The 144,179-nt window shown below is 41.9% G+C and overlaps 2 protein-coding genes across 10 annotated transcripts in view; both read left to right on the top strand.

The window, feature by feature from the left end:
* CCDC180 (coiled-coil domain containing 180) overlaps positions 1 to 56,005 on the top strand; it is a 63,768-nt gene extending 7,763 nt beyond the window's left edge. Inside the window, 32 exon segments of the mRNA XM_055302237.1 lie at positions 1 to 25; positions 2,573 to 2,736; positions 3,787 to 3,906; positions 7,932 to 8,011; positions 10,301 to 10,389; positions 11,967 to 12,089; positions 13,194 to 13,367; positions 14,203 to 14,318; positions 15,651 to 15,777; positions 17,457 to 17,496; positions 17,625 to 17,932; positions 18,020 to 18,157; positions 19,351 to 19,580; positions 22,927 to 23,102; positions 24,694 to 24,874; positions 25,824 to 25,970; positions 26,633 to 26,777; positions 26,949 to 27,065; positions 31,569 to 31,667; positions 33,813 to 33,932; positions 35,575 to 35,747; positions 36,030 to 36,281; positions 38,128 to 38,152; positions 38,155 to 38,210; positions 45,357 to 45,423; positions 46,240 to 46,381; positions 49,586 to 49,746; positions 50,293 to 50,430; positions 50,935 to 51,046; positions 53,684 to 53,789; positions 54,569 to 54,704; positions 55,874 to 56,005. The exon segment at positions 1 to 25 is cut by the window's left edge and continues 71 nt beyond it. Coding sequence (XP_055158212.1) covers positions 1 to 25; positions 2,573 to 2,736; positions 3,787 to 3,906; positions 7,932 to 8,011; positions 10,301 to 10,389; positions 11,967 to 12,089; positions 13,194 to 13,367; positions 14,203 to 14,318; positions 15,651 to 15,777; positions 17,457 to 17,496; positions 17,625 to 17,932; positions 18,020 to 18,157; positions 19,351 to 19,580; positions 22,927 to 23,102; positions 24,694 to 24,874; positions 25,824 to 25,970; positions 26,633 to 26,777; positions 26,949 to 27,065; positions 31,569 to 31,667; positions 33,813 to 33,932; positions 35,575 to 35,747; positions 36,030 to 36,281; positions 38,128 to 38,152; positions 38,155 to 38,210; positions 45,357 to 45,423; positions 46,240 to 46,381; positions 49,586 to 49,746; positions 50,293 to 50,430; positions 50,935 to 51,046; positions 53,684 to 53,789; positions 54,569 to 54,704; positions 55,874 to 56,005 — 4,219 coding nt within the window.
* Positions 56,006 to 71,760: 15,755 nt separating this feature from the next.
* TDRD7 (tudor domain containing 7) lies at positions 71,761 to 143,894 on the top strand. 9 transcript variants are annotated; one of them, XM_055302701.1, is made up of 21 exons: positions 71,761 to 71,891; positions 73,589 to 73,662; positions 73,912 to 74,052; positions 74,612 to 74,733; positions 79,834 to 79,970; positions 85,663 to 85,875; positions 88,380 to 88,521; positions 89,518 to 89,731; positions 99,076 to 99,149; positions 101,758 to 101,975; positions 111,554 to 112,140; positions 115,626 to 115,812; positions 120,252 to 120,363; positions 122,035 to 122,237; positions 123,366 to 123,500; positions 125,491 to 125,577; positions 131,842 to 131,976; positions 134,536 to 134,646; positions 136,481 to 136,983; positions 140,918 to 141,078; positions 143,436 to 143,894. In XM_055302701.1, exons 5-21 carry the CDS (start codon positions 79,953 to 79,955, stop codon positions 143,654 to 143,656), a joined length of 3,321 nt encoding a protein of 1,106 aa, XP_055158676.1. In that variant the 5' UTR covers positions 71,761 to 71,891; positions 73,589 to 73,662; positions 73,912 to 74,052; positions 74,612 to 74,733; positions 79,834 to 79,952; the 3' UTR covers positions 143,657 to 143,894. The 9 variants fall into 9 exon arrangements, with proteins under 9 accessions (XP_055158676.1, XP_055158677.1, XP_055158678.1 ...); XM_055302702.1 differs by having other exon boundaries at positions 73,884 to 74,052; XM_055302703.1 differs by lacking the exon at positions 73,589 to 73,662.
* The last annotated feature ends 285 nt before the right edge of the window (positions 143,895 to 144,179 follow it).

Below are 144,179 nucleotides of genomic sequence, written 5' to 3'. Positions count from 1 at the left end.
CGGGCTGATAAATAAGGAAGCGATGGTGAGTGGTTTGCATGTACTACGGGATCAGCCCATAGGTGGAGCAGGACCTGAGGATGCCCCAGAGCCCTATGTCTCGGGAATGATGGTTTTCTCATGGGTCACATTTCCAAGTAACTCAAGCTGGTCACTTGGGTTCAGAACCAGAGTTAAGTACTTCCAATAGAAATCTTTCTAAAGTACATGGCAAACATCCCTGCTGTCTTAATCCCAGTTACCTAGCCCAGTGTCACTGGTTTGAGCACTGATGATTTTACAAGCACTACTGGGCCCCGTCTCAGCTTACCTGGGTGCAGTGCAGTAGGTGCTGGATGATGGAACTGTCCTGCCCTCAGGGTGGTTTTGTGCCCTCATTGGCGACCCCAGCCTGCTCTGTTTATTTTTCTAGTGGTTCTCATGTGCCTTCCTGTGGGCTGTCAGTGTCTACTGTTAAACCATGTCTACCTCCTGGCTCTGTCCCTGCTGCTTCCCTGTTCACACCCCACCCTTCCCCAGCTGCTTTCTTTGGGTGTAGAAAACAAGAAATTTGAGGTTGTCCAAAATGCCTCCAAAGTCAGAGTTAAGTCTGATTCCCCCGCCATGTGAAAGGACACCTATGTACATATGTACGTGTTTTCCTCAAGTGTAATTAGCACACAGTGTGATGTCAGTCCCAGGCGTTCAGTACGGTGATCCCGCGATCCCGTACATCACTCAGAGCTCATCGTGACTGACGTGCTGTTAATCCCCTTGGGCTGTTTCACCCACCCCCTGCCCACCTCCCCTCTGGTGACCACCAGTTCTCTATATTAAGAATCTGGGAGGTTTTTAGGCCTCTTTTTTTCTTTATTCATTTGTTTTGTTTCTTAAATTTTTTTTAAATTTTTATTTATTTATGATAGTCACACAGAGAGAGAGAGAGAGAGAGAGAGGCAGAGACATAGGCAGAGGGAGAAGCAGGCTTCATGCACCGGGAGCCCGACATGGGATTCAATCCCGGGTCTCCAGGATCGTGCCCTGGGCCAAAGGCAGGTGCCAAACCGCTGCGCCACCCAGGGATCCCTGTTTCTTAAATTTGACATGAGTCAAATCATGATATTTGCCTTTCTCTGTCTGACTTACTTAGCATTTCACCCTCTATGCCCATCCATGTTGTTGCTTCCTCTGGCTACTCAGGAGCACATTTTGCTTGCATGGGCTTCCAGGTCCCCTGCAGTAAGCAGGGCTTGCCAGATCATGGGCCTCCTGGCAGTCACAGGGTGAAAGGAGCACAGTGCTCAGAATCCCAGAGGGGCTCCGGGTCAGGTCTGCACCTCGGAGTCCTGGACAAAGCACAGACAGGGAGCTGACACAGACCCCCTGCTCCACTACCCAGATACACAAGCTCCTGAAATAAGTCCGTTCGTGTACCTTGAACTCCCTGTCCATAAAATGGGAGGAATGATGCTTAAAGACCAATACCTGTTGGGGGAAGGGGGTGGTAAAAGAGAGCTTAGCAGTGGCCTTGGTCATGTGAGACAAGCAAGAGTGCCTAACTTTCATCCAATGGATCTATTAGGGGAGTCAGAGTTAGCAGCATCCCAGGGATGTTTCATTGCTTGACTTCCACATGCTTATTTTACTCATTATAACAACTAGCACTGGCTACTTACTCTACGTGCATCTATCTCATTTAATTTCACAAAATCCCTGTGATGCCAATAGCAATAGCCTCACATGATGGCAGCAGAATTGGAGGCTTAGGAAAAACCTGCCAGTGCCCCCCAGCTAGGAAGTATAGCTGGCAACAAATCTCAGATTCCAGTGAAAATTGTTACTGGGATTTCTACCTGTTGAGCTTGGCAGGTTCTCACCCTTGCTCCAAGGTGGTCCCTTGAGGGCTTGGGGCAGTTATGGGGACATTTGGCTGTTGCACTCCTGGGGGCCATGGGAGAGACTGCTCTCAGAAAGGGGGAAGGCTACTCAGTGGCAGAACAGTGCCACAAAAATGAAGAATTGTCCCCACTGCCTTGCCAAGGATGCCCAGGGGAGGATCACTGGGAGGACTGTGGAAGAACGTTCTAGCTCTGGCCTCATTTGGCAATTGGGTCTTCATTCTCCTCACAACCATATGTGACTGGTCCCTGATGGCATGAGCATTCTGCTTTTGGAACAAATTCATAAAAAAAAAACCCCAAAAAACACAACCCAAACATTTAAACACTAAGAGCCCATGAGAGTGCTTATCTCCAGTGAACTAAAACCAGCTTCTTTAACAATCTGATATGGTCTTGGGACTGGGTTGAAGAAGGTACATAGGTAAGTCAGGATTCATAGGTAAGCCTTCAGGAAAGACCCCTGTCACTGACCAGGGCTGCTCAGCCCCTGGCAACTTCATCGAGTGTCCAGTGACCCCTCAGTGTCCCTTAGATGCCGCCACAGCCCTACTCAGCCCCACTAGGCCCCAGGCCCTCAGCCTGCACCTCACCTGGCCCCCCGCCGCAGCCCCCCTCCATCCCTCTCCAACCCAGCCCAGTTCTCACCTTGGAAAGCGTCTGCCTCGTGTAGAGCCTGCCCGCCTGTACCACAGGTTATAAACCAAGCCCTACTGGCCAACCGGAGGGCCATCGCCCAGCTGTTCATCAACCTGATGGAGGCCACGCTGCAGCAGGAGCTCAAGAGCCACCATCGCTGGCAGAGCCTGGTGGACACCTGGAAGGCTCTCAAGAAGCAGGTGCTGGTGCAGAGTTTCAGGTCTGTGACTGCCCGCACTGCCCGCAGCTCTTCCCTGGCCCACCTGGAAGGCTGGCACAGCAAGCAGGTGGCCCTGCCCTCCTATTTTCCATACTCCAAAATGCTGCTGTTCTTTTGGAGGGTAAAACCATGTGCTCTTTTTTTTTTTTTAAGGTACAGTAGATAACAATGTAAAGAAGAAATTAAAAATCACTATTAATCTCTCACCACAGGGAGAAGCACAGCTGATATTTTGGTATATTTCCTCCCAACCTTCTTTAGAGCCACACTGCATATGTCACTCTATATCTTATTTTCTTCATAAACATTATCACATAAGCATTTTCTGAGCATAGTACCAATTGTTTGAAAACATCTGCCTGTTATCTGCCCAATTTCCACTCTACTGTTACATGTAACCCTGTAGTACTGAGCTGAGAATGGTGCTCCCTTGGGCTTTAGTACTTCCTGGCCTCTGGTAGTTTCACCTCTGGGAGGGAGGGAGAAGGCCTATCTCCATGCTTCCTCCACCAGGTGGCATTTTTGTTAATCTGGCCAACAAGCAAGGCTTTCTTTTGCTCGTTGGGCCATGGTATCCATGGAGGACGGATGCCAAAGAATGTCTGTCCATCTGCACTGTGGGTCTGGGGAGGGGAGGCCCATCTGCACACCTGAATTTCCAGATGGAGAACCTCAGAGTCTGACACTGAGGATGAAAGAAAAGGCCTGGATGAAAGAAAAGGTACATCCTCATGGATGTACCGAGGCCTGGCTTCACCTGTATTTTCCCTGTGAACTTGATCAAGTACTTGAACGTTTTAGAGCCTTTTATTCCTTATGCAAGGCAGACATGATGATGGGCCAGTGTGAGGGTTTCTGTGGTTCTTTTCTCCCACTTCCCTCACTCCCTCCTTTCATCATTGTCCCAGAGGCCCCCAACGGGGAGGAAGCAGCAGGAGTGGTATAAGGGTGCTTAGGTTCAGAATGTCCTCACCATGCATCTCATCCCCATTCTCCCACCTCTCCTGCCCCTCTCCTCTCCATGGTGCCAACGCGTGTCTGGATGCCCAGTGAGTTCATGGCCAGTGAGAGGATCCAGGCTCCTCCGGCTGTGAAGAAGGAGATGGAGAGCATGCTGAAGAACCAGAAAGTCCTGCAGGAAAAGCGGCTGGAGCATCTCTGCACCATCTGGTACACTGGGAAGAGGCTGTAGCGAGGGATGCTATGGAGGAGGCAGGCACGGTCCTCAGCATTGACCATTCTCCTGAGGCATCCTCCAGGCCAGGCCATCTCCTTGTTCCCTAGTCCTGTGCTGGCTGCCTGGGCCCACTTTCTGGGGTGTTTCAGCCCTAATGGCAACAAAGAACACGACACATTTGCCGGGGAAGTCTAGTGTGACTGAGCCAAAAAATGTGGGAGGAGGCAGTGGCAAAGGGGGCGGGGAGAGTGGGGGTTGACAGGGAGAGGTTAAGGGGTTAGACTTTTTCCTAAGGGTTGGTAGGGAGCAGAGTGGCTCCATCAGCCTTGCAGTTTGGAGGGTAAGTTGGAGCGTCTGAGTCTGGAGCCTGGAAGTCAACGAGGAGGCTGCTGCCATTAGACAGGAACCCTGGATGCGCCCCTCAGACCTGGGCTCACCTAGCTCTGATTCCTTAATAAGCTGTTTGGTGAGGGGCACAGTGAATGTCCTAGACCCAGGAAGCCTTGGGAATCCTGTAGCATCCACTCTCAACAGCAGGATGGAACCTGCACAGACCTGCAAGTAGAGATGCTTCACGTGCTGGGAGATGCTCCTCCCCTTCCTGGGAAACTTGGTCCCGCCCACTCATAACCCTGGTAACCCTGGGTTACCCTCTGGTCCCCCCACCATAGCGCCTAAGTTCTCCTAGGATATCAGTGACAATTAGAACCCCACACAGTCTCCTCCAGGGCAGGCACATTTTTATGCAGGTGTAAAACTCACAAGGTGGATAAAAACCTCAGCATAAGGTAAAGTGTTTTTCTTGTTTTCTGTCACTTTTTCTGACTGAGTCCCTGTTTATTTATTTGTTTTTTAAAAATTTTATTTATTTACTAATGAGAGACACAGAGAGAGGCAGAGACATAAGCAGGAGGAAAAACAGGCTCCATGAAGGAAGCCCGATATGGGACTCGATCCTGGAACCCTGGGATCACGACCTGAGCTGAAGGCAGATGCTCAACTGCTGAGCCACCCCAGTGTCCCAGAGTCCCTGTTTATTAAACTGGGCCAAACTCAGTCTTTCTTGGGGTTGTATCCATTGAGGTGAAGCCACAAATCCCCACCCATTACAGACCTGGGGAAGGGGTCTGTTCCTCTGTATTTGATCCACCCACATGCCCTGGGGCAACCATCACAGCGTCTACACAGCTGGATGCAGGAATCTTGAGGAGGCTACTCTGCACCCTTGTGTCCCCACACCCAGGCAGCTGTTGCCCCCAGATACCTGGGTCTTAGAGCTGGCCCCCATGGCCTTCCACCAGGAAGGAGGACCCAGGCTGCCACTGCCAGGCAACTTCTGTCCTCTGAGTCTGCCCCTGCTCCCAGCCCCCTTCCTTTGGGTGAGGAGAGAGTCCTGGTCCTTAGTTCTTAGCTGCTCCCCTAGCCTCCCCCCCAGGACTCCTGGCCTACTTCCACCAAGGCTTCCCCTCCCCAGTGCTCTAGACTCTCCTGAAAAATTAGATTTTGAGAACCAAATCCAGAAAGATATCTAGGCTGCTGTCTTTTCTACCCTGCCACATCCCTTACACAGGCTGTGAACAGAGGGCTGGCTGGCTGGCTACCTGCCTGAGAGAAGGGAGGGACAGGGCCAAAGACATGCAGGAAAATGCATTTCCTGGTGTTCCTGGCCACTGCTGGGAAACGCCATGTAATCGCAGTGTCTGCATGCAGAGCATGGAGCTGGTGGGTGACTTGATCTGACCTGAGGAAGTTGAGGGCAACTCTATGAAGTCAGAGGCAAGAGTATGCATGTACAGGACCCAGCAGCTCCTCAGTGGGACTATAGAAAGGAGTAAAGCCAGGACACAATCTGTGTCTGGAAGTGTGTACTGCAAACACAAGCTCAAATGTAGAACTTAAAAGTAAAGTTGCAAGGGATCCCTGGGTGGCGCAGCGGTTTGGCGCCTGCCTTTGGCCCAGGGCGCGATTCTGGAGACCCCGGATCGAGTCCCACGTCGGGCTCCCGGTGCATGGAGCCTGCTTCTCCCTCTGCCTATGTCTCTGCCTCTTTCTCTCTCCCTCTGTGTGTGACTATCATAAAAAAAAAAAAAAAAAAAAAAAAAAAGTAAAGTTGCAAAGCCTTGAGCATAGAATTCCAGTCAACATCAAGAGCGAAGGTTTGGGTTTGTGGTTTGTTTGTACAAGAAGGTCTTGACAGCACCCTCAAAGCACACTGTTCAGACAGCCACCTATGTCTTCTTACCCTGTCAAGGAGCTAGGGAGCCTTTTAATCAAGCCCAAGGAGCCGTCCCAGGAACTGCCTCCTATGGGATTCCATACCCCATCCTGAAACCCCATAGTCCCAGACTTGCTTCTCTGCTCATGCAGGTGCTCTGCAGCCTGTGGGCAGTGATGTCACAGGACTGGAGTGTCTTGATAAGATTCCCATGGTTCCCAAGAGAGAGTTTTCCAAAGTCCTGGGAGAGTGCCCATGGATTTCCTAGGACCCAATGATCATGTGCATATCATTTAAAAATAATTTTTTACATTCAACTTTTATTTTGGAATAATGTTAGATTTACAGAAAACTTACAAAGATAGCACACAGGATTCCTGTATGCCCCTTAATTAGTTTCCCCTAATATTGTTCTCTTACATACAAAACAGAAATGAACTCGCATGCATTCCCATCACCTAGACACCAGGCATTTTCAGATTTTACCAGTTTTTCTACCACCGTCCTTTTTCTGTTCCAAGACTCATTCCAAGACACAATACTGCCCTTACTATAGTGTTTAGATGTGAGGATATGCCGTGCACACTATTTCAGTTGTCTTTTGTTCTTTACGGTTCCACCATAAGTAGGGTCCTTCATTGTCAAAAATGTCCCAGTTTGGACAGTAAGTTATGTGGTCCTCCTAGTTATATGCATCTTTCCATACTATTAAACACTACTCAAAATTTAGTGACTTAAAACAACAAGCATTTCTTGTTTTTCACTGTTCTGTGGGCTGTTTCCCACAGGTGTTTCCTCCAGTCTGGGCTGATAGGCTGGGACTGGGTGGTCTAGGATGGCCTCACTCCCAAGTCTGGAGCCTGGGCTCGGACAGCTGGAGCTTCTCTGGTGGTGGTGGCAAAACTCCCTGCAACAAGAGAGGGCAAGAGGGGTACCCAAGCCTTTCCAATTCACTGTCATGCTTGCTAATGTCTCATTGGCTTAAGCAAATCACGTGGCCCAACTCAGTCCCGCCCCAGAAATAGACTGAGGCAGCAGCTAATGATTTTGGCAGGTTTTTCAATCTGCCACACTATTCTTAATGACTTCAGAGAATTCACTGTACTGTATTTAGACAGAACACTCTTGTTGGATATGAAGTTTGTGATTTCTTGAGTGCTTATAAACAGTACTGTTAGGCGTCTGCCTTAATGCATAAACTTTGTATGCATTGTTATCTCAGATTCGGTTCCTAGAAGAAGAAGAAGGCAAGTAGGTTTCCTTTGTCAAGTGATGTGAACCATTTGCTTTTTCCCATTGGGAAAATTCCATTTTTTTTTCTTTTTCTTTTTCTTTTTCTCTTTCTTTCTTTCTTTCTTTCTTTCTTTCTTTCTTTCTTTCTTCTTTCTTTCTTCTTTCTTTTTGAGAGAGAGAGAGTGTACCCATGTGAGGTAGGGGAGGGGAAGGGAAGAGGGAGAGGGGGAGAAAGAGAATATTAAACAGTCTCCATGCCCAGGGAGGAGCCCCTACACCAACTCCATCTCATGACCCTGAAATTATGACCTGAGGAGAAATCAAGAGTCTGGGATTTAACAGACTGAGCCACCCAGGTGTCCCTGGTTTTATTTTCTAAGTAACAGACTTGTTAAGATTGATAGACCTTTTATGGGTTATATTTTTGGCACCAGGAAATCCCTAGCAAGTCAATTGTTTGATGTTTACATAGTTACTACTCTGGGACTACATGCCTGAAAGATGCTGTCAACTCCGGTAAGTGAACGTTTTATTCAAGCATGGCTTACTTGTCATATCTTCCTTCCCCAGTGACCTTCTGCCCCCCAATTACAGCAGAACTCAGCTGACTGAATGGCATTCTGCTCTCAGCTTCTTAAATAAGAACCTCGGTGAGTGAGGTTTGTGGGATACCACGTGGGTCTCTTCAGAATCCTGGTCAAGTAGTAGCCAATCATTTACGTTAGAGTCCATCGTTAACTCAGGAGTGGGGGCAGGCCCCCTGGAGGAGGAAGGGAATGTAGATGGAAGAGTGAACTCTGAGGGTTCATATAGGATCTCCAAAACCTTGCTGGTAGAACCCTCTCCCTCCCATAGCTTCCTGGTCACTGCCCAGCTGGCATGGCTGCCAGCCACACACTCTGACCCTGAACCTTGACCACAGCAAGGAGCCAGAAGGATGGCTTTGATGACCTCCTGTGAGGACAGCTTGCGGGCCAGATCCTGGGCATATGAGATGCCAAGCATGTAGTCTTGTAGTCAGAGAGACGTGGGTTTGACCCCCAGCTCTGTACCATCCCAGCTGTGTGACTTTGGGGAAGTTATGGCCACTCTTGGCCTCAAACTGCTCCTCTATAAAATGGGGATCTCCAGAGGAATAATAAAGGTATCTACCTTGTGGGGTTGTTGTGAGGATTGCATCCTGCGGTCTAGTTGAGTGCTCAATAATAAATCGTAATGTTTAAAAATGCTCTATATCAAGGGTCCTCAAACTCCCACCCGTGGGCCTCTGCTTGTTTGCAAGTTTCATTGGAACATAGCTGTGCTCATTTGTTCACATATAGTCTCTGGTTGCTTCTGCTCTACAGCCTCAGAAATGAGTAGTTGCAACAGAGACTTCATGGCTGGCAAAGCTGGGAATATCTACTATCTCACCCTTAATAGAAAATGTTTGCCAAGCCTTGTTCTGGAAGATTTAGGATATTTCCATGTCTTTTGAGGCTTACAGCAACCTGGTGAGGTCAGTAGTGTCATTGTCCCCCTGTGATGGAGAAGGACTCAGAGGCATAGAGAGGTGAGGTATCCTGCCCATGGTCACACAGCTAATGAAGTCACACCTGCCCGTGACCTGGGTACTTTGGTTAAAAGTATCATTGCTCCCAGGGCTCTTAGGTTTAGAATTTCAAAGGTATTATAATTATAATACCAAGGGTAAGAGCCTCAGGACCCCAAATAATAGCAACAATTGCCATTCACCAGGCACCTCCTAGGGACAGGTGTGGGGCTGGGCCCTGGTAACCAGCAGAATGGATTGTGCCTTGGGTGTTTCCAGTCCAGGGCAGAAGTCAGATCATGCAGGATGTTATAGCAGAGAGCAGACAGGTGACCAGCATGTTTTTGGGGGCACAGCTTGGTTAAGGGTCACATGAGACCTTGCCAGGGAACTGTTCATCCAGTCAAGAACTACAAGGCAAGAGCTGGCCAAGCCAGCTGAGGGGAGCTTTTCAAGCAAAAGGAATAGCATATGAGGTAGCTCAGAGGCAAGACAGAGCTGGGACCTTTGGAGAAAGGAGAACATGGCAGCGGAGGCTGGAAGATGCCAAGGGGCTAGACTGTGCTGGCCATGGGGCCCTGTGCACGAGGCTGGGATTTATCTTGTGGGAGTGGGAACCCAGGGCAAAGTTCTGAGCCAGGAGTGATGACGTCAGAGTGGGAAGAGGTCAGAGGGTACAGGAGTGGAAGCAGAGATCACAGGGACTTCACAGGACAGGTAAGGATGTGCTGGCCTAGGAAGTCCCCTGCAGATGGTGACACAAGCTTTAGAGCTTCTCCTGGTCAGTTCCACTGCATATCTGCCCTTCCTGGTGTCCTACATTACCCTGCTTCCATCTGCCCTGTCATCCTCCTCGCCCTTCTCAAAAAACGACCACCACAGAATTTTTGTGCTCTCTTTCAGTTTCTAGAACTGCCAGGAACGTTAAACTTCAGCTGCTTATCTTAGACACCAAGAGTCACACTGAGTTTATTAGAAAGTGGGAATCAGTAGGCAGGAGGGGTGAAAATTGATCGGCCAGCTTCTGAGTGTTCTGCTAGCCCGTCCACTTCTTATGGAACTAGCCACAGATGTGATCTGTGAACGCTCATTAATTTACACCCTTGATATTGTATTATGATTTGGTACAACCTGAAAAGAATCTTATTGGCCTTGAAGCAGAGTCAAGAATCAGGGTTAGAATAGATTCAGAACAGATAAAGACAACTCCTTCAAGGCCCTTCTCTTGGGGGTGTCGGGGACTTTGTGGGGAAGGCGATTCCAGCCCCTGATCTGAACTGGAACCACTGATCTCACCTCAGTTACCTCTGCTAAAGGGAGAAGCTGCCTCCCTTGTGAAGGGGGAAACTCTGGTCTCCCCTCTTCCTCCTGGAAGAGCAGCTAACATGTTTTCTTTCTGCCCACGGAGATAACTACCACATGGACTGCATGATGCGGATCCGCCTGCAGTATGAGAAGACCTGGCAGGAGTGTCTGGCGCATGTGCAGACATGCAAGGTGGGCGCCCCTCCCGGCCCCGCCCCTGCCTCTCTCCAGCCTGGATCCCCTGCTTTCCTCCCTCATAGGCCCCAGGCCTTCACTGGCCTCGGGCATCCCTGTGCCTAGACCCCTCCTCCTCAGCTCTGCCCACCCATCGTCACTCAAGGGGTAGCCCAGCATGACCTCCTCCAGGAAGACCTCCCTGATGAAGGTATACACTCTCTGAGCATGTCAGACTTCAACCTTGACCATCTGCGCCACTTAGAGCACCTGACATTATTGCTTCCAGGGAGGTTGCATCCCAGGGGTTATTTCCAGGGCTTCACTTTTGCAAGTAGTGGTGCCACTGCTGTCACATCCAAGACTTCTGTCCACCCCGTCCGCCTTTGTCACAGGGTGAGACAGTGAGTTTACTGGCAGACCACTTCAATGACAAAGCCTGGTTTTCTGGGGGTCCACAGAAATATTTTGTCAACATGACCCCTCCCTGCCTCCTGGCTCCAGCAAGTTCCTGCTACTCCACCCCTCCTGAGTCTGTAGACCTGTGGTTCTGCCACCGAGACTCCCAGGTGAGCAGAATTCACAGGGAGCAGAGCCTTTATGGTCCATGCAGCCTCCCCAGGGGCTGTGCCACCCACTTGCACACGCTCACATTGAATCCTGCGAGGTCCTACAGGGCAGGTATCACCAGCTCCATCTGGAGATGAGAAAACCAAGTTCTCCAGAAGCCCAGGGGCTGCCCATTTGCACTGTGGCCTCAGGGGCAGCCACATGCCTCTCAGTCTGCTTTTTCAGGGTGTCAAGCCTCAGAAGCAAAGCCTGGACGGAGAGGAGGGAGGGAAACCTTTGCCCTAGGAGAGCCTTCCCAGCACTGTGCCCCTGGCAGTTTCTTCCCCTTCCCCTGCCTCCTGGGACCTCGCTGGGGAGCTCAGTGGCCCTTGGTCCCGGGTGCCAATCCTTGTGCCCATTCTCATTTCCCCTTGTAAGACATGGCAGGGGATAAGTTGCAGCCAGCATATACCCCAAGATTGTATTAGCCCTGACAGAGGAAGGGTGCTTGGTATCCCTATTCAGCAGCATTGGAAGTATATGACTATAGACCATTTTTATTTGGGGTAGGTTGGTTTACATTAGATTTTGTGCATAAACCAAGGCTTTATTACTATGAAGAGCCAGCTTTCCAGTTGGCATAATAGGGATTCAGTCATAGGAAATAGGAGCCCTCTTTGACTCGCAGCAATGCTGAGGCTGCAGGATGGCTGATTATACCTTTAGGGTCTGTTGGTTCTGAGTTCAGATCCCAGCCCCACTACTTGCCAGATGGGCGGCCTCCAGCAAGTGTCTTCACTTCTCTGAGCCTTGGTTTCCTCATCTGTGGAATGAGACTGATGAGGACACCTTCAGGGGGTTCAGTGAGACCATGGGTAGTACGCAGCACCTAGACAAGCTGGGTGGACCAAAAACATAGATCATCTCTTACCACTAGGAGGGTTTCCCCTGAGGCTGGGTGACAAGCAGAGCTCAGGGGACAGCGACAGGCCCCGAGGTGAAGCCCTCACCAGACCTAAGCCAGGCTCTGTCTTATTTGCCTCCAGAAGCAGCTGCTGGACTGGAAAGCCTTCACTGAGGAGGAGGCAGAGAGCCTGGTGAGCCCACACTTCTTCCAGGTGGTGGGAACGCTGCAGAGCAAGGTGGAGGAGGAGCTGGAGCTCTTAGATGTATGTAGCTGGGGACCCACAGCTGGGGAGCAGGGTGGGCGGGGAGGGGTATCGCCCGAGTGCCAGGCTATGAGAAGACCAGAGTCCAGGGGCTCCGACTTCCTTGTCACTAGCGAGTCCATTTTCCTTTGTCCTGGCCGGGCTCTGGAGTGGTTCCTCTGCGCCGGGTGCTCCAGGCTCACCCCCGGCCCCCAGCTGCCCGCTGGCACCCATGCTGCATGTGGCTCGGGTAGTGGGTACTCCTTGGAATCATTGCTGAGTCTGGGTGCTGAAGGGCCACAAGGGGTAATGTTGCCCCAGGACGCTTAGCACCTGGAGCTGGCTGGGAAGCACTGTCTGCTGAGGGCCAGATAGTAAATATTTCAGTTCTCTGTGGGCCATCAGGTCTCAGTAACAGATTCTCACTCTGCTGTTGTCACACAAAAGCTGCTGTGGGCAATGCAAGAATGAATGAGTGTGACTGGGCTTCAATAAAATTTCATTTGTGAACACTGAAATTTGAATTTCATATAATTTCCACATCATTAAATAACTTTGATTTTTTTTCTCCCAACAGTTAGAAAATGTAAAATCTATGCTTAGCTCTCAGGGCCAAACAAATAAAAAAGGCAGAGGGCCAACTTTAGTTTCCTAGGCCAAGTTTGCTGAGCCCTCACCCCAATGGAAGCATACAATACACCTATAAAATGGGGAGAGGTGAGGATTTAACAGCAGAGTGTGGTGTTTGGCTCAGCTATGAAGAATCAGGGGATTCTGAAGAAGGAAAACTGCCAGGCTGAGATGGCTGTGGCCTTCCTGGTACCAAGGCTAGTGACTGGGCTTGATCCTTCTTCTAGGCCCCAAACTTTCCCTTCTTCCCATGAGTGACCTCAATGAATATGGGACAGGTCTAGAGATGGGGATTCGGGGTCAGCAGAGGAGGGAGGGCCAGGAGCCATTGTGTGACCCAGGAAGATGCCCTTGAGGGATGGTGCCTGGGCAGTGATGACCAGTCCTTGGAGATGTGGGGCCTCCACTGGCTGGCAAGGGAGCCCTGGGTTGGGGGGCTTCTCATCCGGGGCCAGTTGGCTTTCAAGGCCCCTTCTCTGGGTCCTGCCACTGCAGAAATCCTTCGAGGGCCTGGCAAAGCAGACAGAATGGCAGAGCTCAGATCTCTTCAACTACTTCCAAGAGGCTGTGCAGCTGTGGGAGGCACATCAGAACATGCTGTCGGTGCAGGACCTGGAGCTCGAGAAGAGGATGGAGCTGCAGCGGCAGAAGCACAGCCTAGAGGAACAGGTGTGGCTCCTAGGGCCCAGGGGAGCCTCTGCAGGGCGTGAGGCAAGGGCCACACCCAGACTGTCAGCTGCCCGATGGCTCTGCTTGGTGGCAGGTAACCTCAGCCAGCATTCAGATGAAAAAAGAAAAAAAGTTTCCACCATATTTACTTCACAGCATAGCTAAAAATTAACCCCAGACTTATCTTAGACTCAAATGTGAAACCTTAGCTATAAAACACAGATAGAGAAATTGAGGCTCACCTTCCCCATAGGCCTTGATGGGAGTAGAAGAAATCTGTCAGTCAGGTGTGAGCTAGTGATGGGTCCCTGGACCCAAATGTGTCTGTTAGAGAGTGCGCATGAGAGACAGACTGGGTGGGGGGAAGTGCGAGCATCTACCTCTGGCAGTCACCCTGTGCCCACAGGAGATGTGCTGGGCCCCAACCCTACCTGCCTTCACACAGTCTAGGGAATGGAGGGCCACATCCAGCATCTGATCTCAAATACAATTGATGTCAAGGAGAGCAAGGGGCAGGTGCCATGGGAAGGTGTAGCATGGGCCTGCCCAGGTGGGACAGGTGTAAGGGACATGTCCCTGAGGAGTCCCATCTGAGCTGGGTCTCCAGGGATGTAAAGTAGACAGAGCAGAACATTATCGACAGAGAAGAGCCTGGAGCATTGAGGGTAAGCGTAGTGACACATTTGGTGCCCCTTTGTGGAGGAGAAAGTCCTGAGGTACCCGCACCTCAGCTCGGGTGTCAGGGTCTCTGCATGTCACTCACATGCACTCTGTGAGTTTTGAGTTTTGGTAATTCATGTCTGCTTCTTCCTCCTATTTTGGATGCTGCTGCCAGGCCCAGGAGGCCCGCCTTGATAAGCTCTTGGACCAACTGAGGCAGCAAAGCCATGAGGAAACATTGAAGATTCACCTGGAAAAAGCCAAAGATTTTCTGAAGAATATGAAATTCAGGTAGGCAGACCAGATCCTGAAAGAAGGGAATGGCCTGACATACATACTCAAGAGCTGAGGCCATCTGCTTAGGAGCCCAGGGTGTGCTCAGCAAGCTCATGATGAAAATGTTGCATCTAGCTTTGGAGAATATCCTCGTGGTCCTTTGCAGCTCTGCTCTCAGCCAACACAGAAGCTTCCAGGAGGAATTCTGATCAGAAAAATTTATGGAGGGAGATTCCAAGGCCATGTAGTTTAAAGGTCAAGAGCATGGGCCTTCTCACTCCCTTTTCAAATTTAAAACATTTGTGCTCTTTGTTAAAGAAAAAAAAGTTAACTGACACAAACATGTAGAACTTTCCCCCTCATTCCTGCCCACCTCTTCCTTTCCTTGGGCATGTACATTTATGTGGATATAAATAGATATACAGTATTTTAATTAATTAATTAATTAATTAATTTTAAAGATTTTATTTATCCATTCTTGTGAGAGAGATAGAGAGAGAGAGAGAGGCAGAGACACAGGCAGAGAGAGAAGCAGGCTCCATGCAGGGAGCCTGACGTGGGACTCAATCCCAGGTCTCCAGGGTTACGCCCTGGGCTGAAGGTGGCGCCAAACCGCTGAGCCACCTGGGCTGCTTGATATACAGTGTTTTTAAAATAAAAATTGGATCATGCCATGCAAGTAGATCTCTAACTGCAGGTAGATGTCCATTTTCTAATGACCATGTAGAATTAATCAGTACAGGTGCTTCATACTGGTCTAATCATCCCCCGATGGATTGGCTTTTTAAGATTGGTTCCAGTTTCTCAATATTAAAAACACTTCTCTGTGAACTGTCGTGTATCTCTGTGCCTTTGTACAATGAATTCTATAGGGACCATTCATAGAAATGAAACCACACTGCCAAATGATTGCAGCACTTAGTTTCAGAAGTGTATCTTGAGACAAATAAGTCACCTCCCTACCCCCAGCCTTGTCTCCTTACCTGGGAAACAAATAAAGTCTGATCCCTGGGGCACAGGAGGGTTTGAATGGATGATGTAGGTAAAGTTCAAAGACTGTGTTGGGACAGTGGACAGGAAACGGGAACCCATGTTACAATAGAAAACTCTCCTGTGTGCGTTTTACGAATGTTCTACAAAAGAGTATGTATTCCTTGTGTGGTCGGAAAAATAGCAAAACCAAGGATTACCAGAGTGAAAGGAAGCATGTGCAGTGGCTCTGTGCAGAATGACCTAGGTGGGCTTCCAACCCATCTTGGTGTGTCCTGGGGTGCGACTCTTGGTTGGGGTCTCCCACACTCGGTAGAGCCGCCCCTTAGGCAGTGGTCTTGTCTCCCTCCCTCCCAGGTATGAGTGTTTCCACAAGCTCCTGATAAAGGAAGTGATGGAGTACCCAGTGACCATACTGAAAGAACTGAACTCTTACAGCTCCACCCTTAGCCAACACTTCTACGTCCGTGAGATCTTTGAACAGGTATGGACAGGGATGCAAATACCCAGCCACTCACTGAGAAGCAAAGGGGAAAGGATATCTTCTAGTTTTGATCTGCCTTAACTTTTCACACCTTCATTAACCCCTACCGAGTTTGAATCTGTCAGGCATTAAGGAGTAAGAAGCAGAAGGTATCTCTAAAAGAGACCATTTCTTTCTTAGATTAAAAGAGGATGAAAGGCTCAGAACTCAGGTTTGTCTGGAATTATGATGGAAAGACTATTTTCTAAAACTCTGAGTTCCATTCATCCTCCTCACCACTAACTACCCCATCACCCTCCTACCAGCACTCTGCCCTGCCCTCTCTCTGGCTCAAAAGTCCCTCACCAACTCTGCAGCCCCTGCCAAGTCCAACTCCCAGTCCTAGATGAGCACAGAGGCCCCCACGTCTGGTTCCCCCCACCCGGACCCTTCCTGCTTCAGCCAACTCTCCACTCTTCCTGCATATGCCCCCTTGCCCTGCCCCCCTGGCCTCCCTCACCCTGCTCCTCTGCTGGCATCCACACATCCCAGACCCAGCCAGCCTTCCACTACCAGTGGCAAGTGTCCCGGCCACTCACTTCCCTCACCCCCTGACCCCTCTCTTGTCTCTGGATGTGCTTGTATGGTGGTTGCTGACAAATACCAGAGTTCAGAACATCCAGAGTAGGTGTTTCCTGAAGGGCAGGTATATGGTCACTAATTCTGATTCAGCTTCAGTTGCCCTTCGCACAGCATCTTGCACATGGTTCAGATACAGTGACTATTCCCTGGGTAAATGCATGCATAGCTGGAATGTCCTGATCTGACACTCCTAGAGTTTGTCCCTTTCCCACACAGCCAGCCAGAGTCCTATATGGCCAGACCCAACAATACTTGTGGTTATCACTGAACCTAGCTGAGACTTTCTCATATATACAGGGTTGCCAGCTCCTCAGAGAACCCCTCCAGAGAGGAGGAACCTTTATTTCAATTGTTAATAAATGCTTTCTCTGGTATGTAGGTTGAGGTGGAGCTCAAGGTATAGGAGAGTGAGATCACCAGTTGCACCTTGAGATCGGTCTGGTTGCCTGGGTTCAAATTCAGGTGTTATTATGATCTGCGTGTCGTAAGTGAGGAGACTGAGTCCTATAGAGCTTAAGGAGCTTGGCCAAGGTCATGGAGCTGGGATTCAAATCCAGACCTAGAGCCCACACTGTTATCCATGACACAGTATATTCATGAATTCATCTAGAGTCTGTGAAACAGGGAATTTGTAGGGTTAATGAAGGGGCTCTCAGGTCACATAAATCATGTTCATTCTGTATGTTCACATCCAGCACCGAGAGCAGCAGATTCCTGCCCCTTTTTCTACATCCACCAATTTATACTTTCTTGCTCTTTGTCTCACATCACTACAAAATGAGAGTTTATTTACTAATGCCTATTGTGTGATAAAAAGTCTTGCTAGCCTGCCTGGGATTAAGGAAAACTGATTCCCTGGTTTGGGAACACTCTGATGACCACAATGAAATAAGGAGTAAGAAGCAGGTTGAGACGAGAAACAATAAAAAGTCAAGGCTTGCATCAGATGTTAAAGGGGATGTGTCGGCCATTTTACTTAAATGAAAAACGATGTCCGAAGTAGCACTCTGGAAAAAGGCAGTGCTGCTCACTCAGTGTCCTGTGTTTTTTCCTTGTAGACCTTGCAGGGGGAAGTCATTTTCAAATGCAGGGAACCAGGTAACACCATTATAATTCAAGTCTGATCCTCTCTGACTTCACTCTTGTACATTTATGGGCTGGGTGGGCCCAATCCAGGCCACCTTAGTAACCTGTTTTTCCTTGTGCTTTGGGATTGGTCATCACAGAAGTGCACGAAAAGCACTCCCAGGACAGTATGAGAAAACTGAGGTGCAAACAGAGGGCTAAAGTGGAAATGAGCAAAAGTGAAGAAAGTGAAAGAGAGACAAGTTCCTCCAGGTCAGCAGAAGAGATGGACGAAGATCAAGAAATGGAGTCTTCCTTCACTGAAGAGATGGTAGTAAGCCAGCAGGAACAATCTGTACTGAGTGACAAGATGGATGAGTTCAGTGAGGAATCTGTCCAGGAATCAGAAAAAATGCAAGTTGAACGAGACAGCTCCTTAAAACCATCCCCAAACCGGGAAAATGTGATGGTTCAAGAAGAGGAGATAGAGGAGGAGGAGGAGAAAAAGGAGGAGGACAAGGAGGAAGAGAAAGAAAAGGTGAAGGAGAGTGAGAAGAAGAAAAAGGAGAAGGAGGAGGAGAAGGAAGAGGAGGAGAAGAAAGAGGAGGAAGAGGAAGAGGAGAAACATGAAGAGGAAGAGAAGCAAAGGGAGGAGGAGGAGGAAGAAGAACATGAGAGTTTATCTATGGATGAGGTAGGCCAGCAATGTATTCATTCTTGGTATGGGGAAAGTGTGCTAGGCTCTGCATATTCCAGGCTGGGGTCCCCGACAGTGCAGTCTTCATGGGGATTTACAAATGTATGCACGTCTTTTATTTTGTCAACAGGAATCCAATTCTTATCTCACAACAAAGCTTTTTAAAATTTACTTTCTTCTCCTAACATCTTATCCTGCAATCTACTCTGAAGTCACCCCTTAACTGTATTGCTTTCCTTGTCCTTCCCTAGTCATCTCTTTCCGAGCTCCTCTTTCCTGTATAGACCAACTTAACCTCTCTCTATTCTTTCTCTCTTCCCATTCTCCTGTGTAGCACAAAAGATCCATATCCAAGTTGGCAGACAGAGGTCTCCTTGGAGTGCAGGGAAGTTACTCTCATTATTAAATCTTGTCCTCCAAACACATTCCAACTCACAGAACAGTAACTTGGATTCCATAATCATGAAGTTGCAAGACTCTCTTCCTATCTTGCTGTAAAAGAAGTGGCATAGGGGACTTGTTTTTGAGCAGGGATCCCTATTTCAAATGCCCACAGGCATGTAATAGAAAAAAGGTCTGGAGACCAAGTATAAAATAAGACTATTGTCTTAGTCTGTTGGAGCTGCTATAGCAGAATATCACAGATTGGGCAGTTTATGAACAACAAATTTCTCACAGTTCTGAAGGCCGGGAAGTCTAAGATCAAGGTGCCAGCAGATTTGGTGAGTGGTGAGGGCCCACTTCCTGGTTTATATACAGCCATCTTCTCACTGTGTCTTCATATGGTGGAAAGAACCAACTCTTTTATAAGGGCATTAATCCCATTCATGAGAACTCTGTCTTCTTGACCTAATCACCTCCTAAAAATCCACCTCCAAATACCAACACATTGAATTTCAGAGAACACCCAACATTCAGTCTAAGGCAACTGTGCAGTCATTACTCAGCTCCAACCAATAATGCCATGTGGGAATGGAGACTCAGAATTGACAAAATTTCTGATTTCTAAAAGAAATCAGAAATCCAAATTATTTGTAGAATTTCCCAATTTTGAAAGCATTATATTGGGCAAAAAATAATTACAGGCAAGATTCAGCCCACAGGTTTACAACCTTGATATTCAAGATCCTATGGTTGGATCCCCAGGTCTATTTGATGACATAAAGTCTAAAATCTTCTCTTCTGCATAGGCTGAAGCCCAGGAAGAGAGTCTGGGGGAGATCTCCCATGAGGACATGGAGTCCTTCACTACCTCCAGCGGACACACTTATTTTGTCTTCCTAACCCTGGAACAAGAAGAAGAGAGTTGCAAGTGGTCCCATTCCAACCTTTCTACCATTCTCATCAATGACATGTCCAATGCCAACTTCCTAGAACAAGTGATCATTCCACCCAGACTAGTTTTACAAATTAAGAAACAGTGAGTAAAAACCCCTTTTATTCTCATTCTCCTAAGTTTTGTTAACCAGGTGAGGTATTACAACAAAAGATTGGCCTAGTTTCAGCTGGAAAAAGAAAATTTGTAGGTAACTGAGGGTTGAGAAGAGAAACAATAAAAAGTAAATTTCCAGGAATTATTTGTAGACACAGATATCTTCTGTGAGAGTGACCCCCTTCGTCTGTCCCAGGATGCCTTGCTGGCCTGGGCCTTGTATGTAAGAAATAGTGTTTTCCTGCAAGATATTAGAACCCCTGGCACATGTGTAATCTTGCCACTTCCTTCCTTTTTCTTTCTTTCTTTCTTTCTTTCTTTCTTTCTTTCTTTCTTTCTTTCTTTCTTTCTTTCTTTCTTTTTCTTTCTTTCTTTTTTCTTTTCTTTCTTCTTTCTTTCTTTCTTTCTTTCTTTCTTTCTTTCTTTCTTTCTTCTTTCTTTCTTTCCCTCCCTCCTGAGTATATATGAGTATATATCAATATGGTATTTAGCTCCGATTATATGACACTATAATTGCAGAAAATTAGAAAATTGAAAAAAGTATAATGAAAAATATAAAAATGACCCATAATTCTGCCACTGAGAATTTACCTCCCCTAACCCCCAATTTTCTGGGCCTCTGTGTTAGAATTTGGACCCAATGTGGAAATTTGCAATTGGCTTCAGATAGCATTTCCATTGCACTCTGACTCTACAGTGTCATAGCTAGGACTCACCAGCTAGAGATCACCTGATTAGTCTACCTCCTATGTATAGACATTGGCAGGGAATAGAAGGGGTTAAGTCAGGCTTTTGGAACTCTTCTCTTTCACCTCAGCATTATCTCACCTTGAAAATGTCTCTTGACTTGAAACTCATCCTTTCTCCTTCATCTGTCACAGGCCATTGCCTGTCTTCTCCTTAAAGAATAAAAGCAAGGACCACCACAAGAGCTAATATTTATTGAGAGGATTTGATACTCTTAATAACTATGAAATAACTATGAATTAACTATGAAAGGGGTACTATAATTAGCTTATAATTATGTATGGACAAAGAAACTGAAGCTCAGGGAGTTAGCTATTTTGATAAGATCTCTGAGATAGGAAGTGGTTGGATCTAGGATGTAAATCTAGACCATGTGATTCCAGAGTCTTGAGCCAAACATTTATGCCATCTGGCCTTGGGATTAACCAGAAAAATAGTTCTGTGTTAAACTGATTTGATTTGCATGTTGAAGGATACAATACTGAAAAGTATGGAAATCATGAATGTATAGCTCAATGAATTACCCAAAGGGAACACACCTGGTAACCAGTACTTCCCCCAAAATAGAACATTACCAACTCTCCCTCATGTATTCATTTCAAGTCATTGCCCTCTCCTTCTCAAAGATAGCAATATTCTAACTTCTGAATTAGTTTTGCTTGTTTTTGAACTTTATTTAGATGGAATCATAGAAAACATACTCTTTTATGTTGGAATCCTTTCATTATGTTTGCAAGATTCGTATGTATTTTTGAATGTGGTCTTAGCTCATTTTTATTTCTGTGTTGTATTCCATTATAAAAATACATAATCCATTTTCTTTATCCATTCTACTGCTGATGCATAGTTGAGTTGTTTTTCTTTGGGGAATGGAACAGTGCTGCTCTGAGCATTCTTGTGCAAGTCTTTAGGTGAACATATGTCTCCATTTCTGTTAGATACATAACTGAGAGTGGAATTGTTGGGACATAGGATTCTATGTGTGTCCCTCTTGAGAAGATACAACCAAAGATAGTACCAAAGAGTTTTCAGGTTAATACGTGGCAAATGGTTATCCCTCTCTGTGCTTGCCTTTTTTCTTTCCTCTCCTAAAGGCATCTTTTGATGAAGAGAAATTTTTATTTGCAATAAGATCCTATTCATCAATTTTTTTCATTAAGGTTAATGTACTTTCTGTCTTATCTGAGAAATCTGTGCTTGCCGCAAGGCCCTGAAAATATCCTCCTATGGGATTTACTACAAATGTTATCATTTTAAATTTCCACATGGAGATGTATAATCTACCTGTAATTAATTTTGTTTATGTGAGAGATAGGAGTCAGATTCATGTCTTTCCATGTGGATAACTACTTTACTCCAGAAGGCTGGAGTCTCCCCACTGCTCTGCCAGACTTCCTCTCTATCTCTCTGTGTCTCTGACACATCGCTGCCTCACCCTGCCTGGTTCCTGTAGTTGTATACTAAGTCAATATCTAGTAGTGTAAGTTCTCCAGCTTTGGTCTTCTCCTCCTTGGCCATTTGCATTTCTGCATAAACTTGAGATCAGCTTATCAGTTTCTAGAGGAAGACATCTGCTATACTTTTTATTTTTATTTCTTATTTTTTAAAGATTTACTCGTTTATTTTAGAGAGGAGAGTGTGTGCACTCAAGGGTGGGGGTAGGGACAGAGGAAGAGAATTTTCAAGCAGACTCCTCGCCGAGCATGGAGCCTGACATGACGCTTGATCTCACAACCCTGAGATCATAACATGAGCTGAAACCAAGAGTCAGATGCTTAACCGACTGAGCCCCTCCCAGGCACCCTGATTGAATTGAATGTATAGATAAATTTTATTGCATTGAATCTATAGAAAATTTGGGGACAACCAACACCTTAACAAGACATGGGCATTTTAATAATAACATAAATTTTGAAAAGGAAGAAGTGGTAAGTTGGGAAAAATATTTGCAACTCACAGCATAGTCAAATGATCTCATGTTCCCAATATATAAGGAGTGCCCATATAAAGAGATTGATAAGAAATACAACATCTACACAATAGAGAAAAAATGGGCAAAAGATATTCATGAATAGTATGTAGAAAAAGAAATTAAATAGTCTTAAACAGATGCCAGTATGTTCAGTTTCAATCATAACATGATGAAATTGTCAAATTCAAAAGTATGGCAATCCACTCCAAGGCTGTGGAGAAAGGGAAATGATTATTCATTGTGGATGGCAGTTCTGGGTGCCTTGCCATGAAAGCAGTTAAGCCATATCTTTAAGAACCACAGATGTATTTTAGCCTTTGATTCAGCAATTCCAGTTCAGGGAATATATCCTGTAGAAATGCTTCTACACTTGACTTATGCACAAGGTTATTCATTGTAGCCTTTTTTGAAGAACAAATGGTTGGAAACCATCTAATGTCCTTTGGCCGAGTCTGGTTAAATTAATGGTGGTCCATCCAGACAAAGGAATATAATATAGTGGGGGGAAAAAAAAGGAAGAAGTGATAGGGGGAAGCACTTTATGTATCGATATGGAAAGCTCTCTCCCTGGTCACTGCCACTGGCAGAGCTGACTGTCACTGGTATCTTCCTCAGGCTTCGAACTGGCTTTTTTGAGCACCTAGAGAAGTGGTTTGACCAATGTGTCCTCAAAACCCGGGCCACTGCGGCCACCAAGATTGATGAACTTGATTCAGAATTGGAGCTGCGTCTGCACCTACATGAGCTAAGAGCTGAGCGCATTGAAAAGGACATCCATAATGTCAGGGCAGGTACGGACCCTGCTTGGGAAGACCACCCTGTCCCAGACAGCTGGTATCAGTTCTGCATTCAGTAGGTGCCCCTCTGTGAGGGTTTCACCTCCAGACTGGCAGAGAAGACAGTTCTTAGAACCTGCATTTGAGATTTTAAAAAAATTTTTTTAAACAAGGATTTAGATGCCAAAATGAAGAGTATTGTCCTATTTTAGCAGTGTGAATAGATGATCTGTTCACACACCTATCAGATATACACCTGCATTCAGATGCTCTAGGGGCAAACCTGAGCTCATGTATCAGAGCCACCAGGCTCAGCCTCTCTAGCTGTGTGACTCTGGACAAGTTACCTGACCTCTCTGATCTCTCCTTCCCTTGCAGAAGAGGATACTTCTGGTGGTAATTAACTGTCCCTGAAAGGGTACAGTGAGGAATCCTAAGCAACTGGTACCCATTAATTTAAGCTTATAATTTATAACTTAAAAAGAGATGCCATCTTGCTCTTAGGCACAGGGCTCCATTAGTGGGTAACATATTTTTAGTTGGATCCTCAATGACTGTTCTGGGTTTTCACTTGTGTCACACTTCAAGTTTCTTCATGACCCTTTGAGCTTCCAGAGTGACCTCACATGGTCCCAACCAAACTCCTCCTGTCTGGAGCAGTGACAGTTGAGTTATGGAATCAGCCAGCCCAGCCCGGAGTCCCCCTGCTTGGGGCCTTGGGAACCCTGCTTGACTTTGTTTTGTTTTTAAAGATTTTATTTATTTATTCATGAGAGACAGAGAGAGAGAGAGAGAGGCACAGACACAGGCAGAGGGAGAAGCAGGCTCCCTGCAGGGAGCCCAACGTGGGACTCGATCCTGGGTCTCCAGGATCACGCCCTGGGCTGAAAGCAGCACTAAACCGCTGAGCCACCTGGGCTGCCCTGCTTTTGGAACCTCATTGTGTTCATCTGGAAAATGTGTTCATTAAATATAAGTATAAATTGAGACACTTCGTGAAGACTGTCTTCCTGCCCCTTCCGTGGCTCCCTGCCCCGGTGCACAATGCAGAGATCAAGGTCAGAGAAACAAGGTCCCAGAGTCCCTGCACTCCTTTTTGGCAGAGCGGGATGGCAGCACTTTCCCTTCCAGGCAGCAGGAAGATGGGGTGGGCTGACCTGAGGCTGTCTGCAGCTCGAAAGGCCTATGATGGAGCCCTTGAAGCTAAATCCTGGTTCTGTTTAGCCCACCCTAGAAGTCCTATGGAATTCAAGCTTCCCGGAAAGAGTAGCCACTTTCTACTGTAAGGAGTAGAAAGGAACAAACTCCGACTGCCCAGCGTTGTGCTGGTTGTTTTCTCCAGACTCTCTCACCAGACTCCCCACCCTTCCCAACACCCTCCACCCATCCACCTGCTCCTGGGTGTCTTTGCAAGCAGCGACCTCCCACTCACAGCCTGGACAGCCTCCTTTCCAGTTAGAGACGCTGGGGCAGTCTCAGATGGCCTTTCTCAGATCTGCACCCATTCCCAAGCCACACCGAGGGCGACGGTCACCATCCAGGAGAGGAACGTCCTGAGGTGACTTGAGATCCTGGAGGGCCTCAGCTCCCCCTCATCCTTTTTCAGCTGAGCTCTTGCTCCATCAAGAGCGGCTGGACAGCCACTGTGCTGGGGTGACCGAGACGCTAAGGAAGGAGAGGCTGATGTTCTTCCAGTTCCAAGAGGAGCAGAACATAAAGAGCAAAAACTTCCGCCGCAAGATTTACGACATGGAGCACATCTTCTTGAACGCCACGAAGAGCCAGAGGTGAGGGCCCTGGAAGTCTTGCGGGCCTAGAATCGCAGACATGAGATGCCAGCCTTTAGCTGCTCTCAAAGGAGTGGTCCCGCCCTGGTGGATAAAAGTCAGTTGTCTAGGCCCTATAGCAACCTCCTCCTTTCAGCTCACCTCTTCACAGAAGTAAGAGTCCAACTGTGTGAACGTTGGGCTGGGAGCTGGGGGCTGGGGGCTGGGTGAGCAGGCAGGGACAGAAAAGGGTGCATGTGGTCAGGGTGCAGGGATGTTACTAACCAGCCCCGAAATGTCCATGCTGGGAGAAACCACTTCCTTCAAGGGAAATCAGGAAGAGCTTCCTGCAGGAGGGCCAGGCCCCCTGGCCTGGAATGGAGGACGGTAAAGAGGAGACAGAGTTTTCCCCTCAGGAAGAAGCACTGACCCAGCTTGGGGTGGGGGTGTGCTCACAGCAGAGCAAGGGCTTCCAAGGAGACCATTCGGGGAATTGAGATGGAGGCTCTGGTGAACTCAGGGAGACCTCAGTCAGGTAACATGAGGGGCCCTCACAGGATCAGTCAGACACAATAGGCAGCTGGTTAGGGTGGACTTAAAGGTGAAGAGGAAACCTGCAGGGTGCTCCTCTGGGAGAGTACCAGCCACAGGAGCCACACTGCTGTGAGCTAGAGAGAGCGAGCACTGCAGGGAGGGCAAAGATCCAGTAGGAACTGGGGATTCCTTTAGTAATTTGGCGGCAAGGGCCAGAGAGAGGAGACAGATGTCCTCTGATACAGCACACTGAGAGTCCCGTGCTGTGTCCTGCACACACTGGCATTTTGAACTTCCTTTTAGCCTCTTTTTCTACTGAGAGTAACATGGCTGTGGTTGTGGTGGCCCCACAGCTGGGCGCAGCAATGGAGCTCAAGTGGCCCCCAGGGTGCCCTTCCATCCCTGGGTCACCACCCTGGCCTCCTGTGTCCCCTAGGCTGGTTACTCTGAGCAGCACACTGCACCAGGAGCTGCTCAGCTATGTGGATGTCATCCAAGTGTCCCTGCGCAGCTTCCGCCAGTACTTGGAGGAGAGCCTGGGCAAGCTTTGCTTAACCAACATTGAGTTCATCAAGCACTGCAGGTGGGAGCCAGCATCGGGGGCCTCTGTGGGCACTGGACTTTCTCTGTTGAGAAGTGGTCTTGTTTCCCCCTTTAATTTTTTTATTATGACAAAATATAGGACATAAAATTATCCATTCATCTGTTTTTCAGGTGTGCAGTTAGTTCAGTGGCACTAAGTTCATTCACACTGTTGTGCAACCATCAACACCATCCATCTACAACATTTTTCATCTTCATAAACTCAAACTCTGAATGCATTAAACACTAACTCCCATTCTCTTCTGCCAGCCCTTGGCAGCAGAATTTCTTTTTTTTTTTGTCTCTATGAATTTGACTACTGTAGGTGCCTCATATAAATGAAATCATACAGTATTTGTCCTTTTGTGTGTCTGGCTTATTTCACTTAATGTCATCAACACTCATCATGTGGCATGTGTCAGAATTTCATTCCTTCTTAAAGCTGAATACTACTCCATTGTGTGTATATACCACATGTTGTTTTCCTGTTCATCCCTTAAAGGATATTTGGGTTATTTCATTGCTTCTATCTTTGAACCACCTCTATTCATTTTTCTATGATCTTATACTTTTAATCTAAAGCTTTATCAACCACAGTGTTTGGGATGGGTGGGAAGTTTCAGGGCTGATCAATGGCTTTTATTTCTCTTGAACTATTTTCAGATTGTTTTCTGAGGGAGGCAACTTTTCTTCTGAAGAAATTGACTCACTGTGTCATCGACTGGAGAAGGAAGCTTCCCGAATAGAGTTTGTTGAAAGTTTAATCATGATCAACATGGAGAAGATGGAAAGTGAATACCTGGACCAGGTGGGAGAGCCCTGCCCTTGACCTCCAGCCAGGTCCTAGACACCCTTGCTCATTGCCTGACAGGCCTGCCAAGCTCCCATTCCAAAAAATTGAGCATGTCTCCCTCTGCTTCCAAAGTCTGTAAGTTCCAAATTAAACCCCCCTCCTTTACTTTTTTATATTTCTTCACAGGCCAATGATGTCATCAACAAGTTTGAAAGCAAATTCCATAACCTATCTGTGGATCTTGTTTTCATAGAGAAAATCCAGCGGTTGCTGACAAATCTGCAAGTGAACATCAAGTGTGAGGTAGGGCAGATTCATTCTTCACCTGCATACCAGGCACTGTCCCAAGTCCTGGGAATACAACTGTGGGCTCTGCCCCATGGGATTTGAACTCCAGCCAGGAGACAGATGTTAAATCATTATAGCCTCTAGGATTCATTGACTTATTATGTACCATACATCCTGCTAACTGACTTGTTTTGATCAGCTATGTTAGTCCTCACAAGAACTATATGAAGCAAGTACTGTTTCCCCCCCTATTTTAGAGGCAAAGAAACTGAGGCAGAGAGTAATTAAGTGACTTAGAACAAGAACACAGAACTCTCGAATGTGAAGTCAAAATGTGAACTGAGGTCAATGATCTTAAATAAATGACCTAACTGTACACCTTAAGGAATTTGAAAAAAAAATTAAACCCAGAGTTAGCAAAATGAAGTAAATCACAAAGATCAGATCAGAAATAAATGAAATAAAGACCAGAAAAGCAATAGAAAGGATCAATGAAGCTAGAGATGGTTTTTCAGTGATAAACAAAATCAACAAACCTTTAGCTAGACACAGAAAAAGGAGAAAGGACTTGAATAAAACCATAAATGAAAGAGAAGACAGTGCAAATGATACTGCAGAACTACAAGAATTTTAAGCCTACTATGACTAATTACATACCAATAAATTGGATAAGAAATGGAAAAAGTTCTAGAAACAGAATCATGAACAAATATGACAGAATCATGAACAAATATGACAAATCATGAACAGACCAATAATAAGTAAGGAGATTGAATCAGTAATCAAAAACTTTCCAACAAAGAAAACTTAGGACCCAATGGTTTCATGGGTGAATTCTACCAAACACTTAAAAGAAAACACCAATTCTTCTCAAACTCTTCCAAAAAAATAGAACAGGAGGCAATACTCCCAAATTCATTTTACAAAGTCAGAATTACCCTGATAGCAAAGACAGATAAGAACATTACAAGGAAACTACAGACCAATGTCCCTGATGGATAGAGATGCAAACATCCTTAAGAAAAATTAGCACACCAAATTCAACAGCACATGAAAAGGATCATACATCATGATCCAGTGTCATTTATCTCTAGGATGCAAGGATGGTTCTAAATATACAAATCAATCAATGTGACACCATGTTAATAGAATGAAAGATAAAAATCATTTAATCATCACAATAGATGCAAAAAAACCCACTTGACAATGTACATCTTCTCTTGATAAATATGTTAAACAAATTAGGTAAAGGAGGAACACACTAAGTATAATAAAGGCCATATGTGACAAGCTAATATCATACTCAACAATGAATAGTTCAAAGTGTTTCCTCTAAGATCAGGAACAAGACAAGGGTACTCTGTCTCACCACACCTATTCAACATAGTACTGGAACATAGTACCCAAATGATCAGGCAAGAAAAAGAAATAAAAGGCATCCAAAAAGAAAAGGAAGAAGTAAGAATGTCTTTGTTTGCAGAACAAATGATCTTATATATAGAAAATCCAGCAAAAAACTGTTAGAGCTGATCAACAAATTCAGTAAAGTTGTAGGATACAAAATCAACATCAAGAGATCAGTCGTATTTGTATATACTAATAGTAAAAATATCTAAAAAAGAAATAAAGAAAACAATCTCATTCACGATAGAACCAAAAACAATAAAACACTTGGGAATAAATGTAACAAAGGAAATGAAAGATCTATACACTGAAAACTACAAGAATTTGATGAAAGAAATTGAAGAAGACACAAACAAATGGAAAGATATCCCATGTTCATAGATCAGAAGAATTAACATTATTAAAATATCCATACTACCCAAACCTATCTATAGATTCAGTGCATTCTCTATCAAAATCCCAGTGGATAAGGGAAAGGAAAGAAAATGAATGGGAAATATCAGAGAGGGAGACAAAGCATGAGAGACCCCTAACTCTGGAAAACGAACAAGGGGTAGTGGAAGGGGAAGTGGTTGGGGGAATGGAGTGACTGGGTGACGGGCACTGAGGGGGGCACTTGACGGGATGAGCACTGGGTGTTATACTATATGTTGGCAAATCAAACTCCAATAAAAAAAACATACCAAAAAAAAGTATAAGCCAAGTAAAAACGAAATCCCAGTGGAATTTTTCACAGGAATAGGAAAATCCATCCTAAAACTTGTATGTAACAGTGATAGAGTATGAATAGCTAAAGCATTCCTGAGAAAGTAGAGCAAAGCGTCACAATTCCTTATTTCAGTGTACTATACTCTTCAATAAATGGTGTGGGGAAACTGCATAAACACTACAGAAGAATGAAATTGAACCCCTATCTTATACCATGCACAAAAATTAACCCAAAATGGATTAAAGTCCTAAGCGTAAGACTTTAAATCATAAAACTCTGGGAAAAAATATGGGGAAAAACTCCTTGACATTCGTCTTGGCAATGATTTTGTGGATGTGACACCAAAGGCACAAGCAACAGAAGCAAAAATTAGCAGGTAGGACTGCATCACATTGAATAGCTTCTGCATAGCAAAAGAAACAATAAAATGAAAAGGTAACCTATGGAATAGGAGAAAATATTTGCAAATAATGTATCCTGTAAGTGGTTAATATCCAAAATATATAAAGAACTCATATAACTCTGGTTCGCCTGGGTGGCTCAGTGTTTGAGCGTCTGCCTTGGGCTCAGGGTGTGATCCTGGAGTCCTGGGATCGAGTTCTACATCTGGCTCCCCACAGGGAGCCTGCTTCTCCCTCTGCCTGTGTCTCTGCCTCTCTCTGTCTCTCATGAATAAATAAATAAATAATCTTAAAAAAAAGTCATATAACTCAAGAGCAAAAGAAGCAAACAATGTGGTTTGAAAATGGGCAGAGAAACTTATTAGACATTTTTCCAAAAAGGACATATGAATAGCCAATAGGCATATGAAAAGGTGTTCAACATCACTCATCATCAGGGAAAGACCAATGACAATGAGGTATCACCTCATACTTATTACAATGGCTGCCACCAAAATGACAAGAGATAATAACTGATTACAAAGGTGTGGAGAAAAAGAAACCTTGTGCACTTTTGGTGGGAGTGCAGACTGGTGCAGCCACTGTGGACAACAGTATGGAGTTTCTTCAACAAACTAAAAATAGAATCACCGTATGCTCTAGCAATCTCATTTTTGGTTATATATTCAAAGGAAATGAAAATATGGTCTTGAATAATGCTTCACTGCAGCATTATTCACAATAGCCAAGGTGTGGAAACAGATGTGGAAAAAGGCAGAGTGTCAACAGACAAACGGATAAAGAAGATATGTATTTGACCACGAAAAGGAAGGAAATCCTACCATTTGTGACAACATGTATGGACCTTGAGGGCATTATGCATAGTGAAATAAGTCAGAGAAAGAAAGACAAAAACTGTATGATCTCACTTATATGTAGAATCTAAAAAAGCCAAACTCATAGAAACAGAGAGTAGAATGGTGGTTACTAGGGACTGAGTGGTATGGGAAATGTGGAGATAAGGGGCAGTGGGTAAAAACTTCCAGTTATAAGACAAATAGGTTCTAGGGATCTAAGATGCAGCATGGTATTATAGTTAATAATATTATATGGTATACGTGAAAGTTGGTAAGAGAGTAGATCTTGCATGTTTTCATCACAAAAAAGAAATGGTAATTATTTGATGTGGTTGGAGGTATCAGTTAATGCTAGAGTGATAATTATTTTGCAATATCTAAGTGTATCAAATCAACACATCGTGTATGCCTTAAGCTTACATAATGTTATGTCAATTGTCTCTCAATAAAGCCAGGAATGACTGACTTATTTTTAAGCTTTTTTTCTATATAGGGAAAGATTTTGTATATATTATATAATATATAAAGTGTATAATACACATAAATAATACACATTATATATAATACATGTACATGTATATGTATATATGCACAAAGAACAAAACTGACCTCTTGCTATTTATACAGTTTCTTAGGCTATAGAATCTTTAAAGATTCTTTCAAAACCCCTGCTGTGATAACTTCCCTCTCCTGAGTGTGTTGCCGTTTTCACTCATCCATTCTTTTTTCGGAAGAACATTTGGTGGATTTCATTTATGATTATACCAATGGCATTGTAAACACCCTTGCATAGGAAACTCTGATTATATGTCCATAGGGTATCTCCCAGAGCTGGAATTACTGGGGCAGCTCATGAATGTTTTAAGGCTCTTCGTGTTTTCCAGGTGGCTCAGACAACCGTCACCAGTGGGACAATGCCCTCAACTGCTACTGTGGGTTGTTGATTTTATTTTTAAACCTTATTTGTTTGAGAGTAAAAAAGAAAACAAAACCAAGCCCTTTTACATTTGCATTGATCTAGTTTCTGATAACATGGTGCATTTCCCACCCCACCTCCCCCATTTCATTTTTCCAATACTGAATTCATCTCAGTATGTTTTGCTGAACATTTTCCTGATCAGAATAAGTATTATAGAAAAAAAAATCATGGAGCCTCTGGTTTTTCTAGGTTGCAAAGTCTAATTTACAAACAGATGGATTAAATTCTTCTCTGGAACAGCTCCAAAGGAAAATAGAAATGTGTCGAAGCTCAAAGGGAGATAAAAAAGTAAGTATTCGGTATTTGCTGAGCTATGAATAGTAAAGATGCATTACCCAAGAATTTTTTTTAAGATTTTATTTATTTATTCCTGAGTGACAGTGAGAGAGAGGGAGGCAGAGACACAGGCAGAGGGAGAAGCAGGCTCCATGCAGGGAGCCCGATGTGGGACTCGATCCCAGGACTCCAGGACCACGCCCCACACCAAAGGCAGGTGCTAAACCACTGAGCCACCCAGGGATCCCCTGCATTACCCAAGAATTATAAACTGGAAGTAAACTTATATCTGTCATCAAGATTTCTCCAGCTCCAGAGGGCCTCTGAGCCATCCTACTTAACCCCTGTTCCATTCAATGGAATCAAGGAAGAAAAGAAAACACAGCCCTCCTCCAGCCCCCAGCCCCTCCCTGGCAGGCAGAGTCCAGTGAGTGTGGGGCTGCGGTCTGACCTCACTCCGCCTCTGAGGGCACGAGGCATCCCTCCTGTAATTGGAACTCAGCCATAGAGGAAACACAGAAGCAGAATTATGCCTTCTGTACAACCACTTTTTGTTTGATTTTTCATTTGCTGGTGTTTTTGACCATTGCACATAAACTGGTTACTTCTGTTTTCTCTACATATGAACTGTGAAAAGGCCAAATGAGAGCAAAATGGATCAGCACAGCAGGTGTCTGGATGTTTACGTTGTTTACTTGCTTTTTTCCACCTTGTGCACACGTCTCTGTCCCCCGGTCCACATTCATCCTTGCCTCCCTGGGCAATGTTTTCTCAACAGCTCAACCAGGCACTTGAGGACCAGATGTCTCAGCTGGAGCTGTCTTAGTGGGATGGTCTTTCCTCACGAAACTCTGTCTTTTCCATTTCGGTTGAGTTGAGGTTTTATTTTTTTGTTAACACTGAGAGGACATTTGGTTTCTATCTTTATTGCTCTTTCTTGCATAGTAACACATGCTTCATGAAGAAAGTTTGAACATCCACAAAACATAGAGTGAGTACATGTCCCTCATGTTATTACTTTTTTGCAGTCTGCAGCGACCTCTGTATTTTTGTGCAGTTATTCATGCACATCCCCCGGGCAGCATGAAGAAACCAGATTAATCTGAAGTAACCCCTTCAACAGACCCTCTAGGGACCGCTCTGCCTCTCCAGAGCAGAAACATTCGCTCTTCCACATTTCCTCACTTCTCCATCCGCCTCATTGTCCTCTCTGGTGGTGTGAGGGTGTTGGACAGGGTGCCTGTGGCTTGCACAGCCACCTGGCCAGGTCAGGGGAGCATGAGCTTGGGTGGGCAGGCACTTGTGTGTTGATGGAAGCAACTGGTTGAATATTTCTGAAAAGCATTGATTGGGAGATGAAAATGATGCATCAGATGCCAGGGACAGGTGTGGTCATGATTATGTGCTCCGTGGCCTGTGAAGAGGGCCTCCTGGCTGCTGTGTGCAGAAAGGCAGGAAGGAACAGAGGAGAGAGGCAGGGAGACTGAGGCAGAGAGAATGGTGGCCTGGCTAAGGTACCAGGAGAGACACCTTCTGGTTCCAGCGTTGAGTAGCAAATAAATGGTTAGGACTCAGAGTGCACTGGAAATGAAGGAAGCAGAAGAGGCCAAGGAACGCCCTGGCCTGGGTCATCTATGTAGGTCAGTTAAAGATTCAGGGGACCATGAATGAGGACTTCTGAGTGATGTGTGAGATGCACAGTGAAGGTGAACATCCTTACAGGTGCTTCCTGGCATACCTCGGGGCACGGTCTGTGGGATTGCTGCTACAGGGGGATGTGTATGTGACCTTGTTAGGTCACCTTCCAGAAAGGCTGTGGTCATTTCACTTCTACACAGCCTGGCCATCTTGGGCCAAACATTTCCTTCTAAGAGTTTCAGAGCTAGAAGAGACCCCAGAGAGTATTCTGGGCCCCCACTCTATGGATGAGGAAACTGAGTTGAGCAATCTAAGTGATTTGCCCAGAATGAACCCATAAAACCAGGACTAGAACTCTTGATGCCCCATCAGTAAAAGATTCCCTGCCCCAGTGCAGCTGCCCAAGAGAGCCAGCCAGCATTCCCTGCTCTCCCAGATCCAAAGAACCAAGAGGCTGACAGTTCAGATGGAGACAATTGGCCCTCCTGCAACCTGCTTTCTGTGGCTTTCTTCCCCTAGATGGTGACCACAGAAGACATCCTTGGCTTCGTCCAGACTTGGAAGGAAAGACTTGGCCAGAGGATTCAGTACCTCAATTGCAGGCTAGACACAGTGTCCGTGACTCAAGTGGTCTTTACCGTAAGGCACAGACAGTAAAGAAAGGGGTTGGGCAGTGGGGAAGGGTGGGTGAGCTGTCTGGTCCAGGCTCCTAGGAGACCAGCAGGGCTCAGCAGAGCCTAAGGGAAGAGGAGGCTCCCAGGCTTCTGCTGGACACCAGGCCAGAGATGCCTTGGGAAGACTATAGGCTCTCCCTTCAGATCAGGGTTCAAATCCCAGATAGTTCACTTCCCTGCCTTGGTCTCCTCAGAGACCCCTCACCTCTTGACACCATCTCCTCATGTCCACCAGGACCTTCAGCTTACCCCACCCACTGGTTCTCAGGCAACCTTACCTTTCAGCCTCTTCCTTCCTACCCACATCTAAGAGCAACCACTGGCTTCTCCCCACCTGACCCCCACTGCCCCTTCTTGCCCACTTGGTGCCCTTTTTCTCTCACTTCCCCTCATGATCCATTCCCTGAGCTGAAACCAGACCTGACACTGAAGAAAGTTGGTCTGACTGTGTCACTCTTCTGTCCTCAGGGTAAAATCCAGACCCTTGGACTGGGCCTTCATAGCAGGCTCCTCAGTCTGCCCTCCATGGCCTCTTCATTTCTCGCCCTCACTCCCACCCCAAAGACATTATTTTCCCCTGGGCTTTCTCTCAGACCAGACAGTTAGACCAGACCAGACAGTGAGATCTCCATTTTAAGGGCTGTCTCTCTAGACTGTGTGGCCTAAACGGGCAGAGCTTGTGTCAACCTCACCTCACATTCAGCCTCTCACTCCAGGCTTTGAATGCCAGAGGCACTCGATTAAATTCCAGGGGGGAGTGTGGGCATAAGTGGATACCCACATATACAAATGTGGGCATAAGTGGACACCCCTCCAGTTCTGCTCTGGCTACCCTCTCACTGCCATGTTTTGAACCAGCTCTCCCTTCTACGGAGAAGCTCTTCATACCGTATCACCAATACTAAGCCTCCATCATGCCACTAGCAGTGCACCCTTCAAGACAGAACTCAGGAGTCCATCTGGGGTCCTTCCCTGTTACAGTCCATTACTGAGCCTGGGCTCAAATAAAATAAGGAATAGCCTAACTAAGCACTCATTGTGGGCCACCACCCCTACCCTTTCTCGAAGGTCCAACTTGTAGGGGGTGTTACCACTTACTTGTGCACACTTTCATTCACTCATCCCTTTCAAGAACAGTGCCTAGGCATATCTACAGGCTGGCCTCGTAGGTCTATGGCCCTCAGTTTCATGGAAGACTCTGGAACTTCTTCACAAAATGTTTTGACCAAACATTTATTTGTAGAGTTCATATTAAATGCTTGCTCTCTGACCAGACTTTAAGCCCCGTAAAGGCAAGGGTCACATGTTAACTCCCTACACTGTGTCCCAGGACCCAGGCAGAGCCTTGCAGAAAGCAGGTACTTGGGAAACATTTCGAAAGCCAACATGCACGCATAGATGAATGCATGCATGCATGAATGAATGACCATCTAAAGTTATGACCATTGCCATTTTTTTAGAAGAAAAATAGAAGCTCAAAGAATCAGGCAGCTGGCTTCCAGCTGCAGGACCTGGGTGAAGTAGTACTCGGACATGAACCCAACGTGCCTGTATCCATAGCACCTAGGCGGGGCTCATACACTCAGACCCTTCTCTTGGACCTGCAGGACAATATCATGACTGACCTGGAGGTGGAGAGTGACATCCTGGTATCTTCAGAAGCCCTTGAAGAGGAGGCCAAGTTAGACTTGGTCACCCCCGAGTCCTTTGCCCAGCCGAGCCACATGGGGAAGCCCATGATTGAAGACCCAGCTGTGGAAGTGGTCAAGAAGATCCTGCAGTGAGTGGCCATGGGGTGTACAACAGGGCCCTGCCACCAAACCTCATGGCCCAGAGTCTCCAGGGACCATCTGTGGGCTCCCACATATGAGGTTCCCACCCCTGACAGCCTGTGACTTCATATAAGGGCCTCTCCTCTTGAGCCTCAGTTTCTCCCTCGGAAATAGGGGTCATAATAAGACAGGTACACATGATATTGTGGGCTGAGATGTTACCCAGTGCCTGACTTGAGCTGTCCTCATGGTCACTGGGGAAAAGCTCATGTTCTTTCCTTTGGTTTCAGGTTTCCTGACACAAAATGCTCAAACCAGCAGTGTGACAAAGACCGGTCCCAGACAGGTAGAGGCTAATAGGCCTGTGGGTGTCAGGGCACCGATGGTGGGGAAGCCAGTATTGCCACCTGGTCCATCTTCACCAGGTCCTCTCTTCTTTTCCTTGGGTCCTCATCAATCAAAGGCTTGAAGCGACACCAGAATCGAGGAGAACATGCAGTGAGAAAAGCCCTGTCCAGTGCCAGTGCCACTTCAGCAGGAAGGTAGGGATGCTGGACTGCCCAGGATCTCCCCTTCCAGGTGCATTCCCCAACCCCCTAGGCATAGGCCAGAGGCCACCCTGTTGCTTCACCAGACTCTCCTCAGAATGCAATGCCTGTGCTCACAGCTCTGAGACCCTAAGGGACCCAGTGAGCGGTTGGCTCTGAAGTTCTGTGTTCATTCCTGCTGAGTGCCACAGCTTACATAGGCTCCCACCTTGAGAACCCATCTGAGTGTTCAGTGGTTTTCCATGAGTACAGTGGGCAGATCCCAGCCCTCTGCCCATACCCATCATCCTGGTAAAAAATAAAAATAAAAAAAAATAAAGAGGGATATTGGAGATGGCTTGTTGGAGGAATCCGAGACTTCTGCATCCTGGCCATGTACTCTGCCCACTATGCCCCCATCAGGGTCGTCAGACTCATGGTCCAGTGCAGGTGGGGCCCCACTGTCCCCCAATGCTGATGTTATAGAAGGCGAGTAACAGAGCCAGTGGCTGAACTGACTTCTGGGTTCTCTGTGGGAACCATTAATGTGGTTTAATTCCTGGTTTTGAGGAAGTAGCAGTGAGGAATCTCCTGCTTTGCATACCTCCCAGAGGTCCTCTTGAGGACGAATGCCATCTGCAATGTGGAAATAAACCTAAGACCAACCGGATGAGAAAAGCAAAGGCTATTTATTCGGAGCTTGGTACATACAGCAAGGGGGTCAACCATCATCATTTAGGTTTTAGTAGAGACTCAAAAGCAGGCAAGGGAGACTGGTGGAGAAAGGGAGGGCTTTAGGTGTGCTTTTATTGGAGGCTGTTGATGTAGGGAAGCTAGAAGCAGGCTAGCTAGCAGCAGGCATTCAGTGTGATTATTTACAGCTGCAAATCTGGCTTTCTCTGGTTGGTCCTAGGTTAGAAGCAGGGACAAAATTTAGGGAAGCTGTCAGTTAGTAATCAAGTCTCAACCATTTGGAGCTGATTGTCACAGGAGTTATTGCTTAGCACTTTGGATTGCCACGAGAGAGAACAACATGGCTTCCGGCAAGCCTGACCTACATCAGGCTGACTTCCTGAAGTGTTCACTGTAGACAAGGAGCTGGTTTCCCAGGCAGGTTGCTGCAGGTTCTGGGTCAGAGTTCTGTACTTAGGTACAGTCCAGCTATTATCCGTTCATATATTCAGTCTCTCAGTGGTTACAAAATGAAGTCCATGTTGCTGGGGCTGTCTGGTGTTATATGGGACATGCTGACACCAAAAATTACTCGCTGCTTCCATGAAATTCAAGGTTAACTGGATATATTGTATTTTTTTTTAAGATTTTATTTATTTATTCATGAGAGACACACACACACAGAGGCAGAGACACAGACAGAGGGAAAAGCAGGCTCCCTGCAGGGAACCCAATGTGGGACTTGGTCCTGGGACTCCAGGATCACACCCTGGGCCAAAGGCAGGTGCTTAACCGCTGAGCCAGCTGGGTGTCCCTGGACGTATTGTATTTTTATTTAAAAAGCACTTCCACCTGTTTTTCTTTGGGTCCTCACCACAGGGAAGCAAGGACACATATCTTTGGGCCTTCGTTACCCCCCCTCAGGGGCCTTAGGTCGGTTTTAGCCATAAGAACTTCACCCCCCACACACCACCCCCCACCCCCCCCTCCCACCCCCCCCCCCCCCCCCCCCTAAGGTTGTCTCCACAGCTGTGAGGGAGTAGAGAAGTATTTTGAAGGAGTCAGCCTCAGACTCAGGAGTCACAGTGTCACACAAGCAGACCCAGAGCCCCAGCCACGTAGGTGGGGCTCCCGCAGACCGGCCTGCCTACGCCAGCCTCCAGAGCGCTGACTCCCCTGTGTCTCACAGCTTCACGCGGTACTCCAAGCCGCCCAACCGCGCACGGACAGAAAGTACCAGGTGCTGGGGGAGAAGCCACCACCTCCCGCTGAGTAAGTGCCAACTCCATTTTAACCCATTGTCTCAGTCAGGGGGTGGCTCACCTTGACACAACTGAGGGAAACCAAGAAAGGGGGGGGCTGGGCAGAGCACAAGAGGTAGGTGAGGGGACAGGAAGGGGTCAAGGTCAGTGTGTCTCATCCCAAGAGACATTTTCACCAAAATTTTACATCCTCCAAGCTAAGGTTTTTGGGGTAGCAGAGTAACATACCCCTTTCAAGTCTGAGGTTAGTTTGTGGGGTTTAAAAATTTTTTTTTCTAATGCCTCACCTTCCCCATTCCTCTTTTCCTTTATTTTAATTTCACTGATTTTTTTTTAAGATTTTATTTATGTATTCATGAGAGACACACACAGAGAGAAAGGCAGAGACACAGGCAGAGGGAGAAGCAGGCTCCACTCAGGGAGCCTGACTTGGGACTCAATCCCCGGTCTGCAGGATCAGGCCCTGGGCTGAAGGCGGTGCTAAACCGCTGGGCCACCCAGGCTGCCCAATTTCACTGATTAAAACAAACACTGTTCCATGTCATATGGCTACCCTTCAAGCAAACAAGCAGGATTTCAACTTTAGAAAATTAGGAGCACTCAGAGAAAGTCAAGATCTACAGTGGACATGGACACACACGTACCCCTTGAACAGGGAACTCACCATCTTAACACCCCTACTTATTAGTCTTTTTGCCCCACTGGTCTTATCTTTGGGGTTTTGTGAACTTTGCAAAAAAAAAAAAAAGGGTGGCTTTCACTTCATGTGGCCCAGAAGTTGGGTCCTAGGTCATCAGCTAGATGCTCCCTTATCCCCCCCACCAAAAAAAAGACATTCTATATCATTAAAAACCTTGACTCTCTCTCAGTTGTGTATGGTTCTGTCATCTTATCACTTGTGTATATTCACGTAACCATCAGCACTATCCAGAAACAGAACTGTACCATCACCACAACTGTTCTGTCCCTCTCACTATCCCTTTATAGCCATACCCACCCTCTCCCTCACCATCCCTAACCGTGAGCAACCACTAATCTGTGTTCCATCCTTATTATTTTGTCACTTCAAGAGCGTCATATGAAGGGTCTTACATACTGTATGACCTTCTCAGAGTGGCTTTTTGCACTCAACATAAAGGCCCTTTGAGATCCACCCAAGTGGTCACATGTATCAATAGTTCATCCCTTTATATTGCTAAATAGTTAGCCACCATATGGATACACCACAGTATTTTAGTGGTAAAAAAAAAAAAATCACAGGCTAACCAGAAAATGTAATAAATAAATCGAGCACTTATGAAATCTTTCTCTCTCTTTTTAAAGATTTTATTTATTTATTCATGAGAGACTCAGAGAGAGACAGAGACATAGGCAGAGGGAGAAGCAGGCCTGTGGGGAGCCTGATGTGGGACTCGATCCCAGGACCCCAGGATCATGACCTGAGCCGAAGGCAGATTCTCAACCATTGAGTCATCCAGGCATCCCACATTTATGAAATCTCTGAAAGGGAAGAGACTTTCCTGGCCCTAGCACAGTGGTGAATTGGTCAGAAAATGGAATCAGACTGATGATGTTTTTACCCCCATACTGGGACTCTGGTTAAGTCCCAAGCCTTCATCTTCCTTGTGTACTGCGGATAGAAGAGAATCCTCCCCTTGAAGCTGTGAAGAGGAGCCAGTGTGTCACCCATAGGCCTCCTTTGAGTATACAGGATCATCACCCCAAGAAGCGCTAGATGAAACCGCAAAGAAAAAGATGGAAAATTTTGTCAAATAAATTTTTAAACCCTTTTGAGGTAAAATGCAATTAAAAATTAGACAGCAACCAGCCAAGACACAGTAGTGGGAAATAAGGCCAACAAAGGACAAATTGGCTCTTCTCCCTGCTCCTTTGACCCAGCAAATTGCTAAGGAAATTTCCAGCACTCAGTAGGGTAAGGGGAGAATTGGAAGAGATCACATGCAAGGAGAAAATAAAATTAGGAATAAACATGTGGAGAAGACACTAATTCTCTCTAGAATGCAAACAAATGTAAAGGGAACAAATCCATTTTATATTTTGCCTGAGATTTAGCAATATGTAAATAGACTTTAGAAGAAGTTCTCAGTTTATTAAGGGAGGGTATGGATGGTCCCTCCCAGGCACACCTGTGCAAGGTGTTAAGGGAAAAATTGTTCTGATACTTGTTAAAATAGTAAGGCTTTGTGCAGGAGTGTTGCAATAGATGTCAAGACTATTCCAATAGGGGAGAGATAGGGCTCAACTCAGAACACAGTAAGGGCAAGAGAAGATTTCTAACCAATGTGCAGAGCAAGGGGTCAGTGGATGGGAGTCTTGCTAAGCCTGCTTGGTAGGATTCTTGGTACAGGCAGGCCATGGTGATCAGATATCAAAGGTGATCAGATATCAGGGTAGGGGGTTGTTCATAAACTGGCTTACTTGCTGGGACACCTCCATGGCTCAGTGGTTGAACATCTGCCTTTGACTCAGGTTGTGATCCCGGGGTCCTGGGATCAAGTCCCACATCAGGCTCCCCGCGGGGAGTCTGCTTCTCTCTCTACCTATGTCTCTGCCTCCCTCTCTGTGTCTCTCATGAATAAATAAATGAAATCTTTAAAAAATAAACTAAACTAACTTACTTGCTAACATAGGACCCAGCAGGGATGCCCAAGGATGAGGCCTAGTCGAGAAGGAGGCTCAGGAGAGCTTGTCTAAAGTTTGGTCAAGCAGAGAGTCATGGTCAGTCCCTCCTCTTATTCAAGGAAAGAAGATTCATTCTTCTTGTCTTTGGACAGTATCAGTTCATTTCTCATTCATTCAGCTTTCGTTTGCTAAAGACCAGGTGAACCATGTGTTGAGACTTGGTGGTAGGGTAGCCAGCCAAGATTTCTAGATGTTGGGCCTGAGGCATCCTGAGTGGCCCACACAGGAGCAGCTTCAGGCATTACAGTTGTCCATCATCCAGCATCAGCTTGTTGGACTTTGTTATATTTTGGAGGGAAAGCCAGCCTTTACATGACAGAAAGTCCCAATAAGGATCCAGGCATCAAGTTCTCAGAGGCATCAAGTCAGGAGGGTGGGAGAGAATTTGGAAACATTAATGTGAGGAGTTGTAGCCACGAATTGAAGAAAACTAGAAGAATTGAGAGGTTGGTGAGAACTGAAAAAATGTGCCAGACGGCAAGATCCCAGTCCAGTTTACAGGCAGGTAACAAAATCTCAAAGACAGTGAACAGTACAAGAATTTTCTACCCCACAAGACTGTGCTATAGTTTTCCACTGAGGCATAAAACTTCTTTCACTCCTTTTTCTGATGCTTGCCTACAAAAGAAACCTGATCTCTTCAGATTCGATCTGATTATTAATGTAGGTGTAGGGAGAAGGGTAATTGACCACATAGATTTTTTTAAGTTTGTGTTGCTGGAACTCTTCATTAAAGAATTTCAGATGAGACTTCAAAAAAAAATTAAGCTCATACAAATCAAAACCACAATGAGATACCACCTCACACCAGTGAGAATGGTGAAAATTAACAAGACAGGAAACAACAAATGTTGGAGAGGATGTGGAGAAAGGGGAACCCTCTTGCACTGTTGGTGGGAATGTGAACTGGTGCAGCCACTCTGGAAAACTGTGTGGAGGTTCCTCAAAGAGTTAAAATAGACCTGCCCTATGACCCAGCAATTGCACTACTGGGGATTTACCCCAAAGATGCAGATGCAGTGAAACGCCAGGACACCTGCACCCCGATGTTTCTAGCAGCAATGTCCACAATAGCCCAATTGTGGAAGGAGCCTCGGTGTCCATCGAAAGATGAATGGATAAAGAAGATGTGGTCTATGTATACAATGGAATATTCCTCAGCCATTAGACACGACGAATACCCACCATGTGCTTCAACGTGGATGGAACTGGAGGGTATTATGCTGAGTGAAATAAGTCAATCAGAGAAGGACAAACATTATACGGTCTCATTCATTTGAGGAATATAAAAAATAATGAAAGGGAATAAAGAGGAAAGGAGAGAAAATGAGTGGGAAATATCAGAGAGAATGACAGGACATGAGAGACTCCTAAATCCAGGAAATGAACAAAGGGTGGTGGAATGGGAGGTGGGCGGAGGTTTTGAGTGACTGGGTGACAGGCACTGAGGGAGGCACTTGATGGGATGAGCACTGGGTGATATGCTGTATGTTGGCAAATCAAACTCCAATAAAAAAATATACAAAAATGGGCAACCCTGGTGGCCCAGTGGTTTAGCACCGCCTTCAGTCCTGGGGACTCAGGATCAAGTACCCCGTTGGGCTCCCTGCATGGAGCCTGCTTCTCCCTCTGCCTGTGTCTCTGCCTCTGTGTGTGTGTGTGTCTCTCTCTCATGAAAATAAATAAATAAAATCTTTAAAAAATATATACAAAGAAAAGTAAAAACAAATAATAAAATAAATAAAATTTAAGTTCAATTTAATTAACATATAGTATATTATTAGTTTCAGGGGTAGAGTTCAGTGATTCATCAGTTGCATATAACACGCAGTGCTCATCACATCATGTACCCTCCTAATGCCCATCACTTAGTTACCCCTTCCTCTTACCCATGTCCCCTCATGCAACTCAGTTTGTTTCTTATTAGTTGAGTGTCTTATGTGTTTGTCTCCCTCCCTGTTTTTGTTTTATTTTATTTTTCCTTCTCTTCCTCTATGTTCATCCATTTTGTTTCCTAAATGCTACATATGAGTGAAATCATATGAATTTTATATTCCTCTGACATTTCGCTTAGCATAATACCCTCTAGTTCCATCCACACCATCTCAAATAGCAAGATTTCATTCTTTTTGATAGCTGAGTAATATTCCATTGCATGCATATGTGTGTGTGTGTGTGTGTGTATATCACATCTTCTTTACCCATTCATAAAGTTAGACTTTTAAAATCCTCTTGAGGCTAGGAAATGAGGCCAGATTTCACCCGTAAACCCTCTAGATTTAGGTGAAACCTCTCTTTTTGAGGCCCCCACAATATCCTAAGGTTCCTGGGCTTGCCAGGAAGGGGCCTTCCTTACTCACCTATAAGGCTAGGAACCCTGTAAACCAGGTACAGGCTGGTTTTCCCAAGAGGGCTTTGTAAGCGTTGGGTCCATAAAGACCTTAGCTCCTTAAAATTGTCTGGTCATATCTGATTCTATGTGTCCTTCTCCATATGACATTCCAGTCAAAGCCTTGGTTATATATCAGCATTACCAGTTATGTCCCATTATAAGAAGGATGATTGTTACTGAACTCATGTGAATAGATTTATTGCCATGAAAAGAGGTATACTCGACAAGTTTTCAAATCCTGGGGTGCATACAAGTAGCTAAAACACTCAACCTGTTTCCAATTAGTCCTTTTTCCTTTTCAATCTCAGGTATTTGTTTTTAGGGTCCTCTGAGAACCCCAGGGGGGACGGGAATCCCAAAGTCCAAGGTATTGTGGGAGCTGAGGGCAGGAAGTGGGAATGGAGGGGTCTTGCAAGGTGGACAGAGGTGGCACTTGCAGGGGCATATTGAACCAGGTACCAGGAAACCGAAGGGGAGATGGAGGTGGTAAGAGGAGGAGTTCAAGGAGCAGAGGTGAGGTGAAGGCAGAGGGCTTAGATGGGCCAGTCTGGGGAGATGTGAAGTTTCCCAGAGAAGCCAGTGAGATTCCACATTATTCTTAGTAAATTCATGCCAGTGGCATGAATCACACAATGAAATACTGTTTGGGAAAGGATGGTGAAAACATATGAAGGAGCCTGCCTAACACTTGGCCAAGAACAGTTTTTGTCATGGCCAACAGCAAATGATCTTTCCAGAAAGCAGTTTGGGAAGATAGTAAAGGTTATGCCTTTATGTGCAACTCCTTAGGTGTCTCTCCCAAGGAAACCATCCTATCAAGAAGAGAAAACTTGCACAGAAAGATACACCGTGGAATACTCTTTATCCCAGTTAAAAATGGGAAACCCTAAGAGTTCAAAAATAGGATATTGTAAACCATGCTGCTTCCATACTTGATGGTGTTACACAGGCATTTAAAAAGATATCTTAATGTGGGGGAACACTTAACAAGTGAACAGAATGTGAAATACACGTGAACCTAATTCCAAATTGATTTTAAAAGCAGCAGAAGTAAATATGATAAAATGTTGGCCTTTTTATCCTTTGTTCTTCAGTATATTACTAATTTTCTTTAATTATAATGAATGAATTCTCAAATGAAACATCAAGTGACCTATACACATTTATTTTAGAAATTGGCCAACGATGTACGTGAACAACAGTTGCTGAATCACTTAACAGAAACTGAAAAATCAAGTGTCCTACAGCTACATGTGGTTCTCAGACACCTCTCCCTTGTTTCACTCCAACTATAGAGAAGGTTGACCTAACTGGACAAGAATATCCAATGGGTCTATGCAAATTTGTTTAACAAAGCCGCAGTGTGTGCACAGTCAGCCTCAAGGCCAGAAGTGGCAGAAGGAGGATGTTTGGTCCTATAGGAAGTCTTGCTCGTTTAATTAATAATTATAAGAAATTGTTCTTTCAACCAATACTGACGTACTGACAAGTGCAGACATTGTAGTGGGGTGGGGGCGGGGGTTTCTTGGTGAGCAAAAATAGACACAACAGTCTGTGTCCAGGTGGACTTTACCATTTTTCTGGGAGAGAGAGAGGTTAATCAGCCAGTCACACAAATCAATCCCAAATCCCCCTGTGGGGAGTGTTATAGGGCTAAGGACCACTCTGAGAGCATGGGAATAGGATGGTCAGGAATTGCCACCAAACTGGGATCTGAGGAAGAGCAGTAGCAAATATGACCAATAGGAAAGTTAACAGTGTTCTCTGGGGAGGCATTGGTGTATGCAAAGGTCCTTGGGCAGGAGCACATAGCTAGCTATAAGAAGTGATGAGGCCAAAAGAGAATAGACTCTTGGAAGAGGCCAAACCCAGCTTGTCACAACAAGAGGCATTAAACTAGGCAAATAGGAATAGCAGGTGAGAGAACCTGGGCATCGTATGAACCGTCCAATTCTAGGTAGGCTGCTGAGCACTCAGAATGTTCTATCCATTTGGTTTAGTCCACACCATTTGGTAAGATTAGACAAGGCTTCTCAGGGATCTGTCTTTTGTGTGTTGCAGGGATTTTAAAGGGATCATCCTGACCCTCCTCTGGGAGAGCAATGAGCATCTGCTAAACGTTGTGGAGGTGAGGGCTGCTACCCACAGGCCTCTGTCTGTCTCTTGGCCGGCTGCTGGCCACACATCCCCAGCTGCCTCTGCTTCTTGTGTTCTGCTGATAATGGCCTTGTGGGTGAAACTGAGGAAAGGGGATTTCAGCTCCCACAACCACAGCTACCCAGCTTCTGTCACCTAATGTGTTTTCCTTGAAATTAAACCTCATTCATTCATTTACCATGTATTGAGCCACCAGACATTTCCTGGATACTGTGTGTCAGATATTGGGTGGGCCAAGCGGAACAAGCCCAGTTTCTGTCCCTGGGAGGCCAGCACCCTGCAGATGGGCAACAGACATGGTGGTACCACAGGGAGATGGGTGGGGCTGCTGGAGCAGGCATCCGGGGGGGCCTTCAGTGGGAGCTACCCAGGACCCAGTTCCAGCACAACCCACATAGGGGTGTCTGTGCATGTTCCTGTCAGCCTCTCACTGGGCTGCAAATTCTGTAGGACAGGGGCTCTGGATCTTCCATATTTGTGGCTTGGTCTAGTACCCAGCATGGTACTTCATAGAAAGCTTCATGGAAACCTCTCAACCTGGTCATTGAAATAAGATTCCGTTTGGGTCTTGAAGGACAAATAAAGTTTTGCCATTTGGTCTCTTATGCCTTGCATACTGGGATAATGACAGCAGAGTAAAGGGCGGCTGGGTAGGAAGTGTCACAGGTGGAGGTGACATGAGGAGAAAGGGTTAGGTGGTATAGAGAACAGGGTGGAGGTTGGAGAAGCATGGGCCAGAGCCTCCTGGTGAAGGTCCTCGCCCATACATCGTCAACCTCTCTTGCAGGACTTTTACCGCAGAGAGAAGCGCTCAGTCACCAGGCCTGACTGCATGTATGAAAACTTTGACCAGTGCGCAGAGAACATTTGCAAGAAGATCCTGGAGTACCACGCCCAGACAGAGGAGTACCATAACTCCTGCCTCATAGGTGAGTGCAGGAGGCAGGTGGGCAGGCAGGTCAAGGGTGTGACCTGTGCCACCCACTGAGCAGAGCCTGAGCCTCACAGCCTGGAGGACGCCTCCCTGACCTGGAGGTCACCGGCGGGGGGACGCCCAGGAGCTCCCCTGTGAAAAGCTAGCATCTTAGAATGAGGTAAAAACATTGATCGGATTTAACTGGAAAAAACAACATTGAAAAAAAATCACCGTTCTTGAGAAATCTGGTGGTTCATATCACTAAGAATGTTTTGTTCATTGCACAGATGATTTTGACAGTTCTATTGAGATACATACCATTACAATTTGCCCACGTAAAGTGTACAATTCAATGGATTTTAGTATATTCACAGAGTTGGGCAACCATCACTGCTCTCAGTTTTAAAACCCTGTCCCATGGGATCCCTGGGTGGCTCAGCGGTTTAGCGCCTGCCTTCAGCCCAGGGTGTGATCTTGGAGTCCCGGGATCGAGTCCCACATGGGGCTCCCCGCAGGGAGCCTGCTTCTCCCTCTGCCTGTGTCTCTGCTTCTCTCTCTGTGTCTCTCATGAATAAATAAATAAAATCTTAAAAACAACAACAACAAAAAAAACCCTGTCCCTTCATCACTGCCTCAGCCCTAAGCATCACTCAGCTACTCCCTCTTTAGATTTTCCTATTGTGGGCTTGCAAATGAATGGAACATACCATGTGGTCTTCTTTCATTTTGCATAATGTTTTCAAAGTTCATCCATTTCATTGCAGGTGTCAGAATGTCATTCCTTTTTTATGGCTGATTCTTTTTCTATTGTGTGCATGTACTGCAATTTTTTTTATCCATTCATTGGTAGACATCTGGCTGCTTTGCCCTTTGGCTACTGTGAATAACGTTGCCACAAACATTCACACACACGTTTTGTGTGGACATACGTCTCGGCTGTCTGACTAGGAGTGGGATTACTGGGGCATGTGGTAACTCTGTATTTGACCGTTTGAAGAAAACTTTCCACAGGTATTTGTTAAGAGCCTACTGTATGGCAAGCCTGTACTGGGCTCTAATGACCCTGATAAACACAGCCTCTTGGAGAAGAGGGACATGAACACAGGCAGATAGACTACATTGTGCCATTCACATTTATTCTAACAACATTAAAGAAGCTGTGAAAATACCCGGTGCCTACCTTTGCTCATTTCTCCATGTTCCTCTGCATCTTTGTCTATAGCCGTGTATGTTGTATACAATTGTAAGTCCTAATTGTTCCTGCCTCTAAGGCCTGCTGTCTTGGTTGAGGAGCAGCATGGGTAGAAGAGGAAGAGGATTAGGGGACAGCCAGACCTAGGGTCAAGACCCAGCACTGCTGTCTCCCTGCCTTATGACCTCGACCCAGTCCCTCACCTCAGTTTCCTTGTCTGTACACTGGAGATTAAGACAGCACTCACATGCAGGGCTTTTCTGAGGATTAAGCTGGCTGCAGAGACCTGTCACATCCAGGGAAGATCATCCATGGTGGCTGTCACTGTAGAGCGACTGGAATTCAAAGTACTGCAGCATTTTGTTTCTCTAGCTCAGAATTTCCCCACGTGAACTCTGGGATCCCATCCTCTATGACCTTCCTCAAAAGAAAGCATCTGTAGGAAGCCAGTGGGAGTCCAGTATCCTGACCAACTCTCCCAATGAAAACATTTAAAAGTATTGAATATAACATTTTTGTGATAAAGTCTTTTAAATGTATTGATGAACTACCCATAAAGCAAGAAATATAACAAGGCCCTCAGACTGAGTGAAAATAGAAACTCCAGGAGAGAAATTGTACAGTAACACATTGCCTGAAGGCCTTTGCTGACTCCCAGGTGAATTTGAGCTTTGTTTCTATGGCCTCCAGGGCCTTGGGAACAGGAGACAAAGCCCCAGACCACCCAAGTTGGAAAGTCTGGAAGGACAAAGCCACAGAAAACTGCCCCACCCCCCTCACAGGGCAACTGCTGCAGAGTAGGGTGAATGAGACAGAAACCAAGTCCCCATTTCCACTCCCACACCACTGCCACCACCAGTGACCAGAAGGAATTTTTTTTTCAAGATTTTATTTGTTTATTCATAAGAGACACACAGAGAGAGGGAGAGACACAGGCAGAGGGAGAAGCAGGATCCCTGAGGGGATCCTGATGTGGGACTCCATCCCAGGACCCTGGGATCATGCCCGGAGCCAAAGGCAGATGCTCAACCACTGAGCCACCCAAGTGCCCCAAAAGAAATGGTCTTATTAAAAACTCTGCTATCAGGTAAAGCAGAAGGAAAACTCCAACAAGAATCCATAACTGTAAAGCAGCCTCTGTGCCTGAGTTCGACTTTGTTTTTGTGGATCATCCAAAAGACTTCTAGCTGATAATTTAGCTTAAAATGATTTTTTAGTTAGTTGTCCCCAGATGCTTATCTGGTAGAGACACTACAAACACTCTCTAGGAAAAAAAAAAAAAAAAACTCGCCTTCAATTCAGACCTCTAAGGATTCTCACAAATCAAATGCCCAGAATAAGAGCTCCCAGTAAAACACACACGCGCGCGCGCGCGCACACACACACACACACGTAAAGGGCCCCTTGAGCATGAGGCAGAAGAATGAGATCAGTAGAGACTTCGGATTGAACATATCAGACACAGAATATAAAATCATGTCTTTATTCGAATTAATTAGAAAAGGATACTGGAAGCACAAGTAAGAAGGGACTAAGTAGATAGGAAAGAAAACCACATAGAACTTCTGTATTGGAAGAATAAATAGTTGAGATTTTTAAATTATGAATGGCTTTACTATCAAAGAAAATATCCAAAATTCAACAGAGAAAAATAAAGAGATGACAATCTGGGTGAGGCGTAAAGGGATATTGATGAAAAGGTAGGTCTAACATAGAGCTGCCTAGGGTTCTGGAGGGACAGAAGGGGCCTAGAGTTGAGGCAGTCTTTGAAGGACAACTCCTCAAGACTTGCTGCGCTTTTCTTCAACTGTAGAGTGTTGAAGAAAAGTCCTTTGAATTTGTTTAATCCAGTGTTTTCTATACTGCTCTGACCACATGACCCCTTCTGATGAGATAGTTATTGCCATGTTGTAAATCAAGTCTTTCTCTTAGGGTCACTGCTTTGGGATTTTGTGGGAGTGATTCCTTCAGAACCTTGGTTTTGCTCTGTCCCTTCCCCTGGTCCCCCACCTCCAATTACTATAGAATTGCGGGCCCAGATGAGGAGATTTGAGGAGCTACTGCCCCAAGTGTGCTGGCTGGTAATGGAGAACTTCAAGGAACACCACTGGAAAAGATTCTGCGCCTCTGCCAATGAGATCCGAAGACAGTTCTGGGATTATCAGGAGAAGCTGGAAAAAAGGAAGGTGGGAGCCCCAGGACCGATCCTTCCTCTCTGGGACCAAGAGCCCTGGGAGCTCAGAAATGGAGGTGGGGCATAGGCAGAACTGGCTTGGCTGGGGTTGTTGGATGGGGGGCTGATGGGCACGGAACATTGGAGAAATGCCTTCTTCATAGAAGGTGTTCAATAAACTTCTTTTTAGATTTACTGGGTGGGTCTGATGTTTCTTTGGGAGTGTGATCCTTGACATGAACAACAATGGTCTTACTGGTCCTTGGTGGCATGGGACATGGATGCCATTGATTTTATTGGACTAAGGACCTAGTTTTACTAAAGCAACTAACTGCTCAGTTCTCCCAGTCCCTAGCCCTCAGTGTCAGCTCCAGCCATGGCCCTATCTTACCTTCTCTGCCTCTTCTCTGCTCATCCATGGCCGTTCATACACCCAGGTCAGGGCACACATCATTCTGGCCATGGCCATGATTATTAGCAGAGGACATGGGCCAATGACATTTTGGTCCTGACCTAAAGACCAAGTCAAAGTCCCCACTAATTTATGGATTGTTTGAAGGATGAAAATGCCCACAAGCTCCATCAAAATCTCGGACATCCTGCACATTTCCAAGAAATGGAGTCTCTGTGTCAAGTGGAAGAGAAAAGGCAGGACGATTTAGACACTGTGATTATGACAACCAGGGAGAAGCTTGAGGTCAGTGGTGCCATCAATTCCCAGGTCTGGGTGCTGAGGGCTGTACTACCCCCAGGGAGATTCCCTTGGCTGACAGTCCAGCAATAGCACTGAGCATGGCCCCTAGCTGGCACCCTGGTGGAAGGGGGGGCATGAAAGCCCACAGGTCTTAGAGGGTTGGCTGCTTACTACTGGCTGGCTTAGTGAGAATCTTTGATTTCTAAATTAATTAACTACAAAATTACTAATGGGAATCTTTTTTTTTTTTTTTTGAGATCCATGTCTATTTATTACTCTTCAGTGAATTGTTTGTTTGTGGCCATTGTTGAATCATTTCCTATCTTCAAGCCCAGTCAGCTCTTGGGAGAGGCCTCTTGGCTGAGGACCAGATGCCACATACCTTGGACATAACTGACACATGGCTTTAGTCTTGTCTCACCTGCTGGCTCCCCAAGTCCTCCCTCAGCCTGCCGTGAGAGGCAAGCTCCTCTCCCTGCAACACCAGATTCCCCATGTTTCACTCAGGAATTCACCAGGAAATATGGCCGGTTTTTCATAGCCAGCTTGGCCACCTTTGCCGAGAAGTTCTTGCTGCAGTTGGATGAAGTGGTCACCATCGATGATGTCCGGGTTGCAAGTAAGTGGTACTACTGGCCTTGTGCCTGAGGCCCAGGGGGTTGGTGAATGGAGGGTGATGGGCTGGGGGCATTTGCTTTTCCCCAGTTCCACCAGAATGAAAACAGATTCTCCACTGAGAGGACTGATGAATTTTTGTTTCATTAAAAGTAAGTTTTTTTTTTAAATTAAAAAAGCAAACACCTCTCCCTCCAAAAGAAGAGGAAGTAGAAGAAGAAGACGAAGAAGAAGAAGAAGAAGAAGAAGAAGAAGAAGAAGAAGAAGAAGAAGAAGAAGAAGAAGAAAACACTCAACGGGTCAAAGATTATATGTAAAAAATGTAAAAAAATAAAACCCTAATAGTAAATATTTTCATAATCTTGGGGTAGGGATAGCTTTCCTAAGTACGAGATGAGAGCCAGAAGTCATTAAAGAAATGGCAGGCACTCCTCTCTGGCCAAAATAAAAACAAAGAAAAATGTTGAAAAATTGAAAGACACACCACAAGCTGAACAGATATTCTTAATAAGCCATAGGTCAGAAAAAGACCTAACATCCCTGTGGCATAGGTTAAATTTGTAAAAAGAGCCAAAGGACAAACATGTGCAGTTCAGGAGAGAAGCAATTCGTACAGCCAGTAAGTATAAAGGATGCTTGACCTTGACGGTGAGGATGAATCATGAGAACAAAGACATCTATTAAGATATCATTTTCACCCACAGCCTGGCAAGGTTTTCAAATTTAGTGACAACCAGCCCTGGTGAGGATGTCAGAAAGCCCAAGCACCACAGAGACTGTTGGAGAAGCACATGTCAGTATCGCTGTGTCAGAGAAGCCTCTGTCAGTACCTGTCACAACTGGGAGCGTGTATACCTTTGACCTGGCAGTTCTAACCCCAGGAATTTATGCGACAGAAATAGTTACATAATTTTTCAAGCATACCTTTTCAAGTATATTCACCACAGCACTGTTTGAGATTGCAGAGAATTGGAAATGACACTAACATCCACGTATAGAGGATTGGGTCAGTAAATTATGGTCCAATGTATGAGTACGTATGATGCAGCTGTCAAAGTGGGTGCAGTGGGTCTCCACATGCCAATGTGGAAAGTTGGGGGGGATACTGTTATGGGAAAAACAAGTTGATAATTGGTATTTACCTATGATAGCATTTTTTTAAAAAATTGCATATGTGATATAAACATGTGCACTCACATATATATAAAGGAATCTGTGTGAGACACAGAGACAGAGAGACATAGAGAGTGAGAGAGACAGAGCCTGAGGGACGGGTACAGGACTGCTGACAGTGATCAGCTCTGGTGGGTGGAACCGTGAGAGACTCCTAAAATTGTTTATTCCCCGCCCCCCCCATTAGGTGATGTTTAAATTTTTCATCATGTCTGTATTACTTTTACAACTATATAAAGATTTGAATCATATATTAAATGTTATCCATTTATCACTTAGTAATTAAAATATTTTTTATTTTTAAAAGTTTTTTATTACAAGGACAATAAGAATTTTTTTATAATAAAACTAAAAATATCAGTTTCAAAGGAGGTGAAGAGCACAGTCCTTCTACCCACGACTAAGTGCCCTTAACATTTGTTGTCCATCCTTCCAGTCCTTTCCTTTGGGGCACAGGCCGGAGTGTGTCTGCCTGTGTGTGTGTGTGTTGGGGGGTGTTACTGGGTGTGTGCTCTCTTATAACTTAATTCACCCTCAGGTGACGTTGGCCAAGCCAGTCAGTCACCTCCTTGAGCGATTTCTCTTGCTGTGTGTTGTAATTTATTAGTTACTCCCCTGCTGTCGAACGTTGGGCCATTTCCTGTTTTTCACTCCATCCTTGTGCTGAAGGGAACATCTGCATCCTTAGATCTCTATCTGGGGCAATAGGTTCCTAGAAGTGGACTTTTTTGGGTCAAAATGCATACGCATTTTGAGGTATCAAGCATTTTCTGGAGGTCTTTTGTTGAGGAAGCAGCACCTGCTAAGGCACTAGCGATGAGGCCCAAGAGGGAAGGCACTCTTGATACCTTGGAAGGAACCACAGAGCTGGGGGGCCCCCCTGGAGCAGCCCCAGAGAAACCTCTCTTGCTGTAAGTCAGGCTTCCCAGCCGAACAGCATGGCCCTGCCCTCCACGGCAGGCAGATCAGGGCTGCTGCTGTCTGCTGGCTTGCACACCCACCACTGGCGCAGCCCCCTTGGGAAAACACAACAAAGGACAGTCAGCGGGCCAGACATCAGAAGGACAACAAGTATATGTTTGCCCCAGGGGTAGTTCTTAGTTCAGAACCCATTTGAGATAGTATAAACCAAAGAATCTTATCTGGAGGCTCATGGAAGCTGCACGAAGGTCAGAGCATCGTGCTCTGTGCTTTGGAGCGCAGAAGAGCACTGAAACCGTACCCCCCATCCATCAGCCAGACCCTCTGCCCGCTGCCACTGGCCGCCCCCCTGCCTCCACCCCAGGCTCACAGATTTGGTGCTTTCAGCTTTTCTGTGGGGCCAGGCTCTGCGTCCCACTGGAGACTCCAAGTGGGGAAGAGAGGAACAAACAAGCCCTCATCCCTCCAGACGTAAGGTCAGGGGGAAATCCCCTTGATCTCAGCCTGTGCGTGAGGCCATGGTCATAACCTGTCTTTTGCCTGCTAGAGATGGAGTCCCCCAAACAGAAGACATCAATCCTCATACGGAGGAAACTCGCTAGGCTTTCCCTGAAGGAAGAAAGTGAGAAGCCCCTGATTGAACGGGGGAGCAGGTAAGAGCCAAGAGCATTGAGGAATACCACCCACGGCTGTGTTTGCTGGAGCACAGTGCAGTGGACTGGTTAGGGGCACCTGGAAGCCTTAGAAAGGCACTATGTTCTAAGCCTCAGTTTCCTTACCTGTGAAATGGGCACGTCAGCCTACCTTCCATTGTATTATTATAAAGAGAAAGTTTAAGGAGATTGCCTTTAGAGTGCCCCTGGCACATAGTAAGAGCTCAGCAGCTATTAGTTCCCTTTATAAGAACCCACAAAGGGGCCTGCAAAGAAAGGGAGGCCCCTCCCAATGTGGGGCACACTCTCGAGTCGCTCATAGCACTGTGAGTCACCGTGCGTGAGCTGCCACAGTGCTGCACAGTTTGTTGCCTGTGCCCCAAGAATGTGGCTCTAGGAGAAGTCAGGCAGTGATTTGCCCAGCACAGTAGGAAAAATAGGCCAGGAAAAATGGGTCTGCCACCCGGCTGGCCCCCTCCTGAGGAGACAGGCCTGGAAAAGGGAGACAGCCAGAGCTGTGGCAGGCCTCCCCTCCCCCTCCATGCAGAACCCAGACCCTCTACATGCACTGGACTTAAACAGTGTGAAAGTACGAGAAAGAACTTAAAGAAGCTTAACGTTAAGTACTCAATAGGGTTTTCCTTTTAATGAAGATGTTTCAAACATGATCTTTAAAAAAAAAAAAGATATGCTAAACATTCCCACCAGGATTGGAGGGTACACTGTGAACCATGAGGATGACAAGCCCATCAGGCTTTTACATACATGTTTATTTGTAGGAAGTGGCCAGGAATCAAACCCACCGATGTCACCATCCAATATAAGATTCTTCTCCGGAAAACATCATCCATCACCACCACCAAAACAACCCTGGGCCACCTGGCAGCTGTGGAAGCCCGAGATGCCGTCTACCTGGTGAGCTGACAGACAGAGCAGGGCGTGCATGTCCCGGGGAGCACAGGGTGGCTCAGCGTGGCTTCCTTGGGAAGAAAGGAGTGTCCCATCACAGGGTGCCCTGATGTCTGGCCCATGGAGCAGATGACCCTTGGCAGGGTGCCCCAGGGCACAGTGCCAATGCTCAAGACAGTTAATGTTCTCAGACCCAAGGATGGGGTCTGTGGGTAATGTCCAGTCTCAGTGAGAGTGTGGGTCTGATGGCTTGGGCCCCAGTGCTGAGGGAACCCTACCAAGGGACACCATACCCAGATTGGGGGGTAAAGGAGGACCTTCTGGAGGAGTAGTTGAGTCAGAGTGAGGGGGCACAGTAGGAAGAGGCACAGTGGCCATGGGAGCAATGGGTGGCAGTGGGTGGAAGAGGCGGCAGTTACTAAGCACCTGCTGTAGCTTCTTTCCTCAACACGAGGTATCTTGTTGACTCCTCACAAGTATCCCACGAGGAAGGTAGATGTGTCCTCATTATTGGTGAGGACACTGAGGCTTACAGGAGTGTGTCCCCCTCATGCCACTCTGAAGTAGCAAAGGCAAGATTTGAATCCAGTGCCTATTAGACACCCATGGGGCCTGCCTGAAGAAGAGGCTCTGCCCAGATGCCACCTGTGGGACCTTTGGTTCTGGTGCCCAGAGAGGAACATTGTCCTGCCTGCAGACAAGATAGGCTGGTCCCTGTACTTGGAGAGCCCAGGCCCTGCCCTGGCCACCACGCCAAGCCCAGGGGAGAGTGGACAACTCTGGTGAGTTCAGTGAAGGTTCAAGATGTAGAGGGATCAGCCTTACAAGGGAAGCTGAGACCCTTGAGCTCCAAGGAGGCTGCAGTGCAGGATGGCAGTTAGGAACAAGTGCAATCCAAAGTCAGGGAAGTGGATCCTAGTTCCCGCTTAGACTCTTTCTAGCTGGGTGGCCCCAGGCAAGGTTTTGAGCCTCAGTTTCCCCATCTCTAAAATGAAGAAAACAACTGGACCTGCCTGATGGGTGGTTGGCACATTACCTGTGAGATGATTTGAGGAACTCTTGCCAGTGCCTGGAGTAGATTAAAAGCTACTTGCCAGCGGCTTACAGCATTCCTTTAGGGTAGAGAGTCCAGAATTCCCTTCTCATCTGGCCTCCTCCTGCTGCCTTGCTCCCAGAAATATTTAGCACTATTTGAAGAGGAGCTGAAGAAGATCCAGGATGACAACATGTCACAGGTGAAGGTGGCTCAGTGCTGGAAGGACAGCTGGAAGCGTTCCGTGCATACCATCCAGAGCCTGTACTTGTGACACCCTCAACCCTCCCCATGTAAAGGCTTATTTTTTATAGATTCCTTCTCTCTCCATCTGTCCATCTGTTCATCCATCCATCCATCCATCCATCCATCCATCCATCCCTGCTCTATACCCAGCACTGTGCTTCATCAGTGACCAGGACATGGTGTGGTCCATGCCCATGTGGAGATCATTTCCACTGAGGAGGACAGAGGTGAAAGGGGAGTTCCACATGATTAGCAGGGATGGTGGGTCACAGGAGTGGGCCACTTAAAATAGAGACCAGTACGTCAGAGGACATAATTCCAATAGGCATGCTTGGCACTTCCATCTTGGAAAACAAAATAATTAAAATATATGGGCACGAATATATTTTGTGTTTAATAGTATAAAATGATTACAGCCATGCAACCAACAAAGAATTAATCCAGTCTTGATTGGGTATCTGTCTGGCAATTTGCCTGACCAAATTATAACATTTTGAGGAAAATCTTCTAGGCGTGGGCCCCTTAAATCTTGTGAGACTCATATCTTTCTCTCTGAAAGTCTCCATTGTGCTATCTTCCTTGTTGATTCTATCTTCCTGGATTAGGTGGCCTAACCATGCCAAGTCTCATTGGTCAGGAGCTTTCCGTGGCACTTGGATGGGCTGTGTACATTCCTTTCTTGACTTCAACTCCTGTTTCTTTTACCTGGTTTGTGTTTTGACTTTGTATTAGTTTGGATTTTCCCATGCCTTACCTCTGTTAATGACTTGATGAGGTAGGCTTTTGCCCCCATTTTGCAGGTGTAGAGACTCAAGTCCAGAAGGCTGAGTCAACCTGCTCAAAGGCACACAGCCAGTATAGAACCCCAGCATAATTTTTGTTTCCCCCAAAGTGGACAAGGACTTGAGGACAACTCATTTGTTTTGGAAATTATCCCAAGAAGCATGAGTGAGACCATGGTGAAGGGGAACCTGGAAGGAGCCCTGGCCTTGCTTCTGGCCCCTGCCATTCCCCACCCCCACCAGGCATGTCCCGTCCTCATCACTTGTCCCTCACTCTGCATCACCTGTCCTCTGACTTGTCACTGACCTGGCTCTCCTGACGCCACTGTCCACACTAGGGGCTGTGGGTTCATTGTAGTTCCAGAGGTGGACTGCAAGACCCCAGTTCTGTCTTCTCAAAGCTACCCTTGGGACCTTAGGGATTCACCTATTGAGCAGGTATCCGGAAAACGGATGCCACTGCCCCATGACAGAGCTGCCTCCAACCTATTTCTACTCTCCTGCTCATAAGTTCTCCTGTGTCTGTTGTTTCTTGATCACGCCTCCATGTCCCCAACCTGAGAAGTCAGTATGAGTGAGGGTGCCTGTGCATGTATGAGGGAGTGGAGAGGAACATGATCCTATATGGAGAGAGTATAGACAGGGGTCCCCCTAGGATCTTAGAGGCTCTCACCATCAAGTAAATCCCTTAGGGAGGTATTGAGCCCTGGGCTAAAACTCTTCCTTTTCCTTTAGACTCTGCTTACCTCTTGGGCCCCAGACCAGTCCCTGACTCACTCTGGGCCTCAGTTTCCCAATTGTGCAAGAAGAGACTGGATATAGAACCACAAAAGTGAATGTTCAGTGAGGTCAGGCTCCATCAAAACAGGCTGGGATGTCAGGGTAGAATGGCGTGGGTGCAGAAAGGAACATAGTGCATGGCAGCCAGGCACACACAAACGGGCTCTAGGGAAGAGCCAAGAAGATGCATACACGTGAGTTGACGTGTACACATGTGCATTGCACTAGGGGCTCCACACATGAGGTTGGTCTCCTTCAGCCAGCTCTGTGCACCCCACAGCTGCTGAGGCCTGGGTCACATGTTCACCACCGGACCCAGGGAGGGGTGTCAGTCTCATGTAACTAGGACAGAGGGTGCGGAAGAGCAGCTCCCCAAAGAAATACTGATGAATTGTTCCCAGAAGAAGAGGACATGATTATCAGCCAGGCAAAAGCACCCAGTCTCAGAACTATGCAAGCTGCCTCCATATCTGTCTCTGCCATTATGCACAAGGGGCTGTCCCCAGAGAAGGGACCCATTTTGTCCAAGATAACACAGCGATTCCATGGCAAAGCTCATAGTTTGGTTAGGCTTAGATTTGCCTATATGTAGTTAAAAAAAAAAAACAATGTGGCATAAACAAGAGAGAGATTTATCTCCTTCTCATATAAAAGAACAATCTGTTGTGGGACAATGCCAGGGACCCCCACCCCAGGCAATTGGACAATAGCACCAGTTTATTTGTGACTTAAAATAACCAGAGAAAAGCACTTATGTCCAGGAAGATGGGCTGTCCCCTGTAACCCGCCCTTTTCTGTATTCATAAAACTTTTTCACATCGCCTGCAGAGCAGGACATTTGCTCATAAAACAAAACCAAAACCAAACCAAAGCCCCCAAGCCTCCAAAAAACTCTAGAAGCAGGCAGTCCTTACTGATCCTGGACTGCTCATCAGGAAGACCCCAGGTCATCGGTCTTTCTCCAGCATCTGAGCATGTGGTTTCCACCATCAAGTCTGCCCCGGTCCAGGGGGGCTGCTGGAACTCCAGCCTGGACCAGCCACCAGGTCTGCACTTAAGACAGCAGGCAGGAGGGAAGGAGGAGGGCAAAAGAGGCCCTCCCAGCTGTGTCTGTGCCACCTGGCCGGCCTCCCTGAAGTCCCACACCACACCCTGATCACATGTCATTGGCCTGCACTTTGTCTTGAGCTGCCCCAGAGATTAGGAACTTTAGTCTTTCTGTTTGTTGAATTGCCACCCAAATTAAAACTGTTGGTTTTTAAGCAAAGGGGGAATGAAAATTGTGGAACTCCATGATAAAGAGAAGAGAGGGTTCTTTTCAGGTGCATGGGGCATCCACAGCATCTCATTCACAGAGCAGAGTCTCAGTTCTAAACTGCAGTGCGTGAGTGGGACCTGTACTTTGGGCTTCCAGCAGAATGATGGGAACCACAGTGCTGGCTTCCCTCTGCTTGTCCCTTATCAGAAGATCTGAGAAAAACCTTTTCTCTTTCATAAATGGGGTGGGTAGAGGTGGGGTTGCAAAGTCTTTTAAGCAAGCAACATGTTCCTAAAAAGCTGAGTCAAAATTATATCTCTGTAAATCAAAGAATAGAATCTGTTGACCCCATGGTGTATGACCCTCTTGGTGCCTATATTCATATACTAGTTAAAATAATAACACACAAAATAAAACTAACAGTTTTATTAAACAGCTTATGGTGAAGTTTATCATTTATTGTAGACTAAAAATTAGAAGAAAAAATATATTTGAAAAACATTTTGATACACATAATTTGACCTCAGAAAAATGACTTGGTAAAAATAATAATCCCTAAAATTTACAATAGCAGAATCCATAGTCAGTAAATTAGAATCTGGGCCAAAAACCAATTAACATAAAAAAATAATGGATCCTGATATAAGTAGTTGCAGTGAATTAATAATTAAAGTAGATAAGCTACAATTGACTTTCTGTACTATCTGTTTTTTCTTAAAATGTCTCACTTTTTAACACTTAAAAGTTAGACTTTATATTTTAGAGCAGTTTTAGATTTATAGACAAATTGAGCAAGCAGCACCAAATTCCTATATATCCCACCCCACCTACCCTGACAGTTTACTCTATTTTTAACATCTTGTAATAGTGTGGTTCATTTGCTAAAATTTATGGACCAATACCGGTCCACATTATTAACAACTGAAATCCGTAGTTTACATTAGGTTTTACTTTTTCTGTCATACAATTTATGAATTTTGGCAAATGCATAGTGACCTGTATCCACCATTATATCATGCAGAATAGTTGTACAATGCTCGGATCCCATGTTTCAGCTATTCTTCTCTCTCTTTCTCCCCCAAACACTGATAACTACTGATCTTTTTACCCTCTCTATAGTTTTGTCCTTTCCAGAATGTCAAAGAGTTAGAAATACATTGTATGTAGCCTTCTCAGACTGGCCTCTTTCGTCTAGCAATATGTATTTAAAGTTTCTCTATGTCTTTTTGTGGCTAGATAGCTCATTTTTTTTATATTGATGAATAATACCCATAATCTGGAAGTATCATGGTTTGTTTTTCCATTCACCTATTAAAGGACCTCTCAGTTGCTTCCAGTTGGGGGCAGTTATTAGTTCCCGTTAAATATCTGTGTGCAGGTTTTTATGTAGACATATTTTCAGCTCTTCTTGGGTAAATATCTAGTAGCACGATTGCTGGATCATATGGTAGGACTATGTTTAGCTTTTTAAGAAATTGGCAAATTGACTTCTGGAGTGGTTGTACTATTTTGCATTCCTGCCAGGAATGTTGTTCCACACCATTGTCAGCATTTGATATATCAGGAGTTTTTTGCATTAATCCTTCTAATGGGTGTTTGGTGGTATTTCATTGTGGCTTTAATTTGCAGTTCCCTAATGATATATGATGTTGAACGTCTTTCCATGTGCTTAATGCCATCTGCTTATCTTCTTTGATATCTGTTCAGATCTATTGCCCATACTTTTTTATTGCCCATTTTTTTAGATGGTTTGTTTGAGGTATTTTTTCTTAAGTTAATGAGTTTGTTTTGTTTCTGAGATTTTGTTTACAAGTTGAGATATTGTTGAGTTTTAGGAGTTCCTTGTGTATTTTGGACATGCTTATTTGCCATCATTACATCATCTTTGCTCAGATGTCTCTTCAGCTCTTCTGCCCATTTTTAAATTTGATAATTATTTGTTTTCTTCCCGTTGAGTTTGAAAAGTTCTTTGTGTATTTTGCATCTCAGTCCTTTATCAGATAATGTGTTTTGTAAATAGTTTCTCCCGGTCTGTGGCTTGTCTTTTCACTCTCTTAATAGTGTCTTTTGCAGAATACAAGTTTTAATTTCAATGAAGTTCAACTAACAATTTTTCTTTCATGGATCAAACTTTTGGTATTTTTATCTAAAAAGTTACAAACCAAAGGTTACCTAGATCTTCTCCTATGTTATATTCTCCTGTGTTATCTTCTAGGGGTTTTATAGTTTTACAATCTACCTCAGAAAATTCTGAGTTAATTTTTTTGAAAGTTCTGTATCAAGATTCATTTTTTAAAAAAGATCTTATTTATTGGAAAGAGAGACAGAGATAGTGACAGAGAGCACCAAGTGGGGAGGAGAAGGAGAAGCAAGCTCCTGCTGAGCAGGGAGCCCAACATGATGCTCCCAGTATCACAGTCTGAGCCAAAGGCAGACACTTAACCAACTGAGCCACCCATGTTCCCCAAGGTTCTTTTTTTTTTTTTTTGCATATGGGTGTCCAGTTTTTCCAAAACCATTTGTTGAAAAGACTATCATTTCTCCATTGAATTGCCTTTGGTCCTCTGTTAAAGATCAGTTGACTATATTTGGGTAGGTCTATTTCTGGATTCTTTATTTTGTTCCACTGATCTATTTGTCTATTCTTTCATACATACCACACTGTTTTTTTTTAAAGATTTATTTATTTAATATAGACAGACTGTGGGGGGCAGGGGGAGGGGAAGAGGGAGAAAGGAAGAAAGGAAGCAGACTCCCCACTGAGTGGGGAGCCAGATGTGGGTACTTGATCTCAAGACCCTGAGATCCTGACCTGAGCTGAAACCGAGTCAGAGGCTTAACCAACTGAACAATCCAAGTGCCCCTTTACCACATTATTTTGATTATTGTAGTTTTATTTTATAATAAGTCTTGAAGTCTGGTAATGCCAAGTTCTCCAATTTTGTTCTCTTTCAATACTGTTAGCTGTTCTGTTTTGTTTGGTTTTGTTTTAGCCTTTTTATATAAACTATAGAATCAGTTTGTCAATGTCCATAAAATGACTTGTTGGGATTTTTTATTGGGATTACATTGTCTCTATAGATCAAGTTGGGAAAACTGATCTAAACAATATATTGGGTTTTCCTATCCATGAACATGGAATTTTCTCTACTTATCATTCTTTGGTCCCTTTCATCAGTTATAGTTTTCCTTATAAAGATCTTATACATATCTGTTAGCACAGCCTGCTTTGTTGTCATCAAGAAGTCATCAAGAAGATGCGAAATGTGTTTGTGTTTATTTAATCGTCTAAATGAAAATGCAAATATTTTACATTCTTATTGAGAATTCTCAGACTCCCAAGAATAAATGCAAGGACATCAGTTTACACAACATAGTGACTCCACTTCTATCTTGTCAGCACCACAGCCCTAAATAGGTTGCTGATGATGTAAACATTGCACACAGTTTAAAATCAACCACAATGAGATACCACCTCACACCAGTGAGAATGGGGAAAATTAACAAGGCAGGAAACTACAAATGTTGGAAAGGATGCGGAGAAAAGGGAACCCTCTTGCACTGTTGGTGGGAATGTGAACTGGTGCAGCCACTCTGGAAAACTGTGTGGAGGTTCCTCAAATTGTTAAAAATAGACCTGCCCCATGACCCAGCAATTGCACTGCTGGGGATTTACCCCAAAGATGCAGATGCAATGAAACGCCGGGACACCTGTACCCCGATGTTTCTAGCAGCAATGTCCACAATAGCCAAACTGTGGAAGGAGCCTCGGTGTCCATCGAAAGATGAATGGATAAAGAAGATGTGGTTTATGTATACAATGGAATATTACTCAGCCATTAGAAACGACAAATACCCACCGTTTGCTTCAACGTGGATGGAACTGGAGGGTATTATGCTGAGTGAAATAAGTCAATCGGAGAAGGACAAACATTATATGGTCTCATTCATTTGGGGAATATAAATAATAGTGAAAGGGAATAGAAGGGAAGGGAGAAGAAATAGGTAGAAAATATCAGAAAGGGAGACAGAACATGAAGACTCCTAACTCTGGGAAACGAACTAGGGGTGGTGGAAGGGGAGGAGGGCGGGGGGTGGGGGTGAATGGGTGACGGGCACTGAGGGGGGCACTGACGGGATCAGCACTGGGTGTTATTCTGTATGTTGGTAAATTGAACACCAATAAAAAATAAATTTATTATTAAAAAATTAGATGCCTTAACCACCTCAAGATGTGTATTAATAAAAATAGAGCATTTATATTGAAAAAAAAATCAGCTTTCCAGCAATAGGGTTTAAGCAACATGTCATAATCCCTAGCCACAAGTCTTGGAGTTTCAAATAAGATCACTTGGCTTTCCCAGACACATTACAAGATCAGGATTGAGATTTGGAATCACCTAGAGCAATGCTTTTCTCAACTTTATCAGTATAGGCTTCAAATACCCCAAGGAAAGATTCTGACCAAACAGTTACTAGTTCTGCTATTGAGAACATCTGGCCATAATACCTTCTAAATGTTCTTGTTTATTTGCAAGGAGATGACCAATTAGAATTTAGAACTTTGTTCTGGGTACCACTTTCAAGAAATTTGATTAATTAAAGCTTGTTTAGAGGAGGTAAGTATGACATTTAACCAAGAGAAGACATTCAAAGGTGTGACAGCATTCTCCAAAGATCAAACAAGCCCCCCTCTGTAGGGAGGATTCCATTCTTTCTCTTTAGCCAGTAGGTAACACTAAAGCTCATGGGTGGACACTCTAGAGAGGGAGTTTTTAGATCAAAATGGCATTTTGACATTCAGAGCTACCTGTACAATAAAGACAGGGCTTATACACAAGGGGAAGTTCCCCACTGATACAGAGGTGGCCCGTGTAGAGGAATACTGTTTTAAAATAGCCCAGTCTAGTTGACAGGCCTGTTGATGTCAACAAGCAACTGGAGAAGTATCAGGTCATGCTCTTCCAGCCTGTTCTCCACCTTACCACCCAGGATCCAGCAGGCTCAGAGGTGAACAGAGTACCTTCCCAGGAATAAAAGGGTATAGAGAAGGAAATTGGAAGAATTCATTGGAAACATTTGGAGATGTGAAAAAAAATCTATGGATTTAAAATGACAAAGTAAAGATCAAGTCTCTTTCTGAACAATTGTCAGCCCATAAATTGGTACCTGAATTTGGTGCAAGCTATTTGTTAACCTCTATTATATGGGTCTATGGGTTTCCTTAGAGATCTTGATAAGGTGGGAAAATTTTACTTTGTTCTTATACTTTTTTATGCATTTTCCTTTGCTTGCTTCTCCAGCCCCTTACTGCATTCGTCAGGTACACATAGAGGCAGCATAGCATTGTAGAAAGAAGATGGACTTAAACCCTTCCCTATTTATTCATCCACTGAATAAATATTTATTGTAAGCCTATATGTACCAAGCAGTAGAACACTGCAATCATCATGATTAGGGAATTATATCTATATCTATATTTATATCTATGTATATAATTAACCTTCAAACCCCTTTTTGGGAACATGTACTGCACAAAGGGAGGGAAATGCTATGTCAGAGCTGACACACTGTGTTGCTCTCAGATTAAAAACCACTTACCTAGAAAAAAAATCTCCTCTAGTGGTTTATTCTGGCCAACAGCTTGCTAGTTCCTTTCTTAGCCAACAGCTAGCCTCCAGGTGTTATAATTTTCTTATTGCAAATATAAAACACCCTATTTTAAGGAAGTTGCTGCTAAGACCAGGGGCTTCAGTTTTAAATGGAAGAGACTAAATGCAAGAGGATGAAGAGAGAATTGGAAGGAAGACCATCTCTTCTACTTCTGGGCTAAGTGCACTCCAGAAAGAAGCCTCAAAACAGTGGTTTTAATCTCCTCAACTGGTTGTGAGTACTGGGAGAATCAGGTAATTTGGGAGTGGGGTGATACAGAATTCTAATAAAGCTAAACACATGCATTCATCTCTAAGTCTGTTATAGTAAATAAGAATGTCTTGTTCAGCTTCTCTTTGGGTAGGACTGGCTGTTGGGGGATTTCTAGGAGCAGGACTCAACCCCAACCTGACCCAGCACTATCTTTTATAATGAATATTTTGTAATCCCTCCTTTTACTCTCCTGAAATGAAATCTATAGATAAAATAACCTGGAAAATTCATTGTATAGTAACACTATGAAAAAGTTATTAGTGTTTATACGTAAAGCAGAGGTTTTTCATTTACATGAATGACTGGTAAGATATTCCCGTGTTGATTGGGACAAAGAGAACTTCTTCGATATGGGGTAGCAGTTCTGTATGCAGCAGGACAACGAGCATCTAGCCTGGAACACTAAATCCCAGGAGGTGCCCCCCATCATTGTAACAACCTAAAATAACCTTATGAATATCCAAAGTGCCCCTAAGGAGGCAGGAGAGAGATTTGCTCCCATAAAGAACCACTGAAGAATGGGAATTGACCAAACAGCCCATAGTGAAGGCTCTTTTGGACTTACTGGGTTAACATTGCCACTAAAGTAAGTCTGAGGCTAGAATGAGACCAAAGTGCTCTAAACCTAACAAAAGACTTTGATTTATTCAAGGTCAGACATTTAGGTGGGCAATGATGCTCCCAGAATAGTATACTTTGAATCTGAACCCACAGTTTTAAAAAAGATTTTATTTTTAATGTAATCTCTACCCTCAGCATGGGGCTCTAACTCATGACCCTAAGATCAAGAGTCACATGCTCTACTGACTGAGCCAATTGGGTGCCCCTGAACCCACATTTTTAAACCCGCCCCTGCCTGCATCTTTGATTTCAAGGTCAGCTAACCAATATTAAACACCTCCTATATACTTACATGGTTCCTTCTCATTGCCTCCTGCCTTTCTCATCCCTAGCATCTACTGCAGCAGAATCAGTAATACCATAGTTGCTTGCCTTGCATGGAGTGTTACCCTACCTCCATGCCCTACCCCACATCAGGCCCTTAATCTGCAGCCAATGCCAACACCTGCATCCTTGGAGTCCTCCTTCTCCCTGGGCCATGACCAAGGGTGAGCTGTGTGAATGAGCCATAGCTCCAGAGGGGCAGAGGCCATCTCTTAGACAGCTAAGACCCTCCCCTGTGGGTCCTATGACCTTGCTCTACACAATATGGCTTTAAGCTCTTGTTATCCCCTGTTTTCCAGTGTTCGGTGGCTGTGTGGCCTCTATAGCTTTAGGGATCAGTCCCTTCTGGGGATTAGCCCCTTTCAGCTGACTCACCTTGGAGGCCTTTGTGGACAGATTAGGGAGTTTTGCTTGATCAGCACATCCTGAGCTTTACCAGGGCCTGGATTTCAGCAGGGCCCCAGCAATCTCTCCCTTCAGTGTTTTATTTTGTTTTGTTTTGTTTCTCCTTACTCAGTTAAAACAAATACAATTGTCTAGAAATTCCTCTGCACTTGTTTGTGAGGCAATAGCTGACCGGCTGGAGAGAGTGCGATCATGATGTTAATGATTCACCAAACATAGATCTGTCCAAAGATTCCTTTTGTTATGAATCTCTTTTTCCTGACCTTATGTCAGCAAAAAGTACCCGTGAAGCTGGGCTTAATCCACATATACAACTTTTAACATGTTGTTTGGTTTCAAGAAGGACTTAAAATTATTATTGCTAAAATTATCTGTAATTAAATAACTCAGAGGAAAAAAAGACGAATACAATCTAAAGTCTCTTCGAGTTGTTCACAAGGGAGATGAGACCTAGAACCACATTGTACATCCTCCCCTACTAAGGGACATTTCTGAGGGACAAATAGGCTGCCCTAGTTGCTCAGCCAAGGGAGCAGTCACTTTCAGCCGGGGCTTCAAGGAAGATTTTCCAGGAGAGGAATTAACAAAGACACTGAACAACCCTACACCCAGACCCTACGGCTCTTTTGGTGGTGTGCAAAGTGATAGACACAAGAGTCCTGGTTTGGGTTTCTCTTTGGAGACAACATAGAGAAGAAGCAGGTGAATTGAGGTGGGAAGTGAGATAAGGATAACTGGAGGTCTCTAAAATAGCCCCTCTACTAACCCCAGAGCTAAAGTCAGAGACTCTGAGAAGGAGGGTTAGGAGGGTCTGTTTCTCAGACTGTATCCCACAGACTGAATACTCCATCAGGTGAGATAAAAATTAAGTGAGCTATGGACATGTTCTTGGGGAATGGTTGATGTCACCCCTTCTTTCTACATGGTGGCTTGTGGGACTGAGAGAAAGGAAGGAGGGAAGGACAGAGATGCACCTCAACTGATGGCTTTGGTCTTGTTTGTCTTGTACAGGTGCTTTGGTGTTTGTGTCCAATGTGGCTCTCTTCAAACAAACAGGCTCCCCGGGTGTAGACAAAAATGCATGAAGGGCTTTAGGTAGACATTTCGCACTTGAAATATTCCCACCTTTTCCAGCGTAGGAAAAGGCAGCAACAAATCTACCTTCCTTCTTTGCACTCCGTTTCCATGACAACTATTCTCTCATGAAGTATTTGGATGGGCACAGATTACCTGCCAGGCTGCTGCCCACTGACCAGCTGCTCCTGATCTCCCTCCTATCCTATCCACCTCACCTACACCCAACAGCCACCTGAGCAGGTCACAACCTCTCAATGGCCCTTGGGGATGTGAAGTGTGCCTGCCTTTCCTGAAAGAGAGCCACAGATGCTATTGGCCCCCACTCCTGTCATCCAAAGATGAGCTTGGGCTCTTGCAGAGAGAGAATACCTCTGCCTTAGTCTTGTTCATTCTGAAAACTCTGCTCTTTGGCCTCAGGGTATAAGCCTTCATGTAAGGCAGTTTTTAACATAGGTTCCTAGTGGAACTTCAGGTAACCCAAAACCTTTTTTGAGATCATATGCCAAATTTTGTATCCATGTGTTGCTTTCACATATTCTGACCTTCCCCCACCCCGACCCGCCCACAAAAGGTAAGAGCCATTGCGTCTGAATAACAGTTAGTTTTGTGTCATCTCTGATTCCCCTGAAACCCAATTATATCTAGAGCATGGGAGTTAATTCTTGAACTCCCTGGGCCTTAGACCATTTCCAAAGAAAGTAAACTTCCCAACCTTTCCTTGCTATGTCAGCTATCCATGGTCTTCTGAAAACCTTATGTCTTAGCCAAAAACCTACCTGTAGAATGAACACTTTACCAAAGAACATATATGAAGGGCTAAGGATCACATGAAAAGATACTCAATATCATTAGTCATGGGGAAATGCAAACTAAAAATCTCAGTGTGATATCTGTTTACACCCACCGAAATGGCTAAACTTAAAATGACTGACAGTTCCAAAGACTGGAGAAGATTTGAAGCAACTGGAACTCTCATACACTGCTGGCAGCTGGGAGGAGGGGAGAACAAAATGACGAAGCCACTTTAGAAAACAATTTGATAAGTTTCTTATAGAGTTAATCATATGCTTACTCTACAACCAATAATTCTACTCCTAAGTCTTTATGCAAGAAAAATGTGACCACACAAAGACCTGCATGTGATTGTTTACAGCAGTTTTGTTCATAATAGTCCCAAACTAGAAATAACACAAATGTGTATCAAATGTGAATGGATAAACAAATTTGACATATTCATACCGATGATGGTATGCTAGTATGCAAAGAAAAGGAACAGACTACTGACATATGTGACAACATGGGTGACTCTCCAAAATCTAGCTAAGTGAAAGAAGCCAGACACAAAAGACTACATACTGTATGATTCCATTTTTATGACATTCCAGAGAAGGTGAAGCTATAATAACAGAAATCAGGTCAATGCCTGCCTGGGGCTGGAGATAGGGGGAAGAAATTAACTATAAAGAGGCACAGGGGAACTTTTTAAAGAATATTCATTTATTCGAGAGAGAGAGAGAGAGAGAGAGAGAGAGAGAGGCAGGAGGGGCAGAAGAAGAGGGAGGGAGAGAGAGAGAGAGAAAGAGAGAGAAGCAGACTCCCTGCTGAACACACCCCACCACAGGGCTCCATCCCACAACCCTGGGATCATGACCTGAGCTGAAATCAAGAGTCAGATCCTTAACCCACTGAGCCATCCAGACACCCCAAGAGGCACTGGGGATCTTTTTGGAATGATGAACTAGTTCTACATCTTGATTGTGGGGGTGGACACATGATTGAATACATTTGTCAAAATTCATCAAACTGTACATTTAAAATATTTATTATTATTATTATAGGTAAACTATGCATCAAAAGAAAGCTGATTTTAAAAAAAAAACTAGCCACAGAGCATCATTTTTCTTTATATATAGGACAGTCCAAACACAGACTCCCTTTACAAGGATAAAGAATCTCAGACTTGAGGTCAACTTACATTGCTTTTATGACTTACTTTGTATATTGGACTCTGGAGTTTTTCCTAATTTTCTACTCCAACTGGCACTCCTTCAATTGGGAGCTGCTTTTTACATCTTTCCCATCTTAAATGTGGAGCCAGAGGAGGTTACGAACATTGCAGAGTCCAAATTGGGTCTGGTTCTATTTTAGGTCTATTATATCCACTGCAGTGTTTGGAGCAGATTGGAAGGGAGAGAGATCCTAAACAGACTGAAATACAGCAGTAGGGAGGCACCAGGAAGAGACATTTGGGAAGATCTAGTTAGAGACTACATGTGGGAGTATAAAAGAGAACAGCATTCAAAGGAGATTTTGAACAGTTCCCCACTGCCTTCGGAGAGAAGCCCAAACTCCCGCTCATGGGTTCTCAGCCCTTCCATGATCTACTTCTAGTCTACCTTCTTATTGCCTGCTATCTCTTTTCACTGAATCAAAAGCCCCTCAAGAAGTGCCTGGCTGGCTCAGTTGGTAGAGCACGTGACTCTTGATCTTTGGGCTCATAAGTTTAAGCCCCATGTTGGATGCGGAGTTTACTTATAGAAGAAAAAAAAACTAAAAATAATAATAAATAAAAGGCTCCTCAAGCATAGGCTTGTGCCTTAACATATTGGTACTCCACGAAACTTATGTAACAGTGGGTGTTCAAAGGGTACTAGTTGATTGTTCATTCACCTACTGATGGGCATGTGTATTGTTTCTGTTTTGGGCTATTATCAACGGGGCTGCTATGAATATTCTTGCCCAAGTCTTTGTGTGGACATAGGCTTTCATTTCTCTTAGGTAAGCTCTGGGAATAGAACTGCTGGATCTTACGGTAGGTTTTTTTTTATTTTTTATTTTTTTTATTTATGATAGTCACACACAGATAGAGAGAGAGAGAGGCAGAGACACAGGCAGAGGGAGAAGCAGGCTCCATGCACCGGGAGCCCGACGTGGGATTCGATCCCGGGTCTCCAGGATCGCGCCCTGGGCCAAAGGCAGGCGCCAAACCGCTGCGCCACCCAGGGATCCCTTACGGTAGGTTTATTACCTCCCTACAATGCGATACTACTCAGCAATCAAGAGATAGGAACTATTGGTACACTCAACAACATGAATGAATCTCAGCATATTTATATTGAGTGAAGAAAGCTGGACACTCCTCCCCCCCAAAGACAGCATATCCCGTATGATTCCATTTATATAAAACGCTAGAAAAAGCAAACTCGGGGCACCTGGGTGGTTGAGTTCTTTGGGTATCCAACTCCTGGTTTCAGCTCAGGTCATGATCTCAGGGTAGCGGGGTGAAGCCGGGCCTTGAACTCTGCGCTCAGCTCGCGCAGTTGCACTGAGGATTTTTCTCTCTCCCTTTCCCTCTGCCCATCCCCCACCCCCAGGCTCTCTTTCTCTCTCTAAAAAAATAAGTAGATAAATAAAATATTTGGGGGTTAAAAAAAAAAGCAAACGAATCTACGGTGACAGAATGCAGACAGGCTGTGGAGGGGGCAAGGGACAGAGAGACACGAGAGGTGAGCATTATAAAAGTGACCCGAGGAAACTTTGGGGGGTGGGGTGGGGGTGGGGATGATGGATGTGTTCATTATTTCGATATGGCCTCACAGCTGTATACATATGTGAAAACCTCAAATTGTACATTCTAAATGCGCAGTTTGTGGCTTGCCAATTACACTCACTATAGCTGCCGGGGAAAAAAAAAAAAAAAACAGTAGACAGACCCCAGTAAATGCGTGTTGGAATACATGTAGAGAAGTGTTCCATGCTGGTTTCAGGAATGCAAACCAATATGCGCAACACATGTTGGTGGAATCAATGTGCAGAAGAAAATAAGTGAATATTAGACGTTCAATGATCTTACAATGAATGAAGGAAAGCACTGGACAAAATGTGTGTCACCCTCAGGGGCCAAGAGCAATCCGAGACTCTGGGAATACACCGGAATGACAAGGATCCCTGCGATCGTAGAGCTTGAATTCGAGAACAGCAGACAATGAAAAGGATGAGCAAAATGCGTGTAGTGGGCCCACCCGCCAGGGGCTAGGGAGAACGTATCCAGGGAGGAGACTGACGTCTTTGAAGGTGGCGCTCTCCTTGAAAAGGTGACGCTTGCAAACTACCCTAAGGGCAGTGCGAGGTGCACGCAGGTGGCTGTCCGGGAGCGTGAAAAGTTACAGCCCCACCACTGACGGAAAGAATGAGCGAGAGCTGGGCGCGCGAGCCGTCTGGCACGAGAGCCGGGGGGCTGGAGGCGCGCAGGAGCGCGGCGGCCGAGGTCCCGCGGGGGTCCCCGGGCCGCCCCGGGCCGCCCCCGCCGCCCCCGGCCGCCCGCCCGCCGGTACCCGCGCTGGCCACGAGGAGGCGCGCCGGGGCCCGCGGCGCAGTCGTCTTCCGCCGGCGGCCCGTGCGTGGGCACGCGCAGAAACCGCTAGGCGGCGTCGGTTTCCCTTCCCACGCGCGGACGCCGGCGTGGGCCGACGCGGCTGGGGAGCCCGCGCGTGCGCAGAGCCGAGGCCGGGCTGCCCTCGGGGCGGGGCGGAGCGGAGCGGGGCGGGGCGGGGCGGAGCGGGGCGGGGCGGGGGCTTGAGGTGATTCCCGAGCCGCGGCGGCGGCGGCGGCGGCGGCGGCGGCGGCTCCGGCCGTGCGGGGAAACCGAAAGTGGGCGGCGGCCGCGGTTGGGGCCCTGGCGGAGACGGCGGCGGGAGCCGGGCCCGGAGGCGCGGGGACGGGCCGTGGGCGCCCGGGACGAGGTGAGCGCGGGGTTGGCCGCTCCGGGCGCGACAGGTGCCGGGCGAGGCTGCGGGGGGCGCGGCGCACCTGGGTCCCTGGCGGGGCAGTGGCCCGGGCGGGACTCGGCCGGGCCCGGGGCCTCCTCGCTGCAGCGGCGGGGGATGCCCCGGGGGGAGTTGCAGTTCCAGAGCGTCGCGTTTGAAATCTGTGACGGGTCCCCTCCCCGAGAGCCTGCCGGACCCGCCCGCCGCTGCCGGGACCCTCGGTGCAACCGGGGAAATGCAGCAGTGGGGGTGCGGACGAGGGGCGGAGGCGCTGACCGGGAAGTGGTTCCGCAGCCGCCCGCCGGGAGCAGGGCACCGCGGCGCCGGCGCCCGGGGATTGGCACCGGGAGCTCCCGGCCCCTCGGGGCACGGCCTGTGTGCGCACCGGCCCGTGCAGGCCGCTCAGGTACTGCGGGGCACGCATCCTGTCCGTTGCTCTGCGGCCGCGAGCCCCAGGCGGGGACACAGCTAGGAAGCAAACCTGAGTCTGGGAACGAGCTGCCCCTTAACTTTGACCGAGATCCCACAGGGTCAGGTGCTCAGCCTCGAGTTAATGACCGGGGGCTCGGAGCCCCGCACAACTTTCCTGGCTCCGTTCCGCCTGCGGAGCATGATACATTTCCCAGCTGGAACCAAAGGGTACCGCCAGTCCCACATAGTTTCAGAGAGCAATAACCTGCATTAGAAAAAGCGCTGGCCCAAAAAGGAGTGCTTTTAACCTGCTATAACCGCCCTACAGAACCAAACAAAACTACCTGTCTGGGTCAACCCCCCACCCCCACCCCCACCCCCACCCCCACTGTGCAGGTGGAAATACGGCAGTAAACCGTTCTGCCCGGCGATGCGTGTGCAACAGCTTAATGACAGAAGTAAAAAACTTAGACCCAAATCTCTGACTCCTCCTCGGCTGCCTCGACGTGTAGGTGCTGCATACTTGCAAAAACAGTGTGGGGCTTGGCAGACCCGAGTTGGAAATCTGGGCTTCTCCTCTTAACTAATTGTGGATCGTGAATAAATTACTTTCTTTGAGCCTGGTTTTCTGTGTCTCCAATGGAAATGTTGGACATAATTCCACACAGCTTTTGTGAGGTCACCCGATGCAAATCCTTTGGTTTGCAATAGTGGTCGAGAAATGTTGACTCTTTTCTTTCCACCAGACTTTCCATATCTTGCATAATTGGATTACAGTTGCTTGGAGTTCTCTGATACAGGACAATTAATCGGCATGTGGTGGGGAATTTTCTATTCCCACTTAATTGACATTTCAGAATGTCAGTTAGGTGCAAAGTACTGTGCTGGGTGCAGGGAATCGCCCGGAGGCTAGCTGGATTGGAATCCACATCTCCAGTGCCCCAGCCCAGGGCCCTTTGGTGGCACACAGATTTCCTCTCTGCTAGTTAAACGCAGTGAGAACTGCGAGGCAGCAGTTGGCAGTGCCTTCGGATTTCAGTCCCTGTAGACTGGAGATGGAACATAATCCCTGCTAATGCCCTTTTAAGTGTATTGGTTGAACGTGACTGAATGAACTAGTGTGTTTTATACCAAGCGATTTAAACTTCTTGAGGGACTTCTCTTTAAATTTTCTGTGAAATATAATCTAGTTGGAGACAATATGAATGTAAAGGAAAATGCTTTATAATCCAACTCTAAGTGCCTGTTCTTGTTTGATCAAGTGCTATTTTCAAGAACTGAGATTCGACAGAGTGATTTGCATCTGGGCACTTTTCAGGATCAGCCGATGAATACAGTAAGGACCCAAGTTCTTTGGTACTTGAGTGAAATATAATTTCATATTTATGTGAATCGGTTTTTCTTTCTCTATGCAAAACTTATCTTCTCTGCCCTCTACGCCTGTCTCTGTGCTTTTGAAAGCTTTATTCATTTTTATTATTTCCCCAACGGGCCAATTTTTTTTTTTAAATTTTGTCATTCAAAATGTTTAAAAGTAATTGATTTTGTCATTTTTAGCTGAGATGTGTATATATGCCAATTACAGCTGTTGGTCAGCACAGGATACCTAGTGACTCCAAAGCAAACTCAATATTATAGCTGTGCAGCTTTGTCAGAAGGAAGCAAACTTATGGTTTCCATTAGTTCTTTGGATCCCACTTCAGAACTTGAAGGACTCCAAGGAAAGGTGAGAATTGAGGATCTTGTCCATCTTCCATATGAAAAAAAGAACCCTGAAATGCCTCTCACTCAGGGTCACAGCTAATTAGTAGCAGAACTAGGATTAAGACCCCAAATCCTAACTAAGCCACTTTATTATCTCAAGAGGTTTTTTTCCTCTAAGATGTAGATTTATGGAAAGCCCTTACTTATTGTTCATAATATGTAGTTAGTAATGCATATGTAGTTTAGAACTTGAAATTACAATGATTAATAATAATAATAATAATAATAATAATAATAAATGCCCCCTAAGGATACGCTATGGAAATATATCCACTACCTGAGAGCATTATTTAGTATCTTTCCTTTTAAAGAGTTGGTAAAGGAGTAACTGAGGTGGTAACAAGTAGACTGTACTGCAATGGAAAAGAAAAAAGAACATGTTAAACCGTTGCAATTATGAGAAATCTCCCTGAAGTTTGGGTCTTAGACCAAAACTTTCTCTCTCTTAGGCTTAGTTTATTGGTTTGTAAAATGAAGCGTTTGGGATAAACTCGATGACATCTAAAATCTTTTATACACAGACATTCTGAACTTTTAGGGCCTGGCTTATTGCTAAAATAGTGTCTTCGAGTAAAAGGGCGGCCAGTTACCACAAGTATTTACCCGAAGGAGCTACTAAGAATTGTGGAGCTGAGTAAAGAAGGTAAGAGAGATTATTTGGTGATTTCAATTTACCCTAATAATTCTTCCGATTTATTCTGAGGTTTACTGCCACTCTGCCATTCAAATTTATGACATGGTGGAAGATGAGACAAACAGTATAGTTGGAAATAGTTGAGAAAAGAGAAACTTAGAGAAGAGAAAGCATGGGTGAGAGCCAGACCAGCTGGGCTGAAGGCTAGTGAGGCATTTTAGGCTCCAGGAAGCACGTTGACTTGCAAACGACTGAGTCACGGAGGCTCAGTCTGTGGTAAAGACTGTATCTAGAGGACACCGAAGCCACATTCTTCAGAACAAGACTTTCTCAGGATGATTATCAGGTGTATTGAAGAGAAAAGCTGTGAATTTCCAAAATACAGTTTTGAGTGTGAGAATTATTATTTTAGGATATTTGCATATCACTTTCTTAAATGCTGTCAATACTTTCCCCTATTCCTAGCCCCACTTGTATATTATTAACACTTTGTGGAGTACTATGATTTATTGTGTAGGAAAAAGCAAAAGGACAGAGTGAAAGGATAAAAGGAGATGTCAGTTGCCACCACTAAATATTTGCAACAGTCAGAGATTCTTTTGGATTTGAGTGCCATACCCTTAAATCAGAACATGGCAGATCCCTGTTTCATGCCACTTTACGGGTTGATCACTAAGTCAGTGTTCCCTAAGTCCAATTTACTTGCAGAAGCCCTTTCTAGACATTTGGAGCAGCTATCTAAAAAGAAGCCCTAAAGTAGGGAACCAGAAGACCTGGGCTCTTGTTGTGGTTCTGGCCATAAAAATATGTGAGACCTGGAATAATCGCCCTGGGCCTGCTTCCTCATTATTAAACTGAAGGGTTTGGAGGAGATGGTATGAAGAGGCCCACCAGTATTCCATGCTTCTCTCAGCTCCCTACTCTGATGTTGGGCTCACCATCCTATGCTGCTTTCCTAAGCCGGGCAGTGTGTGGGAACATTGTGGGATTGTGGTCTAGCAGGGAATCTCTGCTCCCTAAGCCTTTGCCAAAGCAGTAAGTGACTTTTTGTCTACTAATTAAGTGAGTAATCTTGGAGGAGATCCAGTGGCTTTTCTTACCAAGCTTTCCAGTTCACAAGTATGTTAAAGAGGCAAATAAGTAAATCTGTGAAAATTCTGATATTTCAAATTTAATGCTGTCCTAAAGATTTCTCCTATATACCAATGCTTTTATCATTGTGCCATATGCCATTTAAGGCATATATTCTTAGGTAGTTTCTCATCCACATCATGCTTCCAGGAAATGCAAGTAACTACTGAATGTCAAGTACCCTAGTAAGCTCATATAACTCTACTGTTGATGTTTGTCATTCAGAAGAGAGGCAAGGAAAGGAGGAGGAAAAAGAGTGAGAGGAAGGAAGGGAAAGTCAAGTGCAATTTGTTGTGACCTATGGTGACCATTTTCTTCCTCTCTAAGGTCTTTGCTAGCTGACCCTGTATTATCTAAGGATGGTTTTGGTTTTGACTTGGTTTTCCAAGTCAAAAGTACTCTGAATAAATAATTCTGCATTCCCACCTCAACATTACTCTGCTAATGTTTAGGATTCTGGGGAAGCAGACCCTGTATTATCTAAGGAAACCATTAAGAATTTTAACCTGAAAGGCTGTGGTCTAAAACAGAGATAGCCAGCCTTATTTCTCTCAAACTAGCTGAACTTGTGGTCACCACGACTTGCATAACTTTCTCAAAATAAAAATAATTTGAGTTTTCTTAAACTCAGAATTCTATTACAACACTTTCAGAGAGAAGAAATAAAGGGTAAAGAGAGTCAAAAGGGCAACGTAAAAAATTTGAGGAGCCACTTTAGAGAAACTTCAAACTCAATTTTGGTGGAGAGGATGCTTGAATGTTTGCCATTGAGACAGAGTTGAAATTCCCATAAATTTCCTTTTGTGCTTCTAATGGATGACATCCAAAATAATAAACTTAATTTCATGGTTAGAGGAAAGTATTGTATGCTTTTTACAAAAGTTATTGAGGGTAATTGCCATTCAGAAAAATCTCAAAAAATGCCATGACAATCAAGGAATTAAACATTTAGAACATTTTAAGCCAATATAGCTTAGAAAATAGTGATTTCTTTAAAGCTTTAGTCATAACTTTCTTTTTGTTCATTGCCTAAAGTAGTAATGCTAACGTAGGGATCCCAAATCCAACTGGAAGAAATTGACGAGCATGAGAAGATGAACCTACATCTGAGCAAGATGTATAGTCACATTTTTCCCTTCCAGGCTTTACTGTGCATAACTGCCTCTTCACTAGCTTTGAGATCTTCAGTCTCAGAGTGTAAGGGACTACCTTTCCCTCCAAAAATGTGTTTGCAAATAAAGAATTACATCATTCCATGAAAATAGCATACTTTTTTTTTTTTTTTTTTTAAAGCCAGGTGTGGGGTAAAGAAAGGAGGGAAGGGATACTTAATTTGGATTGCAGCCATGTGGTCAAGTCTTGCTCCCCAGTCCTCTCAAGTATAAGGGTGTTTTTTGTTTGTTTGTTTGTTTGTTTGTTTTAATGTTTTAAAAACCTTTGTGAAACTTTGCATACTAGTAGTTATGCCTCTAGTGTCCATTCGTTGATATAAACATATAGCTACTAAAAGCTGTTGTGAATTCAGTATTAATTTGTTTGTAAATCCCAACAGTATATGCCTACTGTTGGAAAAACAGGAATACATGTAAGTGTGAGATACTTACCAATATTAGGCAGTGTCTACAGCTCATCGGGATGTGTTAACTTCTTACAGTAACACTGTGTCCCTAACGTGGGCCTATTTGTTGAGAACACTGGCTCAGAGTGGAGGGCCTTGAAATAATCGACCTGATGGTTCTCAACCACAGCTTGGTGACATAACTGGCTGTCTAAGTTAGTTAAAAACAATCATTAAAATTTTTAAGTTGTTTTTTTAATAAAGTAAAGATGATTCCTTTCATAGCTCACGTAAATTATGTTATATTTTAGTAAGTAGAAAAGGAGTATTAGGTAGATGGAAAGATAGGTATTATTTCATCTTATTTCTCATTTATGCATTGAATATTTATTGAGCTCTTGTGGGCTAGGCACTAGGGATTCAGTAATACACAAAACCTCACAAATTCTGGCTTTCATGGAGCTCATAATCAAGTTGGGAAAACAGATGATACAATTAAATAAGGAATACTGGGTGGTGATAAATGCAAAAGAGTAAGGTAGGGTAGGGAAGTAAGTAAGTAAGGTAGTAACTAAGTAACTAAGTAACTAAGTAAGGTAGGGAAGGGGTGTAGGGAATACTGGACAGCCAGCATAACAGTTCTGATTTTGGATAGGGTGGACAGGGAAGGCCTTGCTGAGGAGGTGACCTTTGAGCAAACACCTGAGGCAGTGAGCTGTGTGGCCCCTATATGGAGAATAGATTTTTGGAGGTGAACTGGAAGCTGAGACCAGCTAGGAGGTAATTGCCCCAATCCAGGCAAGAGATGTTGGTGTGGACTAGAGTGCTCACCACAGAGGTAGTCAGAATTGGGGGAATTGTGAATGTCAGCCTGTCTTCATGTATCATGAGGTGATGGTGGTAAGGAGTTGAGAACCATGAATACAGAATTGCTTCATTTTACAGAAGAGATCAGAGCCCCAGGAGAAAGGATTTGTCCTAGGAAAATAAGTGCTCTTTGCGTAGTGATATAGAACTTGGAGACACCAGTAAGAGGAGGCAATGGCACAGCCTTCCGCAATCCTCTGTCTCTCCCCACAGTCAAATCAAAATCAGTATATCAACTACTACTTATCAGCACACCCCCAGATTGTTTGTTTGGGTGACCTTTACTGGCAGCTCTTTCAGAGTATAATGTAGGAAGATAGAGGGGACATTTCAGAGAAAGTGGTATGAAGTAGTTCTCCCAAGGGTGGAAGAAGTAGAAGGCTTTCATATAGGGCAGCCTGCAGAACCAGTCTCTGATTAGCTTCTAAGATGGGATTAGACTTGTCTTTGCAAACCAGCGTCATATTGGAGTTCTATTAAAACTAATAGAACTTAGTAAACTTAGTCATAGGATGTGCATTAGTGAGTAGAATGCATTTAGGAGAATTTTTTTTCTTTACTCCCACAAGTTAGTGATTGCTGCCCACCCACTAATGTAGCTGGGGAAAAGTAGACCACAGTAAGGAGGTTGTAATGGAACAGATACTCTTTCCAGAAGGAAGGGAAGGAAGAGGAAGTAGAAACTCCTTCTCAAAGTGAGGGACAAGTCTTTCCTACTGAAACTCTCAGCAGGAGTTCATAGTGGTTCTGACTGGGGAGGAACTAGATGTACTAAACAGTCTAGTCTAAACAGATCCAGGGACACTGCTCACACCCAGATGGGTGTGTTCCTATATGTGTGCTGACCACTTGGCATTATATCTACACATCATGTGTGCATAACTTATAGTCAGGGCCTATCTACTGATATACAGAGATGCAAAGTCCAGCTTTACTCAGAAAAGCTCTAGATGAACAGGTGGGAGGGACAGAGTTTTGAAGGAAAGAAGGTAGGAAAGGTGGAAGTAAAAAAGTTGGGGAGGCTTGGCTCTGGGAAGTTAGTAGGTTATCCTTTAGTTTTTCCTCTTGCAAATTAGAACTTGGCCAGCCTCCATTTCTCCTACTTGGAGAAAAAAAATAGTGCAGCATAGGTTCAGTGATCTTTGACCACTGAGTCAGGAACCATTACAAATCAAAGTATGTTTCTTATGATCAGGAGTTAACTACTTAAGAGCCAGAATTTACACTTTAGATTTAACTTCTAGCAACCTTGAAATATATATCCCAAAACCGTCCTCTCTTAGCTGCTCCCCAACACACTCAAAGTGTAGTTGGACATCAGGGGGACAGAGGTTCTGAGACTCTACAGCTGTCATTTTTTGCTGCCATGAATTTTCTGTTTACTCTTTAAAGTGCCTTTCTATCTCACTGACTTGGAATTTATACCATCCCTGTGAATAGCTTCCACACATCTTATCATATCTTGGTTATTTAACTTCCCTGAGCTTTGGTTTTCTTATCTATAGAATGAGAATACTTTCCTCTCAGAATTATTGTGTATATTAAATTTTTAGAAAATCTGAATCTCAGAATTTGGATTCTCACAAGAGAAAGAGAAACATATGTCTACCTGAAGATTTATACTTTTCAAAACAGCCTTATTTGTAATACCCCCAAACTGGAAGCAGCCAAAATGCCTAGCAACATTCAGGTGGGTAAATGAATTGGCGGCATGTCCGCACAATGACATACTACTTATCATAGTATAAGATCAATGGGGACACATGGATGAAACTCAAGAACACTAGGCAAAAAGTGGTCTATGTCAGAAAGCAGATCAGTGGTTGCCAGGAGCCAGGACAGCATGTATAAGAGGATGAGAGTTGACTGCAAAGTGGCACAACTTGAAAGAACTCCTTATTCTCAGACCTAATGATGTATACTTTACATATAATAAAAGTCACCTTTTTTTGTTTACAGTTCTATGAATTTTGACAAACATATAATTTGCCAATCAAGATAAACCATATTTCCATCACTCCCAGAATTACCCTGTGCCTTCTTTGTAGTCAGTCTCTTCCCCTATACTCCCATCCCTTGTCAACCACTGATCTAACTTCTATGCCTATAGTTTTGCCTTTTCTAGAATCATACAGCATAGAGTCTTTTGTATCTGGCTTCTTCCACTTAGCATAGTGTGAGAGTCATTCATACAGTTTTATGAATCAATAGTTTGTTCCTTTTAATTGCTGAGTAGTACCTCACTGCAGGGATGTGCCACATTTGTTTAAACATTTGAAATTCTTTCTAATTTGGGGATACTTATGGATAAAGCCATAAACATTTAAGTATAGGTTTTTGTATGGACATATGTCATTTCTCTTGGGTAATTACCTATATGTAAGTTTTTTGGATTGTATGAGAAGTATATGTTTTTTTACTTCATAGGAAACTGCCAAGCTATTTTTCAAAGTACTGTTTTGCAAGTCCACCAGACACGTACAAGAATTTCAGTTGCTCTATATTCTCATCAGCACTTCATATTGTTGTTTTTTTTTAAAAGTTTAAGCTATTCTAATAGATGTGTCGTGATGCCCCATTGTGAATTTCATTCTCATTTCCTTAATGAATAATATGATTTTTGGCCATCTATGTCTCTACTTTAGTATGTGTTCAGACCTTTTGCACATTTTAAATTGGGATCTTTGTTTTCTTACTGAGTTTTGAGTGTTTATATATACTGGCTACCAGTCCTTTTCCAGAGGTGTTATAAAAATATATTCCTTCAGTCTGTGGCTTGTCTTTTTATTTTCTCAACAGAAATTTAAAGTTAAAAGAGCAGAAATTTAAAACTTTGATGAGATCCAATTTGTCAGTTTTTTCTTCTGTGGTTCTAGAAGAATCTTTGCCCAACTCAAGATCACAAAGATTTACTCCTTTTTTTTTTTTAGACGTTTTAGAGTATTAGCTTTTTCAAGTAGCCCTAAGTTGTCTGTTTTGAGTTAATTTTTGAATATGGTACGGGGTTCATTTTTTGCAAATGGATGAATAGTGTTCCAGCACTCTTCACTGAATTTTGGATAACTTTGTCCAAAATCAGTTGACTATATATATGTTGGTCTATTTCTGGATTATGTATTCTATTCCATTGATGTATCTGTCTTTTCGACAATACCTACATTACTTGGTTAATATATTATTATAATAAGTCTTCAAAACAGTCTTTTTGCACTTGTTAGGACCTCCAATGTGGGTGTGAATAGGAATGAAGAGAGGGAACATTCTTGCCCTGTTCCCATCTTAGGGAGAAAGCATTCATTTTTTTTCTTGTTGCATTATTATGTTAGCTATGGGTTTTTCAAATATATTCTTTATCTGGTGGAGGAGGTCCCCTTCTATTCTTATTTTCTGAGAGTTTTTTCATCATAAATGATTTTGAACTTTGTCAAATGTCTTTTCTTCACTATTGATATCATGTGGCTTTTCCCCCTTTAGTCGTTGATATAGTCAGTTACATTGGTTGATTTATGAATGTTAAATCAGTCTTCCATTTCTAGAGTAAACCATAGTTGATCGTGATGTGTTACCCTTCTTACATATTGTTAGACTTGATTTGTTAATATTTTGTTAGGAATTTTTGCAGTTATGTTAATGAGGGATATTGGTTTTTGCTTTTCTTAGCACAAAATGTCTTTGGTTTTGGTATCAGCATAATGCTAACCTCATAAAATGAATTTAGGATTCCCTTCCCCTATGTTTTTTGTAAGAGTTTGTGTAGAAGTATTTTTTCTTGAAGATTTTGGTAGAATTGGCAATAAAACCCATCTGGGTTTGAGTTTTCCTGTGTGAAGGTTTTTAACTACAAATTCAACTTTTCTAATACATATAGAGATATTATCTATTTCATCTTGAATAAACTTTGGAATTTGTGTCTTTCAGTAAATTTACTCAATTTCACCTAATTGACCAAATTTATTGGCATAAGTTATTCATATTTCCTTTTTAATGTCTATGGGATCTGTATTGATGGCCTGTTCTTCAATCCCATTATTACTAATTCGTGTCTTCTCTCTTTTTTTTTCTTGATTAATCTGGAAGTTTATCAATTTTATTGATGTTTTTAAAAAAATTAGTTTTGGTTTCATGATTTTTTCTTTAACTTTCTATTCTATTTCATTACTAATGTGTTTCATCAGTTCAATATTGACTTTACTCTCATTTTTATTACTTCCTTCCTTTTACTTACTTTTGGTATAATTTACTCTTTTCTCAAAGTAGTAGATTAGATCACTGAATTGGGACCTTTCTTCTTTTCTAACATAAGTGTATAATGCTGCAAAATTCCCTCTAGATATTGTTTTAACTGCATCTAGCACATTTTTGCATTGTGTTTTCATTTATTAAAAAATTCTGATGTTTTTGTCTTAAAAGAGGCTTCCTTTCTGATCTTGATTTTTAGAAGCATATCATTAAATTTGTAAATACATAGAGACTGTCCACATATCTTTCTGTTACTGATACCTAATTTAATTTTCTTTTCTGGTCACAGGATACTCTTTGTATAATTTCAGTTATATTAAACTGATCAAGGATTGTCATAGGTCCCAGAATATATTCTCTAAATATGTGTGTGTGTGTGTGTGTGTATATATATATATATATACATATATATAATGTATAATCAGAAAAGAATGTATATTCTGCTATTATCGGGGTAGAGTGTTTTATAAATATCAATTAGGTCAGTTTGCTTGATGTTAATCAGCTCTTCTATAACCTTACTAATGTTTTGTTTACTGATTCTGCCAATTACTGAGAAAGAAGTTTTGAATTTTCCAATTATGAATATATTTATTCTTTCAGCTCTATTGGCTTCTGCTTCATGTATTTTGAAGCACTGGTATTTGGTGTAGTCACATTTAGGATTATTATATCTTCCTGATGAATTAACTCCTTAATTATGTAATGTCTGTCCTTATCTCAGATGGTATTCCTTGTTCTTGTATTAACTAATCATGTATGTATGACAAATCTTTGTCTGTCTTTTTACTTTGAACCTATGTTGTATATGTATTTAAAATAGATTTCTCATATATATAGTGTATAAGTTAAGTTTTTATATCCACTCCACCAATCCTAAATTTTTTAGATATTTTCAGCAGTTTACATTTAATGTAATTATTGCCATGGTTGGCTTTAAATCTACCATTTTGCTAGATCTTTTCTATTTGTACTATCTGTTCCTCTCCCCTTTTTTTGCCTAAGTTTTTTTTTTTACTTTTAATTGCTTTTTTTTTCCTTTTTTAAATTCTAGTGTTGTTAACATCCAGCGTTATATAATTTCAGGTATACATCTCATTACTTTTTGATTGAATTTTTATTATTTTATCTTTACTACTGGCTAATTATGCTTCTTTAAAAAAATTTTAGTGGTTGCTATAAGGTTTACAGTATATGTATTTTTCGCATTCTCCATTCAAATAATATTATACTACACATTGTGTATATACACATAGTATTAATTAAATGTGGGTACTGGTGGTGACAGTTTGATCAGAGTTAATGTTTAGTAGAAGGAAATATATATAATAAATTTTTAAAGTTATCTGCCACGTAAACCTCGCTATCATTTGAGTACCACATTTATAATTAAGAGCACTCACAAATAAGCTGCTATCTCCTTTTCAGACTGACAAATGAGGGAAATGCTAGCATTGTATGCTATTCCTCCTTTTGTTTTCTAAACTGAAGAAAGAATAAGACTGTCTAGAATTCTGTACTGTCCAATATAGCATCCACCAGCTACATTTAATTCCAATTAAATTAAAAATTCAGTTCCTCAGTCGTGCTGGCCACATTTCAAGTGCTCAGTCACCACATGTATTGGACAGCACAGATATAAAACATTTCCATTAGCACCTAAAGTTCTGTCGGGTAGCACTGTTGAAGGAAGAATTAATAAACTGTCCATGGCTTGCTTGCCTTCCTAAGCCTACTTTTCCTGGCTTCTTAAATATCATTCTCTCATTGTATTATTACCATTCTATTTACTGTTAGTCCAAAGAAAGTATGAGTGGTTAATCTTGCAAAATGGCAGTTACTGGCCAATGAAAATCCTCAGCCAGGATCCCCACAGATTTCCTAGGTACCAAAATTCATTTTTTTCTCTTGCTTGCCCTGTCTTCTGTGTATGACACATTTGAATATGCCATTCTCTTTGGTTCTTGTCTCTTTTTGCTTATATGACACAAGCTCTGCCTTTTCTACTTCTTTCTGGTCACTTTTTTCTCAGCCTTTTCTTGGTTCTTTTTACTCTGCCCATGCTTTAACGATGGCCTTCCACAGAGGTCCATCCTTAGCCTTATTTTTGACTCCCTGGATACCAAATACCACATATATGTTGAAGACCAACAACTCTAACTCCACTTTAGATCTCTAACCTGAATTCCTAGTGAGTATATCTGTGTGGCTGACCTACAAGCATTCCAGCCTCCGTACATCTCAAATGAATTCATTCTCTTCCTCTCTTGCAAACTTGTTCTGCTTCATCTCCATGTGGATCATTACTACCCACCATGGTTCTAAGCTAGAAACTTGGAAACTTCCCTCATTATCCAAACCAATCAATTTCAGTTGATTCTACATCTTAATTACCTCTCAAATTGATTTTTTGTTTATTACCAGGGCCCTGTTTTCAAGTCCTCCACATTTCCAAGTATCCTCACAACTCATTAGTTTTTCTCCTTTGCATTTATCTTCCCCACTACCAAATAGTTATCTTTCAAAAATGCAGAGCTGATCACTTTATTCCCCTATTTCAAATCCCTCTAAGGCCCCACATTATGTATGGCAAAAATGCATATGTTAACATAATGTAGGAGTCTCATCTGAGTCTGCCTCTTTCCACGTCTCCTATCCCCACCTTTCAGTCCTCAGCTTATAATCATAGAGTCTTTGTTCAGTCATGTCCAGCCTCTTAACTGCCTGGAATCCCTCAGAATTAACCATGTTACTTCTCTTTGACCTCTGTGCCTTTTGAACCTTCTCTTCCCTTTCTTTACTTGAGGCTGATACCGCTCCCCATCCTCACCCCACATACCCTTTTCCTTTTTGCCTGAATGATTCCTTCATGTCCTTCAGGATTTCGTTCAGGCCTTCTCTTATCTGGGAAAAAGTCCCTGGTGTTTTCCCTCTCTAGACTAGTCTTTTAGCCCGTCTGACTTCCCTATATTCTCATGGTATTCCGTGCCTTTCTCCACCATATCGGTTATTTCTCTATATTGTAATAGCACAGAAAGTATTCAGTAACAGTTGATGGGATATTCTAACACGTGTACACACTGAAAATCTATTTGAATCTGCAGACTAATGAATCATAGTAACCTTCTATTGTGTTCTTATAGGTGAAGATGCTGGAAGCAGATCTGGTTTCAAAAATGCTACGAGCTGTTCTACAGTCTCATAAGAACGGAATAGCATTACCCCGACTCCAAGGAGAGTACAGATCCTTGACTGGAGACTGGATCCCCTTTAAGCAGTTAGGTTACCCTACACTAGAAGCCTATCTGAGAAGTGTGCCAGCAGTTGTGAGGATAGAAACTAGTAGATCTGGAGAGGTAAGAAGGTAATTGTGCATGTCATGAGAGTCAAACAAATTCTTAATTGCCTACCTGGCACTTCTAATCTCCTAACTAGGGTAGGAGTCAAACTGAAAAGTACTAGCTAAGTGGTTTGAGATTGGTAGTGTTAGAACAGCATCTAAAGCAAAGCCTAGATTCTGATGTCTTTTATTTTATTCCTCAAATTCTTTTCACTGTAAAAATAAGACTCTAATCACATTAAATAAAACATTTTAAAGTTAAAGTTTACCCAGTCTTCAACATTCAAGCAAAATAAGTGTACTGGAGACCTCACTGCCAGGTGTCACACCCCATGCATTATAAACCTTCTACAACTTTTTGCCTAAGTCTTAATGATCTCCTGGGTAGCAAAGCTAATAGATACTTTTAAATTCCGATTGTTTGACCTCATTCCTATCTGTTCCTATTATCTGGACCCTAATTCAATCTCTAAAGGATCATTCAGCACTTTGATTATTACAGGGATATCCCTACCATTCTCCCTGTCTTTAATCCTTTCTTTCTCTAGGCTGACCTGGCCTTCACACCAATATGATCATAGTATTTAAATTTTTTAGTTTCTCTGGAAGAATATTTCATATATAACATAGCAATTTGGTGTGGCAATGAAATGTTTTGTTGCACATAACCTGTGACCCAGCAATTTCACCTCTTGCTATCTGCCAATGTACAATGTGAAAGATACAGACAAATCATTGTCCTAAAGACAAAAAGCACCACCTCGCCAAACAGCACATCTTCTGGGTACATTTTTGCATGTGTAAATAGATATAATGGATCTGGGGTATTTCTCCCCAAAACTTATGATAGTTGCTCTGTTTGGTGGCATAGGGAAGACAGTGGGCGGAGGAGAGAAAAGGGGGACCAGGGTTGGGAGAGTGATCAAAGGGAAAGTTCACCTAATCTGTAATCATTTTTATAAAGAGTATGTATAAATTAATTATTATAGTAATAATAAAACTTGTTTCAACATCCCTGATTCTCCCAGGCAGCTTTAAGTGGCCCCTCTGTCTACTTGACACTTTGTAATAGATCAAGATAGCACTCACAGAGTGTTTTGTTTAGTCTCTTTGTGTCTTTTCCTTTGTAAGTTTCTTGAGGTTGAATGATTGTTGTTTCACCCCTAATGGTGCTTCATAAATAAATATGTGCTTGAATGTGTGAATGATCAAATGTCTGCATGAGTTAATTAATAAATTAATAATGCGTCATATGATTACGCCATAATATACTCAACCTTGTCCTCCCGTTATGGACATTTTTAATATTTCCAGGGTTTGATTATTAAAATAACCTCTATTGCACATATTTGGGTATGTACATTTTTTTCTTTTCAATCATATTCTTGTGATATACTTTCAGGAATGGAAATACTGGGCCAAAGAATAGGTGTATTCCTTGGCTTATATGAAGCCTATTGTTTTCCTGTTCTTGATTTCAACTTAGAATCAGAGACCTTAACACTAGATGCGGTTTTAGAGACCTACATACTTGAAAAAAAAAATCTCCTGTATATCACACCAGTTTTTTCAAAAGATAAAAAGCTGAGCTGCTGTGTTATGAGCAGGTGCCACAGGGTCCAGGGCTTCTGCTTGCCCTGCTTTACCCTCACTCCTCTGCCACTGTGAGGTTCTGGAGCTGGCATTGAACAGTTTGAAAACCCCAGATCTAAGCCCACTCCCGTTTTACAGCTGAGAATACTAAGATGTAGGCGGTAAACTGATTTGTCCCAAGTGACCCAATTAATCCACTTCAGTGGCAAGATTAGGATCGGGTGGTCTTTGAAAGGTAATGAAATAACAATTAAGAGTATCTACTTTGCATTCAGAGAGATGGCCTAGCTGTGTGACTGAGGAAGTTTGCTTAACTTTCCTGGGCCTCTGTCACATATGTATAAAATGGGAATAAAATATGTCTCAAGGAGGGCAGCCCTGGTGGCTTAGTGGTTTAGCGCTGCCTTCAGCCCAGGGCATGATCCTAGAGACCTGGTATCGAATCCCATGTCAGACTCCCTGCATGGAGTCTGCTTCTCCCTTTGCCTGTGTTTCTGCCTCTCTCTCTCTCTCTCTCTCTCTCTCTCTCTCTCTCTGTGTGTGTGTGTGTGTGTGTCTCTAATAAATAAAATCTTTAAAAAATATGTCTCAAGGATTATATAAGATAATGTGTGACACAGGTTTCTTTGGGTTCATTTTTTAATCTCATAGTACCTAACACATTGTAGATGTCTAATGAATACCTGTTTAAGGTATAAATAAAATTTTCAATTTGAGGAAAGATTGTTCAGTGTGCTAGACTATTCTTGATTTCTTTTGTAGAATATGTAATTTTGCTCTAACAGTATCAAGGAGAGAGACGTAAATATTCACATATAGTTTGATTTGGGATGTGTAAACTCACTAAGATCCACTTTTAAAAATCAGCCTCTAGGCACCAGTGAATCTGAGAAATGTTTCTCTTCTCACCTTGCCTCTCATGAATAGATTACCTGCTATGCCATGGCCTGCACAGAAACTGCAAGAATTGCTCAGCTTGTGGCTCGTCAGAGGAGTTCTAAAAGGAAAACTGGGCGGCAAGTTAATTGTCAGATGAGAGTAAAGAAAACCATGCCATTTTTTCTAGAAGGTAAGTTCTTTTCATATGCTAAAAATTGTAAACATGTCTATGAATACACTGTCATATGGAATTATGGAAATATTGCTTGTATTCATCACAAACACCTATATTTGTTAACATTCATATGTCAAGGGGGAATCCTAAAGCTAGTATTTCCATTTGAAATTAAGTGAAGATGATGAATGTGACTTGCTAAGTTATTATACAGCATGAAATAACTCAGAGTAAATTTTACTAAGCTTATTATGGCAAAGTATTGCTTTATTCTTTTAAGTTATTTGAGGGAAAGCTTAATTCAGAATGTTGGATGAACCAATAACCTAGGATTTAATGTCTTATTTAGCAAATCATGTCTTTATACTAAAGTCATGTCTTTATACTTTTATACTAAATCCTCTATTTTCAGAAAAAAAGTATAAATTATATAATACACAAAGATGTTGTAGGTAGCTCAGCCAGTGTTTACTGAACACATATCTCAGAGAGCTTATAATCAGTCTAAAACTAAATTCTCAAGAATTTATTATTTATAATTTATCCAATATATTATTGGAGTAAATGCATAAATGCCACAGTTAGCATTTTTAACAGGGGAGCAATCATGGTGAGAATGGCAATAGAGGGCTCCATGGCAAAGGGGGGCTTGAACCCAGACCTCGAATGATGGGAAGAATTTGATGTAGAAGAGATGGGAAGACTGAGATATGGTTGAGTATGCTGCATCTGTAGCAACATGAGGTGGTTGCCACTGAAGTGTTGATTGGTGAGTAGAGGGACAGTAACTGGCTTGATTAGCAGACAAAGCCATGTTTTGAAGAATCTGATCTGCTAAATACCAATCTATTCTTCCCCTACTGACAAACCCTGTAGTGGCAACTTCCTTGTGTTCTTACAAACTGTTCTGAGAATAGAGACCCACAGAAAACATCTGGACAGGGGAGTGATGTAGTGAAACTAGGCTTTTGGGAAGCTAATTGATTTTTTTATATATGCCTAAATTTATAGGAAAACCTAAAGCAACCCTCAGACAACCAGGATTTTCTTCAGATTTTTCTGTCAGCAAAAAACCTAATCCAACACTGTTAAGAGACAAAGGAAACTCTCTTGGAGTTAAGTCTGATGCTGAAATGCCACCTTACACATTACACACAACTCTCAGAAGTGAAGTATTCAAAGACGTTCCAGTACAGAGGCATGTGACCATGTCTACCAACAACAGGTATTTGGGCTTTATCTGGCTAAAGGGAGAAGTTTGGTGAATGTAGGAAAATAAATGTTAGAAATGTATGTTCATGGTAAGATGGAAATACTTTGTGTTTTATCTAATGTAAGTTCATGTGTAGTAGGGAAGTGCGTCATTACTAGTAGAAACCACTTTTCCTGCTACCTGAATGTCATTGTCTGAATATTTTCATTTTATATTTTCTCTGCATTTTTGGTAATCCCTCTATAAAATTCATGTTAAAAGCTCTCATATGAAAAAAAAAAGCTCTCACAAGTTATTCTAAGATGCTATTTCAGCATAACTATTTATTCTAAAACTATTTATTCTAAAAACATTTCTTATAATTAATTTTGTAAATTTTGGGTATAATCTTATTGATTTGCATATTTCACTGTGCTCTAACAATCATATCCATAATTATACAGTAGCATCATACATCTATGAATCAGAATATTGGACAGAATAAGAACAAGCTTAAAGTCCTAGTTTGGGTGCTGCCATTTACTAGCCAGGTGAAAAAACAAAATTATTTCATCTTTTGGGCTGTGATTTCCTCATTAATTTAATGAAAATGTTAAACTAGGTGACCTCAAAGTTCCCTTATGGCTCTAAATCTTATGGTTTTATAAGGTAATTCAGGTCAGCAAACTATGACCCATGGGCCAAACTTGGCCTTTTGCCTGTTTTTTTTTTTTTTTTCGTAAAGCTTTATTTAAACAAAGCCACATCTCTTTGTTTATATATTGTCTGTGGTTGCTTTTGCACGACCACAGAGTTGAGTAGTTGTACAGAAATAGTATGCTGCAAAATCTAAAATGTGTACTAGTGGACCCTTTATAGAAAAAATTTACCAACCCATGATATAGATGACCAGTATCACATTGTTTCATTCTTTTTGTGTTTTTGTAAAACAAATTGTGTTGTATCATATCCGTTTAAATCAGTGTTCAAAAATCCCAGCACTGCCTCCATACTAGAATATTTAGAAATAATTATTTTTTAAAAAGCTAGATAAAAGTTTCTTAATGGTATATATTTAATGTTATTTATGGCTAGTTACTATAATTTTTATAAAGTGTAGGAAATACATGGTTAAAACTTGGACTTTGACCTAAAACACTAGTTGGGTCCAGTATGTGACTGAGGTACCATTGTCTCCTCTAGTTGATTGCCTGAATTTCAAGATCCATTTTGATTTTAGTCTATAAAATGACAACAAAACTTAGACTTTCTGGATTGTGGGCCCAGGGGAGCATTCTCTATCCCATGATCTGGTGTCTCCTGTTTCTTAGTGGCAATGGGCAACCTAGGGTATGTGCCTTCCATTCTTCCAGGTAGCACCAGCAGTGATTGCGTGGAGGCTGTGCCAGCACCAAGCAGACCAAAGACTAGGCCCAGGATGGTGCTTTCTGACCTACAGCCTATGTGTTCTCTCCCTTCCGCCTAGCAGCATTAGGCCCAAGGAAGTGCATTCTGCTCCTATGGGAAGCACCTATAGAGATCAAGAAGAAGCCCCAACAGCAACAAATAATATGCCAGACCAGAATAGCACCATGAGGGTACTGAAAAATGAGATCATTGGAACTAAGGACTACAGAAGTGGGCCAGGAGCTACGTGCTAAACCTAAGCAGGGTAATTACCTGCTAAAATAAGACTTTCAAATAGAATTCAGAGTCTCCTAACATATGTCCAAATGTCCAGGATACAAAAAAAAATATCACTTGTTATACTAAGAACCACAGTAATGACAACTTGAATGAGAAAAGACAGTTGACAGATGCCAACACCAAGATGAATCAGATGTTGAAATTGTGTGACAAGAATTTTAAAGCAGCTCTCCTAGAAATGCTTCACTGAACAATTGCAAATAATTTGAGAAAAAAGGAAAAAAATATAAAATTCACCAAAGAAATAGAACATATAAAAAAGAACCACATGGAAACTATAGTTATAAAAAAATGGAATGCCAGAATGCAAAATTCCCTGGGTAAACTCAATAACAGAGTAAATATGACAGAGGAGAGAATCCATGAACTTGAAGATAGAGTAATAGAAATGACCCAGTATGAACAACAGAGTAAATAGACTTCCTACAGAAACAAAATAAAACAATTTTAAAAAACACCTAGCAAAGCCTGAGGGGCTTATGGAAATAAAGCACCCAGCAGAGCCATAGGGACCTATGGGGAAAATGAGAAAAGGTCTAACATTTGTATCATCAGTCTCAGGAGAGACTCAGGAGAAGAGAAAGAGTGGGGCTAAAAGAGTGAGTATTTGAAGTATGCTATTTCAGCATAACTTACAATTTATTCTAAAAACTTTTCTTATAATTAATTCACCTGGCTAGTATTTGGCTGAGAACTTCTCAAATTTGTCTAAGGACATAAACCCACAGATTCAAGAGTTCAGAAAGTCACATGAAGACACATCATAATTAACCTTCTGAAAATTAAAGGCAAAAAAAATCTTGAAAACAGCCAGAGAGAAATGACACATCATCTATAGGGGAATATCATTTTTTGGGGGGAATATCATTTTTTAAAAGATTTATTTATTTATTTTAGAGAGAGCATGTGTGCATGAGTGGTAGGAGAAGGGCAGAGGGAGAGGAAAAGAGAATCCTCAAGCAGACTCCCTGCTGAGTGGGGAGCCTGACTCAGGGCTCGATTCCACAATCCATGAGATCATGACCTGAGCTGAAACCAAGAGCTGGACAGTCAACCAACTGAGCCACCCAGGTGCCCCACTGTGTGATTCTATTTATATAACATTTTTGAAATGACAAAATTGTAGAGATGGAGAACAGATAGGTAGTTGCCAAGAGTTAGGGGTTGGAGAAGTGGGAAGGGTGTGGCTACAAAGATGTAGCAAGAAGGGGCCTTATAGTGATAGGACGGTTGTGGTGATTATGATTATATTCTGGTGATGATAATCAGTAGATTATTGATTACAGTGGTGGTTATAAGGATCTCTTTGTGTGGTAAAATTGCACAGAACCATGTGCACAAACACATGCACATGTACATACCTGTAAAACTGGGGGGGTTGAATAAGCTCTGGATTGTACCAATGTCAACTGTTCATTTTTGTTATTATACCATGCAAGATGTTACCATTAGGGGGAACTAAGTGAAAGGTACATGGGACCTCTGTGTATATTTTTTGCAACTCCCCATGAACTTAAACGTATTCCAAAATCAGTTGACCTCTGAATAACATCGAGTTAGAGGTGTTAACCCCTCAGTCAGAAATTCATGTATAACTTTTGACTCCCCCACCCCAATTTAACCAATAGCCCACTATTGAGTAGAAGCTTTACTGATAACATAAATAGTAGATTGACACATATTTTATATATGTATTATATATTATAGTCTTACAATAAAGTAAGCTAAAAGAGAAAATGTCATTTAGAAAATCATAAGGAGGGGATCGCTGGGTGGCTCAGCGGTTTGGCCCCTGCCTTTGGCCCAGGGTGCGATCCTGGAGTCCTGGGATTGAGTCCTACGTTGGGCTTCTGGCATGGAGCCTGCTTCTCCCTCTGCCTGTGTCTCTGCCTCTCTCCCTCTCTATGTCTATCATGAATAAATTTTTTTAAAAAAGGAAAATCATAAGGAAAAACACATTTACAGTACTGTACTTAACAACATCTGTGTATTAGTGAACCTGCATAGCTCAAACAAATGTTGCTCAAGAATCAAGTGTAAAAAAATTTAAAAAGGAAAGCAAAAGCTTTACTTATACGGTTTTAGTCTTGAGAATTAACACAATGTATCCTTTTATCTTTTGTCTTTCACTATAAAAATTTTGAATTCCATATAGTAGAATATCTAGCATGATAAAGAACTATATATCTAGCTGTCCTCAGCTGGCTTTCTTTACATGGATTATGTAACAGACTATTTTAATTATAAACTATTAAAGATGTGTAAAACATCTTCACCAGATTTTTTTTTAAGAGCATGATACAAATGGAAAGATTCCTTTTAAGAGAAATCTAAATACCACCCAGTGGCAGATGTTATGGGCAGCCTTTCTAATTATAATTTTTTTTAAATTACTCTTACCAAAAATAGAAAAATAGCAAAAGATGTTTTATCTACCTGTGAAATATGTGAGCAGTAATATTAAGTAGTAAAAACTATTATTAACTTAAAATTTGGAGGGGTCACCAAATCTTTTGAGAAGCTGATAAAAGGTATAAATGGTCTTCCCAGAAAAATAAATGTGTACACATATACATACATCTTTGAATATTAATTCAGGAGATTTGTGGGCCCCAGAAGCCCTTTCTTAGGATCTCTAGTTAAGAACTCATGTGGGCCAGTTAACAGGTGGAATGTTCTAGAAAAATAACATAACTGATATTTTCTGATATTGTAGATATCAAGCTAAGTTTACCATGTATCTCCAGTGAAATAGAGAGAGGGGGTCAGGAGTGAGGATATATGATTGATTTGTGATTTCTCTGGCTTATGTGAGGGAAATAAATGTTTATGTCTAAAATAATGTAATTCATGACCATTGTATTTTTATTAAGGTGGAGATATTACTAAATGTGATATTTAAGATATTTATCCATAAAATGTAGATAAATACAGTATTGAAAGTTGAGGTTTCCATTAGAGAAAGAAGAAATTGCCGAGTGTATATTATAGTGAGTAAGATCATGGACTTTGGATAGGAATAAATGGCTGTCTGGTGTTAGCCAACAGGTACCATGATCAAAAAGGCATCTTTCAAGTATTAAGCTAAATGAATATAAATTTATTATTGGTTTCAAAGTCTTTGTATGTTAAAACTTGTGTTTATTTTGTTGTTGTATGTTTAGTACATACTAAATATTTATAGGAAGCATTTTCTAAAATACATTTATTGCTTTGTTCTGATTGCAAAAGTGCTATGTGTATGTTACAGAAAATTTGCAAAGTATAAGGAAGTAAAAGAAATTTTAAAAATTGCTTCCAATCCAAACATAAACATTTAAAAATATCTATGTTTTTGGAGTGCCTGGGTGGCTCAATTGGTAAGCATCTGACTCTTAATTTTGGCTCATGTCATGATCTCAGGGTCCAGGGATAGAGCCCTGCATGGGGCTCTGCACTCAGTGGGGAGTCTGGTTGAGGATTCTCTCTCCCCCTCTCCTACTCCCCCCACTCTGTCTCTCTAAAGTAAATAATAAATCTTAAAAAATATATCTATTTTGTTTACATGTATATGTTTTTAAAAATACAAATGGGATCATGCTATGTATTACTGTTTTATAACCTGTTTTAAAAGGTAGTATATTTGTTAACCCACATGATTAAGAGTACATTATCATTTTTGAGTTTGTTTGATTATTTATTTTAAGTAATCTCTCCACCCAATGTGAGGCTTGAACTCATGACCCTGAGATCAAGAGTCACATGCTTTTCTGACTGAGCCAGCCAGGTGCCCCTACATTATCACTTTTCATGGGAATCCATCGTCCAACCACCTATTGTTGAATATAAACAATTTCCATTACTATAAGCAGTTCTACCATGAACATATTTGTGGAACATTCCTTGCATATATTTACAACTAGTTCCTTAGAATAAATTGGTAGGACTAGGGTAAGACGGTATATATACTAAGGCTATAACTAATTTGGGCTCTGCACAGATTATACCAATTATATTTTAGAAGCATATGGGTATGGTTATTTATTTGTACTCCTGCCAACACTAGGCATCACTTTTTTAGTTGATACTCTAAAAGGTGAAAGAATGTACCTGTGTTTAAATGTCTATTTCTTTGATATTGATTCTTAAGGAAGTTAGAATTTTGTTACATGGTTACTCAGCCATTTGTAGATCTTTTATGAGTTACATGTCTTTGTCCTTTGCATGACTTTTCTGTTTGTTTTCTTTCCTCATTTGTAAAAATAATTTATAAACTAAGGATGTTGACTCTTTACAATATGTTGGCAGTGTCTTCTAAGTTTATTTAATTTTGTTATTTTCATTATACAAAAACTTTAAAATGTTATATAGTTACATCTATTAATCTGTCCCCTTGTGTCTGCTGTCTTTAGGTATTATGCTTAGAAAAGCATTTCTACCCTAATATTATGTAATAAATCTTCTGTTTTCTTTATAATGTTATGGCTTCATTAAATCTCTTATCTAGAATTTCTGTAGTTGTATAGTGTGAGAGTTAGCAATATTATTAGCCAGATGTCCTACTACCAGTCATTACATAATCTTTTCTTTCCACACTGGTTTGAGATGCTGTCTTTACCAATAAGAAATTGTTATATGACTCGGGTTTTGGGCTTTCCATTCAGAATCGTTAATTACCTGTCCATTCTTTTGCTGTGCCAAACTATTCAGATCATTATAGGTTTATAATGTGTTAATAACCTTTACTCTCTACTTCCTCCTCTCTCTACTCCTGATTTGGTTTCTTACTTCTATCATGTGCTTTCCTTATACCTATTGCCAGTATCATAGCACTTTATAAGTTTTGTTTTTATAAATAGATTTTTGTCAGTGCATTATTATTTATTTTCTTGTAAGAGATCATACAAATCTATCAATTTATAATGTATATTTATTATCTCCTAGTTTCTGTGGATCAGGTATCTGATACTACTTAGCTAGGTCCTCTGCTTCAATCTCTTAGGAGGCTGCAGTGAAGGAAGGTACTGGCCATGGCTGGAGTGAACTGAGCAAGAATCTGCCTCTGAGCTAATGCACATAGCTGTTGGCATAATCATTTCTATTTAGTTTTTTCTCAGTGCCAGAGTTCCTGGCTGTTGGCCAAAGACCATCTTCAATTTCTTTCCATATAGGCCTTCCCAGTATGTCCATTTGCTTCATTGAAGTCCGCAAGGGAGAGATTATGCTAGCAGGGGGGAAATTAGAGTCTTTTGTAACCTAATCATTTGTAATCCCCTCAACCTTGAAATATTCTGTTGGTTAGAAACAAGTGACTCAAGGGAGCAGATTACACAAGGCTGTGTATACCAAGAGGCAAGAATCACTGAGGGTCATGTCATAGCTGCTTACCACAGTTAGTTTTCTCAAGCACACATATAGTCCGTGAGATAGGGGTGTGTTTCTCTTGCTTAATCATAGATCATGACTGTCTGCTCATGACCAGCACACAGCAGGTTCTTAAATAAGTGTTTGTGGGATAAGAATGTATCTCTAGGGATCCCTGGGTGGCGCAGCGGTTTGGCGCCTGCCTTTGGCCCAGGGCGCGATCCTGGAGACCCCGGATCGAGTCCCATGTCGGGCTCCCGGTGCATGGAGCCTGCTTCTCCCTCTGCCTGTGTCTCTGCCTCTCTCTCTCTCTCTCTCTCTCTCTCTCTCTCTCTGTGTGTGTGTGTGACTATCATAAAAAAAAAAGAATGTATCTCTAATAAATAGTGTATGTTTAGATTTGATGGGGTATTTTTTTTTTTGGACCAGTCTAAGGTTGGTCTTTGTTTTTGAGAGATAGTCCAAGCCATTTTGGAGGGGAGGAGGCAGGGCAGAGGAAGAGAGAGAATCTCCAGCAGGCTCCATGCCCAGCACAGAGCCAGATGCAGAGCTCAATCTCATGACCCTGAGATCATGACCTGAGCCAAAATCTTGATTTGGCTCAAATCAAGGTCAAATGCCCAACCAAGGCATCCAAGTATTTGTCTTTTAAGAAACAAAATAATAGGGGTCCCTGGGTGGCTCAGTTGGTTAAGTGTCTGCCTTGGGATCAGGTCATCATCATCTCCAGGTCCTGGAATTGAGCCCTGTGTCAGGCTCCCTGCTCAGTGGGGAGCTTGCTTCTCCTCCTTCTGCCTCTCCCCCAGCTTGTACTCTCTCTTGCTACCTCTGTCTGTCTCTCTCAAATACATAAAATCTTTTTTTTTTAAAGAAACACATCAAAATAAAATAAAATAAAATAAAATAATAAAATAAAATAAAATAAAAATAAAAAGAAACACATCTTTTATACTTACTGTTATAAAATTGATTGGACCTTTTTCATCTTACATTTGTTTTTCATGTGTTCCTGCAGTTTCCCTTGAAAACTTTCTTCTGCTCTGTCAACTGTTTTCTTTCCCATCCATCATACCTACCCATGCTTGAACTATAGCTGTCGTTGCCATAATCTCTCTGTGCTCTCTCTTTGTTCATAACCCTCGGCCTGCTGCTAGAGCCCTCAAAGCAGGGGAGCGTTCCAATTCACATTTTTATGGCTCTGGCACAAGGGAAAAGAGTGCTGTCTCCCTAACAGTTCTCCATAAGTAGGAGTTGGATGTGTTTTGGCACCTTCTATTATTACCCAGATGCATCAATACATAAATATGGTGCTCTTAGAGTTGCATAACATCGTATATTAAATAAGTTGTATTGGTAGCCTATCATTTAATAATTTATTGTAGAATTAAAATATTTTGAGATGTGCTTCATTTCAAAGAATTTATCTAATTTTTAGAGTCTTCCATACTATCCAAAAATTGGAAAATATGTGTACTGTGTCACTGTCACCCACTCTAGTCCCATACCCACTGCTAGGCAAGGTGCAGGGATTGATTTATTCAATCATCTTACTCAGTTTTACAATATTCACTATCCCTTCCCTGTACCAAGTACTGCACTAGGTACTGGGGACAGGTCATTAAGACACTCCGAGTCTAGTGAGAGAGACCGGCATGAACACAAATGGGGTGTGTGTGTGTTTGGTCTTTGTCCTCCTATTTGGAAAAATCTTCCTTCATATATCCAATATAATTTATACAAAAATTATTTGGGTAAGGGTATGAGGTATGAGGAATCTGTGTTTCTTCTTTTCTAACTTGTTATTTGAGCAATCCCCTCTGTGGTTTGGAATGCCACTTTTCTTATATGCTAAGATACAATGTATATTGAGTGTTTTTAAGCTCTGTATCATTTTACTTATCTGCTCAAAGATCATAAATGTTGTAACTTTATAACTCCTTTCAATATCTGGTGATGGAAGTCCTTCATTTTTTAGTTATATTTCAAAGTATACTTTATGTTCAATTGCTTATTCTTTGCATGATTTTTTTCCCCACTTTATATGGCTAGTTCCTTAAAGGTAATTAATTGGAGACCTAACTTCCAAGTTCTTTTTAAATTTGTAGTTTGAGTTTTTTAACACATTTTTTCTTGGTGAATATGAAATATGAAAGCTGATACCAAGTGCCATTTTCATTTTTGCTCATTTTATTCTGACTTGTTTTGCTGTTCAGTACTGCAGAGACTTTAAATAAAAAGTGGTGTCTAAAATTTGGCATAAAAAATAAAATTTGGCATAGACTCTGCTATTAGAATTTTAACTTACTTTTTTTTTTTTAATACCTTAGGTTTAGCCCAAAGGCTTCCCTTCCACCACCTTTTCAGATGCATCTCTCAAGAACCTGTGCTAAGGAAATGAGTGGTATGTTTTCTAAACATTATCTTCATGATACCTTTTGGCTTCTGGAGCTTCAGAGCCCCAAGAAAAATATCTGGTGGTGGTTTTTCACATTTGCTCTCACCTTATCCTACTTAAAATATATCTCTTTTCCACTCTTTCCTCATTTCTTTAAATTATAACATGATGTGATCTAAAGAGAAAATAATACCTTCAGGGATATCGTTATTCTGAGATAAGGCCTTCCTCACATCAGACCAATTCTGTTTCACTGCCATGTATCACCTGCAGAGGTACTTGTGTCCCTTGTAACCCTCTCATTAATTAGAGAGTAAAATTTAAAGTACATAAACATGGGGCTTCACCTCATAAAATGGTTTCAGGTACTCCACCATTTAAAAGTCTGGGACCCTACACTGTGTGCAATGATCACTAAGCATCTAAGTACAAATATAAATGATTCCTTGGGTTATAAAATCCAATAGGGATGTTAAGTAAACAGTAAGAAATACTAAATAAATGATTCGAATAAAGTCAAAGAATCTGAAGATTAAAAATGCACACACTAGTTACCTTGTCTTCTCCAACCAGAGTATAAATTCCCTGCTCATAGACCCACCTGAGGAATAGTGTTTCAAAACCAGTACTTATATTACATGAAATTTAAGTGTAATTTTAAATGGTTTGCTGATTTAAGTGTGATTCTTACTAAGTCAAATAATTTTTTTCCATAATAACATATCTCTGGTATTTCTTATGGAAATTAATTGAATAGTATGATTTTTTTGTTAATAATTACACATGTATTTTCTGAAACATGGCTACTCAGTAAAGTTGTATACCCTTTAGAGGTTGTAAATCCTTTTAAATTAGAATAAGCCTTTTTCTATAGAACCATGAGGACTTGTTTCAGGAGGATTGCAGTTCACCTAGCAGCTGATACATACACACTATACACAGCCTCTCCTACCTGTTACAAAACAGATTACTTTCTTGATTTGTTTAACAGTATACAAACTTAGGGAACTCCCAGTGGCCTCACAGAGCAGGTGCATTTGCAAAGACTCCAACTGTGTATCAGTTCTGACATTCTCTCTTTAAGGGAGGTCTTCCAGTTCTCAGAAGCTCACCTTTTCCTTATTCCTGATCCTTTTGTATCATTATCTGGGAAGAACCTAAATAAATTAGTAATGCCTTTATATGGACATTGTGGACTCATTTGTTTGCTGAGCCAAACCAAGTCTCATGCCCTGTGGCAGATAAAGCAAAGTCAGCATCTAGCCATCCTCAAAGAATAGTTCACCCTGCTGAGTGAAGTAAGTCAATCAGAGAAGGACAAACAGTGTATGTTCTCATTCATTTGGGGAATATGAATAATAGCGAAAGGGAATATAAGGGAAGGGAGAAGAAATGTGTGGGAGATATCAGAAAGGGAGACAGAACATAAAGACTTCTAACTCTGGGAAATGAACTAGGGGTGGTGGAAGGGGAGGAGGGCGGGGGGTGGGGGTGAATGGGTGACGGGCACGGAGGGGGACACTTGACGGGATGAGCACTGGGTGTTATTCTGTATGTTGGTAAATTGAACACCAATAAAAATTAATTTATTAAAAAAAAAAAAAGAATAGTTCACCCTTTGCCTTCCTGGTATCCTCAGAGGCCAGCATGCTCAAACTAGTCTGTGTATCTCTCTATCTGCCAATTTAAAACAATAAAATTTGCTGAATCCCAGTAGAAATACTGTCTAATTAAAATATGAACATATTTTGCTTGTACATGGTAATCTTTAATACTCTCTAATCTGTGTCCCAGTGAAATTTAGAAGACATTTAGAATGAATTCCATTGTTCTTAAAATGCCAGAACTGTCAGCTATAGTGGACATTCAAATTTCTTTATTGTCTTAGGATGTTAGCTCAGGGATTCTAAATTAAATAAAAAATAAGTGTGAGTAAAGAGAGCCAAAACTTTATAAAAATTCACTTATAAAAGATAAATGATTTGGAATGAGGAAATAAAAACAATTTATTAATAGTTCTCTGTGGGCACCAGAACTTTTATTTACCTTATAAACTGAGGCTAGGATGATTATTGTAGGTGGATCAATTTTCAACATCTGTGTATTGCTAACTTATTTTTCTCACTAATAAGTCAGAAAATTATATCTTAAAACCTAGATAGTTTTTTTATTTTCTCTGAAATGTTCTTTGATCTTACTATTAAGGCATTATCCCAGTGCTCTGAGTAATACAGCTTTAAGGATTGCATATAAACCACTATTGTCCAAAATTCAACCTTTCTTAGTTGCACTTAGAAAATGATTAAATAATAAATTTCACTATTCTTTATGAAGCAAGATCACCCTGATGTTTAAATTAAGTTAGGAAGCACCCTTGCAACATAAAGGGAGCAGGATCCCTCTCTGGGTGACTGTTGAGTCTGCCGGTTATTTCAGGGTTAAAATTTAGAATGAAGTTGTCATAGTCCTGCTTGGCCTAATCCTGCTTACTTCTAAGTCCCTTGACCCCTATAAGCCTCAAGTGTAACAAAGCCTAATGACACAAATACCAGGTAATGGGGATAATCTAAAATGTTAAGCCTTTGGTTAATTCTATCATTTTTTTAATTTAAAGATAATTTAAATCAGATTGTTGAAAAACCAAATGTCACGCCTCCTGCCTCTTACACTTATAAAATGGATGAGGTTCAAAACCGCATAAAGGAAATACTAAACAAGCATAACAATGGCATTTGGATATCTAAGCTTCCACATTTTTACAAAGAGTTATATAAAGAAGAACTTAATCAAGGAATTTTACAACAGTTTGAACACTGGCCTCATATTTGCACGGTACGTTTCTTCTTATATCCTCCCTTCTGACGCCTTCTCCCTGCCCCACTTTCAGATTTTGAGTTATTAATCATATCACCCTTTATCCAGGGAGCATGAAGCACTTGATATAATATTGCTTCATTAATATTTATCTCTAGGATTAACATATATTTAGAGAAGTGTGTCAAGATTGAGGGGCTGTGTGTATTGTGATTGCTGTTTTTATGTATTTTGTTTTAAATTTGTTTAAGTGCATTTAATAGGTGATAATATGAATACCGTTTTGTATTGAACTGCTTCCAATAGATACTGATAACTTGCCATTTTAATAAGCTGAACTTACTGGTAATAAAACTTTGGCCCCAAATTTTACATGCTTGTTATTTTGACTATTTATAGAGTACCTTATTTTAATTTTTAAGTTAATATAGAGTTTGATTTAAAATTTTTACAAACTTCTTTGAAGGAAAAAAATTGACAAGTCAACAGACATCAATTTCTATACCTGTTTCTACTTGAGTCTATTATTGTAATAAAATGATGGGTCAGAATAGTTTATTAGAAATCTTAGTTCAGCCAACAACAGAGACAATTAGATTCGTAAACTAAAGTCACTGTTAGATGTTTCTTCATGTTTTCATTTAAATAGGAAATATTCAACAATGAAACTATTTTAAACAGCAGAATTAGCAGCTACTTGGTGCTTCTAAGCTTGCAGAATTAAATATGTATATGATTTTTGTTTGATATTGTTTTGGTCCCCAACATTGTTGGGTAAAGCACAGGCCACTGTCTTTTTCTAAGCACCTGGCCTGAAGACAGCATTTTTTTTTTTTCAGCATATATTTTTGTAACCACTTTTTCCTCCAGGTCACTGACAGCCATTTGAGTCCCAGTCACTTTGCAGGCAAGAATCCTTCACTCATCTATCCAGACTATTTGTTCACACACTGTTTACTGTGTACCTGCATGTACCAATCACTGAAGTAGATGCCAAGAACGCCTTATGGCCACGTCATGTGTCAGACTATACAGTGGAAAGTTGGAAAACAAAGCCAAAGAGCAAACTCTGGATATAGGCTGTTGCCCTACCTATAAAGTCAGGATGTTTACGGACTAGAAGAATGTTAACCCTGACTTATGTGGAATATAGGGATTGCTCTTACAATGCGAATTCTTTTTGGTTACCGTTCATTTCATTCCATTTTTAATCCTTCCTAGGGAGAGTTTTCTCATTGGCTGGAGGTTTAGCAGCACTGATGAGCCTCTCAGGGTTCCTTCATCTTGAGAGGACTTCTGATATTTCACCAGGCTGCTCAATTTAGAGATGTAGGGCCTAGAGCCCCTTCTCTGAATGCATATGAATCTTTTATTTTTTAAATCTATAGACAGTCATAAACTTATAGAATATCTTCAATGAACTTAGAACCTTTTTGGGGGGTCAAGATACACATAAAACTCACTCCAAAGCTTAGATTTAAAAAATTGTCTTTGTAGTAAATTTTTAAAAATTAACTCCATAGATCTTCTTAATTATTGTTTCTGGTTACTTTGTTTTATATACTCCATGGTAATTACTAATGTTTGTGTAGCTTGATTTATGGCTTTTGGGGGGAAATTTTCATCTTTGCTAACTATATGTCTGCAAAACCCCAAAATTTCTCTTGCTAGGATTGTGGATGAGAGAGTATCTCTTTGATGTTAAAACTTTACCTAAAATGAAGGGTTTCTTACTAAATATCAGGTACTGAAACAACTGACTTTATTTTTTGGTTGCTCAGATTCATCTTTGTTGCATGATCATGTTCAGGCAGTGAGGTAGAACATGAAAGAGATGAATATACCATCTTTATCTATATGCTGTCTCTCAACTTTGAGTAGGACTGTTTAGATGCAATCATTATAAATTACTAGGGATAAGAATGTGCTTAATGTTAAAGCATTGTGTCTAAGATCCCCCAAACTGCCTTATTGATGTCTATTAATATTATCAAAAGTGTTTTCTTATAATCTCTGAATATTTTTAGCAGTTTTAAACAATTATACCATGGTTATTTTTAGACAGTTTTAAACAGATATACCATAGTTGTTTTCCCTTTCTTCTGACTTCTTGCTTTTCATCTTGCTGAAAATCAGAAACACTGATAGCATACCCAGGGCTGGTGTCAAATGCAGCACAGAAAATTCTGGGTAAGGAATCCAACATCCTTGAGATGGGCATTGTCAAATGCAGCACAGAAAATTCTGGGTAAGGAAGATTTTGTAGTGTGTATCTCTCTAGATATTGCTTATTGTGAAACTGAAGAGGAAACCCAAGTGCAGCATATCTCATTTTTTTAAAGAGTGCTTTCTCCTCCAATCATATAAAACATTCTAGATAAAAAAGATTTTAAAATAAAGTTATGAAAGGAAAACACCCCATTTATACCTATATACAATGGCTATACCGTATGTATTTGACAGACTCGCCATATATACTTGATAGCCACTTGCAGGTATTTCTACTTGAATATCAGAATGGGCAGCATGAGCTTCTGGGGCCAAGGAGCAGTTCTGAAATTTTACTTTCATGGAGGTTCTAATCAGCTGTGTGCAATAAGCCACTTCACAAGGATGTTGGATTACCTTTTGATGCAGGTGGAAGGAAGCTTTGACTGTTGTTCTTAACCTTTGGATCTCTCCAACAACAAAATGTGGACTGAGTTTTTTGAAAGCTGAAGAGAATATAGTCATGTTCACAGTGATTAACCCATTGCACAGTGTTCCTAGGCAACTTGTAAGGGAAGTGGAAATCATGCAGAAGCTGTTCTGGAAAGGCAAAGAGCCCAAGATGATAGGCCTCTAGACCAAGGATACTGGAGTCTGAGAATTCCCACTCAGTCCTAGGAGGAGGATGGTAACACCTCTTGGCTGTTCTAGAATGCTGATCTTATTAATAATGTTTTCCTTAACTGTTGTGTTTGGCTGGGATTTATGAGCCAGACAGTGCCTTGGGTGCTAGGGATAGCAGTAAATCAGACAGACGTAGTCCTTGCCCTTATGACACTTAGTGGCCAACGGAGAAAATAAACATTGAACATATAATGATAAGCCTGCGACTGTATAGAAGAAGTTCTGGGTGTTAAGGAAATGTATAAATAGGAGGGCCCAACTTAGTATGATGAGTCAAGAAAAACTTCCCAAGGAGGTGGCTGCTACATGGAAACCAGACAGGTGAGCTGAAGTAAGTAGGCAAGGGAGGCAGCTTGTGTCAGAGCCTAAGACAGAAAAACAGGCTTTCTCAGGAAACTGAGAGAATTTCAAAAGGAGAGAGTGGCTCAAGAAGAAAGTCAAGAGGCAAGCAGAAGCTACAGGTCACCTCATGAAAGAGTCATCATTTGGTGGGAACTTAGTGGGTAGCCCCCGCTGTGAGGTTACTCAGGATCCAGAGCCTCTGGCAGACTTTGATTTCTAGTAAAATTCTAGATCTTGCAACAGGTACTGTTGAACACCAGAGATTTTGTTGACCTTCCCCACTCTCTGCAATATGGGTAGAGAGCGAAGCCTCTCCATTCCCACTTGAGTCAGAATATATGTCTTTATTTAATGCCTTATATAAAGCTGCAGAGAGAGCCGGGTGGTGGAGGGTGGGGTGCTCGTCTTAGAGCCAGACAGGAGCACATGGGCTCAGCTGAGAATTTCTGCCCCACCTCAGATACTTAGAGAATGAGCACTGGGCCATTTCTGGATAGCTGGGGCAACGTTCTGAGTTGTCCTGGAGGCACACCAGTCTTTAATTCTGAATATAACATTTTATGAATGAGGGCATAAAATTCTAGGACAAAAAAATGTGAGTGATGAAAAAACTGCCCCATTGTACTAATTATACATGCTTTTACACAAAGGTTTTACTATTAATCTGTATTTTTGTTAAATGTCATTTCCCTACCCTTTAGAAATCACTGTGCTTTCAATTGTTGAGTACTCTAATACCTCAGACTCTAAAAAATTGTTAAAGTTCTGAATTGCATCAGTACAGCAATTTCCATAATATCGTAGGAGGAGACAGCAGTTCTGCCATTTATAAAGATATGTTTTTATATTTTTGGATGTTCAGGAATTTTTCCTTAATTGTAGTAATTAATTACTACAGCCCATGCAAAAGGAACTGCCCTTTTTTTAATGCCTGGATATTTCTGGGCTAAAAATGAACAATTTGGCTTTCTAAGGAAGTGAACATAAATCACAGCAGTGATGCATTCTCAGACTTCATAGTATGGATATAATCTATACAGCAATGCCTGCAGAAGCAGCAGTGAAAAGATAAACTGAGGGCTTGAAAGTATAGTCATAATATCTCATTAAAATCCAATTTTGTTTCTCATCTTTCACCAATAAAAAAATATGTGAACACATTGAAACAGTTTTTAAATTTAATTTCAGTGAACATCTGAATTGCAGAAAGAACAGCATTGTGGTGAGATCGGAATAGAGATGTTGATGTGTACAATGTTGCTGTGCTGGAACTTGAGCCAGAGCAATTGCCCATAGGGCCCTAGAATTAGGATAGACAGAGTGCGGGCTTTGGAGTTCTAGGTTTACCTTGTCATTTCTTAGCTGTATTACTTTCAGCATACAAACCAGCTTCTCAGGGCCCTACTCTGCTCTAAAATGTGACTCTATCCATTACATAGAGTTGTTGGAGTGAAGTGGGACAAACTATAAAAAGTGGTTGCTAGTACAATGTCAGACACATAGCAGGTATTTAGGGAAAAAAGCCACTATTTTTTGAGGAGCAGCCCAGCTTAAATTAAAGCAGGTTATAACCAACCCACTGGTAAACGAGAGTCATGCCCAGCAAGCTCTACAAAGGAACTTATCTCAGTGAAGATAGAGGAAAAGCTAAAGAAAAAACAAAAGTTTATATTGAAAAAAGATAAAGAGCAGTAGATGACTGAAGTCAAAGGAATCAAAACTCCAAGATGAGGTGAGTTTCTTTTTTTCTTTTTTTTAAGATGAGGTGAGTTTCTATTATCTTCAGAGCCCAACCTGCCAAAAGTATTGAGAGTACCCACCTATCCTAGAAGGCGCAGTGAAAGCCACAGCTACCAGCCAAGATCATTCCCAAAACCTCTGCACACATTTAACCAGGAGAAGATGCCATCGTGTTCCTGAAGGAAACTGAGCAAGAGCCTGATGTCAGGCCACACTGAAGTAAAATGACTTGAAGTCTATCCTAATATAAATAGGTGCAGTCAGCCTCATTAAAAAGTTCTTACTAGGATAAAGGAGTGAGAGGTGAGAATATGAGCCTTAAAATGTAGACCATCTATAAAACTACTCATCCAAAATGGTGGCGGTAGTTTTTCTGGGCAGATGGTTTGTAAACACTCAGGGGTTACCCTCTACAAGGCACTTTTTTACCTTTACCTTTGATTAAATCTCTGGAATATGCCACAAACACTTGTACTTTCTTAAACAGAAGCAACTAAAGTTGTAACTTTCTGAACATCTTGGCTCAGCATCATTAGTATTGGTAAACTGCTGCAGAGAGGGTGGCAGATGTAGGTGGTGTAGAACATTGAAATGGGTGGGTTAGCTCATCTCTGTATTTTCCTGCATGCAGTGTATGCCTCGTCCACTGCCCTTATGGGCTCCAGCTCCCAACCTATCACTTTATCTTCACTGTGGCCCAGTGGTGCCATTGGACAGCATTCTCTCATCTCTTTATCAACTAACTTTTCCAGCACTTCTCAGCTTTAGCACAAAAAGACAGAGCTCTTAAAAGGGTTATTAACCAATCTTTCTTTCTCTAAACTGACTAATCAGAAGCTATAAACTAGCTTCTGGTCAGTAACTCTGATGCTTTCACTGTTGCAAGGTACTCAGAGGTCTTTATTCACTGCTCAAGTTGAGATTTTAAATTGGTTTCTTTCTGAGTTCATAACCTGGCTAATGCTTGGAAGAGCTGGGAAGCAGGCCTCTGGGTAAATGTGATTTTACTGTACTGTCTCAGGTTTGTATTGGCTGGTGACCATATAAAATGAAATTTAGAACTTAAAGCTTCAACACAAAGAACCAGTACCCAGTGGAAACAAAACTGTGGCTGGATGAGACATATACAACTGTTTTGGAAATCTTTTTGATTTAATTGGACAATACCAATTCTGTTATAGAAAATTCTAATTCCATGAGAGACAGTAAGTTTACCTCAGTTGCTCATGCTGCAGAGTTAGCAGATGAGCTTTCCATAGACTCAAAGGATTTGGGCTTCAAGAATTTAAGTTTACAGGTAAAATTAGAAAGGAAGAAGCAAAAACCTCTTATAATTAAGAAGAAAGGTTCTAGGTGCATAGGATAAATACTTTTATTTGTGTGAACAAATGGGGTTCCCAGAGAAATTGATGTTTGAAATCCTTGGGCCTCACATATACCAAACCCAATATGTCTACTTCAAACTTGCAAAATCCCAGAGGGATGTGAGAGAAATATCTCATTGCAATTCCAAATGAGGCAGAAATCAAATTAAGTATAATGAACTTATGGGGTATAAAAAGTCTAAGGCATATTAGATACCAGAATCTTCTGATGAGTGCCAAAGAAGGTAGTTTAAACTCCATAGTGTAGGGAGTTAATCTTTTACGTTACCTACCTGTCTCACCTGTTGAGGGTGAGGTGAGGTGGAGTAAGTAAAGGTGTGGAGTTCCAGGTCATGCCACTTCCCAGACTGGTAGTTTTTTGAGTGGATATCCCCTTTTGAGTTGCAAGAAGCCATGTGGACAGTTGGGGTATGGGGCTTGTGAGAGTTATTTTAGATAAGTAAGAAATTCCACTGAAATAGGTTTCTACCATCCATTTCAGAGAAGGTGTTGCAGAAAGTTGAGGAGAGGTCTGTAGGCAAAAGATGAAGGTGGGTCCAGAAAGCTCAGCTGGCTTTCCATGTGGAGGACTGTCATGTCTTAATCAAAGATTACATTAATTGAGATTCTAAATGACAAGTGAATAATTCACATAGAATTCTTATTTCTTCCTTTGCTCCCAAACTGTGTTTCTCAAACCTTCCCTGGATACTGCATTCTTATATCTTATTAAGTGTCTTAAAAGCACAGTGAGAATTGGCATTTTAAGATTCCAGATTTAATTGGCATTTTAAGATTCCAGATTTGAAAACGTGAATCTCAAGACCATTGAGAGCAGAATGAGAAATGGTCCAGACATTTATATCCCTGAGGCTTAAAATTAGGGACATAGATTGTGGCTATTATATAATCCACCATCCAGAAGGTCACAAGGTGTCAGCAGGAGTTCATCAGTGATGGCCGGGAATGCCAGAAGATGCTAAACATGGACTCAGTTGCCTCTACTTTCATTGATCCTTGAGGTTTTTTAGTCATGGACTTTTCCCCCAGTCCTCAAAACTTTTTTTTTTCAAAAATTTTTTCCATTTTATTTTCTTTTATATATATTTTTTAAAAAGATTTTGTTTATTTATACATTAGAGACATAGAGAGGCGGAGAGATAGGCAGAGAGAGAAGCAGGCTCCCCACGTCAGGAGCCTGATGCGGGACTCCATCCCGGTATCCGGGGATTGCGCCCTGAGCCAAAGGCAGATGCTCAACCACTGAACCACCGAGGCATCTCCTCAAAACTTAAACACACAAAAGAATGTGAGGAAGAAAACCTAATGTATTTATACTTGTGTTAATATTCATCTTCACGTATCACCTAGAATATATAATCAGACTAAAAGCAATCTAATATTAAATTGATGTCTTTTGACTTTTTTTTAATAAATTAATTTTTATTGGTGTTCAATTTACCAACATACAGAATAACACCCAGTGCTCATCCCGTCAAGTGTCCCCCTCAGTGCCCGTCACCCATTCACCCCCACCCCCCGCCCTCCTCCCTTTCCACCACCCCTAGTTCGTTTCCCAGAGTTAGGAGTCTTTATGTTCTGTCTCCCTTTCTGGTATTTCCCACACATTTCTTCTCCCTTCCCTTATATTCCCTTTCACTATTATTCATATTCCCCAAATGAATGAGAAGTCTTTTGGCTTTTTAAAGTTGTTCTTGGGTAACAAGACAATATCTTCTTCATATACACATATTTAGGTTCTTTCTTCCTAAGCATTATATAGCAAATGAGTAAATGTCAGTGTTCTTTACTAACAAGCTGAGCTATCAGGAAGAAAGCTAGGAAATATTTAGATAAAACTAAAGAATACATTAATATTCTTCTTAGGAGAGGGAAGACTTCTTACAACCTTGTATTATTACCTTAGTGGTCTGGAATACTCTTCTAAGGGCTTAAATTGCAACTAAGGAATAGCTGAATAAGATCTGACAATAGGGGAACATTTTAGAGGGCTGTGAATGCTAACTTTAGTCTAGTTAAAGGTTGAGACTTATTTTTTTAAGATTTTATTTATGTATTTGACAGAGAGTGAGACAGCACAAGCAGGAGGAGCAACAGAGAGCCCTCCCTGTAGGGTTCAATCCTGGGACTCTGAGATCAAGACCTGAGCCAAATGCAGACGCCTAACCAACTAAGTCACCCAGGTGCCCCAGAAACTTTTTAAATAAAGGGCCAGGTAGTAAATATTTTCAGCTTTGTCATTGTTGCCCACAGTCTGGCACAACTCCTTGACTCTGCTATTGAAGTATAAAAGCCATGCACAACGCCTAAACAAATGGGCATGGCTGTGTTCCAATAAATTTTTATGTACACTGAATTTCATATAATTTTCACATCATGAAATAATTTTGATTTTTTTCAACTATTTAAAAATATAAAAATCACATTGGCTCATGGGCAAGACAAAAGCAAGTTGTGAGCTGCATTGGGCTGCAGCTTGTAGTTTGCTGACCTCTGGTCTAGTAATAGGCTTAAAACTTGGGGGAAAAAATGGTGCCATATAGCAGTTCCTCTTCTCCTATACAAACAGATGCTGTCAAGCCATGCCTCTCAGAAATATTACACAGATAAAATTAGGGATTGAATGACATAAGTGCCAGGCATTTTTATCTCTTGTTCGTTGAAGGGACAACTTTTAACTAACTTTCTACTTTGGTGATTGTAAAAACTGCACCTTATCTCTAGAGGGTCTTTTTCTAAATAATGGAACGCTAAGGGTTTTCTCAGGATACTGCCAGAAGAAGAAAAACAACTAGCTCTTCGGTTTTGTCTAAATATTTTCTAGATTTCTTCCCAGTGGTTTATTCCTGACAGTTCTGATACCTATTCACAGCTTCATCCCACCTTGTATTCAGTCGATATTATAAGCTGTTGCTTTGGATTTGACAGAGAACTAAGTAAGATGTGTGGTTTACAGGGCAGAAATTCTCATGATTTTGTAGGGTTGTTGGAGGCCAGAGGCCTCATAAGGAAAATTCATGCTATTTTATTTTCCTCTTTATTTCTGAAATGTGGCTCATGAGTTATTTGTAGATGAAGGAAATGCATTAAATCTTAGTAGTTGAGAAGAGTAAAATGTACACTTTGTGTTCTCTTAATTTGAAAACAGTGTTGTCCTCATTTGAAATCCATTAATGTGTTTTCAGGTTGTTTATAGCCATTGAGATATCTGTCATTTGCTTTATTTAAAAATTTCAGGTGGAAAAGCCTGGTAGCGGTGGTCAAGATTTGCTGCTTTATCCAGCTAAGAGAAAGCAGCTTTTGAGAAGTGAACTGGATGGTGAAAAAGTGCCTCCATCTCCACTACCTGCTCCAAAACAAATACCACCATTAAAAGGGTGTCCAGCAGTTATGCCAGGAGACTTTAAAGAGAAAGTCGCAGAGCTGCTGACAAAATACTCAAGTGGTCTTTGGGCCAGTGCACTCCCCAAAGCATTTGAGGACATGTACAAAATGAAATTCCCTGAGGATGCCTTAAAAAATCTTGCCTCACTTTCTGATGTATGCACCATAGACTACATTTCTGGAAATCCCCAGAAGGCCATTCTCTATGCTAAACTTCCATTGCCCACTGACAAAATCCTGAAGGATGCAGGGCAAGCACATGGTGATTATGATATCAAGTCTATGATTGAGCAAGAGTATTTGCAGATAGAAGAAAACATTGCCAAAAGTGTTGATACCTTTCTGGAGAATACAGCAGTTCCTCCGTTAATCATCCCAACTGAGGCATCCCCATCTGTATTGGTGGTTGAACTAAGCAACACAAACGAAGTGGTTATCAGGTGGGTTTTATTTTCTAATTCTTTAGGACCCTGGTGTATTGTCACTTGGCTATTTTTCCCACAGATGCTGGGAGTTGAGGAAGAATAGTATATTCTTAGTTCTGTAGAGTTACAATGAAATATAATAACAATTCTTGTTTTCATATCTTGCACATTTCTCTCAACTGCCAGAACCTTTTTGTGTTTGTATCTCTTAGATTAGTTCTTATTCTTCTACGTTATGATTATTTATGTACATTGGTCTCTCCCAGTAGACGGTGAGCATCTTGAAATCAGACTTTAAAAAAATCAATCTCTTCATATATACTTAATATTTGTTATATTTATTAAATATACATCCCTTCTTATGAGAAAAGATACTTAGCAGTTTTAAAAATTGGAATGATAGTGTGTTCTGAATGTGAAACAAAATTTTTGTTGAAAACATGATAACTATGTATGTCAAAAGCAATACCTAATCCATAGAAAAATTAAGTCACCCACTAAGTAGGTAATACTATTTAACCTGGGACTATGTAGCATTTCATAAATGTCACAACATCTAAGCACTGCCTACCTAGTATGATACATCAGATTAACTCTTGGAGCCAAAGGTACTCTCTGGTTTCTTAGGCCTTTTGATAACAGTCATTGCCAAAGTGGCTGGTGATAACTGAAATTACAAAAAAAAAAAAGGTCCAGCCACTTGATGTGGACTTTCGGAGAAAATGTAGAATACATGAAAGATATTGAAAGACTATAATTTGTAGTTTCTGACTCTGGATAAAGAATGGGAAGCAGTGTAATAGCTGGATCTCAGAAGCACCCAGAGTGGTTGTAGACAGAAAAGGAAAAGGCTAAATCAGAATAGTATCCAGGCTGCTTCAACCAAAATGTCCCTATGGTTTGGACTGTTATTCCTCCAGAGAATCATTGCTAAACTGGGAATGCCCTAAAGAAAGACCACAAAAAATTATCAAGTTCCTTCAGTGGAAGAATAGATAAAAAATATTAAGTTCTTCTATTTAAACAAACTGAGTGGATAATGAAGTGGAATCAAGTGTCTTGGTATGCTCAAAGTAGAATGTACAGAGACTTTACAGAGGTCTTGTTTGGTACAGCAGTTGGAAATGAATAAACCTTTTGTTCTAAGATGTGGTACAGCCTGAAGCTGTAAATGGGTTGTTGAGAGTTAGAGATCCCACTGGGGTTCACTAATAAATTGAGGTAGAGGAAGGTTGTTGAGGAACACGTTGCTAACTTTACCATTATAAAAAAATTTAAACCTGCCTCCTTGGCCGGATACTTTGGTGTCTGATACTGTTAGTTGTTGGTTCCATTGTCCAACCAAGCACCCAGCACTGGGCTAGACAGAGCATGTGATTTCTGGTGTTCTTACCAAGGGTTGGCAGGATTCTGGATCCAGTCCAGGACTGTAGTAAAAGGGTTCTCATCTACTTTAGGATGATGGATCCAGGTCCTCAGATTGTTTAGACCCCCTTTTCCAGTGTGAATTTGAATCCTGGAATCCATATTCTACCGTTTAGCACAGTGGCTGGCAACCAGGAAGTACAAGGGGTACTGTGTCCTGTTGGGTTGATCCTAGGTCATTGGCAACCCCCCTGCCCCGACCCCAGTTCCAAAGACTTAGATTCCAGCTGGGCTGAGTCCTAGTGTAGATTTACATCTTCACTCAGACAGACAGTAGTAGGCTCTAGAAACTGGACCTGTGACACTCTGAGGAGGTGTCATGGCGGCACCCTGAGACCAAATATGGGAATCCCTGGTCTCTGGTTTCAAAGATTAACTCTGTAAAGCCTTGTATTTATGGCATACCTAAGTTGGCCTACCTGTCATTCTTTGCCCACATGCTCAGGTAATTTGGAGACAATGCAGGACCTCATTCTTGTCACTCCCCACCATCAAACCAACCATAACATCATCCTCACCCAAGCCGTGTAGCCACTCGTCTCCACTGGTTGCCATAGAGAGCAGATTTTATCCTGCTTCTCTCCCCTGGCCCCATCCCTAGCAGGTGCCCATGCCCAGCAGACTGCCAGGTCACAGGTTGCTGCCCAGAGCTGCAGCACTCCCAGAGCTGTAGCAGCACTAAACAGAGCCCCTGGGAGACTCTGGGCCCCAGGAAATGGGCACATGGGTGGAGCCACAGACCTCCCAGGGACGTTGGGAGCTGAGCGCGCAGCCTCACTGCAGGCAGCACCTTCACATTCGTAAAGTTCAGTCAACTGAACCCACAGAGTGTGACAAGGCTTCTTCAGCTTCTAGAGTAGATAACATCCACATAGTATTTGGTTTTAAAATAGCCATTGCCTCAAAAGAGGCGTTCTTTCCATTTTGTGCAGGCCTTTTTAAAGCTTTTTTTTCCTCGAACAAATAGGTTGAATAGGGTATCTTCTGTCTTGCTGATAGTTACTAAGAATGCATGACCACATTCCCAAGGGAATAGTTTCTTAAAGCTACATAGGACCACTCAGGCCCTGAGTAAAAGCTAGAACAACACTAAGGGCAATGTGCTTGTGGCACGTCCCCCATCTCCACAGTCTGTGATTCTGGTGCTGTTACAGCACAGTTCCAGCCAAAGACGCTTCATCCTATGGCCGAGATAGCTCCTGCTGCATGCCCCAAACTTAGTTTGCTGGAGTTTACATCCTGGAAGGCAGCCTTTAGTAGAATTGTCCCCCAGCACTGACAGGCAAAAGAACAGCCTATTTGTGGGAGGAAGGGAAATGGTGTGTTGTGATAACACATGCTGGGACAAGGTGACTGCAGTTTCAACAGCAGAAAATTGTAGAAGGGGTAGGCTGTATCATGAGAGAGACTTCTCAGAAAGTGTACAGTTTAAAAGAGATTTAGTCAGAAGATATCTCTTTAAGGATATCAAAACTCAACATTTTGTGGTAATTTGTTCAAATTTGTTCAGTAAGCTGGGGGGATGGGTTGTCACATGGTCATGTTTAATGTGTTTAAGGCTTTGTTTTTCTCTATTAAAATTTCAGTTCTCAGAGCTTGAGTCTTGTTCAACCCCAGCCTTAGGTCAAACGGTCAACTAGATTCTCTTCTCAATAATCTACAAAGATTGCCCGCAGCCTTAGTCAAAATCCTAAATCCATTCTTGTTAATCTGGCCTGCTTTGGCATCTCCATATCCCACCATATCTCGTCTCTTCCCTTCCCTTGAATCTTAGCCTCGTCCTCCCTGTACATTCCCCAACTGTGACATCCTCTAGCTGTCTGGACTGTTGTCAAGCATTTGCTCTGGTGTGTTCGATCTGGTCTTATTTTGCACGAGCTCCACAATATTACATTTTCCTTTTCAAGACAGAAATGTTTACTAAATATATGTTCTCTAACCTGTTGGTATAAGCTAAGCCTGAGACTGGAACCAAAGATGGCAGTGGAAGAAACACAGAGTAACGTTAATGTATTCCCATGGTTTTCTTCCTTCTGAGTTGCTTCATTTATGCTTTCTTCCTTTACATAATTCAGGTATGTGGGCAAAGACTATTCTGCTGCTCAGGAATTAATGGAAGATGAGATGAAAGAGTATTATAGTAAGAACCCTAAAGTCACGCCAGTCCAGACTGTGCATGTGGGGCAATTACTGGCTGTAAATGCTGAGGAGGATGCTTGGTTACGGGCACAGATCATCTCAACAGAAGAGAACAGAATAAAGGCAAGTACTATTTACTTTGTCAAAGCATTATGAAGACAAACACATTATTTTTCAAATGTAAGTGTTCCTTCTAATATTGGGTCCTTCCTAACTACATTTAGGGTTTTACATATCTGTAAAAGACTTTATCCCTGTCAGTTGTTAAGTCAGTGATAGTCATATTATCTCAGAGGTTTTTTTTTTTAAAGTCTTCTTTATGACAGTATTCATAATCTGTGATATAATCAGGAAAAGCCCTTTATTTCCATTCCTAGGAGATGTATAATAAATACTGATCAGAGGATCTGTGGGCTTCCTATCAGGTCAGCACTCAGGTGTGAGGAAAGCTTATAGATCAGAGGACATGACAGTCTTCCACTCCCCTCTTCTGCAGCCAGTCAAGGAGAACTCTGAAACAGGACTCAGGTCATGCCCCAAGAGCTATCTGAGTGTTACCCTCTCAGTCCTCTTGGAAAGATCAGAGGGATCTTTTGCCAGTCTCATCCATCAGCAGGCTCCAAGATTTCCAGACTTAGCCATGTTCCTAGTGGTCAGCCTCTGCCCCATGGCCTCTTTTCTCCCTCAGTGCAGACTGAGTATGAGTACTCGCTCACTCTCAAGGCACAGTTTTGTCTAGGTTTTGCAAGCAGGGGAATATACTTTTATTTCCGCAACCTCTGTTCCATAATTTGAAACATATTTTTTGTGGTGGTGTCTGTCCCTGGCAAATAACCCCTTTTGTGCCCCAGAATGTGAATACTGCTCGCTGAACCTGGGCTTTGGTCCATCAGAAACTCTCCCCCAAAACCCCTGACCCCAAGAACAGTGTCAGGAGGGTCAGAAAGCAGTGCTTGCTGTTTCTTACCCAGATGGTTTCACAGAAGAGGCCCTTATCCTCTCCAGAGGCAAGCTCACCCAAACCACGTAGCCACCCTTGGCCATTTACAGAGATTTGGGAAATTCCTTAAGTAAATCTACAAAGCTATAGCTTTTAAGCAATTTGACCTGACTTTAAAAATCTGAAAATTGGGGCAGCCCAGGTGGCTCAGTAGTTTAGTGCCGCCTTCAGTCCAGGGTGTGATCCTGGAGACCTGGGATCGAGTCCCACCCACGTCAGGCTCCATGCATGTGGCCTGCTTCTCCCTCTGCCTGTGTCTGTGCCTCTCTCTCTTTGTCTCTCATGAATAAATAAATAAAATCTTTAAAAAAAATCTTAAAATTGGAATAGTTTGGCAGTTTCTTATAAAGTTAAACTTACCATATAACCCTAAGTATTTACACAAGAGAAGTGAAAACCTAGGTCCACAAAAGGGCTTATACATGTTTGTAGCAGCTTTATTATGTATAATCCCCAAGTAGAAACAACCCAAATGTTTACCAGTAGGTGAATGTATAAGCAAATTGTAGTTTATTCATATAATGGAATACTATTCGACAATGAAAAGGAATGAACTACTGAAAACAGTCATGTGGATAAAACTCATAGACTGTGCAAGTGAGAGAAGCCAGATACAAAAGACTTATCCTGTATGAGTCCAGATAAATGATGCCTAAGAACAGGTGAAATTCATCCGTAGTGATAGAAATCGGATCAGTGGTTGCCTGGAACAGGAGATGGAGGGGCTTAATTGGAAAGGGGAAAGGGGAACTTTTTGGAGTGGTGCATGTGGTCTGTATCTTGATTAGAGTGGTCATTATGTAGGTCTATACATTTGTCAAAATCCATCAAACTGTATGCTTTAAATGGGCATTTTTCATTCAATATAAATTATATGTGGATAAAGTTTGAAAAAAATCTGGAAAAGTTAAGGACCGAGCAGAGACCTGGACCAGGAGGGACCACAGCATGATTAGCAGTTTGGGCCCTAGTCCTGTTTCTGCCTGTGAATGTCCTTTGCCCTTGGTCAATCCCTCCATTCCCTAATCTGTGTCTCAAATACTCTTACCTGTGTAAGAAAACACTCTGATCAAGAGACCCTGTCTTCACTGGAACCTCCTCTGGGAAAGAAAACCTTTCACACAATCTGAAGAATGTCTAAAGAAGAGGTAAAAATGAAGAGGGCAGTGTCATGAAAGCCAGAAGAAGGAAGTGTCTGATGGGGGGCGCAACAGCCGTGGCGTGGCTGCTGTGTTGGGAGTGAAGGAGTATCTCAGTATGTTGTATAGTCCTAAGCTCTTAGCAGTCATTGGAGCAATTCTGGCCTGAGCTTGTTCCCCACAGCCCCATGAAGCAGACAGACATACAGTTCCCCCTTTATCTGGAGAAACCCCATCTACTTAGCAAGTCTTTTTCCTCTTGAGCTATGCTGTGCCTGAGAGCAAGTACAATTCCCTCCTTGCTTTCCACTTGTCAGATCCTTGGTGAGTATGGGAGACAGGAGTATGAAGTCATGCCCTGAAGTGAGTGCCCTCTGGTGTTGACCCAGACTTGCATCCCAGTGATTCCAGCTGCTTCTCTGAGGTGGCGCTGTGAGATCTATGGCCACTTGATGGTGCCAGAGGACCAGGAATTGCCTGGGGCTGGATGCCAGGACTCAGCCTATGTATGCTGATCCCAGGGCATTAGAGAGAGAAACTCCACTCAGTCCTCACAGAGCAAAGACCCAGGGCAGAGTGTGTTGGTAGTCAAACTCTCAACTCACGAGCAAGTGTTTTGTAAACTTCAGCTGCCATACAAAGATAAGATATATGAGGGGGATCCTGGGTGGCTCAGCAGTTTAGTGCCTACCTTTGGCCCAGGCATGATCCTGGAGTCCGGGGATTGAGTCCCAAGTTGGGCTCCCTGCATGGAGCCTGCTTCTCCCTCTGCCTGTGTCTCTGCCTCTCTCTCTCTCTCTCTCTTTCTCTCTCTCTCTGTGTGTGTGTGTGCGTATATCTCATGAATAAATAAATAAAATCTTTTTTAAAAAAAAAGATAAGATATTTGATTCAGAAAGAAAGCAGGAAAAGAAAACAAGCTCCAGATGTCACAGAAACCCTTTAAAGATTTTGGAGCACTTATTTTTTTAGTCTCTTAATACTACGAATACATTCTGAATTTCCTAGGAATGTTGATTTCACATGTTGGTCCTGTTGTTAGACCTTGTTCTCTCCATTCTAGGTCTGGGAATTGCAGAGTCCAGGTTGTAGGTGGCGATAGCTCTTAAAGGAAAGGAGCACTTCTGACTCCTGAGGCCTCTGGGGAGGAGGAATGGGTGCTCATCTGGGACTAGAGAAATGGGCCCACAAGCTTAAATGGCTAGCCGTCTGCTCTGGGAGCCAAGTCAGAGATCTCGACCTATGGGGAGAATTAAGTCAACATAGGACTCTGGGAAATGATTGTCTCCAACAAGCAACATACAGGCCTCACACACCCAGTTATCAGGTGGTCTGGAAGAGTGTTCAGGGTCTCTGCAACCCTTCTTTTTTCCCTTTGATTCTCTGCTGAGAATTTCTGTTTTGTATGTTTAGTATCATAATCTACATACTAAGAAGTGGCCTGTGGACTTAATTTTTCTGCAGGAGGTAAAAGCACTTGGATCTATGCTACTTGGTATTTCTCAGCCATGCCTTTTGCTTTGGTTTTCGTTGTTGTTTTGTTTTAATAATATCATCTGTTTGAGTTAGAGAAGCATACAAGATTTTTAACACTTTCCCTAAGATTTGTAGTTATCATCATAGAGTTATCATTCTAAACCACAGTTCAGTGTTTCTAGATTTTATTTTTCTCAAAAAAGAGGCTTTGTTTATATAGTCCTTTCCAATATAATGTGTTTATTGATACTCTATAAATAACATCCAAGCTCTTAATAATCTGTGCTAATAGTGAAGAAGAGTTATGCAAGTTTCTGCAAACACAGACCTCTGTTCAGCAGATTTGGGGGCTTTTGCTGAGCTCGACTAAGGCCTAACCCAGCTTTCACCAGTGAAGAAAAACAAACCATAAGTACTTATTTTTACAGTGTAGAACTCCCTGTTATCTAACCATGACATCATTGTTGTCGCTGACAGCAGCCTGGTCCCTCCAAGCATAATTGCTGGGAGTCGGCCATTATAAGTGCTGTTCTGGGGATTTTGAATCTGATAAATACCCCTCTATAGGTGATGCCCTCTCTAGAAACAAATCAGATCCTTAGGGGTGTGCATCCTTAATGGAAGTATATGAATCAAGAAAGAATAAGGTGAGGTGGGCATCACCTTATGTTATGATGAGAGGGCGGGGGCAGTCAGGGTTGGCCGAACCAGTGGTGCTGCTGAGTTCAGCAGTCTTCCCTTGCTCTTTCCATTGGTGAAGAGGAGTGGGGACTGGGGTCAGGAGGCCCAAGTCAGGGCCACCACCCTGGGCGTTTTCCAGGCAGTCTGGCATCCCTTGACATGATGATTATGGAATAAATGGAGCCAGTTAGAGGCACCAAATGTTTTTTAAGAAGCAACAATAAAGAATTTTATTTGAACCTAAATGATGTTTCTGTTACCATCAGGTATGCTATGTTGACTATGGTTTCAGTGAGAATATTGAAAAGAGCAAAGCATACAAATTGAACCCAAAGTTCTGTTCACTCTCATTCCAAGCTACGAAGTGTAAGCTAGCAGGTAAGAGGAACTTTTTTTAAAGCTCTCTCTATTTTCATACATTATTACTGCTGTACTTTTGGGTGGTTAAATCCTAAAATGTACTAAGTATCTGAAGGTCTTATAATGTGTTATTTCTTGAAAGATATAAATAAAATAATTTTTAATGTCCTCTTTATAAGATATGATCTTTATAAACATGCTACAATGTTTTTGTTTTATTTTATATATAATATAGTTTATCATAAAAAGGTCTATTGGCCAACTTAAAGGTTTTGTTGTTGTTCTAACTGCCCTAGCAACAACTGCTGGAGGCCTTGAATTATGGGGTTTGATTAGTTTGAATCCAGTTGTTGGACCTTTTGTGAAGTGACTTTCTGCTTCTTCCCATGGAAGTGGGCTCTGGGCTCTGGGTGCTGCTCATTACCATAACACGCCTTCGTGCACCCAAGCATGAGTTAGTGCATCCCTGGCACAGTCGATGTATCACTGTTCTTTTCTTTCCTCCTCACATGTGCAACAGTGACATGGTAGGGATAACCTCCAATTGTGGAGGAGGCAGTGGCTGTGTTCATATGTGAAGAAAGACATGGAAGTGTGTGAGCACTGTGCCAGGAGAGCCTGAGCTAAATTCAGAAAATGATCACCATTCTTTCCTGAAAATTAGCCCAGGGAAAAATACCTCCTTCTTAGCAAGAATGAGTCTTTATATCAGAGGAGCTGGGTATGGCTCTGTGAGATAAATCTCAAGTAATTTTAGAAGCCTGTGAGAAACCTGTGGGAGTTAGTTTGGAAAAGAACATGTCAAGAGCACAGGACAAGAGTTAGGATGCTGAAATAAGAGGTTTGGAAAAAGCTGTAATGTTACGTGTCTGGAGAACAGAAAGAGAACAAGAGAAATGTATCTCAGAGGGAGTCTGTGAATTTGTGCTTATGGATTTCAAGGGGAAGAATACAGAAATGAACCTTATAGTACCATTACAGAAATGATGAGCTTGTTTTAATTAGTTTAATAGAATAACTTAGAGTTGTCATGTATATGCTACATAGAATTATAATTTTCAAAGAATTTAAAGAGTAATTAGCCTACAATAAAACTCACCTGATACCCATATTATGTTAAACACAATTTAATCTTTCTTTGATAAATCACAAAGTTCTTTGGCATATTCAGAATCATCCTAGTGTACTTAAAAAGAAATACAGAAAAAATTATTTTGTAAATTTCCAATAAATGCATGTTCATTTTATATGAAATAATTGTATATTTAATTAGAAAAATGAAAAGGTGAAGGGTAAATTTTTAGGAAAAGCATTACAAATACATGACTGGTAGACATAACTGATTGATAACTTCTTATATGTATTAACCTTTTTGTTTTAAATATGTGTTTGTATATAAAGTGAAGAGCATTTTCCTTAGGTAGAAATTCTGATAGAACATCAGCTTTTTTCTGTTTTAAGATTGCCTGCCTTTATGTAATCATTTAAAAGGGCATTCACACTATAATATATATTAGAAGACCTAAGGATAGGTTATGTAAAACAAAGGTTCCCTAGAAAATTTTGTAAGAATTTTATAGTAGATTCACAATTATAGTAAGTGGCCAAAACATTTTAAGATAAACAATCCATTTATCTTAAAATGATCCTGCTAATTAAGTAGAAATTAAAATATTCAATATTTTTCAGGGTTGGAAGTTTTAAGTGATGATCCTGATTTAGTAAAAGTGGTTGAATCTTTAACTTGTGGAAAGATCTTTGCAGTGGAAATACTTGAAAAAGCGGATATCCCGCTTGTTGTTCTGTATGACACCTCAGGAGATGACGACGTCAATATTAACGCCACCTGCTTAAAGGCGATCTGTGACAAGTCTCTGGAGGCTCACCTTCAGGTAGCACAGTGACCACTATAGTCATCTGTTAAACATATTGTAGGGAAGAAAGTTATTAGAAAAGAACATTATAAATTTTGGGCTAGCAACAAATAGGGACAGATTGTGTATTGAGGGGAAAAAGGCAAAGGGTGCTGTTGGAGGGGGAAAGAAGGCCAAAACATAAACAGTCATTATTAGGAATTGGGTTTTCATTTTATTTTCCTAAAATTGTATTTTATATGAAATTATTTTCAAACAAAGGGTTGCGGAAGGGGAGGTGGGCAGAGAGATGGGGTAACTGGGTGACAGGCACTGAGGAGGGCACTTGATGGGATGAGCACTGGGTGCTATACCATATGTTGGCAAATTGAATTTAAATTTCAAAAATGTAAAAAAATTATTTTGCAAAGACAATATGGGCGGATACTACTATAAAAGGGAAAGTTAGATCCATGAAGATGTTTATTAAGTTGTTAGCTTTTACAGTTTTAAAATGTGAAAAACATAAATTACTGCAAAGAAGGAAATTCTTAAATAGCTTATAGAACAGCCAACTCTAAAGAATAGGATGTTAAAATGGTCCTTGTGAAGGCTTTGTTGCAACATTGGAAAAACATTTTTTTACTGGGTAGAACAAAAGTGAACTATAAAGATAATATTATAGTTTGACTAAAAACAAAGGCCAAAATTAAACTTTCATGTTTTTAGTTTTTAAAAATTACTAACCTTCATGTGGCCAATAAACACATTTTAGAAAGTGGGCTGATAATGGGATTGATTTTGTGAGTTTTAAATTTTAATTTCTGATCATGTTGCAAAAATACATTGGTATGTAATTATAACTTCTATAAATTAATGGGGAGAAAAAAACCCAAATTATATTCTTAGCCTTTCTAGGCAATGAAACATGGTAATAGGTTAATGTATGCAAAATGTCTACCTTGTGCCTCACCAAATGATATTAGATACTCCTTTCAGAAAGAGGTATCCAAATGAGTTTTTCACATTACTCTATCATCTTATCTATTCTCCAGCTTACTTAAAAGATTTTAAAATGCAAAGACAAATGAGATTTGTCACCCCTTAAGCAGATAAGAGCTACGCTCTATTCTCAAGCATCCTTGGCATGTCCTTTGTTTGTTCCAGATTGATGCTATGTACACAAATGTCAGAGTGACTAATATTTGCTCTGATGGCACACTCTACTGCCAGGTGCCTTGTAAAGGTCTGAACAAGCTCAACGATCTTCTGCATAAGATAGAGGACTACTTCCATTGTAAGGTATGGCAGAGAATTCTCCTCCTCTAGCATTAATCCTAAAATTGCAAACAAGAATGTTCTAAATATTAAATATAAGAATGTACTAAATAGTATACGTGTGTAACTTTTGAATAGTAGAAGGTAGAAGCTGTAGAGTAGTGGGTAAGAGCCCCAGACTGCAGAACTTAAAAGACAAAACAAACAAAACAAAACAAAAAAAACCCACTGGTTTCTGCATTATCAAATGAGGATATAATAGTGTGTATATCCATCCCTAAGATTGTTGTGAGGACCAGTGGCAAGACTGTTTAGCACAGTGTCTGGCACAGAGTAAGTGCTCAGTAACTGACAGATTTGTTATTTACAAGGTACAGTTGGTGATACTATAGTGCAGCTGCTTGTAACTTTGTTTGCTAGAGCCAGCTGGGTCCTCTGTCTCAGATAAAACCATGGAATTCAGGGGAAGATAATTTCTATCACTCCCCAAGCTTTTTTTGGTCATCTCAGTAAATGTGGTTCTGTGTTTAAATGTATTAATAAGCTCCTTACCCTTTGATTCTAGTAGTATTTTCTGAATCACAATCTGTAGAGGTTTTGTTTTAAGGTTCTAAGGTGATGTTCTTATCTCCATTAGGGGATTATATTTGTAATCTGGAGTATGCTATGGTTTTGAGTGATTAAACCCTAATATGACTTCAGTCTTGACCCCCCTCACCCACAGAAGTGAACCCTTCCCTCTAACCTCTGAATGTGCCTCCTGGCATCATTTGCAGCATGGTAGTTTACCTATTTGGGTGTTTGTTTGCCTTACTAGAGTGCAGGCTTCTTGAGGGTAGAGGCAGAGCCTTACCAGGTACTGTTGAGTACCTAATTCATTTAGCTACTACAGTATCTAATCTAGTGTCATACATAGAATAAGTATTCCAAAATATTTACTGAATTGGGTTAAACTTGTATTCAGACTACAGCCTAGAACTGAGGCATTAGATCTATATAGCTTTACCTCTTTCTGTAATACAGATGTCTTAGTTGTATCTCAGGGTCATTACTTAAGTTTGGTTTGCTAATCTATCTTGGAGAAATCTGAGACCTCCAGAGAAGCTGATTCCAGTGACTCATTTACATATATGTTCTTATTACCTCTGGTGGTGAAAAGCTCTCTCGATAGTCCCTTGTGTACTGGTAACCTGAATGGAGACATTGCCTTTGGGGAGAGTAGAAACATTCATCCTGAACAAGCAAGACCATGGCAGGTCCCCAGCTTCAAACTACAGCAAAGAGAAGGATGAAGAGGCTTACAGCCGTGATTTGTTGACATTTCACTGGCACCGATCTCTGTATTTGTGTTGATAACATTTATTTGGGAATTAAAATCTCATCTTTGAATTTAAATGTTAAAAGTTAAAAAGAAGGGGTGGCTCAGTCAGTTAAGTGTCTGCTTTGGGCTCAGGTCAGGTCCCAGGGTCCTAGGATCAAGTACTGGGGGCTCTACTCACTAGGGAGCCTGCTTCTCTCTCTCTCTGTCTGCCACTCTGCCTACTTGTGTGCTCACTCTTTCTCTCTCTCTCCCTGTCAAATAAATAAATAAAATCTTAAAAAAAAAAAAAGTTGAAAGGAAGAGGCCTTCTGGACAGCTAGCCCAACCTCACTTTCATCCAGGCTCTTTTCCTCCTTTTTGGCAGATTCATCCTCCCTCTTCATGTTTAACTGATGGCATCAGTGCTTGGATGAATCATACTGACCTGCACACTAACGTTTGTAGACATTTTAACAGGGCTGATTTATGAGCCATGTGTGAGGAGGGAGAGTAGACGATGCCATCGACAAATGTCTGAGAAACAAGACAGAAGTTCCATCTCCCTCATGCACACACAACTGCACACTCCTCATGGGGAGCCTGGCTAAGTATGGGTGCACCAGTCAGCCCGAGCCACAGCAATGTTTTTCTAATAGTGTAGAAATCCGCTGCTTGCTAAGAGTAATAAAAGTGTTTTGCATTTCTGTTTTGTAGCACATGACCTCCGAGTACTTCGTTTCATTACCCTTCTGTGGGAAAGTCTGCCTCTTCCATTGCAAAGGAAAATGGTTACGAGTAGAGGTAAAATCAGTCACTTGACTTCTTTTTTTAAGCTTATTATGAAATGTTTCAGACCTACAAACAAGTTTCGTAAAAAATGAAATAAGCACCCACGTACTCATCACCATGTAAGAAATAAAACATGCCCAGTGTGGTTGAGGCTCCATGTTTGCATCTCCTTCTTCTACTCCCACCCTGGAGGAGCTGCCAGCTGAATGTGGTGTTTCTCATTCCTATTCATTTCTTTATACTTTCACTATATTTGTATTTATACATACTAATTTTTTCTACCTATAGATTTTAATATAGAGATAGTGGAAATACAGAAATGAAAATGTGCATAGAATATTTATAGTAAAACTTAATAAAATATAACTGAGGAGATAAATGTTTATAAAATACATGTAAATGGTGCAATGTATTGATTCTTCTGAAACATGCTTCTTCATTCATTATGTGTAAGGTTCATCCATGTGGGTGTGTATAACCCTCGTTCATTTGTTTTCACTGCTGTTTGATATAACAGTGTATGAAGATGTCAACATGATCACTCCACTCTCCTAACAATGGATATGAAGATTGTTTTTAAGGTTTTGTTATGGACAGCACTGCCAGGAGCCTTCCCGTGCATGTCTGCCAGGGTACCCAAGAAGGAACAGAGCTTCTGGGTCGAGAGAACATGTGTCTTCAGTTTCACTAGATATTGCCTAATTGCTCTCTAGAGTCACACTTTTGCTGAGTTGGGGGAGCCCTTTGAGAGTTCTGGCTTCCTGGGGAAGGGAGTCTCAGATCCTCCTTCCCTCCTGCCCAGGCTGGGGTTGGCTTCGGTGTTCACATACTATTTCCGGTCCGTCATAATCGTCTTATTTTCTTGCAAGCACAATTATGAATTTGAAAGGAGATCTGTTATATTTTGTATATTTCTGTGTTTTTCAAAGGTGGGTTTTGGATTTTTGTGGTTGCTGTTTCTTTTTTTTCTTTCTTCCCTTCTATTTCTGATATCTACTATGTCCAATTGCTAAAATTGCAAACTTGGGTTTGATTTTTTTCCCCCTTTTTGTCTTTCTTATAGAGGTTCTTAATTTAAGTGCAAGTACCTCTACTTTAAGGGGGTGGAGGTCCTGAACCCTATAGGATTGTATACAAATTAGGTGTGTGTGTGTGTGTGTGTGTTAAGTATTTTGGGGAGGATAGTATCGCTAATTTTTATACAATTCTCAAACCCACCCTAATAAGGTGAATACCATTGCTTTATTCATTTTTTTGATACTGTGTAGTAACATCTTGATAATTATACTAATTTTCTCTTTATTTGAATAAAACTTTGTCATATCTACTTTAATGAAAGCAGCCATTTTAGAGTAATTTTTGTCATTAATGTGAATGTTCGAAGGCTGAAATCTGGGGTTACATGACCAAGAGATGCATATTTAGCTATAAACTTCAAAAACATAACTTGTTAAAAAAAAGAACATGACATTATTTGAATTTTAAAGCTCTGTGCTGTTTAGTGTATTATTGTTATAAATACACAAATATTCAATTTTTTAACTTTTCATTTTGAAATAATTTCAGGCTTTTACAAAGCTGCAAAAATAGTCCAAAGAGTTCCCGCATGTCCTTTACCCACTGTCTCCAGTTGTTAGCATCTTGCATAACTATTATCAGAACCAGGAAATCAACACTGATGCAATATTATTAACTAATCTATAGACTCTACTGACCTTACCCACATTGCACTGCAAATGTCCTTTTTCTGCTCTAGGATCCCAAGTTGTAGTTAACTGTCATGCCATCTTAGTTTCCACCACCCTGGCAGGTGCTCTGACTTTCTTTGTTGTTCATGGCTTTTTGAAGAGTAGCAGCATTTTTAAAAATTAGTTTCAGAGATGGAATTTAGTGATTCATCAGTTACATAGAATACCCAGTGTTCATCACATCAAGTACCCTCCTTAATGCCTATCACCCAATTATCCCTTCCCCTCCAGCAACCTTCAGTTTATTTCCTAGAGTTCAGTGTCTCTTATGGTTTGCCTCCCTCTCAGTTCTCATTTTATTTTTCCTTCTCTTCCCCTATGTTCATCTGTTTTGTTTCTTAAATTCCACATGAGTGGAATCATATGGTATTTGTCTTTCTCTGAATGACTTATTTCCCTTAGCATAATACCCTCTAGTTTCATCCACATTGTTGCAAATGGCAAGATTTCATTATTTTTGATGGCTGGATAATATTCCATTGTATATATATACCATTTCTTCATTATCCATTCATCTGTCAATGGACACCTGATCTCTTTCTGTATTTTGGCCATTGTGGACATTGCCGCTATAAATATTGGGGTGCAGGTGCCCCTTCAAATCACTATGTTTGTATCCTTTGGATAAATACCAAGTAGCACAATTGCTGGGTTGTAGGGTAGCTCTATTTTTAGAGTTACAGAATTTTGTAGAGCATCTGATAGCTTGAGTTTCTTCCTGTGTAGCATCAGATTCTGATTTTTTTGGCAAAATACCTTTTTGGTGTATGTCAAATGCTTTAGATAAATATCTAATATTACTTTTGTTTTTCTATCAAATTGTGCATTGTCCACCTGGGAGGTAGTAGAAGTGTTCATTCTCTTAGTGATGCATAGAAAGTTAGGGAAGGAAGAATGATTGATGAAAAGCAGATCCTATGTTTAACTGATGTATTTCTTCTTGACATTGTAGCTTGTCTAAGCTTTATTTAATGCCTACACCTTCTGAACTTACTTGAGCCAACTCTGTTCAGTGGCCATTACTTCTTACTGTTTTCTGCAGACACATCCTAAGTGGTCTGTATTCACTTTCTGTGCCACCTTCAAACAGCTCTGAGCCACTGTCTAACTTCTACCTGCACTCCCACAACCTGTCCTTGCAACCACACCTTTGCTGCTTAATTCAGCTGTTGTCTTCCAGGTCTTCTCTTACCAGGCCTCTCGGCTGCACTAACAGTATTAAAACTTGAAATTCCCTTCTCACTAAGCCATCATGGTATCAAATCCTCCTAATTTTCTTCAGGATATTCTAATGATTGCTTCTCCTATTTTTCACCCAAACCTGCCCCCCACCTGCACTCTGCAGTGTCTGTGTCAGTGCCCCAAGTCCTGTCCCAGTTCACAAGTTCTTCTCAGCCTTCTAAGTAATGCCATCTCATTGGTTCAGTTACCGACTTGGTCCTCATGACTCTCCAGTTTGTTTTCTAGCCCTTGGTGAGCTTCAGATTTAGGCAGAAGTCAGCCTAATTGCCCATTTGCAAACTCTTCAAGCTCTGCATGTCTGAAACCAAAATTATCTTTCCCCATCTTTGTCTTCTTCCTATGTCTGTATTCTAGTGGTACCACCATTCATGCAACCATTCAGCCTGGTCCTCGAGAGTTACTTGGATTCCTGCATCCTCCTCAGCCTCCAGGGCAACTAACCACCAAAGCCTGCCATTTTCACCTCTTTATCACTTCTTGCCTAGATCACTCTAATACCATGATTCCTCTGTCCTTACTCTTGGCTTCCTCCATTGGAGCCATGGATGCCACTATTGTGAGTGACCCAAAATGTAAATAATAGCAAATCGTAATACAACCAACTTTCAGTGAGGCTTACTATTTCCCAGACACAAAGGTTTTCTAAACATAATTGATTTCAGTTAATTCTTCACAAAATCCTGTGATCCCATTCTGACTGAGGAGGAAAGTCATTCATCTAGAAAGTATGAGCTGAGATTAAAACCCTATCTACTTGATTCCAAAGCCCTTACCCAGTCTGACCACCAACAATACGTGGCCTCTTATAAAGCTGACCATCTTATTCTTCTCCTTAAGACTTGGTTTAAAAAAAAAAAAAACTTGGTTTTGGCTTCTTCTCATCTACAGGGTGTAAAGTCTGGTTCTTAAGGACATCTGGCTCTCCAGGATTTTACCTTTACCTTTCTCTCAGCCTCATCTCCTGCCTTGCCCTGCCTCTCCCTTTACATTCCAACATAACCAAAATGCTTGTAGCCCCCATGCATAAGAAATATGTATGTCTTGCTCATCTTTTTCCCCTGTGTTTGAAATGTTCAGATTAGCCCCTAATGGTAACTACTCTTACCAACCTCATTTACTACCATTCATCATGTAAAGTCCAGCTGAAATAGTGATATTTATGAAATTTTAATTTGTGGAAAGGAAATACAAATATCCAAAAAGTATGATTATTTCTTAAAAGAGCAAAGATTTACACAACTTGAATTATCCAGCCAAAGTGTTAGATAAGTCACAATGTACCTGACAGACTTATGTAATATTAAAGTGATATAAAAGATAATGTGACATGAAGTATTTTTGAGACATTTAATGAAAAGTAGCCAATTATGAAATAGTATATGCAAATACATTCTAATTTTTATAAATCTAATTCTTTGTAAATGTGTGGATAAAAGACTAGAAGGATAATTATAATCTATTATAGATTATAAGTGATTTTCATATCTTTTAATTAAGTTTTCTGTGATAAAGGTATTTTACTAATACAAGAAGAAAAAAGTACATTTTAAAGAAAAGTACCAATTCTAGGCATTCCCTCTTCCTGAATGAAAACTTGCCCTAACATCTACTTCCTGTCTGGGTCAGGTACCCAGACAGGAAGTCTCTATGTTCTTATAGTACCTCATGCATAAATTTATTATTGCCTTATTACATTATATTCTGATTATATATTTGTGTCATCATCACTCATGAGACTCGGAGCTCTTTGAGATGGGGAAGTATATGTCTCTGCACAGTTATGCCTGGATATAATAACCATTCAATATATACCAACCATACCAGTATATCTGTTCAGTATATATGTTTGAATAAAAAATTACATTTGAAGGTACTGTTGTAATACTGTTTGTATTTATCAAAGTCTTAAAAGATTAAAAAGCTATGCTATTATATTTTTTCCCACCTGGATGGCTATATTTTTTTATTTAAATTCAATTAACTTATTTTAATTCAATTAACATGTAATGTATTATTGGTTTCAGAGGTAGAGGTCAGTGACTCATCGGTCTTATATAACACCCAGTGTTCATTATGTCATGTGCCCTCCTTAATGTCCATCACTCAGTTACCCCATCCCTTCCTTCATCCCCCTCCCCTCCAGGAACCCTCAGTTTGTTTCCTATGATTAATAGTCTCTTATGGTTTGTCTCCCTCTCTGATTGTCTTGTTTTATTTTTTTTCCTCTCTTCCCCTATGATCCTCTGTTTTGTTTATTAAATTCCACTTATGAGTGAGATCATATGATAATTGTCTTTCTCTGATGACTCATTTCACTTAAGTTATGCTATTGTATTAATAAAGCATTTACCAGAGCATTAGAAAAAGGCTTTAGTTTTGTTATATCTGATATACTTTTGGTATATTCCATGCCAAGAGTGGTCCAGTTCTTCATGACAGTCATTATGCTGAAAGCACCACCATTCTCAAGGTGGCAATGAGAGCAACTATAGGCATGAAGTCCCTGCCCACATAACCATCCTGATGGGGCTATATTTGGCCAATGCTAACTGTATTCACTGAGGCAAATATCACAAAGGCTTATTAAGGGAAGTTTGGGCATTTAAAGGTATACCCAGCATCTTATGCTGTAATGTTACCCTTTGAACACAGATAGGTAATTATTGCTTTGACTCAGTGTGTAATTTTCCAATTTTTGAATTATTAATTTGGATTTATTTTACCTCTCTATGACTTTCTGAGTTTCAATTTCATAGAACAAATGATAAAAACTGTCAGTGGGCTTTTTGACAAAGCTATAAAATGCCAAAATATGTTATGATTTAAAAATATATAATATTTACGTGTTTAAGAAAACTTCTGTCTGAATTCTATTCTTTATTTCCTCATTGCTAAGACACAATAGTGTTTTCTTCCTCATATTTTAATATTTTGGAGAACAGATTACATCTTTAATCAATATATAATGATGTATCAGATTGTTTTATAATCAATAGTGTCCTAGAATTGAAAACACAGCAAATATTATATTTGTGAATTTTATTATTATTAGTTTAGTGATTACTACTGATTAAATGATTTAACAACTCAATGTTGAAATTAAATCTATTCTAAAAGAATATTTATTTGGTAAATAGGTACATTTTAAAATAAGAAAACTTAATTATCACTGATAGTCTTTGTTGCTTTTTATATGCATTTTAGAGCTATACAAAGTATAATTGCACAGAAGTGCTTTGGCCTTTTGGATATGCTCATAAATTAGCCAACATTTGTCTCACTGCAGATCACGAATGTTCACAGCAGCCGGGCTCTTGATGTTCAGTTCCTGGACTCTGGCACCGTGACATCTGTGAAAGTGTCTGAACTCAGGGAAATTCCCCCTCGGTTTCTACAAGAAATAATTGTGATACCACCTCAGGTATTATATGTTACAAGCCTGGGAGATTTGCTGGAAGAGATTTGGATGTATTTATAATCATGTTGTGAGATGCCCTCTCAGTTTTGATCTTGACAATGAGCAAAGTCCGAGTTTGTAACAAAATTGGAAATGGTCCAAATGTGGTTTGTTCACTGGTTTTCAGATGTAAAGTTTGGCTAACTTAAGAAGATCAGTCAAACTTACAGAAATTGTTTGATAAATGTTTGTTTTCGAGTATGTCGCATCATTAGGCTATGTTGTCCAGTTAGGGATTGCATTTTAATAATTAGATGCCAGTGCTCACTTCTACACGGTTTCAAGATCTTATAAGTAATACTTACTTCCTGTCCTGTGTTCTTAGATTAATTAAATGGCCATTATCTTAAGAAATCTGTTTATATTCAACCATTTTCTTTCTATTTATTTATTATTCATTCATTCATTCATTCATTCATTCATTCATTCATGATAGACATAGAGAGAGAGAGAGGCAGAGACACAGGCAGAGGGAGAAGCAGGCTCCATGCAGGGAGCTGGACGTGGGACTTGATCCCAAGTCTCCAGGATCAGGCCCTGGGCTGAAGGCGGTGCTAAACCACTGAGCCACCTGGGCTGCCCATATATTCAACCATTTTCTTACATGAATTTTTCTCCATAGATTTGAGTAAAAAGATTAATTTCTGCCTAACCTGTCTCTATTAATAAAAATTCAGATAATAAAGATTTTGCATTATTTTGAATTAAAATTATTTAGAACTATTTCCTACCTTTAGGAGAAATAGAGGATTTTGTACAGACACTAGTAGTTTTTAAAAATAAAATTATTCAATATTCTATCATTTCAGTAAGCCACTTATATTTGCCAGAAGATACCTTATGCCATCAAAATTCAGTGAATAAAAAGTGCTTAGCCATAATTAGCATGGTTTTTGTAACTTTTCTCACTCCTGTCACCACTGCCTTTTCTGAAATGACTGTTACAGAAAACTTGTTGAACTTGTGTTCAAGCCAGTTTTCAAAATCACTTTTATTCTTATTGTTGCTCAGCCATAATACTGAAAATTGTTAAATGCCACTTTCACTTGATAACACCTCTGGCCTCTGTTCCCCGTGTTAGAACATTCACCCAGGGCCAGCCTGACCTGGAAAAGGTTCCTCACTAGAGGGGAAAGAATATCTATCCCTCTGCCTCTGACAGTCGGAGGGCCACACAATAGGACTTTCTTTGTGCTACAGCATTCAAAGCCATTCCAAATTTTTTTCTATTAATCCTATCTAGATTTGTTATTTTATAGAAATGAAGTTGGGAGAACTTTAAGAGCCAACTGGGCTAAGCTGCTGGCTGACATCTCCGTGAGAGAGGTCTAAGTCAGAATAGGACACTGATGGTCTGTCTGCCAAAGCTGACCCATAAATATTGGGTTTGGGCTCTTGGCTGTTACAGTGTTTTAAATTGTGAATTGGTCATCAAGATTTAAAACAGAAAAATTCATACAAAAATCCTGACAAAACTAGAAACTCCGACTATATCGAACACTCTCCTTTATGGGACAGGGCTCTGTGGGAGCTTGGGAAGTGGCATTCCGCTTTGCAGGGCTGCTGCTCTCCAGTGTGCTGCCCCCATCTGGCCCATCTGGCAAGGAGGGATCCTTGCCCCCTGGCCTCTGCAGGCCCCCTGGCCTCTGAAGAGTGTGCTCTCTCTGCTCTAAGGGACCTCCTCCCCACCAAGAAAGAGGGCACATCCAGGGGGCACAGGGAGAGTCTCGGAGCCCTTGAAGAAGAATGAAGAAAGAAGGAATCCGGGAATCCTGGAAGTAGGTTTCTTCCCCTTCACAAGATTGCCTCAGACAATTCAAGGCTTCCATGAGACAGGAGAGCATCCTTAAGGTCACCTTTTATTCCCTGCTGCACCCATTCTCCAGAAGTTTGTGCAGTGATGGTGGGTGGTAAAAGGCATTAGGGAAAATGAAGCATTTAGGTATCTATGAATTTCACTTTTTCTTGCCCTCCTTAACTCTATTCACAACCTCCTTCCAAAGGTGACCACAAATGCCTGGCACCCACAGGTACTCAGGAACTGCTGAATGAAGTATGTTGGCCTCTGAAAAGATTTTTGTACCCAGAGTCATTTCATCCAAATGACACTTCATTTTTTTAGTTGCACTTAGAGGGAAGACCTAAATATAAATCCCAAACCTGTCTTTACAACTCTTGATCCAATGCAAGTTAGTCTCTCTAATTCCATTTCACCATCTGCAAAATGGGGCTACAATATTGGCCCATCATGCAGAAGTATCATAGGATAAGTATGTGTGTGAATGAAGTGCCTGGTGTAAGCTAGGAGTAGTAACAGGAGTAGAGACAACAGAGGTAAAATAAACAGCCAGGAACATAGCAGATGCTCCAACCTAAGAGCTCCTCAGTCCTCATTAGTAGCTATTGCTGTTACTTGTTTTCTATCTTAGCAACATCTGACTTATAGGAAAATAACATTGACATTACTTATCAGTACCTATTTTAAGATGGTGTGTTTGTTTTTCCATCATGTTTTCTTTCCAGGCTATAAAGTGCTGTTTAGCAGATCTTCCACAGTCTATTGGCATGTGGACACCAGATGCTGTGCTTTGGTTGAGAGATTCTGTTCTGAATTGCTCTGACTGTAGCATTAAGGTTAGTTATCTTGATACATTTGGAAAGGGAACTGTCAGCCAAATGGGCTCATTTGTTTTTCTGTAAAAAAATTTTATCTTACCGTGAAACTGATACTTTCAGATCTGACACACTTTTATAGTTAAGAGATTAGTCACATGTGTGATAAACTATTTCATGGTTTGATTTTTATTTACGAATGTATCCTGTATCTCCAATATTATTTTTAAACCCTTTATGTAATTTTCACACTATTAATAAGGTAGCAGAGTCCTCTGCTCCTGTTTTGCTCCATGATAAAGAATCAAGTTCCCAGCTGAGGGAACTTGATAAATGTTTCTAAAGACCATTTAAATAGGTCTTCTATTTCTTTTTTCTTTTTTTCTAAAGTAAGATGGCTTATAAGCAAATCATTTTCTGCCCCTGAAGGTTTACTTAAACTGCTTTATTTCATGAGCTCCTATTTCTTTTTCTGCATTTTTGCACCTTTGTATCAAAAACATTGCTCTTATTTCCAAGAATAGAAATGTAAGATAGTTCTCTGTTTTAATGAAAACAGTGTTATTTTATATAAACTTTTAACAGTGAAATGCCCTTGAGAAACATCTTCATGAAAATCTCCAAATTATTCTAGCTCACGCGGATTTTCTTGTGTTTATACAGTTACACACTTACTTACCATTTTATATTCTTTAATTGCCACACGATAAGGAATATTGTGTTTCTTAACTATGGTTTAAGCTCTTAAAGCCAGAGTATTGGGTACTCAATAAAAATATTTTGTAATGGTTGATTTTTGAAATGGCACTTCTGTATCATAAATATCAAAATAAATTAGCATTCATTCATTCATAGCCCTTTGAAGTGCTAATTAATTTAAATAGATTCATCCTGCTAGGAAAATTATTTTTAAGTAAATTACTACAGATGAATTACCTCGTCTCCCTGTCTCAGACCTCTGTTCCTGCCTTTCGTTGTCTGCCCTATTTGGTAAGAGATTGATGTGGCTGGAAGCATCTCATTTTTGTCATTCCGAGGGTAAATCAGAGGAGCTGGTAAGAATTACCAGGCACCCAGCCCTTTGGGACACACAGCTCTACAATCCCAGTTGTCAGTCTGCGGTGTTCCTGTAAGACACTCACCCCTCTGGCAGAGAGAAGTAGCCAGCTGCTAGGAAAAAGGTCTCTTTTTTGTAAAGGGGCAAAGCTGTAATTTTGGCCTATTGAGTGTAGCTTTTTTACTCTTTTTCTCCTTAGGTTCCCTCCCTCATGTAACTGGGGAGGGGCAATAAAGGGTGAGGGCAGGTTTTTAGACCAAACAAGGCATTTGGACCAGAGGTCTCCAAGGGTATGGTGAATGTCAAAGCTTTATCCTTTGCTTCCCAGTCTGAGGATACACCAACCTAGGTGGAATGCGCATGGAACCTCTTGCCATTCTTATGATGATTTGTTATTGTTGAAGCTGGGAGATGAGCACATGAGGGTTTGTCATACTGTTCTCTTTACTTTGAGCATTTTTAAATTTCATTAACCAAAAAAGTGTTTAATCATGATACATAGACTCCATCTCAGTGAAATGACCTCTAGTGGGTTACAAGGTCCTCAGTTTTTAGATGTTAATAAAGTTTTCATTTCCATAAGCCAGCTGCTGGCATCTAGACTGTTTGGACTTAAAAGCCTGTTCACCACTACAGCTATGATAGATAATTTATCTTACCTTAAATAAAATGAATTTTAGCAAGTTGGGGTTTCTTGCAAAATACTATGTTTTAAATATCTGAGGTTGGTATTATAACTGCCTCTTGGAATTCAGTGTGAACTTGGATTTGTTGAAATATCTCATGTCTTTTCCAAAGGTTACAAAAGTGGACGAAACTAGAGGGATCGCACATATTTATTTATTTACCCCTAAGAACTTCCCCGATCCTCACCGCAGTATCAATCGCCAGATTACAAATGCAGACTTGTGGAAGCATCAGAAGGATGTGTTTTTGAGTGCCATATCCAGTGGAGCTAGCTCTCCTAACAGCAAAAGTGGTAGCACCCCCGTTCCGGGCAGCACTGGAGACAATTTCAGAAAGAGCCTCACAGATGCCATCAAGAAGTCTGTGGTGGACCACACCAGCTCTTTCTCTGTGGAGGAACTGCCACCTCCTGTCCACTTGTCGAAGCCAGGGGAACATATGGATGTGTATGTGCCTGTGGCCTGTCACCCAGGCTACTTTGTCATCCAGCCATGGCAAGAGATACATAAGCTGGAAGTTCTGATGGAAGAGATGATTCTGTATTACAGTGTGTCTGAGGAGCGTCATGTAGCAGTGGAAAAAGACCAAGTGTATGCTGCAAAAGTGGAAAATAAGTAGGTCCTTGGACAAAGCATTTTATTCTACTAAGAAAAATATGTAGAGTGATACCAAGAGTCCTTAATCCCTGCAGGGAGACTTTGAACTACACAAATGGAAATTTTGAATGTCAAATGAGACTAATGATCATGCCATTTTTTGATATTTGAAATGATGTCATTTATCTAAAAATCTAGTGACCATATATTAAATTCCTGTTAAAATGTTAATTATATCTAAAATGAAGGTTTAAATGTTTTTTCTACATTTCTATTAGACAAAATATTGTTTATTTAGAAATAATGTTTTTTATTGAATGACTTATTTTCTTGTTTTGTTTGAATGACTTTTAAATTTTAAAAACAAAGTACTTATTGTAGAAAATTTAGAAAATACAAAAAAGTATACAAAAATCAGCCAATGAGGCATAACCTTTGTTAAACTACTTATGTATTTCTTCTAGTTCTTTTCTATACATATTCATACAATTGGTATATTATTATTATATATAATTATTATATATAATTCCACACCTATTTTTTTGCTTAATCCTGTGAACATTTTTCCATGCGATAAAATTTCTTCGTAAACATTTTTAATGGCTGAATAATAGTCCATCATAAAGAGGAATCATAATTTACTTACCATTCTCTTACATAGGGTTTTTTTCTCCCAGATTTTTCACTGTTCTAAATAACAATGAACATAAATCTTCGTTCACATTTCAGATTATTTATTTATGATATAGATTCCTAGAAGAGATACGACTTGTTTAAAGATGACAAGATTCTTGATATATGTTGTCAGCTGCTCCCAGAGAGCTTGCGCCACCTTTTACAAGGTGCAACAGTACCTAGTTCACTTCTCCGGCCTTCAGACAGTGAGAACCACAATTTCTCATTTGTGAAGTCCCATTTTATCACACTTCATATTTGAATCCACATCCTCCTTTCCTAAAGCCCTCCAATGTGTTCTGGCTCCAACCCATTGAAGCCCAAGCACTGCACTCTATGCACTATAAGGTCACATAAGCCCTAGAGAGGAACAGTTTGCCCCCATCCCATCTCCTTTGCCAGCATTTTTTAGGGTAACTGACCAAGCATACTTGATGATGTCACACACAAAGAACTGTTCCCCCATAACACACGCACACACACACGCACACACACACACACAAACCAGAACTCAGTTTGAAACTTCAAACTGCTTATTTTATTTTTTATAAAATGCTTTTGTTCATTCCTAAGACATCAAGCATAGGCATTTGTAAAAATTTCATTTTTTTCATGAGAGAGAAAAAAGCCTAATTTTTCACTCTTAAGAGAGAAAAGTATCCGAGCTCTCATTTTCAGAACCATTCAGCTTATAGGTCACAAGCTTTTCATCTTCCCCCAAAAAAACATTTTCACCATGTCATGTTTAAACTGTAAGTATACATGGCTTTAATTCCACACAGGAACATCACTTGTGTAAATTTGCCTACATCAGAACTCTTCGCAAAATAATTTAATCACAGTTAAAACGAAACTAATGTTAACTGTTATCTGAAGGACAGATTAATGGTGATTAGCAGTGAGGAGGTCCTACTTGGGGGCCAGGGTCATGTGGGGCAGGAGAACTGCTAATAAACAGAGACTTATAGTATGGTGCTTCAGACTCAGCCCCCTCCCCGCATGGGTCCAACAGTCCTACTCCCGTACTTTAACCAGCTAATTTGTCTCTAGATCATCAAAGATGTCTTATAGATGAGAACAGATTATCTGATATTTTCTTAAACTTCATGAACAAATCAGTGTAAAGTGTTTAGAGTTTCTATCTTGCCTATACGCCAGAACTACTTACTAAATAAGCCCTGTCCCCAACTGTGGTAAACTAAGGCTTAGGGATTTCAGATACACTGTTGATTGCTTGGTTTCCAAATCCACCATGGCTAAGAATAGCCTAGAAAACCTCTTAAAATTCTCCTTCCTCTCCCCAGACATCCTGAATCAGAATCGGGGAGGGGAGTTGGAGGACGGGAGGGGTGGGGCAGATAGAACCCCAGAATCAGTGTTTTTAACAGCCTCTCCAGATGATTCACAGGAGGCCTTGTACTGAAATTGGTAATCTAGTCCAAACAGAGGTCTCTAGTTAAGCTATCAGCATTGAAAATTAAAAGCTGCAGAGAAGCACAACACATAAGTCTTCTGCTAGCTCTCCCTTGCTGCTCTGTACCGCTTATTTATATGCTAAAAGCGCAGACCACCAGCATGTGCCCTGTACAATTTAAAGATGATACTACAGGTAGAAACCAAATATTTTTATCTCCTTTCACACTTACACGAATGTAGCAACCTACACCACTTCCACATATGAAAATTTCTCTTTAATTTGGTCTGATGTGCTTTTTTTTACACAGCTTATCTTCATTTTAGTAATAATTATAATAATGATGCTGGCTACCATTTGCCAAGCACCTATGATGTTGCCCAGTCACATGCTAGGCTATAAACATGGTTTCTTCAAGTGAATTAAATTAAATATTGCACATGAGATAACTGAAACTCAGAGAGGTTAAATAGGAGTCCAAGGTGACATAGCTGGAAGATGGCCCTGGGGGAAATCCAGCCCAATTCTGTTGGTCACCAAAGTTCATATGCTTATTATGATACCTTTCTATGTCTCTGTTGTCTCTGTGACTAATGGATTATTGCTTGCTGCACTGTACACTTATCTGAAGGTTTCTGGAATTTTCTCCCAAAGCCCCCAATCACTAGTGCCCAAAATTGGCCTCTTTGTAGCTTTCTTACTAGAGTTTACCCTATAGCAGCTCTGGGGGTTTTCTGGACCCATTTTCCACCAGCTTGTGCTAGAGAATCCATCCAGTCTGGGCAGCCCCAACCCAATAGCAGGCCCTTCCCTGCTATTGCCTAGGCTTGAGGCTTATAGCTAATGAACCTGTTTCAGAGGGTGGCTGGGTCGGCCATCCAGGGCAGGAGTGGAGGCTGCCTCCATAGACGCTTATCTTTTTAGATGTTATAATCAATCTTCCTTTCCTTAGTGTAATAAAACTCTTCAATCATGTAATCAAGACTATAGGACTTTAAGATGGTCCTTCATATTTTAACTTTGAAGTCTAAGCTTTTCTTATTGTAATGATGATAAATATAGGCCCAGAGGAGAAAAGTACATTCATGTGAATTTCTTTCTGGTGCCTTGAACTCCAGATCTGAAACCACTTTCTTCTTCCCCCATACTCTCCAATCCTTTCTAGGATTCTAGGCAGTGGGTTGGACTTTGTGTTTTGTTTTGTTTTTCAGTGTCCTCCCTTGGCATGACTAAAATGGTCACATTCGCATTCAAAACGTTTTGTAATCTCTTCCCACATTCTCTCCCCAGTCTTATTTCCTCTTCCATTCTTTCACACATTCAGCCTTCTAGCTCTACTGCGGTGTTTGCTCCACTGCCAATTGCCACGGCCTATGGAATCTTCTGTGCTTTTTCTTCCCATGCATGTCTTCAGCCTGGCCTGGTTCTGACTGCCTCCCTCTGCCCATCTTCCACACATATCTCTTGTCCTAGACCTGTGGCCACCTCTGTCTCCCTATCAGAGTGAAGGGATCTCCTTGCCTTGTCCTTATTGGCCTTCATCTATTTGATTCTGCTTTAGTGGTGATTGCTGTTTATTGTGTTTGGGCTCCTGCACTAGCTCCACAAGGCCTATAAACAGGGATTGAATGAACAGATGCCATCAACTGAGCAGGTGGCAAAGCAGAGAATACGTAACCTTTGTAGTAAGTAACCTTTGGAGTAAGAAGGAACAGTCTCTTTTAAAACCTTGATGACAGTACAGACTCATATTTCAATAAAAGTCATTTACATTAATTTTTCTTTACTTCATACATTGTTACCCACAAAGCACATGTTGACTTCGTGTCTTTTTCTTTCTTTTTTAATCCAACGCACATCTAGGTGGCACAGGGTGCTTTTAAAAGGAATTCTGACCAACGGGTTGGTGTCTGTGTATGAGCTGGACTACGGCAAGCATGAACTGGTCAACATAAGAAAGGTACAGCCTCTGGCGGCTGTGTTCCGGAAGCTGCCCTTTCAAGCAGTCACAGCTCAACTTGCAGGTAATTTCTTCAGGATTCGAACTCATGCCATCACACAGTGACTAGTGTCATTTTGTCCTGGGTACTTAGGGGAACACACACAGTCACTCTACCGTTCCCCCTTCCCAACTTGTGTGCATTCACACGCACGTTGTCTCTCTCCCAAATATATAAATCTTTAAAAAAGTTAAAAAAAAAAAAAAAGCTGAGGATGTAAGTTAGTAGGTGTCTGGGGTACTTATTAAAAATATTGTCCAGTTAGATTTTTGTGGCAGCAGTACAAGTGCCGGCGGCTCCTCTGTGTGCATTCCATTGATAGGTAACATGCACAGTTAGGTGTAGCTTCATCCAGAGGTTCACCAGCATTAGTAGAGAGTGTGGAGCTCAAAAGGATGAGAGATGAAGACCTTCGGCCATCTGGGGCTCTCTATGTCCCACTGTAATGTGATATGGGGGGTTGTGACCACATGGTGCAACCCTGATTCCTTACCCTGGGTCATCCCATACATTTAGCACCATAGCAGAAGTGATTTGATCTCAGAAATGAAAGATAATTATGTATATAGATTTTTTCTTTTGACTGGCTTTTTTGGTGATGTCTATCTACATCTATATACAGTGTTATTTTGAAGTATTTTTCAGGGTTTTTTTTTTTGTGTCTCCTGCTAGATTTCAGAGGAAACTCCCATGGTTGTTAGATATGAACCAAAAAATGGCATTTTGCAGATGAGCGTGGTTACCACTGGTCTGCTTTTTTTTTTTTTTTTTTTTTAAGATTTAACATTTATTAATGAAAGACACACACACACAGAGGGAGAAACACAGATGAAGGGAGAAGCAAGCTCCATGCAGGAAGCCCGATGTAGGACTCAATCCGAGGACCCTGGGATCACAACTTGAGCCAAAGGCAGATACTCAACTTCTGAGCCACCCAGGCGTCCCCACTGGTCTGCTTTGAACTCAGACCTCTAAAGAGTTTCTTCAGATTTAATGATCATGTTTTTTTTTTTTTTTGACTTTTGAATGTTCAGGTTTTGCTAACAACACGTTGTTAAGCATGATAATTAAACTGTCCAGAGGGGGAGTGCCTGTGAAGAACGAGTGCATGGCACCATCATCCCTGTCACCAGCACCATGGCTAACAGTCACTGGTACTTATTATGTGCAAAGGTCTCTACCAGCCACTCCATCTTGTTGACTTCTCCCCAACACTAGGAGGGTTAGGTACTGTTACTATTGCTATTAACCAGGTCGTGAAACAACAGCTTGGAGGATACTCTAGGCTTCTCTTATTCTCAAAGAACATAACCTACTCACTGTATAGAGAGCAGGTCTGTTAAATTATGTGTGAAATTCCTAGACCTTCATCACTATGGGACATCATTTATAGTTTCTGTAATCTAGTATATGTGGACTTAACTCATGTTAATTTACTAAGATTTTTTGAAAAACACCTATTCTTATCTCAATTTTGTTTTATTTTTTTGTATATTTTTTATTGGAGTTCGATTTGCCAACATATAGTGTAACACCCAGTGCTCATCCCGTCAAGTGCCCCCCTCAGTACCTGTTACCCAGTCGATTTTGTTTTAAAACCTAATTTAGAATTCTAACTTAGAATTCTCTAACTTGAGCCCTCAAGCTTAAGATTTAGAAATGCATGAGTTTTAGAATGAATCTGGTCCAATGAGTTTATTTTATATAAGTAAACTGAGGCCTGAGAGGCCAGTTGATTTGCCCAAGATCATACCAGTTGATAGAGGAAGAGCCGAGAATGGTCACTGGATCTCCAGACTTTCAGTCCAGGGCTCTTGCCATGGTATTGTATATAGTTTTGAAAAATTAAAAAATTTTTTGAAAAATTAGTCTACTCTAGGTGTATGAATTCTCTTCCTCCTCCTCCTCCTCCTCTTTCACTAAGTTATCTGGTTCATCTAGAAAAAAGTCTGTCATTAAGAGACGTATCAATGATATCATTGATATTTTGAGTACAGTTGACAACAGTGTTAACAATTTTATTGATCTTTTCTTCCCCTTGGTTATCCCTATTATCAGTTTAAGTGTACATATACTTTATATAGGGAAGTGGGCAGTAGTTATAATTTCATTTTATAACACAGCCATCAATTTTAATGAAACTTGTGTCTGTAGGTAAAGGTTTACAGAAGTAACCCCATTCAGAATAGGAAAACTGTTTTAAAATTGTTGAGCAACTATCTTTTTATTTTGTTTTGTTTTGTTTTGTTTTAATTAGACAAGTTCTAACCTGGTATGTTTCAGCTACTTTGGAATTGACTGAATAGTTTTCCATTATTACAGATCAAAGAAAGGCTCATCTGACCCCTCACTGATCCTTGTACTCCCTGTCTTTCTCCTAGGGGTGAAGTGCAACCAGTGGTCTGAGGAGGCTTCGATGGTATTTCGAAATCATGTGGAGAAGAAACCTCTGGTGGCGTTGGTGCAGACAGTTATAGAAAATGCTAACCCTTGGGACCGGAAAGTCGTAGTCTATTTAGTGGACACATCGTTGCCAGACACAGATATCTGGATTCATGATTTTATGTCAGAGTATCTGGTAGAGCTTTCAAAAGTTAATTAATCACTGCTTCTGAGATGTTGACAACTAATTCAGATTTTTTAGCAATAACAAAATGTAGTAGGCTTTAAAAAAAGAAACCTTATCTCTGCTACAGGGCTCTGACTGCTGTGGGGATTGAAAAGAATACGCTTCTGTTTGATGAAAGATATTTAACAAGTTTTGTTTTAACAGAGTTGACTTTTCAAAGAAAATTTCACTTGAATTATTACTATAATATTAGAATAAAAATGTTTATCAATATAAAAACTGGCTGCCTTATAATTTCTAGGCTTTATAATGTTAAGGTGAAGGATTCCCCTTTCTATTCAAGTCTTCTCTGTGGTGCTGGGTTCCTTATAGTTCAGATTGTGAGAACTTCATGACTTAACTCTGGTGTAGTGGTGTGTCCCAAAGCAAGGGGTCACCAAACCGTATGAGGACTCCCTTGAGCCTTTAGCACATTAGCATTGCTAGTGGTGCTGTAGAAAAGCAGCCCAGGTGAACCTCAAAGCATGCCCCTCACCCCAAATCTTGAGTGGCAACT

This window comes from Nyctereutes procyonoides, unplaced genomic scaffold, assembly GCF_905146905.1.
Source record: "Nyctereutes procyonoides isolate TBG_1078 unplaced genomic scaffold, NYPRO_anot_genome, whole genome shotgun sequence".
NCBI lineage: Eukaryota > Metazoa > Chordata > Mammalia > Carnivora > Canidae > Nyctereutes > Nyctereutes procyonoides.
The sequence above is the reverse complement of the archived record's forward strand: the minus strand, read 5'-3'. Positions and strand labels throughout refer to the sequence as shown.

Bases quoted from the DNA above. Each gene is read 5' to 3' on its own strand.
- TDRD7 (XM_055302704.1), top strand. The intron at 101,976-111,553 runs GTACGTTTCTTC...TAAAAATTTCAG, and splicing joins ACTGGCCTCATATTTGCACG to GTGGAAAAGCCTGGTAGCGG. The intron at 122,238-123,365 runs GTAGCACAGTGA...TGTTTGTTCCAG, and splicing joins CTCTGGAGGCTCACCTTCAG to ATTGATGCTATGTACACAAA.